This window comes from Haliotis cracherodii, unplaced genomic scaffold, assembly GCF_022045235.1.
Source record: "Haliotis cracherodii isolate W230 unplaced genomic scaffold, xgHalCrac1.p SCAF_3, whole genome shotgun sequence".
In the NCBI taxonomy this organism is placed as follows: Eukaryota; Metazoa; Mollusca; class Gastropoda; order Lepetellida; family Haliotidae; genus Haliotis; species Haliotis cracherodii.
Window position 1 is genome coordinate 2,311,204 of NW_027266286.1, and position 144,179 is coordinate 2,455,382.

At 41.6% G+C, this 144,179-nt stretch overlaps 8 protein-coding genes across 8 annotated transcripts in view; 1 reads left to right on the plus strand and 7 right to left on the minus strand.

Moving 5' to 3' along the window:
• Window positions 1–14,987: 14,987 nt before the first annotated feature.
• LOC139475897 (uncharacterized) lies at window positions 14,988–23,864 on the minus strand. The gene is made up of 7 exons (XM_071259114.1): window positions 23,810–23,864; window positions 19,175–19,600; window positions 16,661–17,002; window positions 16,522–16,557; window positions 15,861–15,917; window positions 15,625–15,709; window positions 14,988–15,424 (listed from the first exon to the last, which is right to left on the minus strand). Exons 1-7 carry the CDS (start codon window positions 23,862–23,864, stop codon window positions 15,160–15,162), a joined length of 1,266 nt encoding a protein of 421 aa, XP_071115215.1. The 3' UTR covers window positions 14,988–15,159.
• A 2,443-nt stretch (window positions 23,865–26,307) lies between these two features.
• LOC139476042 (uncharacterized) lies at window positions 26,308–43,561 on the minus strand. Its single transcript, XM_071259281.1, has 7 exons — window positions 43,507–43,561; window positions 39,708–40,133; window positions 38,144–38,485; window positions 38,013–38,048; window positions 27,307–27,351; window positions 26,669–26,759; window positions 26,308–26,524 (listed from the first exon to the last, which is right to left on the minus strand). The coding sequence occupies exons 1-7, from the start codon at window positions 43,559–43,561 to the stop codon at window positions 26,308–26,310; spliced, it is 1,212 nt and encodes a 403-aa protein (XP_071115382.1).
• A 2,129-nt stretch (window positions 43,562–45,690) lies between these two features.
• On the minus strand, window positions 45,691–51,345 carry LOC139476048 (uncharacterized). Its single transcript, XM_071259286.1, has 7 exons — window positions 51,327–51,345; window positions 48,915–49,331; window positions 47,670–48,008; window positions 47,540–47,575; window positions 46,673–46,717; window positions 46,036–46,126; window positions 45,691–45,907 (listed from the first exon to the last, which is right to left on the minus strand). Exons 1-7 carry the CDS (start codon window positions 51,343–51,345, stop codon window positions 45,691–45,693), a joined length of 1,164 nt encoding a protein of 387 aa, XP_071115387.1.
• Window positions 51,346–73,646: 22,301 nt separating this feature from the next.
• Window positions 73,647–83,669, minus strand: LOC139475841 (uncharacterized). The gene is made up of 7 exons (XM_071259044.1): window positions 83,615–83,669; window positions 78,610–79,035; window positions 75,318–75,659; window positions 75,179–75,214; window positions 74,520–74,576; window positions 74,304–74,388; window positions 73,647–74,104 (listed from the first exon to the last, which is right to left on the minus strand). The coding sequence occupies exons 1-7, from the start codon at window positions 83,667–83,669 to the stop codon at window positions 73,837–73,839; spliced, it is 1,269 nt and encodes a 422-aa protein (XP_071115145.1). The 3' UTR covers window positions 73,647–73,836.
• A 3,883-nt stretch (window positions 83,670–87,552) lies between these two features.
• LOC139475995 (uncharacterized) lies at window positions 87,553–94,086 on the minus strand. Its single transcript, XM_071259218.1, has 7 exons — window positions 94,068–94,086; window positions 90,898–91,323; window positions 89,617–89,958; window positions 89,486–89,521; window positions 88,596–88,640; window positions 87,957–88,047; window positions 87,553–87,841 (listed from the first exon to the last, which is right to left on the minus strand). Exons 1-7 carry the CDS (start codon window positions 94,084–94,086, stop codon window positions 87,628–87,630), a joined length of 1,173 nt encoding a protein of 390 aa, XP_071115319.1. The 3' UTR covers window positions 87,553–87,627.
• A 19,333-nt stretch (window positions 94,087–113,419) lies between these two features.
• Window positions 113,420–123,517, minus strand: LOC139475899 (uncharacterized). Its single transcript, XM_071259116.1, has 7 exons — window positions 123,463–123,517; window positions 117,701–118,126; window positions 114,936–115,277; window positions 114,797–114,832; window positions 114,137–114,193; window positions 113,921–114,005; window positions 113,420–113,721 (listed from the first exon to the last, which is right to left on the minus strand). The coding sequence occupies exons 1-7, from the start codon at window positions 123,515–123,517 to the stop codon at window positions 113,454–113,456; spliced, it is 1,269 nt and encodes a 422-aa protein (XP_071115217.1). The 3' UTR covers window positions 113,420–113,453.
• Window positions 123,518–127,545: 4,028 nt separating this feature from the next.
• On the minus strand, window positions 127,546–133,989 carry LOC139476056 (uncharacterized). The gene is made up of 7 exons (XM_071259293.1): window positions 133,971–133,989; window positions 131,181–131,606; window positions 129,611–129,952; window positions 129,480–129,515; window positions 128,577–128,621; window positions 127,891–127,981; window positions 127,546–127,762 (listed from the first exon to the last, which is right to left on the minus strand). Exons 1-7 carry the CDS (start codon window positions 133,987–133,989, stop codon window positions 127,546–127,548), a joined length of 1,176 nt encoding a protein of 391 aa, XP_071115394.1.
• A 7,542-nt stretch (window positions 133,990–141,531) lies between these two features.
• LOC139474136 (excitatory amino acid transporter-like) overlaps window positions 141,532–144,179 on the plus strand; it is a 6,508-nt gene continuing 3,860 nt past the window's right edge. Inside the window, exons 1-4 of the mRNA XM_071257017.1 lie at window positions 141,532–141,707; window positions 142,370–142,593; window positions 143,313–143,439; window positions 144,059–144,179. The exon at window positions 144,059–144,179 is cut by the window's right edge and continues 113 nt beyond it. Of these exons, the coding sequence (XP_071113118.1) occupies window positions 141,532–141,707; window positions 142,370–142,593; window positions 143,313–143,439; window positions 144,059–144,179 (648 nt within the window). The remainder of the gene's footprint in view (window positions 141,708–142,369; window positions 142,594–143,312; window positions 143,440–144,058) is intronic.

Below are 144,179 nucleotides of genomic sequence, written 5' to 3' on the forward strand. Positions count from 1 at the left end.
AACGTATAGGATAAATCACGCCGAGGAGGCGAGTTTTATACAACTTATGAACCGTCAATGCAATGTTCTCAATGCAAAAAATACCAGAACAAGATAAGAAAACATCGACATACCTTATAGAGAAACAATACAGTGTATCGCGGTATTAAAGGAATTCGCTAAAACCGTGCGAGAGAAAAACACGTGCAGCATCAACCAACCAGGAGTCATGACATGATAATTTGAATAACTCTTCACCTGCCTCGTCAACTTAACACGATATGTGAGGTAGCAGGTTCGATTCACGTCATGGAATTTTCATGTGAAAAGAAATTGTGACTTTTAACCAATTACCGAACACAAATGTGTTCACATCAAGAGACAAGTTCATAAAACGTAATTTGTGTAACCAAGGTATTACACTTGAAAAGTACAACCTCTAAGCAGGTTTAGAAGAGACCCATTTGAAAACCTTGGTCTGGAAGAGAACCGCTTCTAAACTGGATTGGGAAGATGAGCTGTTTACCCGAGGTTGTCAGGAACCTAATTCAATATAGGGTAATACAGTGATAGGTTCATAAACGGCGTCAACGTGACGCAGCCGTAACAACCCTGCCCCTGCCAACGGGCTGACATTTCCAAAGTCCCGTGAAGATCCGGGTTAGAATAGGTCTTCAGCAACCCATGTTTGCCGTAAAAAGCGACTATGCTTGTCGTAAGAGGCGACTAACGGGATCGGGTGGTCAGGCTCGCTGACTTGGTTGATGCATGTCATCGATCCCAACTGCGTGGATAGATGCTCATGCTGTCAATCACTGGATTGTCTGGTCCAGACTCGATTATTTACAGACCGCCGTCATATAGCTGGAATATTGCTGAGTGCGGCGTTAAACAACAAACAAACAAAGACTTGCCCATATGTACAGCTACATAAAATGTACATTACAGTAAGCATATCTTACTAAATCATACCCTTTATTCATGTTCAGCTTATGTACAACTTTGACCAGCGTTGGCTCGGCAGGGATCCCCGGGGGCGGCTTTGTAACGCTGTTTGTGATCATGTCCGCCGTCGGCCTGCCTCCTGATGACGTCTACTTCGTCCTGCCCGTTGTCTGGCTCCTGTAAGTCCTTATGATATAGTAAGGGTGCGCGGTATTACCTGTAAATCGGTAAATTGAGGTTCATTCTTTCCATGATACCTATCTCAATATAATGTTTTAATGCTCGGTATATCGGGTGATACCTCTGAACACTCGGGGTAGAATAGGTCTTCAGCAACCAAAGCTTGCTGTAAACGGCGACTGTGCTTGTCGTATGAGGCGACTAACTGGTTGATGCATGTAAGCGTATCCCAAATTCGTGGATCGATGCTCATGCTGTCAATCACTGGATTTTCTTGTCCAGACTCGATTATTTTCAGAAAGCCGTCATATAGCTGGAATATTGCCGAGTGCGGCGTTAAACAACAAACAAAGCGAAACATATACCGGGTGATTTCAAAAAGCGATTAAGACCCGGTTACCCCATATCCATGTACGTCTCTCCATTGGGAGGTGGGTAGCCTTGTGGTTAAAGCGTTCGATCGTCCGGTCCGGGTTCGGTTTCCCACATGGTAACACTGTGTGAAGTCCATTTCTGGTGTATCCCGCCAGGATATTGCTGGAATACTGTTAAAAGTGGCGTAAAACCATACTCCCTGATTCTCTTTTCCAGGGGCCGTGTCATCACCATGGTGAATATCAGCGGAGACTGTGTGGCGGCGGCCCTCCTTGCTCACTACTTCCCCCGACAAGGTGCTGGAGCTGTACACAGGGAGCAAGAAGAGAACATGATAGAACACGCAGACATTGTGTAATGGGAGCCAAGTCGTCTTCAGACATTGTGTAATGGGAGCCAAGTCGTCTTCAGACATTGTGTAATGGGAGCCAAGTCGTCTTCAGACATTGTGTAATGGGAGCCAAGTCGTCTTCAGACATTGTGTAATGGGAGCCAAGTCGTCTTCAGACATTGTGTGATGGGAGCCAATTCGTCTTTAGACATTGTGTAATGGGAGCCAGGTCGTCTTCAGACATTGTGTAATGGGAGCCAAGTCGTCTTCAGACATTGTGTAATGGGAGCCAAGTCGTCTTTAGACATTGTGTAATGAGAGCCAAGTCGTTTTCAGACATTGTGTAATGGGAGCCAAGTCGTCTTCAGACATTGTGTAATGGGAGCCAAGTCGTCTTCAGACATTGTGTAATGGGAGCCACGTCGTCTTCAGACATTGTGTAATGGGAGCCAGGTCGTCTTCAGACATTGTGTAATGGGAGCCAAATCGTCTTCAGACATTGTGTAATGGGAGCCAGGTCGTCTTCAGACATTGTGTAATGGGAGCAAAGTCATCTTCAGACATTGTGTGATGGGAGCCAAGTCGTCTTCAGACATTATGTAATGGGAGCCAAGTCGTCTTCAGACATTGTGTAATAGGAGCCAAGTCGTCTTCAGACATTGTGTAATGGGAGTCAAGTCGTCTTCAGACATTGTGTGATGGGAGCCAAGTCGTCTTCAGACATTGTGTAATGGGAGCCAATTCGTCTTCAGACATTGTGTGATGGGAGCCAAGTCATCTTCAGACATTGTGTAATGGGAGCCAAGTCGTCTTCAGACAGTTGCACACCTTAGCGTGCTGAAAACCTTGTGGGTTCGAATCGCGATCCGCCCTGAATTATGTTTCTAGATTTGTCAGCACTTTACCTGTGCTCATGAGTCTCACCTAAGTGGTTAATGTCTAAGACCTGCATCACTTAAGGTTTATCTCCCACATCAATCTGAAATACCATTGAAATGCCGTTCGATGCGGCTTTAAAACAAACTCAATTGGTTTTTAATTAGTGATGATGATGCGAATGCTGTGACCGGTTATATGACATCGAGACTAACTTTCCTAAGGTATGAGCAACATATGTTTGGATCCCACCTTACATTAAAATACTAGCCTCTGATTGATTAAGGAGAGGGCAATTATTTCATATATAGCCCACTCATGTAGCCTGCAAAGAAATCAATCGGAACACGTCATAGGTAACCTGCATATATCGAATAAGTATCGATGAGTTGAAATTAACTGATGTTTAGCAGGCGTATGGGGTAAAGGGAAGTAACTCGGTTCGTTTGCGCCCTCGTCTGCTACGAGGTTTACAAACACAGTGAAAATGCGGACATATAAGGTCCTGCTTGAATGAATGTCTGTAAGATCACTCGTTCTTTGGGGCATATGGTGTGATGTACCCTGTGTGTGAGCCTGACGGCTCAGGGTACATAGGCGCACACACAGAGTACATCACACCATATGCCCCTCTAGAACTGTTGACAACTTAATGGTAATATATATTTTGGAAGACTGTTCTGAATGACGTAAACCCCGCCAGCCTTCTTCCACATTGATACGTCGTCATAATGACACGATGAGACCTACTACAACACGTACCATGGAGTGAAGCAGTACAAACCCAGTGTTTGACATCAGGTAGACACCAGACTCGTGAAGATCCGGGGTAGAATGGGTCTTCAGCAACCCATGCTTGCTTGTCGTAAAGGCTAACGGGGTCGTGTGGTCAGGCTCGCTGACTTTGTTGGTGCATGTCATCGTATCCCAATTGCGTGGATCGATGCTCATGATATCAATCACTGGATTGTCTGGTCCATACTCGATTATTTACAGATCGCCGTTATATAGCTGGACTATGGCTAATTGCGGTGTTAAACAAAAAACAAAACAAACAAAAACGTTCTATGTGTTGTGTGTTTATTATTTACGCTACAGCAGGCCAGTATTTGATAATAACCAACGTCCCACAACGCCGGGCTACGATGACAGGCAATCAACCAAGTCAATGAGCCTGAAAACCAATCTAATTTAGCCTGTCGTCTCTCACGAAAAGAGCTGGAGAGTTGGGGTGTTCACCTCGAAATCACGACACGACCTGGAGAGTTGGGGTGTTCACCTTTAACTCACGACAAGACATGGAGAGTTGGGGTGTTCACTTTTAACTCACGACAAGAACTGTAGAGTCGGGGTGTTCACCTTCAACTCACGACACGACCTGGAGAGTTGGGGTGTTCACCTTTAACTCACGACAAGAGCTTGAGAGTTGGGGTGTTCACCTCCAAATCACGACAAATCCTGGAGAGTTGGGGTGTTCACCATCAACTCACGACAAGACCTGGAGAGTTGGGGTGTTCACCTTTATCTCACGACAAGAGCTTGAGAGTTGGGGTGTTCACCTTCAACTCACAAGAGCTGGAGAGTTGGGGTATTCACCATTAACTCACGACAAGACCTGGCGAGTTGGGGTGGTCACCTTTAACTAACGACAAGACCTGGAGAGTTGGTGTGTTTACTTTTAACTCACGACAAGACCTGGAGAGTTGGGGTGTTCACCTTCAACTCACGACAAGAACTGTAGAGTTGGGGTGTCCACCTTCAACTCACGACAAGACCTGGAGAGTTGGGGTGTTCACCTTTAACTCACGACGAAATAAGAAAAGTCCGGCAACAACACAATCTGAGTCGCGTTTTCATTCTTACTTGGTATACTTACTATTTCCCGTTTCAGGATCACGGTCCCGTTCCACAAAGTGTTTGTAAAAGTATGGTAGTTACGAATTTCCTAATCGCTACGACAGCTTGGTGGAACGGAGCCCAGTTTTCTTCCGCGACACAACCGGTGGCACGTGACTGTGTACACATTTAGGTCATACGCTCGTGAAATAGCAAAAAGTAGGAGAATTAACTTTGTGTCGTTGAAATATAAACAGTTATAGTTAGTGAGTGAGTTGGGTTTAATATCGCTAGTGTCACATTGAACAGAATTGTCTTCTGACAAGTTTCCAAATATTATCATGAAGTATCATGAAGTTCACGTACAGCTCTGCCTGTGATGAATTCAAAGTTATTAATTACTCCTTGACATTTGTCTGTACAAGTAACATCACCAAAACGTGTTGGGGTTGAGACAAAGAAACATTGTCCAAACTCATTCACAGCTTGGCAATGAAATAAATGATGTTCTTCTGTACCTAATTGTCCACACTGACCACAGCTACCGTGATCTTTTACACTTATTGTATTACCATATTTGCTGCATGGACAGTTGGAGATATGGGTCGTTCACATTTAAATAATGAGACAATTTCACAATTGTGACTAAAGGACAATCGTCCTTGACTACACTTTGTTTTTCTCTTCCGTCACGACAGGAGTTAAAGGGATTGGGCGTTCACATTTAAATCATAGGCCAATTCCGTAGTTATGACTAAAGGATGGTCGTCCTCTTTGAAGTCTCGTGCTGTTTCCTGATTTCTTCCGCGACACAGCTGGTGTCACGTGACTGTGTCCCTACGCGCTTATGAGATGATAAATTAGTATAAGAATGAACCTCACGTTGTGTTTGTTTGTTAGAATAGTCAGTGAGTCAGTGGGGTTTCACGCCGCTTTGAACATAATTGTTGTATATGACGGCGTGCCAGCTTGATAAGGGAGGCAACAGCAAGCAGCCATAATAATTAACCTTTACTTTCTGTGACTTCACTGGACTATAGTGAGTGAGTATTGTGTTACGCCGCCTGTAGCAATATTCCAGCAATATCACGGTGACACCAGAAATTGGCTTCACACATTTTACCCATGTGTGGAATTAAACCTGGGTCTTAGGCGTGACGAGCGAACGCAGTAGCCACTGGACTTCTCCAGCGTCCCCATTGGACTATAAAACTATAAATAAACATTCCTTGTATAAATGTTAACATTTTCTCCTGCTGTATTGAACTAATTATTTGAACTAATAGCGTTTTGAAAGTAAATAAGAACATGGAATTTATAGTCTCCCTCCCTTCCAATTATAACATGACACGTCACTGGCAGTAAAACACTGTTTTTTATTAAAAGAATATATAGAAAAATATCTATTACAGTAATCAAACAAAACCATGCAAGGATATGGCATGCATACATACTGTACTTTTATCAAATACAACAAAAGATAAATCCTAGCTATGCATCATATATGAACAGTCATTAATGAAGATTAAGCTGCATAGAGCTGCATATATAACAGTTTAATATAAAACATATAAACGACAAATCAAACTGAAGATTCAACCTACCCGGAATAAACTGAAAAACTTGTACTGTAAACATGAAAAAGGTCAAGATCCATATACAAGGAAATAGTCAACTAAACATTTCTTTAAACCTGGTGCACTCAGTCAACTTCCGTCTAATCGCATACTCATTAAGACAGATTGTGTTTTTGCTGGGGATACGAGGCTGTGCGTTGTAATATCAGGCGAGGCATGCTCTGTTTGAAAACGAAAACGAGTTTATGTCTGATATTTACATTTAGTACTAACTACTAAATGACTTTATCGCGTGTGGGGTAGCACTCTGGTGCTTTGTGGCGGGGTTCTTGTGGGCTACACTGCTAGTAACAAATTAACTTGCTTCCAAATTAATACTCGTGCTTAAGGCTACCTGCTTTTCAGCGGGAACCTTTCAGGGGTTACCTGCTTCTCAGTGGGCACCTAGTCTTTCCCGACTTTTCAGCCGGGGAATCGTAAAATAACATACGTTGGGGCAAACAATTGCCACGTATATGGGCCCGGCGGCGGAAGCCGTCTTGTCAAGCGGTAGCTGACAGTTGGGTCCGCGGCGGGAGCCGCATAATGGTTTTGCAAATGGAGCCAGGCAGTGGGATCTGCTTTGGCCGGCTACCTGGGGCCGGGCAGCGGTAGTCTGACTTAGGCCAGCATCGTGGAGCTGCTTTTGGCAGCGTGGGAGTTGCCAAGCAATGGTAGCGTTTAAATATGCTACCGTGGGGGCCGGACAGCGGTAGCAGTCTCAGGCCAGCAGCCCTAGCTGCAATCGCCGTTGGCCACGCGCGTGGCCATGGCAACGGTAGCATTTTGGTATACACAATTAGCAGCTAAGTAGCCCACTAGTACCTGCACACCCTCGGCCATTTAACCCAATCGCATCTTCTGTTTTTATTATAGGCACGGGCATCCACGGCTCGGTGGCCCGTGCCTCTCCTTGGCACATCACGGGATAATGGTGCTCAATACAATGGACCCGTGAAGATCGGGGTTAGAATAGGTCTTCAGCAACCCATGCTTGTCGTAGGAGCCGACTATGATTGTTGTAAGAGTCGACCAACGAGATCGGGTGGTCAGGCTCGCTGACTTGATTGATGCATGTCACCGTATCCCATTTGCGTGGATCGATGCTCATGATGTCAACCACTGGATTGTCTGGTCCAGACTCGATTATTTAAAGACCGCCGTCATATAGCTAGAATATTTGTGAGTGCGGGGTGAACAACAAACAAACAAAGAGAACAGTTTTTTTTAATATAACTCTGTTTGTTGTTTTTGTGTGTGTGGTTAAATCTGCACTCCAGCAGTAAGATCAGTTTATTCCATGAGTAAGAAAGGTAATGGGCCCGTGAAGGTCCAGGGTAGAATATTGTTTGTTTGTTTGTTTGTTGTTTAACGCCACACTCAGCAATATTTCAGCTACATGACGACGGCTAAATAATCGAGTCTGGACCAGGCAATCCCGTGACTGATATCGTGAGCAACAGTCCACGCCGTCGGGGTACGATGACACAAACCACCGACCCTGATCACACGATCTCCTCTAACAACCAGCATAGGTTGGTGGGATCTTTTTATTACCCCGGAACCCCCACAGGGATAACTTTCTCTGATATATCAACAACCACCTGTACACCATCCCACTTACCAGGATGTTGAATACTTCGACTCATGGTTTGATGTTAGCATGAATGAACACGGTCTTAAGTTCGTGTCAAGATATGTGAGTTAGGAAATCTTCGCGAACACGGTCCCCTTACAACACAAGGCTTGAACCACGTGTGCGGGAATACACGCTACTGCGTATCAAGTGGTATCTAAATCCTTGTCCTTGTGCATGCTCACTGTGACTGTTTGTCATACAACACGAGCACAAAAGAGAAGGAAATGAGAGGACACGATTTCCCGAAATAGATATTTCTCTGTAAAATGGAAACTGTTCGCTCACATCTGATATGAACACATTCATGGGGCATATGTATCTGCTGTGACGGTATGAAAATTCCTCATCATGATGAATATTACTGTCCAATGACTTTTTTCATGTACGACATTACATTTACAACATGAGATATTAATACATCATAATAAATGAAAGTCACAAAGCTTTATAAAGTGTTCTGCAAAGCCAGCCAAACATGAAAATGATAAACACAACAATTGGACGATGCATGGAATGGAAATCGGGTTAACACACGATCATACGTCTATACAGTTCAGTAAAATATATAATTAAAACGGTAAAAACCGTTATTAACGCAAATGAATGACCTAACACCGACAAAACGATCTTTATGTTCATCGAACGAATGTGTTGATTGCTTTTTGAACATTTGGGCTGAAAGTGAAATCCGCAATTGTCATTGCAGACATTCCACTAGCTAAACATTCTGTACATAGACCATTACGAACTGAACATTCCACTAGCTAAACATTCTGTACACAGACAAAAACGAACTGAACATTCCACTAGCTAAACATTCTGTACATAGGCAACAACGAACTGAACATTCTACTAGCTAAACATTCTGTACATATACAACAACGAACTGAACATTCCACAAGATAAACATACTGTACATAGGCCATTACGAACTGAACATTCCACTAGCTAAACATACTGTACATATACAACAACGAACTGAACATTCCAATAGCTAAACATTCTGTACATAGGTAACAACGAACTGAACGTTCCACCAGCTAAACATACTGTACACAAACAACAACGAACTAAACATTCCACTAGCTAAACACACTGTACACAAACAACAACGAACTGAACATTCCAATAGCTAAACATTCCTTACACAAACAACAACAAACTGAACATTCCACTAGCTCAACATCTCTACACAGACATCAACGAACTGAACATTCAACAAGCTAAACATACTGTACACAAACAACAACGAACTAAACATTACACTAGCTAAACATACTGTACATATACAACAACGAACTGAATATTCCACTAGCTAAACATTCTGTACATAGGCAACACCGAACTGAACATTCTACCAGTTAAACATACTGTACATAGGCAACACCGAACTGAACATTCTACCAGTTAAACATACTCTACATATACAACAAAGAACTAAACATTCCACTAGCTAAACATTCTGTACACAAACAACAACGAACTAAACATCCCACTAGCTAAACATTATGTACACAAAAAACAACGAACTGAACATTCAACAAGCTTAACATTCTATACACAGACAACAACGAACTGAACTTTCAACTAGCTAAACATACTGTAGACAGGTAAGAACGAACTGAACATTCCACTGGCTAAACATTCTGTACACAGGTAACAACAAACTGAACATTCAACTAGCTAACGATTCTGTACACAGGTAAGAACGAACTAACCATTCCACTAGCTAAACATTCTGTACATAGACCATTCCGAACTGAACATTCCACTAGCTAAACATTCTGTACACAGACAAAAACGAACTCAACATTCCACTAGCTAAACATACTGTACACAGACAACAACGAACTCAACATTCCACTAGCTAAACATTCTGTACATAGAAAAAAACGAACTCAACATTCCACTAGCAAAACATTCTGCAGACAGACAACAACGAACTCAACATTCCACTAGCTAAACATTCTGTACATAGACCATTACGAACTGAACATTCCAGTAGCTAAACATTCTGTACATAGACAACAACGAACTGAACATTCCACTAGCTAAACATACTTTACACAGACAAAAACGAACTCAACATTCAACTAGCTAAACATTCTGTACACAGGTAAGAACGAACTGAACATTCCACTAGCTAAACATTCTGTACATAGACCATTACGAACTAAACATTCCACTAGCTAAACAGTCTTTACACAGACAACAACGAACTGAACATTCCACTAGCTAAACATTCTGTACACAGGTAAGAACGAACTGAACATTCCACTAGCTAAACATTCTGTACATAGACCATTACGAACTAAACATTCCACTAGCTCAACATTCTTTACAGAGACAACATCGAACTGAACATTCCACTAGCTAAACATTCTGTACACAGACAAAAACGAACTCAACATTCCACTAGCTAAACATTCTGTACATAGACCATTACAAACTGAACATTCCACTAGCTAAACATTCTTTACACAGACAACAACGAACTGAACATTCCACTAGCTAAACATTTTGAACACATACAAAAACGAACTCAACATTCAACTAGCTAAACATACTTTACACAGACAACAACGAACTGAACATTCCACTAGCTAAACATTCTTTACACAGACAACAACGAACTGAACATTCCACTAGGTAAACAATCTGTACACAGACAAAAACCAACTCAACATTCCAATAGCTAAACATTCTGTACACAGACAAAAACGAACTCAACATTCCATTGGTAAACATTCTGTACATAGACCATTACGAACTGAACATTCCACTAGCTAAATATTCTTTACACGGACAACAACGAACTGAACATTCCACTAGCTAAACATTCTGTACACAGACAACAACGAACTGAACATTCCACTAGCTAAATATTCTGTACACGCGCAACACCGAACTGAACATTCCACTAGCTAAATATACTTTACACAGACAAAAACGAACTGAACATTCCACTAGCTAAACATTCTGTACACGCGCAACATCGAACTGAACATTCCACTAGCTAAACATTCTGTACACAGAAAACAACGAACTGAACATTCCACTAGCTAAACATTCTGTACACAGGTAACAACGAACTGAACTTTCCACTAGCTAAACATACTCTACACAGGTAAGAAGGAACTAAACATCCCGCTAGCTAAACATACTGTACATAGACCATCACAAACTGAACATTCCACCAGCTAAACATTCTGTACAGAGACAAAAAGGAACTAAACACCCACTAGCTAAATATACTGTACATAGACAACAACGATTTGAACATTCCCATAGCTAAACATTCTGTACAAGCGCAGCACCGAACTGAACATTCCACTAGCTAAAGATTCTGTACACAGACAAAAACGAACTGAACATTCCACTAGCTAAACATTCTGTACATAGGCAAGAACGAACTGAACATTCTACTAGCTAAACATTCTGTACATATACAACAACGAACTGAACATTCCACAAGATAAACATACTGTATATAGGCCATTACGAACTGAACATTCCACCAGCTAAACATACTGTACATATACAACAACGAACTGAACATTCAACTAGCTAAACATACTGTACATAGGTAACAACGAACTGAACGTTCCACCAGCTAAACATACTGTACACAAACAACAACGAACTAAACATTCCACTAGCTAAACATACTGTACATAGGCAACAACGAACTGAACATTCGACTAGCTAAACATTCTGTACATAGGTAACAACGAACTGAACGTTCCACCAGCTAAACATACTGTACACAAACAACAACGAACTAAACATTCCACTAGCTAAACATACTGTACACAAACAACAACGAACTGAACATTCCAATAGCTAAACATTCCTTACACAAACAACAACAAACTGAACATTCCACTAGCTCAACATCTCTACACAGACATCAACGAACTGAACATTCAACAAGCTAAACATACTGTACACAAACAACAACGAACTAAACACTACACTAGCTAAACATACTGTACATATACAACAACGAACTGAATATTCCACTAGCTAAACATTCTGTACATAGGCAACACCGAACTGAACATTCTACCAGTTAAACATACTCTACATATACAACAAAGAACTAAACATTCCACTAGCTAAACATTCTGTACACAAACAACAACGAACTAAACATCCCACTAGCTAAACATTATGTACACAAAAAACAACGAACTGAACATTCAACAAGCTTAACATTCTATACACAGACAACAACGAACTGAACTTTCAACTAGCTAAACATACTGTAGACAGGTAAGAACGAACTGAACATTCCACTGGCTAAACATTCTGTACACAGGTAACAACAAACTGAACATTCAACTAGCTAACGATTCTGTACACAGGTAAGAACGAACTAACCATTCCACTAGCTAAACATTCTGTACATAGACCATTACGAACTGAACATTCCACTAGCTAAACATTCTGTACACAGACAAAAACGAACTCAACATTCCACTAGCTAAACATACTGTACACAGACAACAACGAACTCAACATTCCACTAGCTAAACATTCTGTACATAGAAAAAAACGAACTCAACATTCCACTAGCAAAACATTCTGCAGACAGACAACAACGAACTCAACATTCCACTAGCTAAACATTCTGTACATAGACCATTACGAACTGAACATTCCAGTAGCTAAACATTCTGTACACAGACAACAACGAATTGAACATTCCACTAGCTTAACATTCTGTACATAGACCATTACGAACTCAACATTCCACTAGCTAAACATTCTGTACACAGAAAACAACGAACTGAACATTCCCCTAGCTAGACATTCTGTACACGCGCAACACTGAACTGAACATTCCACCAGCTAAACATTCTGTACACAGAAAACAACGAAGTGAACATTCAACAAGCTAAACATTCTGTACATAGGCAACACCGAACTGAACATTCTACCAGTTAAACATACTGTACATAGGCAACACCGAACTAAACATTCTACCAGTTAGACATACTGTACATATACAACAAAGAACTAAACATTCCACTAGCTAAACATTCTGTACACAAACAACAACGAACTGAACATTCTACTAGCTAAACATTCTTTACAGACACAACATCGAACTGAACATTCCACTAGCAAAACATTCTGCACACAGACAAACAACGATCTCAACATTCCACTAGCTAAACATTCTGTACATAGACAGGTAACAACGAATTGAACATTCCACTAGCTAAACATACTGTACACAGGTAAGAACGAACTGAACATTCCACTAGCTAAACATTCTGTACATAGACTATTACGAACTGAATATTCCACTAGCTAAACATTCTTTACAGAGACAACATCGAACTGAACATTCCATTAGCTAAACATTCTGTACACAGACAAAAACGAACTCAACATTCCACTAGCAAAACATTCTGTACATAGACCATTACGAACTGAACATACAACAAGCTAAACATACTGTACACAGGTAAGAACGAACTGAACATTCCACTAGCTAAACATTCTGTACATAGACCATTACGAACTGAACATTCCACTAGCTAAACATTCTGTACACAGAAAACAACGAACTCAACATTCCCCTAGCTAAACATTCTGTACACGCGCAACACCGAACTGAACATTCCACTAGCTAAACATTCTGTACACAGAAAACAACGAAGTGAATATTCAACAAGCTAAACATTCTTTACACAGACAACAACGAACTGAACATTCCACTAGCTAAACATTCCGTACACAAGCAACGAACTGAACATTCCACCAGCTAAACATACTGTACACAGGTAAAAACGTACAGCCATGGGCGGCTATTTCTCCAGACCTCTCCCACAGAGAAAATGTCTCGGATGAGATTGAGATTTCATTTCTCGAGTATCGTTGAGTTGAAATGAACCGACGTTTATCCGAATGCTTGGGTAAAGGCAAGTAACTCGGTTTGTTTGCGTCCTCCTGCTTCGAGTTTGGCTAACTCAGTAAAAAGGCGGACATATATTCCGGGCCTGTTCGTTGTAAACCGATCTCACGGGGCATAAGGTGTGATGAACCTTGTGTACATTGGCTCACACACAGGGCACATCACACCATGTACCCCTCGAGGTCGGTTGACCACTTGTAATGTGCCGCCGCTGCCTTGCCAATATCTACTAATATGGTTGTAACATCCGATATTGACATTGTTAACAGAGTTGTTACACCGCCGCTCTTAGAGGGCGAGACCCATGAAGATCAGGGGTAGACTAGGTCTTCAGCAACCAATGTTTGCTGTAAAAGGCGACTATGCTTGTCGTAAGAGGCGACTAACGGGATCGGGTGGTCAGGCTCGCTGACTTGGTTGATGCATGTCGTCGATCCCAATTGCGTGGATCGATGCTCATGATGTCAATCACTGGATTGTCTGGTCAAGACTCGATTATTTTACAGACCGCCGTTATGTAGCTGGAATATTGCTGAGTGCAGCGTTAAACAACAAACAAACAAAACAAACAAACTTAGAGGGCGAGCCTCCCTGTCTAGTGTTACCATTATGGGTTCTGGCAATGACATTGTTAGGATAAAACATTGATCAGACGACTGACCAAATATTATTTTGTATATTTTCAGTAACAACATTCACACCACTTTATATGAAGCACAGTTACTTTTTCCGTTAGTATATATCTGTGTCCTTAATAGAATCGCTTTCGCTATTCATTATCGGCTGTTAAGCAATTGCGTGCCATGTAAAGCAATGGTTTCAGTAGCATTGTATAAAATACACTGTCTTAAAAAAGCCAGATTCATTTTTTCTCCTTGTTATCACGAAACATTAGGTAATGATTTGAAAATAGTGAAGAACTGAACGTTGATGTACAATCGAATGTAGAAAAGGTTATGTCTATGTGACTGAACATGACCGATCATACTCATACATTTCCGAGTATGTCTCATATTTTGCCTAAGGAAACAAGGCCTGGTTTCTTGTAATTGAGGGTCCGGTGAGGTGAAATGGGTTTTAATATAACGTTGCGTTCAAGATTATTGCACTTTTATAGCCACGTTCATGCACGCGTGTGTGTGTGTGTGGCTGCTTGCAATAGTCGGGACTGATGCCGATTTATAGTGCTAGCACACTGAGATACCATGCCGCATTTCAACATGAATACCCCACTCAGACACAGTATACTGACTCCGAGCTGACCAGTCCTTGTTTTAGCCCCTTAATGCCTAGCGCCAGACATGGTAACAACAAGTACCATATTTTAACGTCGTTTGGTAGGACGGAGCAAAGCCCAAATAATATGCTACTAGCAAACAATAAGATCAATTATACATTAAATTTTCTATCTACGTACGGGCAACAAATTGCAAGGATGTCATAGTTACTTCATTGTTCACGGTTCTGTGTTGGATCGAAGCTTGTTCTTGTCGATGGTTAGGTTTGAAAGTGACAGAGGGTTGGGGTTAGGTTGGAGGGCCACGCTGTAGTCGGGGTCGTCCTGGTTGTGAATATCGGGACTACAGCTCTTTGTGGAAATTTGGCGAGGGGGGTCTGTCCCCCGATGTTGATGGGGTAAGGAGTAGATGGGCTCAAGGGCGTCATTCCCTTCAGGGGTAAACCGTAGCGAAGGTGAAACAAAGGTTGCGTTGCTTTGTCTCCTGGGTAAAAATAGAATTCATAGATGGTTCTGCGATTACAATTTAATAATATACGTATATTGATTATTATAAATAGATTTGTCTGTATGCATATCACAAATTTAGACATGTCGTTTCGGAAAACATAGATTTGTCTTGCCACGAATGTCTTTCATATTAACAAACGTCCATGCAATAAAATGTTTTGGTGTGGTACCAACCTTTTCATATACAAGATGAAGATAATACCAAAAGTCACAAATCCAACCAAAAACCCAACAGGAAGGAAAACAAGCTGTGATCCATCTGAAACATAATTTGACAAATGTGTACATTTAAAAGGAGGTATATATATAACTTGGCACACCAGTTGATAGACGAACTTTACCGCCGATACACAGTCCGAAAGTATACAATATTATTCTATTAATCGAATCAAACAGATACATGCACTTACCAAGAACGGCGTTACCTGATGGCACTGATTGCGTCCCATCGGTGTTTGAAGCTGCATCTGTCGGTAAAAAAAAAACGATAATCGATAATAATATCATTTAACCAAGCAGTTAAGCACTTCCTTTTCAAACGTGATATGACGAAGTGTGAAATATAATTCGTGTCATTATTATTCTCGTGTCGTTATTATTGACAGGGGGTTTGGGTGAGGTTTGAGGATAGTACGAGTATCTGTACTTTATTGAGAAAGTGTTATCCCAAATATAACATTTGTAATATTTGACCGCTTTCTAAATGGCATTGTGTGTTCGTATTATTATTCTCCTGCTGATCCAGAATATTTAGATTATCGGAATGCTGGCGTTCCCCAAGAATACACACTGGGGTGTTTGTTAAACAGACTTTTAGATTTTTAGAAGAAGAATAGTTGTCTAATATCAGTCTCATAGACATGACATAGATGACGATATTATCATGATTGCCTTACAATAGAATAATCAATAATGTGTCAATGGGGCTGAACCATTTACACTCTATCATTTACACTTCATACGAATAAACTTTCCTTTTTCCATTGGTGAAGATAATATAGAGTTAGATGTTGGAGTGATTGTGTTGTGTTACAACAACCATTAGAAAGGTGGAAGTAGCAAAGGGCATACCTGTACACGTGACTGTGACGTTAGATGCTTTGAGTCCTGAGGAAAAAGAAGTAAATTAATTAATCAATTGGCTTCCATGATATACATTTGAACTAGTATTACTATTTTGTAATCAATGGAACCTTGTGAAAATTATTACCTTTCACTCTCATCCATATTTTGTCAGGGAGATAGTCACGGACAACGTCCACCTGTAAACTCCACTCTGATTGGCTGATGTTAATCTCCTTCATGAAGTGGACTGCCTGGTCGCCACCATGGATTGTGTACACTGTACGTGTCTTGTCCCTGATGGACAGTGTGGTCACGTGGCTGTTGCCCAGTCTGACGTCCAGTAGGGTGACGCGGCTCGCAGCTCCACTGACTGTACAGGTGCAGGTGCTTGTTTCCAGAGATGTCATCATCAGTCGGTTGCTGCTGATGTAGACCTCCTTGCCTGTTTCGGTCTTGTTGTCACACAACATGACACTGGCAACTTGCTCTGAAATCATGTGCTCTAATTGTCTGAGAAAGTAAATCACTTATAATTCGATTTGTCGATTTTATACTATTGATACAAATAATAGGAAATATGTTGTCATTATTATCCATTCTGTATGCTGGCTCACATTTCCAAGTAACCAATGATAAAATTGAATACACAATGTCTTTTAGAAACTGGTCAAATGTAACAAATGTTATATTTAGGATAACACTTTCTTAGTAAAGTACAGATCTCATACTTTTTTGGATTGAGTCCCGCCCGGGATCCGAACCTACACTGCCAGAGTGAGGCACCTAATCGCAAGTACACAAAGTCAGCGATCTAAGTGTGGGTTCGAATCCCGCACGGGACTCAATCAAAAAAAGTACGAGAATCTGTACTTTTTCTAAGAAGTGTTATCCCAAATATAACATTTGTTACAATGATTAAATTGTCTAAAATCGTAGGTAATTTGTGTCTGGATATGAACTTCATTTTCACTGGACACTTTTTTCCAATACGTTTGATGTTTCACATTTTGAAGTTTGCCGATCAATCATTTCGACAGGCAGTTTTCCCTTTTAACCAAAATGGGTGACCTTTGTGCCGGTTTTAAGAAGAGCAGTATTTCTTAACGTAGATGTAGTATTGACTATGACAATTTGAATCATATTTCAATAATATCACGGCAGAAGAAAAGCCCAAAGTGATGCAGGTCTTGGATGTTTACCACTTTGGTAAAATCCACGAGCACAGGCGTGGTGCTGACAAACCAAAAAAACATAATTAGGGATAACCTGGATTTGACCCCGCTATCATGCTCCTGGTACCCTAAGGGACAAAACCATGCACAGCGATTGGCAGTCCTTAGACGACTGGGTCATTTGTTCCCCACCATCCCCCACGGTCCCATACTGGCATCAGAACTGTCTATGCTATAACTATGGTGAGCCCACCCAGTCCACATCGTCACTGACCTACGACCATATAGGTTGTGCTGTGCTATGGTACACTGCTGGAAGCCATCCAGTGCACGTCACCAGGTCATTTATAACGTAGAAGGTGATAGGATCACTACCACGACCATGCCACGTTCACATCATTGGTTTACCGATGTAAACTGCACAGCCTTGCAATCACACTAATTCATCAGCAACATGATGGAGTGAGGCACGATCAGTCCTGCACATTGCTACCTGGTCCTGTATGTCCTATAGTCCTGTATTATCATACCACGATGACTACTGTTATAAATACCTTGTCATTCTTGCATTTACTTACGTTAAATTATTGATTTGTGACAAAAACATGCCAGAATGGTATCTGCGTGGATTTCCACGAATACGATGTGTTTGTGGTCATGCAACTTGCAGATATCACTGCATGTCATCACTATGTTAACTGTTATCACTCCTCTTGTATCACTTACATTTTCATTACTACATGCAATTAACAACAAACTATCTTCTTTTTTGATTATCTGGCGAAACAGATTCATTAGGGGTAAAAGGCAAAATAGGTGTAAGAAGTATATGAATACATCACTGAAAATCAGTGATGACGCCAGACGTTCGCCAAAAGGTAAAGCATGTCATGCCCTATCGGCAGCCCCACCATTCACACAATTTGCATGGAAAACCTGGATGTGATATGGGTTATATAACAAAGTGGAGCTCCTGCATTTGAGAACGCAAGTGGCGCTGTGATGTACAATCTGGAGATAAATATAATCTTAAGATTATTCTCCTATGCCAAGATTGTATGCCAAGGCTTCGTGAAAAATGTTAAGACAGCTGTGGAGTGGTGATATCAGATTCCGGTCACACAATAGATTACTCGGAAAGTAATGTTCCCAGCTGCCAGTGATGGAATCACCGTGCTTCAGTTGTTCATAACACATTAACCACGTGGTGATGCAAAGTTAGAATAGATCCCAGTTACTTTGTGGAATGAGGTTATGGTGGGCAGGGTGAATCTAGCGTTAAACAAACAAACACCTTTTGGAGTGTCATCGCATTTTTTAGGTCAGTCTGTTATTACGTGTACAATATGAATGCAGAAAGGAATGAAACAAAATTTATAATACAACTGTGAGTGGTGAGGGTAGTATTTCAACGTCTACAGCGTGGAGCATACTCTTAACATTAAAACTTGCACTAAACATTTCCATAGCTATATCAAGCTCTTTACCTTTGACACACTGATGCAATACAGCCAGATGTGACGGGCGTTTCTTTCTCTCTCCTACTGGGAGGTCCTTCAGGCCATGGATAGAGTAACTCGTGTCACTCTCCAGGATACAGTACCTCTTCTGACTACACTCCTCCAGAACCTCCGTGATGGCTCTCGGATAAGCCCTCTTCTGATGCTCATCCGATGTGTTTAACAAACATTCCCCAACGTCATAATATTCATCATTGATTTTTTCTACACAGGATCTGTCGTCTGCACCCTTGTCGTCACCGCCCGTCCTTACATGAGCTCTTTGCAAGAACTGTTTTACCAACACTGATTCATTTCTTGGACACTTAATCTCTTTACTCCCCCGATTGTAACAAACGCTATTAACGTCCCCTTCTATTTCTGCCACATCCACTTTGTCACAAATGATGGTACCTGAAGTATAACAGAAAAATTGCATGAGATTATTTCACAAAGATTATTGATGAGTATTTTGACTTCAGGAACAGGGAAGTTCAGGACAACGTCAGTGTGAAGAGTGAATATACATTCAACGTCGCATTGACAATAACAGAGTCACGCAGTTTTCAATGTGTAGAAATAAAGAAAGTTTATGACAAATACGGCTGACCTAAACAAGTATTAGGCACCTTTCAGAGGACAAAACGGTATACCTTGAAGCAGTGGCATATGATATATTCTATCCCTGACAAGAAACTCCTCCAGACATTAACTCACCCACTCTGCATATAAGATTGACAGGAAATAGAGAAAATGAACATTTCCTGTTATTGATCGCGGGGAAAATATTTACTAAAATTCTGATTTCAGTGTCTAATATTTCTCTTTAACATTCATCAAATATCTTAATAGAATATGCATCGCCAGTGAAAATAATTTTGTTTGAAGCCTTATTCAACATTTCATCAAGAAAATCTGAAGATAGTCAGGGAGGGGGTGTGGGATATTGTTTTGAGACATTATATTGTTTCAGCTGTAGATGCAAAACCAGATATTATTTATATTTAAAGCTATGAGCCCAAATATTTTTTTTTAAAAACACATATGCAACAATGTCACATTGGCAGACAATTTCTGTATTTTTCAAAAAATGTGAAGCATAATTATTTTTTCACGATTTTTTGGGGACAATTTACTTTTTGCGATAAAATAACACCCCAACCCCAACCCCAATCCCAACCCCTACATTTTCGAATCAACATACAGAGTTGCCTGTCCTTCATACCAGATTCCGCCACGCAACCTCGTGTGGCACTGTTTGCTGATAGTTAGTCATTAAAATTCTCTGTATGCTTGTCACAGACTGTGTCAAGCATATGCTTACTATATCAAGAAATTTGATATCCTTTTATACCGAACAATGGCCTCCAAATAACAGTGTAAGATAGTTTTGAGATAGGCGTCTCTGGCTCCGTTTCCATCTGTGTCTACCACTGGATGATCATTTTAGACTCTGTTGCCGACGTCCCGACAGCCGGTGGATTGCCTGATCACAGATGGGGAATTGTCTGCTCAGATGAGTAGTATGCGAGCCAACATGGCCCAGAGCGTGACCGAGCTCAAGTTTATGTTTGCTTCATTCGGCCAAGCTTGGTAAGCAGAAATCGAAATCCCCGCGGCCTTAGTCGTCTAAGCCCGACATGCATCACTCTTGTGAGGGGAAATCGAAGTCCTCCAGGGACGGTTATTGGTTCACGCCGGCTGTCTCGAGGATCAGTTATGGTCCACTCCTATAGCGGATCTTCGGCAGGTAATTCCACAACGACTAACGGGATCGGGTGGTCAGGCTCGTTGACTTGGTTGATGCACGGTCATCGATCCCAATTGGCTGGATCGATGCTCATGATATCAATCATTGTCTGGTCAAGACATGGATTGTCTGGTCAAGACACGATTATATACAGACCACCGTCATATAGCTGGAATATTGCTGAGTGCGGCGCAAAACAACAAACCAACCAAACAAAAAAATTCATGTTTTCTGCCTCTCTGTCGAAGTCTTCATCGTCCAATGTTTTTGTCCCTCTCTGCGGCGGTGCCTACAATACAGCTGAAGACAGAAGTGTCCCCTGGTTGTGCTAGAGCGCTCGGACAACCCGGTGTCTCTGCCATTCGAATCTTCATGTTCGGGCCACCCGTGAAGTGGACAAGAGGATCGCCCTTGACAAGATGGGTGACAAGCCTGCCCGTGTCTACTTCACCTCTATGCATTAAATGACCACCACACGGGTTGTCCCATTTGCCTGATGTTGTTGACATTGATGCAGATCTCTTTATCCTCCGTGGTTCCGTTTTAGCGTATTCAGGAGGCCGACATTTACCTCGCCATGCCCCTGAGATTAGATCGTACCTGGGATGGTTCTCGGTCAGTGTCCGGGAAATCCTTCCCACCACTTGAGTCTGAAGAAATTACCCGACCCGTCCGAGGGGTCCAATCCAGTCTTGTTTCTACAGTCAGTCCTTAATTCTATAGCCCTCAGTTACTTTGACCTCCTTGATTTTTTGCCCCATTCGGTGTCGGGGTCTCAATGCGGCCGGCTCTATAGTCAATGTTCAGATGGCGTAGGCACTGTGAAGCAGCCTCCGACGTCTTCAGCCTTGAAGGGGGTGAAATGGGGTTTATCGTCGCGTTCAAGATTGCTGCACCTATATACCGACGTGTATGTGCGTGCGTTCGTGGCTGCTTGTACGAGTCCCTACTTATGCCGATTTTACAGTGCTAGCCCACTCAGATACCATGCCGCACTTTAACATGAATCTCCAACTCAGACACAGAGACGGCCAGTTCTTGTTTTAGATGTAAATCCTTCATGCCGAGCGTCAGGCAGGGTAACAACAAATATCATCTTTTGACGTCTTTTGGTATGACACGTTCCATCCCCGACCTTCCTCTTTCCGAGCAGACGTGCTACCACGAGACCACGGAGGCGGTCTAGTATGTTTTGGAATCCGATTATGGAGCGTCTGACTGACTGACCGATATAGGATATTTAACGTGCGCTTTCCGACTGTAGCGTATTTTGCACATGGGAGCGTGTAATTTGAGCACTTTCACGGGGACAATTAAATACTTCCTGCGAATGTTATGGTATTCTTTCTCTCTGGAATTGACTTAAAGTGGCTAGGAAAACTGTTATTCGCAACGACATTGCAATCAACTTTTTCACTTTACTTGACTTTTGAGAAGAAGCAAGAAAATAAGGCTAGATGAGAAAAGTGAGGTAAGTACTTATTATAATAAAAGGCAATGATACAATTGTTAACTTGTATGTATTCTAACGGAAAAAGTAACTGTGCGTCATATAAAGTTAAATAAAAGTACATGTATTCTGAAATTAAATAATGCATATTGCATAATGCAAACTCCCAGGCTGTGTTCTATCATCTGGGGTATTGAGTGGTTTGCTGCTGCCTGAATCAACGCAAAAGATGGTCTTACCCGATAACGACATTGTTAATTGAGGTGTTACACCACCACCCTGCTTGTCTCTCTGCCTCCTGGTCTCCTGAGTTTTGCCCGTGACATTTTATAATACAATAATAATCAGAAGAATGTAAAAATATTATTCTGTATATTTTCAGTAACATAAGATTTACACCACTTCATATGAAGCATGGGGCATGGGTGTCCCTGTGGTATAAGGTGCTGCAGATTTGTTGTGAGTTGCGTTCCTTGGGCGCGTCAGAAACTTCTTTGACTGTGGGTTCGAATCCCGGTTCGCCCATATTATGTTACTAGGTTTGTCAGCACCATGCACGTGCTCGTGTGTTTCAACAAAGTGGTAAACGTCTGAGACTTGCATCACTCACTCATATGAAGCACAGTAACTTTTTCCGATTTAATTCCGGATTTAAAAATGTCACATGGTGAATAATAATAAACCATTATTAAATCACATAAAAATATATTTATTATTACTACACGAACTGAATTTGCTTTTAAAGGAGGTTGTTATAAATCCGGATTGTTTATTGAGTCAGTTAAGATTAGAATTAAAACTGCTTTGAAAATTATATCAGTTATATCTCAGTGATTACTAACAAGAAGTCAACAATGTATCAATTCAACTGTAAATTACTATAAACGATAAGTGACATGCTACAAAGTGACTCAACTAACCACCCTCCTCTACATTTTCATTCCTTGTCCAAACAAACTGATGTTTTACCATCAAGAACAATTTCAAAAAGAGCATGCGTGTAGGTTATGTATATTATCAGTTACAGTCAACATCGGAATTAAAACCCGCAAGAAATCATATTCAACAACACTACTCATACGAATAATGTTTTGTGTGTTTGTTTGTGTGTTGTTTATCGCCGCTCCAACTATATGACGGCGGTCTGAACCAGACAATTAAGTGACTGACATCATGAGCAACGGTCCACGCCGTCGGAGTACGATGACACAAATCACCAACCCTGATCGCTCGGTCTCCTCTTATGACAAGCATCGAGCTACTTAATATGCGAGCCTCACCACCCGAGCCTACGACAAGCATAGGTTGCTGAAGACCTATCCTAACCCGGATCTTCACTTGTCCCAGCGAATAATGATAATACGATTTGAAGGATTCTTAGAGTTGGTTCTATCAGGATGCAACAGTGTAGACATCTACTTACAGAGACAGGAATTCGCCAGTAACACCAATAATCCAAACACGCTGACTGTCTCCATGGCTGTACGCGAATCATTTGAGTTAATATTTCCCTATCAATTGTGATCGTGAGTCATATGCAGCCGGTTTCAGATAGATTATGATGATAGGACCGTTTTCAACACTTGAATAGAATGTTGAATTTGTCAAAATCCGGCCTTGATGTTTCAGGCTCTAATATTGAAGCGGATCTGATATGTAGTCCCATCATTTGCGTTTTCCTCGTCGGCCGGACACAGGCTCGTTAAACTACTAAACTGTTCATCAAATGTAGAACGAAAGGCCGATTTCCAAAGGAGCAGGCGTGGTGTACTGTCGTGAAACTGATACACATAATTTATAGCCACAAAACATTTACATATTCATAAGGTTTTATGCGTCCCTCGTTAGGTTTTCGGAAGGCACATAAAGCCACATGTACCCCTCGTGATACTATATGCTGATATTGGGCGTAAAGGGAAAATGAGGGGTACAAATTATATGTATAGATCACTGAAAATCGGTGATGACGCCAGGTGTTCGCGAGTAAAACTTTTGTCCTGTTACTGGGCAATATACTTTTGCTTTTGCCCTTGATAGTTAGACTAGGTCCGGAGTAACCTATCTTTCATCCTTGATAATTAGACTAGGTCCGGAGTAACCTATGCCTGTCTCGGGAGGCGACAGGAAGGATCGGGTGGCTGACCTCGGTTGATTACATGCATCGGTTCCCGAAGGGTTTGGGCGTCTCTCATAATGTCAGTCACTGGTTTGTCTGATTAATTACAGGATGCCATGATGTAGCTTGTTCTATATTTTGTCGAGGTCTACGTCTGCTGAACTGTGTCCACTGTGTAGAATTCAGATGAAACCCACGACCACAGGTAAATAAGAGACAAACAGAGGACTACAATCAGGGCGTATGCGGGATTCAAACATACCATCTTTGGATCCTGGCACGACTCGGGGACGCAACACTCGAATGTGTGTTTTGCGTCTGTCGAGGAATTAACTGACCACAGGTTGACAGACTGAGCAAAGTAAAGTTTTCAAAACAAGGAGTGTTTCCTCTGCATCGACAACAACCAAACTGTCTGGAAGTAAATGGAGAAAGGGACAGGTGTAATTAAACTGTACCCATAGGTTCTTCCATTTTGATTATAGGTAGAAATTGCATAGCTGAGTAAGGTAGAGAAGAACTTGAGATTCTAAACAACTCTTTTGTGCCTTGTATAGATAAGGTCTACCTCGAAAATCCAATTTATCTATAATACGTTTCATCATATTGTGCTTAGCATATGATCTATAAGTGAAATAGATGCAAATGTTAATTACAAATTACAAACATAAGACTCTTTTCTTGTTGAAACACATATGGACAAACACATGGTAGGAGGCAGATTTTATTGCATGCAAGGCATGGTGACAGGTCTGTTTTACAAGTTGTTTATAATCAAAAATCAATTTATCAGTGATATGATAGAGCAGCTCCAATCTTGTACTTTTTTACCTTACATCCTTTGTTTAAAATTCAGACCTCTATGTTGATGCACAGTTCAATGCCATTACAAGGTGTTTACAACGACAAAACCCTTTCCATAATCCTTTCCCAAACATAACATAGTCTACAAGCACCATGCACAATAAACAATGGTCCGTAGAGTGGAAGGTCGTTGGTTCGATCCCCTGGCCCCGTCACACAAAAAGCTGTTATAAGATGGTACTTGCTGTTACCCTGTCCGTCGCTCAGCATCATACTACCATGACTGGTCGGATCGGTGTCTGTTCAATCCGTCTGAGGCCATGTTGTCCATTTTAAACTACAGCGTGGTATCTCAGTGGGTTAAGCCCGGACTAGTAGCCACAAACATGCATGAACGTGAAGATCAGGGGTACAATAGGTCAACCAATGCTTGGTCTTTGCTTGTCGTAAGAGGCGACTTTGCTTGTCGTAAGAGGCGACTTTGCTTGTCGTAAGATGCGACCAACGGGATCGGGTGGTCAGGCTCGCTGACTTGGTTGATGCATGTCATCGGTCCAAATTGCGTGGATCGATGCTCATGATGTCAATCACATGTTTATCCGATCTATACTCGATTATTTACAGACCGACGTCATACAGCTGGAATATTGCTGAGTTCGGCGTTTAACAACAAACAAACAAACAAACAAAGCATGCACGTCTATAATTTAAGTAAAACATAATCTTGAACGCGACGTTAAACCCCATTTGACATCACCACATACTATAAATGTCACTAAATGATCACCACGTCAAAAAGTAAACGTTACAAATGACATGGATGAGGAATTCCACATTCCATTAGATGACGCTATCAATGTTAATGTCAGGTGTGGTCACTAACGATATCGACAATAGAAGATGCAAAATGGTCTGTAAAAACACTGTCTCCTTAATAATAGTGCAATAAACAAAGCAAGACGAGGCATTGACACTATTTCAGCAAGGCTGGCAAGGCTGGTTTATCGTGTCTGTCGGTGAACAGGCACCAGGTAACAATCATTGCATCCTGCTGTTCCCTGGTCACGTGGGTCATCCGGCATGTGGTAGGGAGGTTCAGCAGCATCTCCTTCTGGTGATCCGATTGGCTGCTGGACACGTGACTCATCCGGTTGAGAGTAGTAGACCACGCCCTTATCGCCTCCTTCGTTGGACACGGAGCCCGCGTGTCCTGACCTCCTGAAACACGATAATGCTCAGTCACGCACAGGGTCTTTCAGAACGAATGGATAATATTGTTGTGTTTCTGCTTTTGTTGATATGTCTCACAAGATGTTTACATTATGACAAATACTAGTTCAAGTCCGTGTTCTTATTGTTTACCTTTTAACACAAATAGCCATGATGAAACCAACAGAGACAAACCCTGTGACAAAGCCAACACACACAAACACAATCTGGGTGTGACGTTCACCTGCAATGAAAAGGAAACAATGGAAATATGTTATCCAGGACAAAACAGAACATCCTGACGTCGGAGTGCCTGAGGACAGATTAGACCCGTAAAGATCCGGGGTAGACTTGGTCTTCAGCAACCCATGTTTGCCGTAAAAGGCGACTATGCTTGTCATATAGCTAGAATATTGCTGAGTTTGGCGTTAAACAACAAACAAACAACTGAAGACAAAACTTCGCGCATAAGACCCCAACATGATGCAGTTCACAGAAAATAACCCATTTACTGGAATCATCGAGTATGGTTGCAGTGTGACCTGGAGTCATAATTAGGAGGATTTATTTTTTAAAACGACCATCAGTGGATTACTGAACTGCCACAAAACACAACGTGACATTACGAGATACGATGCCTCAGCGTAATCATCAATCTATGCCCGTCCCAGCCTCCCCTCCCGAAATGCGTTCACGATTTACTTGTAAAATATGTAGATATTAACCACCTGCCACAGATGTAGTGATAAATACAATAGTACTATTGTCTTAATAATTCAAACACTCTTCACCTGACGAAGATCGTAGCGCCACATGTGTGTCACCAGTCTCTGATTCTGAAACAATTTTCACAAAATGATATGGGAGCACATAGATCAATATAATAACAATGTAGGACAAAGAAGTCCAGTTTGACCAACTCAAGTTTTAAACTATGTTTTTCTTTTCAATTGACGTTTTCTCATTCGAAAAAAAGGAAATAAGATGTCAGAAGAATGTATTCATTGAACCATGCCCGATAAACATTGTAATACATAACAATATATTTTGACTTACATTTTGTTTCGTCTCCAAATACAACATGCCCTGAATGGTCTAGGAAGCTCAACTCCGCTGCTTGCAACTTACACTACTGCCTAAAAGTTCATTCCCCTAACACGCGTTGAGAACGCGTGTAACACGCATGTGACACGGGTGCTCAACGGGTTGCACACGGGGTGAGCACCCGTTGGACACGGGTGTGCAACGGGTGTGCGTCGCGTGTGCAACCCGTTGCACACGCGTGTGCCACGCGTGTAACACGGGACCGGGTTCCAGTTGAAGTTGACAAATTTATCAAATGAATAGTGAGATAAAACAAAACAGTGAGATGTGAAATTTGAGTTAATGAGCGGCCATTGAGCTGTGCTCACCAGACCGTAAATACAAGTTCGGCCCATCTTAATTAGTGTTCGGTTGCTAGACTTTTATGGCATGAACCATTCCACTAGGGTCCAGTCTAGCCATTGTGGCTAGCCGACAGTAGAACAGTAGTGAATTTAGATGCAAGTTTATTGCTAGGGGAACCCCCGTGTTGACACGATTGTCGCGGGTTGATAAATGTTCGCCATTAATAAAATGATTGTGTGTGGATTTGCGAACATATTCATTTGCCCACACGAGTCATTCCATTTGATTGCAAATATAACGTTTTTCGTTCGCCAAATTTATGCTTTAGACAGTACAATTATGATATAGCCGTCACCACTACTAATGTCTCATTATTTCACGTAGGAATATGTCCCATTTCCCCACACCCCACTTTCTGTGTTGTATTTTGAAAGAATAAATAAAAGAAGGTTTTGTGTGGGACACTTTTATACTAATTATAAGAGGATGTTGTAAATGAATATGAACAGCCATGCTGTCTGACAGTTGATAGAATTTGAGATCTTCACAATCACCGGGTGTGACCATGTTGACAGAATCTCGTTAGGGTTTGTGATTTTTACATTTGCCCAATGACCATGGTGAGTATTTCTGGGGATACCAAACGTAACAGTTTATTATTAGAGGTTGTGAGTACCTATACCACGTAGATAGGATATCTTTAGGATTTTAATCCTTCTTTGAGAGGCATTTAGAAGTTGGAGTACTACGTTAGGAGAAGATTTATGGGTGACTTTAATCCTTTCTTTCTCTGTGGGTAATCCTTTCATGTTGATTGGAGGAAGTCACTCAACCAGGTCATGACAGGTCGTGAGTTTACTCACTAACTACTGTGAGCGTTTTTGGCATGACATCTTTTCTTGTATAAACATAGAAACGATGCTCACTCACTCACTGTTAATCTTCTGCAGTTTGCTGGCAAAGTGGGGATAAACCTCAGTGTCAAAGACGATCAAATCCTCAGATCCTCAGATCCGACCTCCAAACACACGGGTTTCGGAGTCCATACCACACAACCAACTAAAACCACACAATCCTTCCGACTCCCAAATAACCAATCAATATTCACGGCCGAACTAATGGGCATGGCCTCAGCCCTCCACAATCAAGAATCCAAAAACAACCAAAAAATCCTAATACTTACTGACTCCCTAAGTGGACTACAAGCCCTCCAAAACAAAAATACCAAAAACCGACCTAAATTAATAAATCAAATACTTAAAAGCTCCAACGACCTAACAAAAGCAGGCAAACAAATAACCTTCTTGTGGATACCCGCCCACGTAGGAATATACGGTAATGAAAACGCCGATAAAGCAGCTAAACTATCCCTCAAAATCCCAGAAATAAGCTTAAACTTACCCATCTCAAAATCAGAAATTAAAAGTGTAAACAAACAAAAAATCACAAAAAAATGGCATAACCTATATCTAAACTCAAATAGCCAAATCAAAAGAGTGCTCAGCAAACCACTAACCAAACCAAAAATTCTCCATCCATCAAAAAAAATCGACAGAGTAATCACTAAACTCCAAACAGGACACACCAACCTAAATAACCACCTAAAAAAATTTAAAAAACACACTACAGGTAACTGCCCACACTGCAAACAACCAGAAACCCCAGAACACGCACTCATCCACTGCACACACTACCTAACACATCGAACCGCATTACAAACCACCCTCAATCTAAACAAGGCTCTCACTCTAGAAGCAATACTAAACCCACAAAATAAACTAGAAAACTTCAAGGCCTTAGGCGTATTCTTAATCAAAACGGAACTAATAAAACGCATCTAAAACCATAATAACCTACCAAATCAAAATCACATAAACAAACAATCATCCACCATACCCAGCTCCCTTAGTTCTCCTCCCCAACCCCATCGGCATCTATTCCAAATCTCAAAATTCCCAAATTCTATATAAGCAACCCCTAAAGCCCCCTCTTGGGTTGCACAGACCACCCTCGCCCCTTTCGGAAACACATTAAATGGCCTGGCCGGGCCCGTGTGCGAAATACGCATCAGTCGGAAAGCGCACGTTAAATCTCCAAAGTAAGTAAGTAAGTAAGTACGATCAAATTTAGTTCGAATCCTTGTTTATATGTGACATCTCCCAAATGGGGACATTTTCATAAACTTGGCAAGTGATGATGAATTTTAATATTAATATTATTATAGTTTATGAAATTGTTAATAAAACTTTAATAAAATTGTGCTTCACTCTCACGAAAAATATATTGTCTGTGAGTAAATTTATATGTCACGTTACATCGGCATTTTTCAGTGATATTGGGACTACATGAAACATGGCTGGTTTTACATTTCTGATACAGGTGCTTGACTGACTGAGTAGTTCATGATCAATAAGATATATTTAAATCAGTCACGTTTGCAACAATAGATGAATAAGTTGATACATTTGGACCGCAGTTACCGATTACCAACTTAAGACATAGAGACAGGGAGGAGATATATAACCAAACCTATGATCCTGTTGAGACAGTTGACAGTTAGAACGTTGGATTAAATGACAGTAACTAATTTGAACATTCCCCAGTTATATCATAAAATACATCATAACTCATAACAGTCCGAGAGACAGCTTCCAGACTTATACTAGTATTGGAGGGACAATAGCTTTTGACAGTTTAAAAGTAAACTCACCTTAAGGTGCTTGGCAAGTCAAAACTTACCTCCCTGTATATGTTTTTTAGGTTTGACAGCAACTATGCTTGTAGATTTCATACATAGACATGATTGGTTAGCTAGATGTTATTACAATAAGCGAAAATGTCTTAAAAGTCCACAGTTTGTTTAAAAGTACAAAAAGTGTGTTATAGATCTATCAACGTTTTCTTTTATTGAACATAATATTTGCACTATATTGCTGTAAGCTGTAAATAATCTAGCCTCCCCATGTACGTAACTTACATATATCTATGTATGACCAGAACAGCAAATAAAGTTCTGGTAGATAGGTACCTCGGAGATTTAACGTGCGCTTTCCGACTTTAGCCTATCTCGCACACGGGGAAGCACTTATACTATTAGGGTAAAAAAGCGTAATGATTAAATAAAGAAGTGCAAACACACACACACACACACACACACACACACACACACACACACACACACAAAAAAAAAATAAAAATAAAAAAAAATAAAGTTTAGTCCTTGTAGTAGTCTCTTGGTCAGCTTCTCATCCTGGGGGTCGGGATTCTGGTAGAGACTCTTGGCAAGGAGGGCGGCGGTATTGGCGACGAAGTGGTTTGAGGTCGGTACGCCACTACTCTGGAAGAAGTGGTACAAGTCTGTGTAGTTTGTGATGTCTTACTCGATGTCCTGTCCCCCCTTCTTGTGCACCATGACGAAAGGGACTCCTTGTTTGGCGTAGAGATATTCCTTTGGGGTGTTGATCTGGTCAACCTTGAGATCCGACCGGGACTTGTAGTGGTTGATCGGAATGTCTGATTTTTCCACTAGTAAATAAAGTTCTTTGGTATGACCTCTTTTATCCCTGCTGACGTTATCCTAATGTTCAATTTCAGTCTGCCTCACCAAGCGTAAGAAAGCATTGTACATGATAAACCACACTGATGCAATTTTCTATATATATATTTGTAGATATGAAGCATTCTAGTTAATTGTGGATACACTGGGCAGACAGAATTGTGTTTATTTCCAGGCCATCCTGATCGTCGTTTACTACTATAAGGTGAATGGTTGGAGGCAAGATCAAAGGCGCCGCACAGCATTTATTAGATAACAGACGGGGTCGTCCGTTTCGCTTTGAACAACCACCCCACCTGTCTGTAGGAGTTATATAATCAGTGCGCAAATAACTGTGTCAAGTCCACTGCCGGGCTGATGCGGTGTCAGTGTCAGCGATGAACATGAATGCCCAAATCATAGACCTGTAGCACTCACAAGTTGCTTAGCCAAAATATTTGAAAAGTGTATATTCAATTCTCTGATAACAGCAAATATAACCTTAGAAAAAGATTCAACATACAAACAATCAAATGTAGAACACAGACCTATGCTTATTATCATTTCTTCTGGATATGATCAACCTGCGGAACCCTCTATCCGATGAAGTAACTAATGCTCGCTCATTAAAAGAAATCAAATCCTCAATTAATCGTTCTGATGCAATTATTAATAATTTTGACTACAAATATTTTCATAGATCATGCCAAATTGTCCACTGTCGCCTTAGGCTCGGCTGCAGTGACTTAAACGCTGATAAGTTTAGACGACATGTATCAGACATACCAGACTGCACTTGTGGATATCACCTTGAAGATGCAATTCACTTTTTCTATAACTGTTAAAAAATACGATAATATCAGAAACACTGTGTATTTCTACACACATGGGTATGGTCTAAACATGATATTACATGGCAGTAGTTAAGCAGTTCTACAAACATGACTCTTCTTAAATCAGTTCATGACATCATTGTCAAAAGCAAAAGGTTTGAGTAGCTTAATTTTATGCATGTAGTAAAGGAAAACTGCATTACCTTATTTCACAGACACCACTTGCTTCAGTGTACTGGCTTCGTGTATTTCATTTGTGCATTTTGTATGTTTATGTTCATCACTCTCTTATATATATATATCCAGCTGTTGTTAAGTTGTTACCTGGAGAGGTATTACATAAGCAAGTTTTGCTTGTTTACCGATCCAAATTTCTTTTGAAATAAAAATACGTTTAAGCCAACACAGCTAACCCTAAAACACATGATTGTAAACTATTCAAAAAGGAGCACTAATCTCTGGCTTCTTCTCGGGTGTCGAACTCAAACTCAAACTCATTTATTCTTAGAATAACATGACATACAATTATCTACAATTTTTATTATGTACAATTTAACAAAAATAATAAAAATAGGATACGTGGATACTAATACAATTTACCAATTGTATTGTACACATTGTTAAGGAATTTAGATAGGCCTTTTAGATTTCTTACACTGTTAGTGGTCATAATTTTCTTAAATGTTTGGAAACTTAAGATATTGCTTATTTAAGAGTTCATATCGCCGTTGGTGTAAAGCTTCACATCGGAATGAATAATGCAATTCATCTCCCACAGCGATAGAATCACAGAGTGGACACTGGCTGTCTTCCCTGGGAATGTTAAGCCATCGACCAGTTTCAACTGGTAATCCTTGGTTAGAAAGTTCTGAATTTTAGTATTGGGAGAAATATTGATTTTAAGAGCAGTAGATATTTCGCAAATGAAGGTTGATTCTTCAGGTGGTTACAGGCCGGCAAAGCCACATTTCGAAAATACATAGCCCAAATTGATGTGGCGCTCCCGGCAATGGTTATGGTTGCGTGATTGTATAATGTGGCTCTCGCGGCTATGCTGTCAAAACATGCTTTGTGATTCTAACAGGTTACCGTATATAACGAAACAAGTCTTGTTTTCTCATTTCTTATTCAACAAGGATAACATATTCATCAAAACTTTACATTGATGAATATGAATAGCATATGAATATCATAATGGATCATAACTGCAGATGAAGGAGGTCGCCCACGTGGTCAGCATATTCCATCTCACTCAGGTGTTGGTTCAGGAGCTGGATCTTGAGGGACGCAATACGTGCATCGATTGCCTTGTACTTCTTTCTTCGTGAAGGTTCTGACCACTGGTGAGAGAGTCTCAGGACTGCAACCTCTTTGAGTGACTGCTCTCGCTGAAATAGCTTCACTACCTCGTAGATGTTCGGGTGGCACTTCTTGGCAAGTTTCTTTATCTTGTTGTGCCACCCTTCCAGGTGATTGTTGGTACGGTGGCCTTGGTTTTCGAAATGGTTCCAAATCTCTGGCATGAAGGCCTGTCCTTGAACCCAACTGGTTGTCACGGAGTCCATGAAGGCAGTCACTTTAGGGCCAGCAGGAGAGTCAGCAATGGTATCAAGCCACACATCATCCACCTTGTCATGAGGTACTAGAGGTCGATGGGGTTGGGGAGGAGAACTAAGGGAGAACTACGGGAGCTGGGTATGGTGGATGATTGTTTGTTTATGTGGTTTTGATTTGGTAGGTTATTATGGTTTTAGATGCGTTTTATTAGTTCCGTTTTGATTAAGAATACGCCTAAGGCCTTGAATTTTTCTAGTTTATTTTGTGGGTTAAGTATTGCTTCTAGAGTGAGAGCCTTGTTTAGATTGAGGGTGGTTTGTAATTTAAATGTGGGACATTCATTTAAAGGTATCGGTAATCGGATTAATTAATTACCCGCTAGAATAGGTGAAATGCACTCAGCTGAAAATGTGGCTCTACCGGCAATAGCCATTTCTGAAATGTGGCGCTCCCGGCTAGACACCCTTCAGGTAATACGACCTAGCTGCCGTGAGTCAATTTGCTCGTTAACGCAACCGAGCGTGACAAGAGACTGGGCTACCAGTCTGCAAGGACAGCTAAATAAACTTACGCATTTTTGAAAACTGATTGGTTACCCGTGATCTATGAAGATTTCAACAAAGGGCGCATGGTAATTAATTTCTTCAGCCTAAACAAACAGACAAATAACGGCGAAAGCTCATCGGATGTCGTTATTTGGAAATACCCCTGATTGTTACAGTTTGATAATAAAAAAAAGTATCCCTGAGTGAAAGCATTTGCGGATTTCGGATTGCGTTGATGATACAATTACTACTCCCTTGTTGTCATCCACATTTTCTGGTATAACCCTACACTTCTGCATTTGTCGTAATTCACATGCTGCTCAGTTAATGAATTTATATTATGTATACTCAGTTGTAGCACCACTCAGATTACCGGATAAAGGTTCAAATTTGGTCTTTCTTGTACCTGGGGTAATTATTTAATCTAAATCCAGGTTTGAAGTGAGGTGGAATGTGAATTATGCACGTGGCAGCCCAGCAAGAGATGTATGATCAGTTGATTTACTTTTTTTTGTAAATCAACTGATCATTCCCAGACATCAAAGGGTCAACAGGAAATACGTTGATTGATTAATTACTGTTATCTTGCACAGTGGATATGTCAAAAGTAAGTGTTTACATGTGAAGGTAGGGTTACTAAACCTAGGGAATACACTCATATCATGGCGTGAAGTACAGATGTAAAAACAACATACTTTGTTCAAAGGGTAACCGATAATACACTGACTGGTTGTTCATTGTTATCTAACTCAATGTATGTTTTTAAGAACCGTGGACATTATAAAAATAGTTGCCACGTGGGCTTTCTCAGCTAACTTGGCACCTATGTGAAACAATTGAAACAAACTAAGTGATCAGTTAAGAAACAGACACGGGTTATAATATTCGATACATTTAAATAACGTTTAAAAACGATGTATTTAAATATTTTAATATATTTCATATATATTCCAAATATTGTTTCCAAATAATTATTATTAAAGTATTTTATTCTCACATAGACATTTGACATCGAATAAGTATTTTTGTACAGCTGCAGACGCAATGGATATTGTTCCTTTATGTTGATATTCCCGGATACATTATAACTTTGGTAGGTTGTAATAATGATATTTGCATTTTGTTTTCATTCATTCGCTGCAGCTTTGAACAGAATCATTCTTGTTCCTTTCCATTTGGTTGGGAAGTTTTTCGATGCGCGATAGACGTTGTTTCACAAGTATTTTCTTTTGTAAGCGTGTATATGTTACAGTCAATGTGTAAAATATGATTCACTCAGGCAATTTATTAAATATCTAAATATTTCAGTCATTTTACAAATTGACTGAATAATCCATTCATTTATTTAACCGACTGACTAAAAATGATAAAGACGACCAAAAGAGCTTAAACACATCACAATATATTAATTATGCTAAGAAAAGAAGCCCAACAATACAGAACTGTACTTGGTGATGATATTAAACATAAACAAATATTTGGAATTCGTTATCATATTAATAAAGATGGACATATTTTTCAGTTAATTTGTAAAATAAACTGAATATTTAGGCGTTTAATACATTTCCTTAGTGAAATCTGTTTACATTTTGAATGTAAACATATACACACGGTAAAATAAGCAATGTGCAGATGAAATATTTACTTTGTGTTGCAAGTCAAAATAGTGTACACGAAGATCGCACAATTACCAAGCAAGTGACTTATCAAAACTGCATCACCATTACCGATGCTCCCCACAAATATACCTACATTTCAAAAACTGTATTTCATTTTTGTTGATCAGTGTGACCATATGTGCTTCTACTTTCAATAAAAATGCGCTTACGAATGGCGAGCACAGGTCGCGAACAAGTCTAGATTTCTGCTATATCATCCGGGTACTCACTGAGAAAATACAGTAATGCACAGGTAACAACTACTCCCGCGGAATTGCTTTAGATCAGTGCTCTTTTGTACGTTGAAATACTATATATTGTGAATGCCAAAATGATGTATCAAGGATCAAGCAGAAGATACATTGACCGTTGCACTGGGAGTTTATTCAACAGACCGTGAAAATAACACTGCTGTATCTTATTATTTATTTTAGATGACGCAGTCAAAGCTCACTTCTCCTGGCGGTCATTATCGAACGGCCAGCTAAAACACAACCCCGCGCTTACGTCTACAGGTCTCTTCCTGTAGTACGGTAATTAGTATTCTCTCCCTCAAGTGTATCCTCAATGATATAACCCACCGTCATTAATTACATGCTGCTCTTTTCCAGCCTCACGGCTATGGAGCTGTGATTAAGAGTCCAAGTCATCATAAAGTAATTAGGGTCCAACAAAAACAATGCGCCGCCAAACCTCATACATATTATCACTGAAAGTCGTACTACAGACGGTTAATGTCAAATCACAATAAAAGCATTTCAATTGCAATAACATGTTCCAGGACCATGTATTCTCTTAACACCATCGGATTTAGAAGCAATGGTCGTATAAAACAAAACACATCTATTTGATCACAACAGTATTCATGTTATTCCCACAAAATCACATAAAGAAAGGAAACATTAGGAAATACATGTGCATTATCATTTTTCGTCAGGATAACAAAATTTTCTCTCCTTGTTACCACCTCCAGGTTCAGCTTAAGACGGGTCCTCCTTTGGTCAAAAGTTTGTTCCCCCTCTAATGAGTGTGTCACGCGTTGCACACGAGTGGCGGACGGGGTGCACACCCGTGTGCAACGCGTTGCACACGGGTATCACACGCGTGACCAACCCGATGCACACTGGTTGCGTAACGCGTTGCCCATGCGTGTAAGGGGAATGAACTTCTAGGCAGTAGTGTACAACAGCTAATAGCATTATTAGAAACTCCCTATTTATTATGGTTGAGAAAGAAGTGCCTCCTTCGCTTGATGCGATTCACCTGTTTTAATCAGATATGGAAGAAGAATAACTTGGTGAATTTGGAATAAATAAACTTGAGTCTCTCCAACAGACCATAGAGTATATAGCTTATTACACAATCACATTCTCATCCCATCAGCTCGTGGTAAGTAAGTTACCATACTTTATACATACGTGATAGATTATTTTTCATTTCCTTAGCACTGTACGTTGATACTAATAACGTTTCGTTTTTTCGTTGGTGTCAATCTAACTTTCAAATAATGCAAGCTTAATTTTGTGAATAATTATGCTGAATGAGTGAGCGAGCATATATAGACAAGTAGAAATAGTGAGTGAGTGAGTGAGTATGGCATTACGCCACTATTACGCAATATCATGGCGGGGGACACCAGAAATGGGCTTCAGTCATTGTACCCATGTCGGGAATCGAACCCAGGTCTTCGGCGTGACGAGCGAACGCTTTAACCAGTAGTCTACCCCACCGCCCCTCCAAGTATAATAATTATGCTGAATGACTGAGCTAGCATATATAGACAAGAAGAAATAGTGAGTGAGTGAGTGAGTATGGCATTACACCACTATTACGCAATATCATGGCGGGGGACACCAGAAATGGGCTTCAGTCATTGTACCCATGTCGGGAATCGAACCCAGGTCTTCGGCGTGACGAGCGAACGCTTTAACCAGTAGTCTACCCCACCGCCTCTCCAAGTAGAAATAGCAAAGGACATACCCTTACATGTGACTGTAACGTAAGAGCCGTTGTGTCCTGTAGAAAAGGAAGATAATTAATTAACGAAGACGTTTAATTTTAATGATAACATTACACGATTTGTCATCAAAGGTGCCTTATTAAATAATTACCTTCCAGTCTCATCCATATCTTGTCAGGGAGATAGTCACGGATAACGTCCACCTGTAAACTCCACTCTGATTGGCTGATGGTAATCTCCTCCATGAAGTGGACTGCCAGGTCGCCACCATGGATTGTGTACACTGTACGTGTCTTGTCCCTGATGGACAGTGTGGTCACGTGGCTGTTGCCCAGTCTGACGTCCAGTAGGGTGACGCGGCTCGCAGCTCCACTGACTGTACAGGTGCTGGTGCTTGTTTCCAGAGATGACATCTTCAGTCGGTTGCTGCTGATGTAGACCTCCTTGCCTGTTTTGGTCTTGCTGTCACACAACAAGACACTGGAAACTTGGTCTGAAAAGTCATATCACGATTGATAAGTTCTTCATGAGGAGGGTTGGTCGGGTAGCCTAGTGGTTAAAGCATTCGCTCGTCACGCTGAAGACCCGGGTTCGATTCCCGATATCGGTAGATTCTGAACCCCGTCGTGATATTGCTGGAATATTGCTAAAAGCGGTATAAAACCACACTCACTCACTCACTCACTGTATGAGGAGTCATAAATATGATTTGTTAACAAGGGATGATGCTTTGCTTTAAACATGATAAATAGGAAAGTATATAATCAATGATTATAGTCGTATTTGCATATGTGAATATAAGTACGCACATCTGAAACTATGTATATGTAATTATATATTCATGCATACACTCCTTCGGAAATATACAACGCTTAAATATTAATTTATACATTGTGATAAATGGTAAGACAACTGCAGTAGGGTTTCCAGCTGCCAGTGACAAATCCCCGTGTTCAGCATGTTCCTTGAACACTTGCCACGTGGAGATTCCGGCTTAGAATAGATCCCCAGCAACCTTTGTCGAGCGAGGCGACTTAATATTGGGCCGACCGTCGTACAGCTCGAATATTGTTAATTGCTGCATTTAACGACAAACAAACCACTTTACTTTGGAGTATCAGATATTTGGGTCAACGTGTTATCAAGAGTACAACACGATTACAGAAAGGAATAAAACAGAGAGCAACATATAGACTTGAATGGTTAGAATAGTCTGGTCAATTGGCAGTTTCGGTACGTTTGCTTCGTGACGTGCAGTATCCACTATTGTAGTATGTGAGCCAATCTATGTAATGAGCATCATCTTGAAAACTAGTGCACAAAGACGTTGTTTCAGTGGTAACATGGCACAAACTATAGTCTCGCTTAAAGTTAAAAATCTTCACTATATGTCCCTGTAAATGGCAGACTGTAATTTACCTTTAACACACTGATGCATCACCACCAGATGTGACGGGCGTTTCTTTCTCTCTCCTACTGGGAGGTCCTTCAGACCATGGATAGCGTTATCCAAACAAATAACCTTTTGGAGTGTCGTCACATGTTTTAGGTCAGTCTGTTATTACGTGTGCAATATGAATGCAGAAAGGAATGAAACAGAATATATAATACAAATGTGAGTGGTGAGGGTAGGACCACAACGTCTACAACGTGGAGCATACTCTTAACATTAAAACCTGCTCTAAACATTTCCATAGCTATATCACGCTCTTTACCTTGGACACACTGATTCAATACCACCAGATGTGACGGGCGTTTCTTTCTCTCTCCCACTGGGAGGTCCTTCAGACCATGGATAGAGGAACTCGTGTCACTCTCCAGGATACAGTACCTCTTCTGACTACACTCCTCCAGGACCTCCGTGATCGCTGCGTGATAAGCCCTCTTTTGATGCACATCAGACGTGATTAATAAACACCCTCCAACGTCATATAATTCATCATTGAATTTTTCTACACAGGATCTGTCGTCTGCAAACCTGTCGTCGCCGTAATTACTTGCATGAGCTCTTTGCAAGATGTGTTTGACCAACACTGATGCATTTCTGTGACACTTGATCTCTTTACTCCCCTCATTGTAACAAACGCTAATAACGTCCCCTTCTATTTCTGCCACATTCACTTTGTCACAAATGATGGAACCTGAAGTATAACAGAAAAAAGGTGCATGAGATTATTTCACAAAGATTATTGATTTGTATTTTGAATTCAGGAACAGGGAAGTTCAGGACAACGTCAGTGTGAAGAGTGAGTATACATTCAACGTCGCATTGCCAAGAAGAGAGTTACGCAGTTTTCAATGTGCAGAAATAAAGAAAGTTTATGACAAATACGGCTGACCTAAACAAGTATTAGGCACCTCTCAGAGGACAAAACGGTATACCTTGAAGCAGTGGCATATGATACATTCCATCCCTGACAAGAAACTCCCCCAGACATTAACTCACCCACTCTGCATATAAGATTGACAGGAAATAGAGAAAATGAACATTTCCTGTTATTGATCGCAGGGAAAATATTTACTAAAATTCTGATTTCAGTGTCTAATATTTCTCTTTAACATTCATCAAATATCTTAATAGAATATGCATCGCCAGTGAAAATAGTTTTGTTTGAAGCCTTATTCAACACTTCATCAAGAAAATCTGAAGATAGTCAGGGAGGAGGTCTGGGATTGTGTTTTGAGACCAGATATTTTTTCAGCTATAGATGCAATACCAGATATTATTTATACATAAAGCTATGAGCCCAAATATATATATATATACAAAAATGAGGTAAATGTTCACTTGGTGTACATGTAATATATAATAAAATAATAAAGTCCACGTTAGTCCATCATCTTCTTTATATCAGTTTCACACATAGTACTTTCGCTGCCTCATGACAGCTCTTCAGTGTAACTGACAATGACATATTATGACGTCATACTTATGATGACGTCATAAATTACAACTGTGACGTCATAATGTATTTACACACTCCAGCGATGACACCAAGTTATTTAACAATTGTAGGGAGACATTTGAATTAAATATACAGTATTTGTAAAGTAAAGGTGCAACATTTACGATTGAAATGACAAATCTATCAATACATTCTAGAGTTCAATTTGAGTTTCATCAATTGGATAAACATTTGTTCTTTTTCAAGTCTCAGCTGCTTGTTACTTGTATACAATTTATAAAACGGAAAAATAGTAAATTTCCCGTTTCCGCAATCATCAATGTGTTTGCTGACACTTAAGCATCGAACATCAGGGTCTCTAATCTGCTGTTTGTGTACAGTGACTCTATCTTTTAATTCCATGCGGGTTTCACCGATGTAGTTTTCGCCGCATCCCGAACATCTCATAACATACACCACATCTTTGCTGCGGCAGTTCATGTCGGCTTTCACATTGAAACCCTTGCCATTTGCAAAAAGGAAAGTAATACCTTCACTTATGATGTTACACGTGCCGCATCTTGGTGTGTTACATCTGCTTACACATGGTACACTCTCTGTACAAGAATATTTGGATGGACAAAGACTTTGCTTCAGATTTTTTGGTTGCCTGGTACTTTTTATAATTTTAAATTTATTCAGTCCTTGTTTCATTTTATCGCTTTGCTGTAGAATTAGGAGGTTGTCCCTTATGACTGGCATGATATCACAGTTATTAAGATTGAAGGTGGACACAAACGCTATAATTTGATCGCCCCCAGATTTTTCATTAGGTTTCAGGAGAGTATGTCTTGGAATTTTTAACGACTTTTCTATTGCGTCATTTATGACGCGAAGCGGATATCCTAGTTTCCTGAGATACCCAATCAATTCTTTCAATCTTAAATCTCTTTTATCCCTTTCCGACACGATGGTACATACTCTCCGTACAAGTGAATAAGGAATGTTAGTTCGTGTATGCCTGGGGTGACATGAACCAAATTGTAGGTATTGATGGGTGTCCGTTGGTTTTTAGTAGATATCAGTTTTCAAGTTAGTATCTTCCTTAACTACAAGGACGTCCAGAAATGGATTTTCGCTCTCGCTAGACTCCATAGTAAAACTGATGGAAGGATGGAGCGTATTAATAATATCCAGAAAAATGACTAAATTTTCACGAGTTGAGAGCCAAACTAAAAAACAGTCGTCCAAGAATCGCTTCCAAGTTTCGCGCACATGTTTGGCAATGGATTCTGAGATGGAATCGTGTACCTTTCTGTAAAGAATATCCTCTATATAGCCCATCACAAGTGTAGCGTATGTTGGGGCGACTTTCGTTCCCATGGCCGTTCCCTTTCTTTGATGATAGAATTTTCCGTTGAAACAGAAGGTATTATATATATTTTTAAACACATATGCAGCAATGTCACATTGGTAGACAATTTCTGTATTTTTCCAAAAATGTGAAGCATGATTATTTTTTTCACGATTTTTCGGGGACAGTTTATTTTTTTGCGATAAAATAACACCCCAACCCCAACCCCAACCCCAGGTTCTCCTCCCATATTAAGCTGAAAGCCTTAATGTAACTGGAATGTTTAACGAGCGTTAAATCCCACTCACTCACTCACTCACTCACTCATACGAAGCACAGTCACTTTTTCCGATTTAATTCCGGATTTAAAAATGTCACATAGTGAATAATAATAAACCATTGATTATATCACATAAAAATAAATTTATTATTACAACACGAACTGAATTTGCTTTTAAAGGAGGTTGTTATATATCCGGATTGTTTATTGAGTCAGTTAAGATTAGAATTAAAACTGCTTTGAAAATTATGTCAGTTATATCTCAGTGATTACTAACAAGAAGTCAACAATATATCAATTCAACTGTAAATTACTATAAACGATAAGTGACATGCTACAAATAATTCATAATTCACAGCAGTTATTCATATGGTATCAGTACATCCTTCGTATTTGAGTTTCAGAGGTTAATACAGCACCGTTAATAATTTGACTCAACTTACCACCCTCCTCTACATTTGCATTCCTTGTCCAAACAATCTGATGTTTTACCATCAAGAACAATTTCAAAAAGAGCATGCGTGTAGGTTATGTATATTATCAGTTACAGTCAACATCGGAATTGGCAAAGTTGGATAAAATAAATTATAAAAACCACACGAAATCATATTCAACAACACTACACATAGGAATAATTGTTAGTTTGTTTGTTTGTGTGTTGTTTAACGCCGCTCCCAGCAATATTCCAACTATATGACGGCGGTCTGATCTAAACAATTAATTGACTGACATCATGAGCAACGGTCCACGCCGTCGGGGTACGATAACACAAATCACCAACCCTTATCGCTCGGTCTCCTCTTACGACAAGCATCGAGCTACGCAATTGGAAACTAAATCTGCGAGATTCACCAACCGAGCCTAAGACAAGCATAGGTTGCTGAAGACCTATCCTAACCCGGATCTTCACTTGTCCCAGTGAATAATGATAATACGATTTGAAGGATTCTTATAGTTGGTTCTATCAGGATGCAACAGTGTAGACATCTACTTACAAAGACAGGAATTCGCCAGTAACACCAATAATCCAAACACGCTGACCGTCTCCATGGCTGTACGCGAATCATTTGAGTTAATATTTCCCTATCAATTGTGATCGTGAGTCATATGCAGCCGGTTTCAGATATTGTTATGTCTTTCTACACTTGAATAGAATGTTGAATCTGTCAAAATCCCGCCTTGAAGTTTCAGGCTCTATAATTGAAACGGATCTGATATGCAGTCCCGTCATTTGTGTCTTCCTTGTCGGCCGGACACAGGCTCGTTAAACAACTAAACCAAATGTCTATTTCCAAAAGAGCAGGAGCTGTGTACTGTCGTGAATTAAAGACACAAAACCTTTCCATATTCAAAGGCGACTGTGCTTGTCGTAAGAGGCGACCAACGGGATCATGTGGAAAGGCATGCTGACTTGGTTGATGCATGTCATCGTATCCCAATTGCATTGATCGATGCTTTTGATGTCAATCACTGGATTCTCTTGTCCAGCCTCTATAACTTACAGACCGCCGTCATATAGCTGGAATATTGCTGAGTGCGGCGTTAAACAACAAATATAGAAACAATCATAAGGTTTTATGCGTCCCTCGTTAGTTTTTCGGAAGGCGCATTAAACGACTTGTACCCCTCGTGATACTGATACAACTTATGTTGGGCGTAAAAGGAAAATGAGGGATACAAATTATATGTAAAGATCACTAAAAATCAGTGATGACACCAGGTGTTCGCGAGTGAAGCTTTCTCCTGGTACTGGGCAATATACTTTCGCTTTTATTCTTGATAGTTAGACTAGGTCCGGAGTAACCTATGCCTGTCTCGGGAGGCGACAGGAGGGATCGGGTGGCTTGCCTCGGCTGATTGCATGCATCGGTTCCCGAAGGGTTTGGGCGTCTCTCATAATGTCAGTGACTTGTTTTTCGATAATTTACAGGATGCTATGATGTAGCTTGTTCTGTTTGTTGTCGAGGTCTACGTCTGCTGAACTGTGTCCATTGTGTAGAACTCAGATGAAACCCACGACCACAGGTAAATTAGTGTCAAACAGAGGACTACAATCAAGGCGTATGTGGGATTCGAACATTCCATCATCGGATCCTGGCACGACTCAGGGATGCAACACTCGAATGTGTGTTTTGCGTCTATCGAGGAATTTACTGACCACAGGTTGATAGACTGAGCAAAGTAAAGTTTTCAAAACAAGGAGTGCTTCCTCTGCATCGACAACAACCAAACTGTCTGGAAGTAAATGGAGAAAGGGACAGGTGTAATTAAACTGTACCCATAGGTTCTTCCATTTTGATTATAGGTAGAAATTGTATAGCTGAGTAAGGTACAGAAGAACTTGAGATTCTACACAAGTCTTCTGTGCCTTGTATAGATAAGGTCTACCTCGAAATCACATGCACAATAAACAATGGTCCGTAGAGTGGAAGGTCAGCGGTTCGATCCCCTGGCCCCGTCACACCAAAAGCTGTTATAAGATGGTACTTGTTGTTACCCTGCCTGGCGCTCAGCATCATACAGCCATGACTGGTCGGATCGGTGTCTGTTCAATCCGCCTGAGGCCGTGTGATCCATTTTAATCTACGGTATGGTATCTCAGTGGGTTAGCGCTGTAAAACCGGCATGAGCCCGGACTAGTAGCCACAAACATGCATGCACGTGAAGATCCAGGGTACAATAGGTCTTCACCAACCAATGCTTGTCGTAAAAGACGACCTTGCTTGTCGTAAGAAGCGACTAATGGGATCGGGTGGTCAGGCTCGCTGACTTGGTTGATTATCCGGTCCATACTCGATTATTTACAGACCGACGTCATACACTTTGAATATTGCTGAGTTCGGCGTTTAACAACAAACAAACAAACAAAGCATGCACGTCTATAATTGAAGTAAACATAATCTTGAACGTGACGTTAAACCCCATTTGACATCACCATACAATATAAATGTCACAAAATGGTCACCACGTCAAAAAGTAAACGTTACAAATGACATGGATGAGGAGTTCCACATTCAATCAGATGACCCTATCAATGTTAATGTCAGGTGTGGTCACCAACGATATCGACAGTAGAAGATGCAAAATGGTCTGTAAAAACACTGTCTCCTTAATAATAGTGCAATAAACAAAGCAAGACGAAGCATTGACACTATTTCAGCAAGGCTAGCAAGGCTGGTTTATCGTGTCTGTCGGTGAATAGGCACCAGGTAGTAATCATTGCATCCTGCTGCTCCCTGGCCACGTGGGTCATCCGGCATGTGGTAGTGAGGTTCAGCAGCATCTCCTTCTGGTGATCCGATTGGCTGCTGGACACGTGACTCATCCGGTTGAGAGTAGTAGACCACGCCCTTATCGCCTCCTTCGTTAGACGTGGAGCCCGCGTGTCCTGACCTCCTGAAACACGATAATGCTCAGTCAGAACGAATGGATAAAATTGTTGTGTTTCTGCGTTTGTTGATATGTCTCACAAGATGTATACATTATGACAAATACTGGTTCAAGTGCGTGTTCTTATTATTTACCTTTTCACACAAATAGCCATGATGAAACCAACAGAGACAAACCCTGTGACAAAGCCAACACACACAAACATAATCTGGGTGTGACGTTCACCTGCAATGAAAAGGAAACAATGGACATATGTTATCCAGGACAAAACAGAACATCCTGACGTCGGAGTGCCTGGGGACAGATTAGACCCGTAAAGATCCGGGGTAGACTTGGTCTTCAGCAACCCATGTTTGCCGTAAAAGGCGACTATACTTGTCATATAGCTAAAATATTGCTGAGTGCGGTGTTAAACAACAAACCAACAAATGAAGACACAAGTTCGCGCATAAGACCTCAACATGATGCAGTTCACAGAAAATCACCCACTTACTAGAATCATCGTATGGCTGCAGTGCTGACCTGGAGTCATAATGAGGAGGATTTATTTTTTAAAACGACCATCAGTGGATTACTGAACTGCCACAAGACACAAGGTGACATGACGAGATACGACGCCTCAGAGTAATCATCAATCTATGCTCATCCCAGCCTCCCCTCCCGAGATGCGTTCATGATGTACTTGTAAAATATGTAGATATTAATCACCTGCCACAGATGTAGTGATAAATACAATAGTACTATTTTCTTAATAATTCAAACACTGTTCACCTGACGAAGATCGTAGCGCCACATGCGTGTCACCAGTCTCTGATTCTGAAACAATTTTCAAAAAATGATATGGGGGCATATAGATCAATGCAATAACAATGTAGGACAAAGACGTCCATTTTGACCAACTCAAGTTTTAAACTATGTTTTTCTTTTCAATTGACGTTTTCTCATTCGCAAAAAAGGAAATAAGATGTCAGAAGAATGTATTCATTGAACCATGCCCGATAAACATTGTAATACATATCATACATATATTTTTACTCACATTTTGTTTCCTCTCCAAATACAACATGCCCTGAATGGTCTAGGAACCTCAACTCCGCTGCTTGCAACTTACAACAGCTCATATCATTATTGGAATTTCCCTATTTATTATGGTTGAGAAAGAGGTGCTTTCAGATATGGAAAATGAATAACTTGGTAAATTTGGAATAAATATAAAATTGAGTCTCTCCAACAGACCATAGAGGAAATAGTTTATGACACAATCGCATTCTCACCCCATCAGTTCGTGATAAGTAAGATACCATAACTTACACATACGTGATAGATTATTTTTCATTTCCTTAGCACTGTACGTTGATACTAATAACGTGTCGTTTTTTCGTTGGTGTCAATCTAACTTTCATATAATGCAAGCTCAATTTTGTGAATAATTATGCTGAATGAGTGAGCGAGCATATATAGACATGTAGAAATAGTGAGTGAGTGAGTGAGTATGGCATTACACCACTATTACGCAATATCATGGCGGGGGACACCAGAAATGGGCTTCACACATTGTACCCATGTCGGGAATCGAACCCGGGTTTAACCACTAGTCTACCCCACCGCCCCTCCAAGTAGAAATAGCAAAGGACATACCCTTACATGTGACTGTAACGTAAGAGCCGTTGTGTCCTGTAAAAAAGGAAGATAATTAATTAACGAAGACGTTTAATTTTAATGATAACATTACACGTTTTGTCATCAAATGTTCCTATATAATAATTACCTTCCAGTCTCATCCATATCCTGTCAGGGAGATAGTCTCGGATAACATCCACCTGTAAACTCCACTCTGATTGGCTGATGGTAATCTCCTCCATGAAGTGGACTGCCTGGTCGCCACCATGGATTGTGTATACTGTACGTGTCTTGTCCCTGATGGACAGTGTGGTCACGTTGCTGTTCCCCAGTCTGACGTCCAGCAGGGTGACGCGGCTCGCAGCTCCACTGACTGTACAGGTGCAGGTGCTTGTTTCCAGAGATGACATCTTCAGTCGGGTGCTACTGATGTAGACCTCCTTGCCTGTATGGGTCTTTCTATCGCACAAGACACTGGCAACTTGATCTGAAAAGTCATAATACGATTAATAAGTTCTTCATGAAGAGGGGCGGTCGGGTAGCCTAGTGGTTAAAACTTTCGCTCGTCACGCCGAAGACCCGGGTTCGATTCCCGATGTGGGTATAATGTGTCCCCCGCCGTGATATTGCTGAAATATTTCTAAAAGAGGCGTAAAACCACACTCACTCACTCACGGTATGAGGAGTCATAAATTTGATTTAACAAGGGATGATCCTTTGCTTTAAACATGATATACAGGAATATATTTGCATATGTGAATATACGTGCGCACATCTGAAACTATGTATATGTAATTATATATATTCATGCATACACTCCTTCGAAAAATATACAGCGCTTAAATATTAAATTATCCATTGTGATAAATGGTAAGACAACTGCTGTTGGGTTTCCAGCTGCCAGTGAGAAATCCCCATGTACAGCATGTTCCTTGAACACTTGCCACGTGGCTTATAATAGATCCCCAGCAACCTTTGTCGAGCGAGGCGACTTAATATTGGGCCGACCGTCGTACAGCTGGAATATTGTTAATTGCTGCATTTAACGACAAACAAACCACTTTACTTTGGAGTGTCAGATATTTGGGTCAACTTGTTATTAAGTGTACAACGCGATTACAGAAAGGAATCAAACAGAGAGCAACATATAGACTTGAATGGTTAGAATAGTCTGGTTAGCTGGCAGTTTCGGTACGTTTGCTTCGTGACATTCAGATTCCACAATTGTAGTATGTGAGCCAATCTATGTAATGAGCATCATCTTGAAAACTAATGCACAAAGACGTTGTTTCAGTGGTAAGATGGCACAAACTATAACAAACGTGGAACAAAGTCTCGATTAAAGTTAAAAATCTTCACTATGTGTCCCTGTAAATGGCAGACTGTAATTTACCTTTGACACACTGATACAATACAACGAGATGTGACGGGCGTTTCTTTCTCTCTCCCACTGGGAGGTCCTTCAGATCATGGATAGAGGAACTCGTGTCACTCTCCAGGATACAGTATCTCTTCTGACTACACTCCTCCAGAACCTCCGTGATCGCGGCCTGATAAGCCCTCTTCTGATGCACATCCGACGTGATTAATAAACACCCTCCAACGCCATAATATTCATCATTGATTTTTTGTACACAGGATCTGTCGTCTGCATTCCTGCCGTCACTGTCATGAGCTCTTTGCCAGAAGTTCTTGATCATCAGTGATTCATTTCTGAGACACTTGATCTCTTCACTTTCCTGAATGTAACAAACGCTAATAACGTCCCCTTCCATTTCTGCCACATCCGCTTTGTCACAAATGATGGAACCTGAAGTATAACAGAAAAATTGCATCAGGTTATTTCACAAAGATTATTGATGAGTATTTTGAATTCAGGAACAGGGACGTGCAGGACAACGTCAGTGTGAAGAGTAATTTTACATTCAACGTCGCATTGGCAATAAGAGAGTCAGGTTTCCCAGGTGGCATCCGGCGGGAAAAGAAACAGAAGGGAAAAAAGAGGTTACAGATTACCTGTTCAAGGTGGTCAAAACGTACAATGTAAAACCAAAAGGCTAACATACAGTCTCAAGGCTTTGACGATGTACATGTACACCAAATATTTGACAACATTTAAACATAGTCTGGTCGACTATTGAGAGCAAACTGAAAACTCGAAAAACTGAAATATTGGAAAAGGGTCCAAGAGGAAAAGCACTTGCAGATAAGAAAACAACCGTCACATAAAGCACAGGAGTCCGTATCTAACAATAGTCGCCCTCATGCATATTCATGACCATCTCCACATGCGAGACCGAAGGAGATGGTCATGAATATGCATGAGGGCGTCTATTTTTAGATACGGAGTCCTGTGCATAAAGTCCTATTGTAATTAAATGACGCTTTTACTAATGACCTATTTCAAATTATAAATGCTGCATAAAACACGATATAAGCAGATTTAATATTTGAAACGCATTTATACAATAAAGTCCGACATTATTTGCTATTGTCGCAGATTTTCATGCCATGTATTTTCTCCAACATCAAAACAGCTCCCCACTTTATATGAGACATATAGTGGAATCTAATGCAACACAGAGATATAAGTAGCATATAGTTGCTTCCAGTTCACTTGAAGAACACATTTATGTATACGACCTTGTTTCTAAACACATTTGAATGTCAAACTTGATACTTTACAGATGGACGGCAGAAATTTAAGATATAAGTTAATTCTTTCGGCTGAGGGAAAGATTTGACTCACCATACCAGAGCCATACAGCGATATAGAGAGAGCACATTCGAAACACTACAGGTTCATAACAAATACAGTTGACCTCAAGACCGTATCACCATGTAATTACCAGTGGCATGGATTGTTTTATTGAAATATGATGTCCCCCGCCGTGATTTCTTAAGACATTTAACAAAAAAAGAATGAAATATCTACGCGCCTGGTCATTTTCATGTATATCTACAAATAACTTTGAATGTATGTCTGCTGTCAAGCAAAACGTGTAGCGATCAACTAAAAGGATCTTTATACATTCACCATGCTTTTGTGTTACGTCAGTTGTTGTTGTCTTGATAGTCCGTATACTACAACATTTGGTAAAGTAACTGTATGTCTATTATGTAACTCACTTGTATATGGGTCAATGGGCTTTCATAAAAAATACCATTGAATTGAAGTGAATTAAATTGAATAATGCTAACAGGAAATCGGCCTAGATGATGTTTTTGCGTCTCAATGAAGTGGTTCAAGTATTATGGGGAAGGTTTAGGTTTGGGTACATGAAGCGAATATAGAATTTGATTATAACCGATCTTCAGTAATCCCAAATTCGCCATTGCAACCTGCAGAAAATATCAACCGATACCTGAACACTCCTTATTGTGTCGTAATAGAATGGAAACCACCTGTGTTATCATTACAGGTTTTGAACTTTGATTCGATTTTCTTTTGTTTAATTTGAAACCACACGCTGAACATATCTAATCCACGTGTGAAACCTTTACATTGAAAACACGAGGTTTATCTCCCAGTTCTACATCCCTGGAGGACAGGTCAGATTGCAAGATTAACAAATATGTGATGGAAAAATAGTTTTCAAATTCATGATAAGGGTTATCCATGTTTGACAAATGGTCGCCTGCTTAACAACGAGTAAAATACGTTTATCAGTAAATTGCATTTGAGTCAAGCGTTAGGTGGGAGGGAGGAACTTTAGCGACGGACACACTATCCATTATCATTATCAAACAATACGTAATGTGATGAACAGGACAAATTGTTATTTGTGCGCATTAATCTACTTACCAGAACAATAGGATACCATTAATACCAGTATTGTTCCAGACACCCTCACGTCGCCCATGATTGCACACGCGTGCTGTGGTTTCAAAACATTTCCTCATATCGACTCTCGGGTGAACGAGTCACGTGATTTATTTCCTGTGACCTGTGATAGTTTCCCCCTTTGAAAATGGGTCTGTCTGCAGAAATGTGTTTTTTCACAATTATATATTTTTGCATCAATAACCTTTACACCTTGTATTTCTATAACACTACAGTACAACTAATATCTCTTTCACTTTAATTAACTATCTTTTGAACAGCCTCTGCTGATAACATTGTAAGATTGTGTCCATTAACAGTCGTGTGTGACCACTGATAGTTGATGGGGCGCCGGCGAGGTCTAGGATCGGATACCCAAATGGGGAAGATGTGAAGCCCTTTTTTTAGTGTCCCCCGTCGGGTATTGCTTGAACATTGGGTAAAACCTAACTAACGGAATCTGTAAGTAAGAGAACTGTTTGTGAAACCAATCAACAACCAACAAGAAGTATACAATCAACAAATGTATTACAAAAGTAATTAAGTTTACAAATCAACACAATTAAATGCACAGCAATTACAATATCAGTAAACAATAGAGTTGTAGTACAATATTCAGTGGCAATAAATACTCGCTGTGGTCAGTACCAAATACAAAAATACAGTGGTGATAGCAAAAGTCAGTGATAATAATATATACTGAACCAAATTAAAAACTTTACAATCCTAAAATTTTAACATTTTGACCAGTTATCGTTGTGGGCCCTTATTGTGTATTTCAAATGTGCAACGTGAATGTGCCATCGGCATGTTGCAGACGGGAACGTCCGTAGCTGAAGTCGCAAGGACGATGGGTTGCTGTCGACGGACTGTTTATGATTTACAGACGCGTCTACAGCAAACGGGTACCACCGCTGATCGCCCTCGGCCAGGTCGACCACGTGTGACGTCACATGCACAGGATCGTCAGATTGTCTTACTTTACCTCCGTAACCGATTTTTGACGGCTACATCAACCAGAAATGAACTGTTTAGGGGTAGACTGAGTGCGCAAACTGTTCGAAACCGTCTGAGAACTGCTCACCTTCAAGCATATTGCGGGCCGATTCTGACTCAATTACACAGACGTCAACGTCAATTGTGGGCACAGCGACACTGACGATGGACTCAGAGGAATTGGAATCAAGTCGCCTTCAGTGATGAACCCCGATTAAATCTTCGATTTGCTGATGGTAGGGCGAGGGTGTGGAGGCGCCGTCATGAACGTTACGCCCAGTGTTGTGTACAGGAAGTTGACAGATTTCGAGGCGGAAGTGTCATGGTGTGTGGTGCTTTCTGTGGCAATGCACGTTCCAGGCTTCTTTTCATCCGTGGCAACCTCAACGCTGCTGCTTACCGCGACCAGGTACTGGCACCAGAACTTCTGCCTTTTATGGCAGCACATAGACCCGGTTTGATCTTCCAACACGACAATGCCAGACCCCACACAACAATTTTGACAAGGAATTTCCTTCAGAATGCGGGAGTCAACGTCATGGACTGGCCGTCAAGGTCTCCCGACCTCAATCCCATCGAACACGTCTGGGATGCTCTTGGCAGAAGTCTGCGCACTCTCCAGAACCAACCACAGAATTTGCAAGATCTTGGAACCATTTTGCAGCAACAATGGCGTCGTCTTCCCAATCATGTGTTCAAAAGCATCACAGGGTCCATGCGGAGGCGTTGTGTGGCAGTTGTCAACGCACATGGTGGCCATACACGCTACTGAACCTGTGTTCCATCAGATTCTCGTGCTTGGGACTTATGATTTAAACTGTTGATGTTATTACTGAATACCGTAGGTGCTTGGAACAAATTATGGTTACCACCGTTAATTAAAATCCTTCTTTGGACATTAATGATTAAAAATTACCTTCTCTGATACATTTGTCCGTTATATATCATATATGGGATTACCTTAAAAAATGTGAAGTTTTTAATTTGACTCAGTATATATTCACCCAGAGGCGACAGTGGTCAAGCTTCCGAGATGGGCTAGGCAGGGAATCAGGGACGATGAGTGATCCTCACATGAAAGCTGGTTCCGATGTGATGAAAATGCGTGAGAGACACGTTAACACGTTATTGTTCCCTTATATACAGCCCAACTAGCTGCGGGAAAGTGCCTTCACCATTATAACGGCACGAGAACATAACAGAGGTTTCTATAACACAATATCACCGTCCGCGGTTGGCGGACCGGAAGTTTACACACCACACCAGCATCTAAATATAGTAACTTCCTGACGACTGATCACTGTCCAAACCATGACAATGAGCGTCTACCGAATCCCAGCAGACACAATGCAACACTGTCACAATCATTGTTAAACAATGGATACGGTATGCACATGTTTGTTTGTTGTTGGTTGTTGTTCTTCTAATTCTTCTATCATCATTATCATTATTATTATTATTATTATTATTATTATCATTAATAGTGAGAATAAGAAAACAGCATTTCCCGCCGTGTTGCGTGTCAAATACTACGTCCAGCACAAGTGAGTGAGTGAGTGAGTGAGTGAGTGAGTGAGTGGGTGGGTGGATGGGTGAGTGAGTGGGTGAGTGAGTGAGTATGGAGTCACAGTAACAAGTGTGACCATCCTGGTTTGTGTCATCGTACCCCGACGGCATGATCCTTACTCATGCTGTCAACCACTGGTTGCCATGCCAAGACGAACATGACGATAAATCTTGCATACTGCAGACTGCGTGGTGTAAAACAACATTCACTCAGTCACTCGTTGTATGGGAAAACCATCGTTTCAAGCAAGGAGACATTGATGAAATCACCAGAAACAAGGTGGTTTAGTGTATCTGGGGTGTCACAGAATATGAAACAACGGAAGTGGGTACAGTGATAGAGGTTCACTTTTCTAGTGTTACCAGCTGTGCTATTGCTGGAATATTGCTAAAGGCGGCGTAAAACCACACTCACTCACTCACTCACTCACTCACTAAGTAGCCTTTCATCTGTGTCTCTCACGCTGTGCCGTTTATTTCAAGTTTCATACTTGATTGAAATTCACATAAAGACATGGTAAGGATTCAGTTTTTATTGCCGTGTCATTTAATATGAGAGTTGTAATATTCATTACTTGATTGCCAAGTTCGAGTCGCATGATATGCTCACATCAATCTTATATTGTAAACGGACAAGTTTAAAGTGGTTTCATATATGTTAATCAAGTTATTTAGATACGTGCTATTTCTAAGGTAGCCTTAAATATGGTGCATGATGAATCCTCTTTGTACAATGAATAATGTAGTGAGAATAAAAAACTCTTTAAATCCGAAAACCGAAGATAATACTCAGATCACTCAGCCACGGCAGAACAATTATGAATCAGTTTGAACATTGAGAGACGAGGAAATACTTTGATAGAAGTAAATACCAAGAGAGTTAAATTTCTGTTATGTATATATACATGTGTAACCGGGGCTGTTCATAAATAACACGGGTTGTTGTATGTGAAGAGGATTTATTGACGGTCTGAACAAACACCCTGAAACATATACCTTAAATAATAAATATACACTTAAATACATCTTTCACAGTGGTTAAAGCGTTCGCTCGTCACGCCGAAGACGCCTGGTTCGATTACCCACATGGGTACAATGTGTGAAGCCCATGTCTGGTGTTCCCGGCCGTGGTATTGCTGGAATATGCTTAAAGCGGCGGTAAACCACACTCACTCACTCACTCACTCACTCACTCACTCACTCACTCACTCACTCACTCACTCACTCACCTATGTATGTGGGTGGTACACGCGTCATGACTGTGCTGAAGACTAAAAGACTATAACTGTTATAGAGTTGCAGTTCAATAAGATGGCATGGTGTGTTGCCTATATAAGTCCTCATATATCGTAACATAGCTCCAGATATCGGCATCTCCACCTTGCCTACAGTTTGTCACCGACAGGGAGATATAGCAACAGAGATTCAGAAACTGTTAAAGTTCATATGCCGCTATATTGCCTTACATGTAAAATACTTCAGGTTTAGTATTGGCCAACCGAAGGAAGCAGGGAGATATAGCAACAGAGATTCAGAACATTGTAAAGTTCATATACCGCTATATTGCCTTACATGTAAAATACTTCAGGTTTAGTATTGGCCAGTGACGTGCTGATGCACCGCTACCGACAGTTTGGATAGTGTTATGTTCTCAGTGTAAGTCACAGTCCACTAACATGGAGTTGTATCGGTGTTAGTTATGTATAACAAAAAGGTTAAGGAAGAGAATTTATGGATGTCAACTTCCTTATCATGAGGAACACAACGTTTCAGAGTACATGCTTACTCCATCATAAGGTGAATCATTCATCTGATGAAGGAGTAAGTATATACTCCGAAACGCAGTGATTCTCATAATATAGAAGTTGACATACATACATTCTCTTCCTTATGTGTATCCCTTCCAAATGCCTTTCAAAGACTTAACAAAGAGGTTGGCATCCATGAAACCCCTTGTCATGGTTACACCCCACTTTTACAAACATTCTCAGAAAGGTGAGGTGAGGCGAAATGGGGTTTAACGTCGCGTCCAAGATTATTGCACTTATATAGCGACGTGCATGCACATGTGTGTGCGTGTGTGTGGCTGCTTTTACTAGTCCGGACTGATGCCGCTTAGCGTGCTAGCCCACTGAGATACCATGCCGAAGTCTAACATGAATACCCCACTCAGAGCCGACCAGTCCTTGTTTTAGCCCCTTAATGCCGAGCGCCAGATAAGGTAAGAACAAGTACCATCTTTTAACGTCTTTGGTATGACGCGGCCTGGGATCGAACTCCGGACCTTCCGCTCTCCGGGCGGATGCTCTACCACTAGACCACGGAGGCAGTCACTCTCACAAGACTCTCATAATGCAGGCATCATCACATGTTCGTATGTGACAAGAATTTTACAGCCCACCACTAGACTATTGCTGACTATACGAGCTTTAAATCACCATTCTATAACAGTGAAACCCCGCTGTTATATATGATTTGAAGGTTCACTGCGACTGGCTTGTCAGATAACAATTGTATTAAGGATAATGATAATGAATGGAATGAATTATTCAGATTATGTGGAATCAGAAACAACATCCAGGCTCGACAGCTTGCTATTACAGAGGTTCAAGACTGGTTTTGCATGACAACTGCCTATTGATATAATATGTCACACCAGGCTACTCCTTTGTGCCCAACAAGACGTTAGATCGAGGGCTGTCTATGTCATCCCTATCTGAATCGCAGGACCGCGATAGAGAGCTGTGCTCAGTTTTTGGAGGGGGTGCAATTAGAATCTTCGGAGCACTGTGATCAGTTTCAGGGGAGGATTCAACTTGAATCTTAACAGCATTGTTGTCGGTTTCAGCGGAGGAATCAAGTTGAATCGTCATAGCGTTGTGGTCTGTTTTAGGGGAGGATTCAAGTTGACTCTTTATAGCGTTGTGGTCGGTTTCAGCGGAGGATTCAATTTGAATCGTCATGGCGTTGTGGTTGGTTTTAGGGGAGGATTCAACATTTGAATCAGTGGGATTCAGGGGACGTTGGTCCCCGGCTGTGGGTTGATGAGAGGGGGACACACCCAGAACCTGGTGGGGTACGGCGTAGATAAGATCCTCGTAGTCGTTGTGTTCCGGTGCATCGTGGGCCGGTTGTGGAGCAGCAGTCGGTTTGAGTTGGCGCTGCTTCCTGTACACAATAATAACTTATGTACTAGTCCACTATAATAACTGTTTTATGTCATAGTGGCTACCTGCCTGTAAAGGAAGGAATAACTGACGGTAGCGAAACCCGGGCGTAATACGGTAATGTTCATAGATTGGCATACACAACTGATTTTTTTAGAAAGGGCTCTTAATGAAACGCCCAAATATGATATCAGTTAAAAAGGGTTGGGATTTGTCAAGTTACGCATTTTCCGTGCCCCAGAACACGTTCATTGCGCGACCCAATTCCTATCATGATCACTAGATCAGCGTGCACTCATATGACATTCCCCGCTCCATGGGGAGCATACAGCTCGATTTGCCTTTACCATCACATCCATTTGGGTATCCTGCTTATTTTGGGTATCCAAGCTTATTGTAACATGTGTTTCAGTGTCGGGCAGGACAAGAGACCTAGAACACCTCAGGAGTCACCGATCCACAACTCTCCGAAGCCGGCGTTGCTTGACTCTTAACTTTAAAAATCTTTGGGAATGTAACCAAAACATATTGGAGAGAGTTAAATGGTGAAGTCTTTTGTTTGGTTCCTTTGTTTGTTGTTTAACGCCGCACTCAACAATATTCCAGCTATATTACGGCGGTCTGTAAATAATCGAGTCTGGACCAGACAATCCATCGACTGACATCATGAAGCTCGATCTGCACAATTGGGATACGATGACATGCATCAACCAAGTCACCTGATCCCGTTTTTCAGCTCACAGTAGAAATATAATAATATTTAATTAAATGACAGTTTAAATGCTTCTGCTCGAAGGTTCAGCTGTTTGTGGCGAGGTGCAATTAGGTGATCTAAAAGAAGAAAGCATAAAAGTGTTTTACAATAACCAACACAAAAGCATCCAGTGCTCAAGGAATGAGAAACTCCTGGTGCTGAAGATACTGCAACGGGCAACAGTAGATGCGGACTGTAAAGACTCCAGTACAGAGTACAGTTGTTGTCGCGCTAAGCTCGGTGACAAACTGTATGACATTGGAGGATGCTCTCTCAACCAGACAGATGCTGGTGCCAAGAGGACCTACCAGGCTGCCATCACGGAGGTTCTTGAGGAGTGTAGTCAGAAGAGGTACTGTATCCTGGAGAGTGACCTGGGATCGTCAATCCACGCCCTCAAGGATCTTACAGTGGGCGCCGCAGGGGCACGACCATCACATCTAATGGTCATTTATGAGTGCATCAAAGGTAAAGTGAGTGAGTGAGTGAGTGAGTGAGTGAGTGAGTTGGGTGGTTGAGTGAGTGAGTTTGGTAACGCTAATTTGGACAGTATTTCAGTTCATGCAGGCTTTAGACATTTACCATTTCTTTGAGGCCGGCGACACGCAATAAGACGGGCATGTTGCAAACAACGGTAGACACGGTAGACACACGGTAGACACACGGAAGACACACGGAAGACAGACGGTAGACACACGGCAGACACACAGCAGACACACGGAAGACACACGGCAGACACACGGTAGACACACGGCAGACACACGGTAGACACACGGAGGACACGCGGTAGACACACGGTAGACACACGGAAGACACACGGTAGGTGAACGGTAGACACACGGTAGACACACGGCAGACACACGGAAGACACACGGTAGACACAGGGTAGACACACGGAAGACACACGGTAGACACACGGAAGACACACGGTAGACACGGAAAACACGGTAGACAGACGGTAGACACACGGCAGACACACGGTAGACACACGGTAGACACACGGCAGACAGAGGGTAGACACACGGTAGACACAGGGTAGACACACGGCAGACACAGGGTAGACACACGCAGACACACGGTAGACACAGAGTAGACAGTTACGTATTCTATCGTAAACAGCAGATGGCAAAACTTTTTTAGTGCTCCAATTAGGCCATTTACAAAAAGGTCCAGTGAACATAGTTCACAGGAGCTAATGCATTGCACACAACCGGACATGTCATATTGGCGGGGGATAAGAGTATTTCATGCTTGTTACTCCTGTGTTTTGAATCGTTGGCGTAAGGACGTGGGCCATATTTGTTACGATGTTAATGTTCAAGGAATCGCAAATCTGGATGGCAAGTCAGCTGGTAAAATGGGTGTCGTTGACGCTCGCCTACTACATCAGCACCACCGTCGTGGCCCTGGTTGTCGGCCTCACCCTCGTCCTCGCCATCAGACCGGCACGGGGAAACATGATGCAGTCCACCACACAGGAGGCTGAAGCAGCTCCCCATCTCTCTCCCAGGAATGCTTTTCTGGATCTACTCCGGTTTCATTTCATATCAACGCAATTGCCAAATATGAAATATGCCTATTGGGTCCTGGGTATGTGTGAAATTATATTCAGTTATTTCACAACCCACTCTTGCCGTAAAAGGCGACTATGCTTGTCGTAAGAGGCGACTAACGGGATCGGGTGGTCAGGCTCGCTGACTTGGTTGATGCATGTCATTGTATCCCAATTGCGTGGATCGATGCTCTTCACATCAATCACTGGATTGTCTGGTCCAGACTCGATTATTTCCAGACCGCTGTCATATAGCTGGAATATTGCTGAGTGCGCCGTTAAACAACAAACAAACCAATCTGACTGTAGGGCTACCATTGAAATCTGTAAAAAAAAATGTATTTAACGTGGTCGAAGCCACGTAAAATCATGACTTTTTTCACAAATAGGTATGTCAAGGCCGGTGAAGTGATGCTAAGATTCTTTACCTCACTCAATCACATCACCATGACAATGGTTACGCTAGTTATTTGGTACGTATGGAATACAGGTTACGTAATATATGTTAGCTAAATGCTGATAGCTTCTGATATGTGATAAAAACAACAACATGCAAGTACGAAGTTACAAATGCTTTTTAAGAAATGTGTTCATGCCCGCAAACAGGATCGAGAACCAGTACCAACAAGCAATATGCAATCTCAATCACACATGATATGCAAGAGGCGACTAACGGGATCGGGTGGTCAGATTCGTTGACTTGGTTGATGCATGTCATCGTATCCCAATTGCGTAGATCGATGCTCATGATATCAATCACTGGATTGTCTGATCCAGACTCGATTATTTGCAGACCGCCATTATATAGCTGGAATATTCAGTCCGGCTTCAAACAACAAACAAACAAACAAATACACACAGGTGGAGTAATATCTCTACCTAGGTATTCGCCTATAGGCATCCTGTTCCTCACAATGTCCAAGATCCTGGCTGTGGAAGACTTGCTGACCACAGGTCGTCAGCTTGGCATGTACATGGTCACCAACCTTGTCGGGTACGCTGTCCACTCCACTATCGTCCTCCCCCTCATCTACTTGGCGCTCACCAGAAGGAACCCCTACAGGATCACTCGTGGAATACTACAGGCTCTGGTCACTGCAGTCGGAACAAATTCAAGGTTTGATTTGCATCGTAATTATAAGAATATCAACGCACAATGCCATTCAGAAAGTGGTCAGATGTGACAAATGTTATAGTTGGGATAACACGTTCTTAGTAAAGTACAGATTCTAGTCCTTTTGTTGGGTTAAGTCCCATTCGGGATTCGAAGCCACACTGCTATAGTGATGCACCTAAACGCGAGCACTCAAAGTCAGTGGTTTCAACTTAGAAGGTTTGGTTGTCGAGATCACGTACTTTGTTTACCCCTCTGACAAGTGTAACTTGGCACGGCTCCCATGGCCGAAAGTGGCTGAGTAGGTTAGATCACTGACTTTGCGTGCTGGCGATCAGGTGCCTCACTCTGGCAGTACGGGTTTGAATCCCGAATAGGATAACAATCAAACGTTAACAAGCAGACCGGCAAACAGTCAAATACGCGTGGGGTCATCAATGAAAGTCACAGTCATAACAGCTGACAAGGCATGTGTGTAAAATGTCAGAATACTCATCATAATGTCACGTTAATATGGGGTATGTCCACCTTGAGCATTAATTCACGCCAGAACAGGTCGACGTTCCGATGACGTCAAACGTCGGATGATATTGGGGGGGGGGGGTGGGGGGGGGGGGGGGTGGGGTGGGGGGGGAGATTCCGGGGTAGAAAAGGTTTTCAGCAACCCATGCTTGCCGTAAAAGGTGACTATGCTTGTCGTAAAAGGCGACTAACGAGACCGGGTGGTCAGTCTCGCTGACTTGGTTGATATATGTCATCGATCCCAATTGCGTGGATCGATGCTCATATCAATCACTGGATTGTCTGCTCCAGACTCTATTATTTACAGACTGTTGTCATATAGCTGGAATATTGCTGAGTGCGGCGTTAAACAACTAACCCACAAAAATTCAATTGGGTTCATGTCCGGCGAGCATGGCGGCCATGGTAAAACCTGAATGTTCGCGTTGTTATGGGAGTTCTGCATCAACCATGCCGTATGCGGCGTCGCATTGTCGGGCTGGAAAATGATTCCACGGGGCTGTTGCTGGATGAATGGCTCCGCAACTGTGTTGGTCGCCACACTAAATCTCGATATCGCTGTGAATTCATGTTACGATGAATAATCACGAGCCTGGTTTCCAAGTCACCGCAGATTGCTGACCATCGAGATAAACTCTGCTCTCATCGGAGAACATAACACGTCCAGTAACGCAGTTGCCAACGCGAAGACTCCTGGACCATATCAGGCTCTCGAGGCAATATTGAGGTGTAAACACCATTCCTTGGTAGGGTCAATGTGCTTTGATACCATGGGCTCGTAATCTCCTGTACACGGTTTGTCGACTGATCCTGTGCCGCAGTGCCGTCGCTGCAGTTAACGTCGCCGTGCCGAAGCGGTTTCGGAGGTGAATTGTCCCGATGTTGCGGTCTTGAATGGACGTGGTCACCCGTGGTCTTCCGCTTCTCGGCCTGTCTGTTGTCCGGCCCATCTGACGTAAACTTTGCATTAACCTGGTAACGGTTATACGGGCGCATTCTGCCAATGACGGCGTGCGTCGCTCCCTGTTGGGCCATTCCAAGGGCTCTCTCCCTGTCTATCGCATTACATTCTTTACATTTGAGGGAGCACGGGTGGCCCAGTCGTATAAGGCGCCGCAATTCGTTGTGCAGATTTGCGTCTCTTAGGCACGCAAGAAACCTATGATTGGGGTTCGAATCCCGGTTCCCCCCAAATACGTTTCTAGGTTTGTCAGCACCATACCGATGCTCGTGGGTTTCACCAAAGTGGTAAACGTCTGACACCTGCATCACTTCGGGCTTTCCTCCCACAGTAAGCTGACACGCCGTTATGTAACTGGAATACTGTTAAAAGCGGCGTTAAACATAGCTCACTCACTCACTTTACATTTGACCTTTTCTAAACGGCATTGTATATTCATGATGAACGTTGTTTATAACAGCGCTTCCACACTTCCGGTGACCGTCCGCTGCTGTGAAGACAACTTGAAGATTGACCGGACCATCTGCCGCTTTGTGCTGCCGATAGGGGTCACCATCAACATGGACGGCACCGCCATCTTTCAAGTCGTCACCGTCGTCTTCATCGCACAACTGAATGCAATACCGTTACACGTCATCGACGTCTTCATAATCTGGTATTTAACTGAGTTACAAACAGTTAGTTACAAAAAATGTCAAATGATGCTTTAAATGTAACTTATACAAATTAGTGTCTCGTAGAGTGAGTGAGTGAGTATGGTTTTATGACGCTTTTAGCAATATTTCAGCAATATCACGGCTGGGGACACAAGAATGGGCTTCACACATTGTACCCATGTCGGGAATCGAAGCTGGGTCTTCGGCGTGACGAGCGAACGCTTGAACCACTAGGCTACCCAACCACCCAGTGGACTGAATCGAAGAAGTTGAATATAGGCCATGGGCTAGGTATAACCCACGAGCACACACCCCCCCCCCCCCCCCCCCCCCCCCCCCCACACACACACACACACACACATCCAAACCCCACTTAATTTTTTTAAAGCCCATAAACATACTCAACATGATTTTGAATGTTAACAAGAAAACAGTTGGGACGAACTTGTTGTTACAGCCTTTCAAAGTATGGTACCCCATATCGCGTTTTCGGACGGTTTTGCCGTATATCACTTGGGGGTATGATTACGTTTTGGGTTGTCATCTCACTAGTGATCCACTGATCTTCAAGTGTGATATACCACTGGAATCCATATATAAATACCTCTCCAATGAGGTATCAATAATTGGTATTGAGTGAATGTGGACCAACCCATGGCAAATCGAACGTCATATATCTCGACAAAACCAAATTCTTCTCGCACAAACCTTTAATCCGGTATATGTTCTAGGTACGTGTGCCTGATTCCACTATAATCTTCTAACACATGTTCCAGTACATCTCTTGAAGTACTTACTTAACATGTGATGTTACCAGGTGAAAATCTTTTGCACAATTTGGAACAAATTTACTCTTTTAATATCAGAGTAGGATACCTAATATTGCATTCTCGGCTCAGCTACATCGGAACAACGCTTGGATGTATGCTCAGGATTTGACTTGTCATCTTGTGTTTTATTCACCGTCCTTGATGTGTTATATGCCATAGGAAACCATATATAAACACCATAATTTGATGTTTACATTTACATTATGATCAGTTTTTTTGCACAGCTTTATGGTTGCCATCTTGAATATGTTACACATAGGTCAATTTCATTCAAAGTTCTGAAATCGGCTCGAGCATTATGCTGTGAACCTCTTATATGCATACAAAAGTGAGTGATATCAGAGTTATCAAGAAGTATTCTTTATGATTGTCCAAAAGTAGATCAATAATCAGCCTACATCAAATTATGGTGTTTATATATGGTTTCCTATGGCATATAACACATCAAGGACGGTGAATAAAACACAAGATGACAAGTCAAATCCTGAGCATACATCCAAGCGTTGTTCCGATGTAGCTAAGCCGAGAATGCAATATTAGGTATCCTACTCTGATATTATAAGAGTAAATTTGTTCCAAATTGTGCAAAAGATTTTCACCTGGTAACATCACATGTTAAGTAAGTACTTCAAGAGATGTACTGGAACATGTGTTAGAAGATTATAGTGGAATCAGGCACACGTACCTAGAACATATACCGGATTAAAGGTTTGTGCGAGAAGAATTTGGTTTTGTCGAGATATATGACGTTCGATTTGCCATGGGTTGGTCCACATTCACTCAATACCAATTATTGATACCTCATTGGAGAGGTATTTATATATGAATTCCAGTGGTATATCACACTTGAAGATCAGTGGATCACTAGTGAGATGACAACCCAAAACGTAATCATACCCCCAAGTGATATACGGCAAAACCGTCCGAAAACGCGATATGGGGTACCATACTTTGAAAGGCTGTAACAACAAGTTCGTCCCAACTTTTTTCTTGTTAACATTCAAAATCATGTTGAGTATGTTTATGGGCTTTAAAAAAAATAAGTGGGGTTTGGATGTGGGGGGGTTGCTCGTGGGTCATACCTAGCCCACGGCCTAATATGTACATGTAGTATGGTGCACAATCGAAGACGAATTCCTGGCTAAATCCTGATCATAACAAAGAAACACGCCCGCACGCACGCACGCACGCACACATAGGAAGTCCCTCAACGGTTAAGTGGTCCCATGAGACCAAACCGACATATATTTTAAATATTTTTTATACACCACTGATGAATAAACTTCAATCTTTTTCATTTATCATTCGTGATGGAATAGTCATTCATAGACGAAATAATTTGTGTACAGCATGCCATCCAGCTATATGATCGACGAGGTGCTCGCTCCATTAGACGCTATGTATTTCATGGGTTGCTTTCTGTCAAAGGGAAACCACATCCAACACTCCATATCAATTAACGGCCCTTGAAAAGGAAACGTTGCTAGTGTTCAAACCTAAATAGAAAAATGTATTTTGTATCATTTTGCGTGGAATGTTTGTTAAGCTATCATCTGTTAACGACTCGCTGTTAGGCATAAGTCATAATCCTTAAATAAGAATCAAGCGTTTTTACTAGGACCTGTTGTTTGTGTTTTGAAAGTGCAAGTGGAAAACTCGGTTTTGTGGTCAGAAATGATACAGAAGACCCATACTGTCAGATCATTTTCTTCAACATCACGTCTTTTGGCCGCCATTCGTCTCAGGCGCAGCGATTCGCTGTGCAGATTTCTGTCCCTTGGTCACGCCAGAATCCGGTTTGCTGCGATTATGGTTGTCAGCACCATACCCGTGCTCGTGGGTTTCACCGAAGTGGTAAACGTCTGAGACCTGCATCAATTCGCGCTTTCCTCCCACATTAAGCTGACACGCCGCGATAGAACTCACTCACTCACTGCCAAGGAGGTATGTTTTATCCAACTTATGAACCGTCTCAATGCAAGAAATACCAGAACAAGATGAGAAAACATCGACACACCTTATAAAGAAATAATACAATGTATCGCGGTATAAAAGGAATTCGCTAAAACCGTGCGAGAGAAAAACACGTGCAGCATGAAGGAGCCAGGAGTCATGACATGATAATTTGATCAACTCTTCACCTGCCTCGTTAGCTCCGTCGGAAAACAGTGGGTTACAAACCTTATTACGATATGTGAGGTTGCATGTTCGATTCACGTCATGGACTTTTCATATGAAAAGAAATTGTGACTTTTAACCAATTACCGAAAACAAATGTGTTCACATCAAGAGGCAATTTTATCAAACGTCAATTGTGAAACCAAGGTATTACACACTAAGCAGGTTTAGAAGAGACCCATTTCAAAAACTTGGTCTGGAAGAGAACCGCTTCTAAACCTGGATTGGGAAGATGAGCTGGTTACAAGGTTTACCCGAGGTTGTCAGGAACCTAATTCAATATAGTGTAATACGGTGATAGGTTTATAAAAGGCGTCAACGCAGCCGTAACATCCCTGCCCCTGCCAACGGGCCGACATGTCCAAAGTCCCGTGAAGATCCGGGAGAATAGGCCTTCAGCAACCCATGCTTACCGTAAAAGGCGACTAACAGGATCGGGTGGTCAAGGCTCACTGACTTGGTTGATGCATGTCATCGATCCCAATAGCGTGGGACCCGTGAAGATTCCGGGGTAGAATAGGTCTTCAGCAACCCATGCCTGCCGTAAAAGGTGACTATGCTTGTGGTAAAAGGCGACTAACGGCTCGCTGACTTGGTTGATGCGTGTCATCGATCCCAATTGCGTGGATCGATGCTCATGACATTAATCACTGGATTGTCTGGTCCAGACTCGATTATTTTTCGTCATATAGCTGGAATATTGCTGAGTGAGGCGTTAAACAACAAACAAACAAAGACTTGCCCATATGTACAGCTACATTACAATAAGCAGATCTTACTTAATCATACCCTTTATTCATTTTCAGCTTATGTACAACTTTGACCAGGGTTGGCTCGGCAGGGATCCCCGGGGGCGGCTTTGTAACGCTGTTTGTAATCATGTCCGCCGTCGGCCTGCCTCCTGATGACGTCTACTTCGTCCTGCCCGTTGTCTGGCTCCTGTAAGTCCTTATGATATAGTAAGGGTGCGCGGTATTTCCTGTAAATCGGTAAATTGGGGTTCATTCTTTCCATGATACGTATCTCAATATAATGTTTTAATGCTCGGTATATCGGGTGATACCTGTGAACACTCGGGGTAGAATAGCTCTTCAGCAACCAAAGCTAGCTGTAAACGGCGACTGTGCTTGTCGTAAGAGGTGACTAACTGGTTGATGCATGTAATCGTATCCCAAAAGCGTGGATCGATGCTCATGCTGTCAATCACTGGATTGTCTTGTCCAGACTCGATTATTTTCAGAAAGCCGTCATACAGCTGGAAAATTGCCGAGTGCGGCGTTAAACAACAAACAGAGTTGGGGTGTTCACTTTTAACTCACGACAAGACCTGGAGAGTTGGGGTGTTCACTTTTAAATCACGACAAGAACATGGAGAGTTGGGGTGTTCACCTTTAACTCACGACAAGTACTGAAGAGTTGGGGTGTTCAACTTTAACTCACGACAAGAACTGAAGTGTTGGGGTGTTCACTTTTAACTCACGACAGGATCTGGGGAGTTGGGGTGTTCACTTTTAACTCACGACAAGACCTTGAGAGTAGGGGTGTTTTAGTTTTAACTCACGACAAGAACTGGAGAGTTGGGGTGTTCACTTTTAACTCACGACAAGACCTGGAGAGTTTTGGTGTTCACTTTTAACTCACGACAAGACCTGGGGAGTTGGGGTGTTCACTTTTAACTCACGACAAGACCTGTAGAGTTGGGGTGTTCACTTTTAACTCACGACAAGACCTGGAGAGTTGGGGTGTTCATCTTTAACTCACAACAAGCCCTGGATAGTTGGGGTGTTCAGTTTTAACTCATGACAAGACCTGGGGAGTTGGGGTGTTCACTTTTAACTCACGACAAGAACTGGAGAGTTGTGGTGTTCACCTTTAACTCACGACAAGAACTGGAGAGTTGGTGTGTTCACCTTCAACTCACAAGAGCTGGAGAGTTGGGGTGTTCACCATTAACTCACGACAAGACCTGGAGAGTTGGGGTGTTCACCTTTAACTCACGACAAGCCCTTGATAGTTGGGGTGTTCAGTTTTAACTCATGACAAGACCCGTGGAGTTGGGGTGTTCACTTTTAACTCACGACAAGAACTGGAGAGTTGGGGTGTTCACTTTTAACTCACGACAAGACCTGGAGAGTTGGGGTGTCCACCTTTAACTGACGACAAGACCTGGAGAGTTGGGGTGTTCACCTTCAGCTCACGACAAGAGCTTGAGAGTTGGGGTGTTCACCTTCAACTCACGACAAGACCTGGAGAGTTGGGGTGTCCACCTTTAACTGACGACAAGACCTGGAGAGTTGGGGTGTTCACCATTAACTCACGAGAAGACCTGGATAGTTGGGGTGTTCACCTTGAACTCATGACAAGACCTGGAGAGTTGGGGTGTTCACCTTGAACTCACGACGAAATAAGAAACGTCTGGCGACAACACAATCTGATTCGCGTTTTCGTTCTAACTTGGTGTACTTACTATTTCCCGTTTCAGGATCAAGGTCCCATTCCACAAAGTGTTTGTAAACTTATGGTAGTTACGAGTTTCCTTATCGCTACGACAGCTTTGTGGAACGGAGCCCAGTTTTCTTCCGCGACACAACCGGTGGCACGTGACTGTGTACACATTTAGGTCATACGCTCATGAAATAGCAAAAAGTAGGAGTATCAACTTTGTGTTAGGTCGTTGAAATATAAACAGTTATAGTTAGTGAGTGATTTGGGTTTAACATCGCTAGTGTCACATTGAACAGAATTGTCTTCTGACAAGTTTCCAAATATTATCATGAAGTATCATGAAGTTCACGTACAACTCTGCCTGTGATGAATTCAAAGTTATTAATTCCTCCTTGACATTTGTCTGTACAAGTAACATCACCAAAACGAGTTGGGGTTGAGACAAAGAAACATTGTCCAAACTCATTCACAGCTTGGCAATGAAATAAATGAGGTTCTTCTGTACCTAATTGTCCACACTGACCACAGCTACCGTGATCTTTTACAGTTATTTTATTACCATATTTGCTGCATGGACAGTTGGAGATATGGGTCGTTCACATTTAAATAATGAGCCAATTTCACAATTGTGACTAAAGGACAATCGTCCTTGACTACACGTTGTAAATCTCTCCCGTCACGACAGGAGTTAAAGGGATCGGGCGTTCACATTTATATCATAGGCCAATTCCGTAGTTATGACTAAAGGATGGTCGTCCTCTTTGAAGTCTCGTGCTGTTTCCTGATTTCTTCCGCGACACAGCTGGTATCACTTGACTGTGTCCCCACGCGCTTATGAAATGGTAAATTAGTATAAGAATGAACCTCACGTTGTGTTTGTTTGTTAGAATAGTCAGTGAGTCAGTGGGGTTTCACGCCGCTTTGAACATAATTGTTGTATATGACGGCGTGCCAGCTTGATAAGGGAGGCAACAGCAAGCAGCCATAATAATTAACCTTTACTTTCTGTGACTTCACTGGACTATAGTGAGTGAGTATTGTGTTACGCCGCCTGTAGCAATATTCCAGCAATATCACGGCGACACCAGAAATTGGCTTCACACATTTTACCCATGTGGGGAATTAAACCTGGGTCGTAGGCGTGACGAGCGAACGCAGTAACCACTGGACTTCTCCAGCGTCCCCATTGGACTATAAAACTATAAATAAACATTCCTTGTATATATGTTAACATTTTCTCCTGCTGTATTGAACTAATTATTTGAACTAACAGCGTTTTGAAAGTAAATAAGAACATGGAATTTATAGTCTCCCTCCCTTCCAATTATAACATGACACGTCACTGGCAGTAAAACACTGTTTTTTATTAAAAGAATATATAGAAAAATATGTCTTACAGTAATCAAATAAAACCATGCAAGGATATGACATGCATACGTACCGTACTTTTATCAAATACAACAAAAGATAAATCCTAGCTATGCATCATATATGAACAGTCATTAATGAAGATTAAGCTGCATAGAGCTGCATATATAACATTTTAATATAAAACATATAAACGACAAATCAAACTGAAGATTCAACCTACCCGGAATAAACTGAAAAACCTGTACTGTAAACATGAAAAAGGTCAAGATCTATATACAAGGAAATATTCAACTAAACATTTTTTAAACCTGGTGCACTCAGTCATCTTTCCTCTCATACTCATCATTAAGACAGATGATGTTTTGCTGGGGATACGAGGCCCTGCGTTGTAATATCAGGCGAGGATTACTCTGTTTGAAAACGAAAACAAGTTAATGTCTGATATTGGTGCTCAATAGAATGGACCCGTGAAGATCGGGGTAAGAATAGGTCTTCAGCAACCCATGCTTATCGTAGGAGGCGACTATGATTGTTGTAAGAGTCGACCAACGAGATCGGGTGGTCAGGCTCGCTGACTTGATTGATGCATGTCACCGTATCCCATTTGCGTGGATCGATGCTCATGATGTCAACCACTGGATTGTCTGGTCCAGACTCGATTATTTAAAGACCGCTGTCATATAGCTAGAATATTTGTGAGTGCGGGGTGAACGACAAACAAACAAAGAGAACAGTTTTAAGAATAGAACTCTCTTTGTTGTTTTTGCGTGTGTGGTTAAATTTGCGCTCCAGCAGTAAGTTTATTCCATGAGTTAGAAAGGCAATGGACCCGTGAAGGTCCAGGGTAGAATATTGTTTGTTTGTTTGTTTGTTTGTTTGTTTATTGTTTAACGCCGCACTCAGCAATATTCCAGCTACATGACGACGGCTTGTAAATAATCGAGTCTGGACCGGACAATCCCGTGACTGACATCGTGAGCAACAGTCCACGCCGTCGGGGTACGATGACACAAACCACCGATCCTGATCACACGATCTCCTCCAACGACCAGTATAGGTTGGTGGGATCTTTTTATTACCCTGGAACCCCAACAACCATCTGTACACCATCCACTCACCAGGAGGTTGAATACTTCGACTGATGGTTCGACGCATGAATGAAGCCACGGGCCCCACAACGCCTCCTTCTCTCTCTTGTTTCTAGGTTTGTCAGCAACATACCCGTGCACGTGGGTTTCACCAAAGTGGTAAACGTCTGAGACCTGCATCACTTCGGGCTTTCCTCCTACATTAAGCTGACACGCCGCGATATAACTGGAATACTGTTAAAAGCGGCGTTAAACCCTACTCACTCACTCACTCCTTCTCTCTCTTCTCCCTCTCAACTCTATGACCCTGTTTTATGCGGGATTATGCAGCGGACGATGGTGACAATAGTTATGACCCCTGTTCCATAACACGGACTTAAGTTCGTGTCAAGATATGTGAGTTATGAAATCTTCGCGAACACGGCCCCCTTCCACAACAAGGCCTGAGCCACGTGTGCGTGAATACACGCTACTGCGTATCAAGTGGTATCTAAATCCTTGTCCTTGTGCATGCTCACTGTGACTGTTTGTCATACAACACGAGCACAAAAGAGAAGGAAATGAAAGGACACGATTTCTCGAAATACATATTTCTCTGTAAAATGGAAACTGTTCGCTCACATCTGATATGAACACATTCATGGGGCATATATATCAGCTGTGACAGTATGAAAATTCCTTATCATGATGATGAATCTGCCTGCGAAAAGGATGTGATACTACAAATAGGTGTTATGATGAATATTACTGTCCAATGACTTTTTTCATGTACGACATTACATTTATAACATGAGATATTAATACATCATAATTAATGAAAGTCATAAAGCTTTATAAAATGTTCTGCAAAGCCAGCAATACATGAAAATGATAAACATAACCATTGGACAATGCATGGAATGGATATCGGGTTAACACACGATCATACTTCCATACAGTTCAGTAAAATATACAACTAAAACGGTAAAAACCGTTATTAACGCAAATGAATGCACTATGATCATCGAACGAATGTGCTGAATGTGAAATCCGCAATTGTCATTGCAGAAAACTGAACATTCCACTAGCTAAACATACTGTACATAGACAACAACGAACTGAACATTCCACTAGCTAAACATTCTGTACATAGGTAACAACGAACTGAACATTCCACTAGCTAAACGTTCTGTAAACACGCAACAACGAACTGAACATTCCACTAGCTAAACGTTCTGTAAACACGCAACAACGAACTGAACATTCCACTAGCTAAACATACTGTACACAGGTAACAACGAACTGAACATTCCACTAGCTAAACATTCTGTACATAGACCATTACGAACTGAACATTCCACTAGCTAAACATACTGTACACAGACAACAACAAACTGAACATTCCACTAGTTAAACATTCTGTACACAGGTAACAACGAACTCAACATTCCACTAGCTAAACATACTGTACACAGGTAACAACGAACTGAACATTCCACTAGCTAAACATTCTGTACATAGGTAACAACGAACTGAACATTCCACTAGCTAAACGTTCTGTAAACACGCAACAACGAACTGAACATTCCACTAGCTAAACGTTCTGTAAACACGCAACAACGAACTGAACATTCCACTAGCTAAACATACTGTACACAGGTAACAACGAACTGAACATTCCACTAGCTAAACATTCTGTACACAAGTAACAACGTACTGCCATGAGCGGCTATTTCTCCAGACCTCTCCCACATAGAAGATGTCTCGGATGATATTGAGAAATCAATCGGAACACATCGTAGGTAACTTCCATATCTCGAGTATCGTTAAATTGAAATGAACCGACGTTTATCCGAATGCTTGGGTAAAGGCAAGTAACTCGGTTTGTTTGCGTCCTCCTGCTTCGAGTTTGGCTAACTCAGTAAAAAGGCGGACATATATTCCGGGCCTGTTCGTTGTAAACCGATCTCACGGGGCATAAGGTGTGATGAACCTTGTGTACATTGGCTCACACACAGGGCACATCACACCATGTACCCCTCGAGGTCGGTTGACCTCTTGTAATGTGCCGCCGCTGCCTTGCTAATATCTACTAAAATGGTTGTTACATCCGATATTGACATTGTTAACAGAGTTGTTACACCGCCGCTCTTAAAGGGCGAGAACCGTGAACATCAAGGGTAGAATAGGTCTTCAGCAACCAATGTTTGCCGTAAAAGGCGACTATGCTTGTCGTAAGAGGCGACTAACGGGATCGGGTGGTCATGCTCGCTGAATGGTTGATGCATGTCGTCGATCCCAACTGCGTGGATCGATGCTAATGATGCCAACCACTGGATTGTCTGGTCAAGACTCCATTATTTTACAGACCGCCGTCATATAGCTGGAATATTGCTGAGTGCGGCGTTAAACAACAAACAAACAAAACAAACAAACTTAGAGGGCGAGCCTCCCTGTCTAGTGTTACCATTATGGGTTCTGGCAATGACATTGTTAGGATAAAACATTGATCAGACGACTGAACAAATATTATTTTGTATATTTTCAGTAACAACATTCACACCACTTTATATGAAGCACAGTTACTTTTTCCGCTAGTATATATCTGTTTCCTTCGCTATTCATTATCGGCTGTTAAGCAAGTGCGTGCTATGTAAAGCAATGGTTTCAGTAGCATTGTATAAAAAACACACTAAGTCTCAAAAAAGCCGGATTCATTTTTCCTCCTTGTTATCACGAAATATTAGGTAATGATTTGAAAATAGGGAAGAACTGAACGTATAATGTACAATCGAATATAGAAAAGGTTATGTCTATGTGACTGAACACGACCGATCATACTCATACATTTCTGAGTATGTCTCAGATTTTGCATAAGGAAACAAGGCCTGGTTTCTTGTAATTGAGGGTCTGGTGAGGTGAAATGGGTTTTAACATAACGTCGCGTTCAAGACTATTGCACTTTTATAGCCACGTTCATGCACGCGAGTTTGTGTGTGTGTGTAGCTGCTTGAACTAGTCGGGACTGATGCCGATTTATAGTGCTAGCATACTGAGATACCATGCCGCAGTTCAACATGAATACCCCACTCAGACACAGTATACTGACTCCGAGTCGACCAGTCCTTGTTTTAGCCCCCTAATGCCTAGCGCCAGACATGGTAACAACAAGTACCATATTTTAACGTCTTTTGGTAGGACGCAGCAAAGCCCAAATAATATGCTGCTAGCAAACAATAAGGTCAATTGTACATTAAATTTTCTATCTGCGTACGGGCAACAAATTGCAAGGATGTCATAGTTACTTCACTGTTCACGGTTCTGGATTGGATCGAAGCTTGTTCTTGTCGATGGTTAGGTTTGACAGTGACAGAGGGTTGGGGTTAGGTTGGAGGGTAGCCACACTGTAGTCGGGGTCGTCCTGGTTGTGGATCCCGGGACTAAGGCTCTTGGTAGAAAGTTGGCGAGGGGGGTCCGTCCCCCGATGTTGATGGGGTAAGGAGTAGATGGGCTCAAGGGCGTCATTCCCTTCAGGGGTAAACCGTAGCGAAGGTGAAACAAAGGCCGGGTTGCTTTTTCTCCTGGGTAAAAAAAAGAATTCATAGATGGTTTTGTGATAACAATTTAATAATATACGTATATTGATAATCCTAAATAGATTTGTCTGCATGCATATAATGAATTTAGACATGTCGTTTCGATAAATATAGACTTGTCTTGCCACGAATAGCTTTCATATTGACAACCTCCATGCAAAATATGTATTGGTGTGGTAACAACCTTTTCATATACAATATGAAGATAATACCAACAGTCACAAATCCAACCAAAAACCCAACAGGAAGGAAAACAAGCTGTGGTCCATCTGAAACATAATTTGACAAATGTGTACATTTAAAAGGAGGTATATATATAACTTTACCGCCGATACACAGACGTGTCCGAAAGTATACAATATTATTTTATTAATCGAATCAAACAGATACATGCACTTACCAAGAACGGCCTTACCCGATGACACTGATTGCGTCCCATCGGTGTTTGAAGCTGCTTCTGTCGGTGAAAAAATCGATAATCGATAATATTATTACTTAACCAAGCAGTTTAGCACTTCCTTTTCAAACGTGATATGACGAAGTTTGAAATATAATTCGTGTCATTATTATTCTCGCGTCATTATTGTTGACAGAGGGTTGGGGTGAGGTTTGAGGGTAGTACGAGTATCTGTACTTTACTGAGAAAGTGTTATCCCAAATATAACATTCGTTACATTTGACCTCTTTCTAAATGGCATTGAGTGTTCGAATTATTATTCTCCTGCTGATCCAGAATATTTAGATTATCGGAATGCTGACGTTCCCTAAGAATACACACTGGTGTGTTTGTTATACAAACTTTTAGATTTTTAGAGGAAGAATAGTTGTCTAATATCAGTCTCATAGACATGACATAGATGACGATATTATCATGATTTCCTTACATTACAATAATCAATAATGTGTCAATGGGGCTGAACCACCTACACTCTATCATTTACACTTCATACGAATAAACTTTCCTTTTTCCATTGGTGAAGATAATATAGAGTTAGATGTTGGAGTGATTGTGTTGTGTTACAACAACCATTAGAAAGGTGGAAGTAGCAAAGGGCATACCTGTACACGCGACTGTGACGTCAGAGCCGTTGTGTCCTGTGGAAAAAGAAGTAAATTAATTAATCAATTGGATTCAATGGTATACATTTGAACTATTATTACTACTTTGTAATCAATGGAACCTTGTGAAAATTATTACCTTTCACTCTCATCCATATCTTGTCAGGGAGATAGTCACGGATAACATCCACCTGTAAACTCCACTCTGGTTGGCTGACGGCAATCTCGTTCATAAAATGAACTGCCAGGTCGCCACCATGGATTGTGTACACTGTACGTGTCTTGTCCCTGATGGACAGTGTGGTCACGTGGCTGTTGCCCAGTCTGACGTCCAGCAGGGTGACGCGGCTCGCAGCTCCACTGACTGTACAGGTGCAGGTGCTTGTTTCCAGAGATGTCATCATCAGTCGGTTGCTGCTGATGTCGACCTCCTTGCCTGTTTCGGTCTTGTTGTCACACAACATGACACTCGCAACTTGCTCTGAAATCATGTGCTCTACTTGTCTGAGAAAGTAAATAACTTATAATTCGATTTGTCGATGATATACTATTGATACAAATAATAGGAAATATGTTGTCATTATTATCCATTCTGTTTGCTGGCACACATTTCCAAGTAACCAATGATAAAATTGAATACACAATGACTTTTAGAAACTGGTCAAATGTAACAAATGTAATATTTGGAATAACACTTTCTTAGTAAAGTACAGATTCTCATACTTTTGGGATTGAGTCCCGTCCGGGATCCGAACACACACTGCCAGAGTGAGGCACCTAATTGCAAGCACACAAAGTCAGCGATCTAAGTGTGGGTTCGAATCCCGCACGGGACTCAATCAAAAAAAGTACGAGAATCTGTACTTTTCTAAGAAGTGTTATCCCAAATATAACATTTGTTACAATGATAAAATTGTCTAAAATCGTAGGTAATTTGTGTCTGGATATGAACTTCATTTTCACTGGACACTTTTTTCCAATACGTTTCATGTTTCACATTTCAAGTTTGTCGATCAATCATTTCGACGGGCAGTTTTCCCTTTTTACCAAAATGGTGACCTTTTCCATTTGTGGCGGTTTTAAGAAGAGCAGTATTCCTTAACGTAGAGTAGTATTGACTATGACAATTTGAATCATATTTCAGTTATATCACGGCAGCAGAAAAGCCCAAAGTGATGCAGATCTTGGATATTTACCACTTTGGTAAAATGGTGCTGACAAACCAAAAAACATAATTAGGGATAACCTGGATTTGACCCCACTATCATGCTCCTGGTACCCCTAAGGGACAAAACCATGCACAGCGATTGGCAGTCCTTAGACGACTGGGTCATTCGTTCACCACCATCCCCCACGGTCCAATACTGGCCTCACCACCATCCCCCACGGTCCAATACTGGCCTCACCACCATCCCCCACGGTCCAATAATGGCCTCACCACCATCCCCCACGGTCCCATACTGGCCTCACCACCATCCCCCACGGTCCCATACTGGCCTCACCACCACCCCCAGGGTCCCATACTGGCCTCACCACCACCACCCACGGTCCAATACTGGCCTCACCACCATCCCCCACGGTCCCATACTGGCCTCACCACCACCCCCCACGGTCCAATACTGGCCTCACCACCACCCCCCACTGTCCCATACTGGCCTCGTCACCATCCCACACGGTCCCATACTGGCCTCACCACCACCCCTCACGGTCCCATACTGGCCTCACCACCATCCCCCACGGTCCAATACTGCCCTCACCACCACCCCCCACGGTCCCATACTGGCCGCACCACCACCCCCCACGGTCCCATACTGGCCTCATCACCACCCCCACGGTCCCATACTGGCCTCACCACCACCACCACGGTCCCATACTGGCCTCAGAACTGTCTATGCTATAACTGTGGTGAGCCCATCCAACACACATCATCACTGACCTACGACCATATGGGTTGTGCTGTGCTATGGTACACTGCTGGAAGCCATCAAGTGCACGTCACCAGGTCATTTAGTAGAAGGTGTTTATGTTATATGCTGAATATATGTTCCACAATGATAGGAGTTATCACAACCACGACCATGCCATGTTCACGAATCACATCATTGGTTACCGGGGAGGTCGGGTAGCCTAGTGGTTAAAGCGTTCGCTCCTCACGCCGAAGACCCGGGTTCGATTCCTGATATGGATACAATGTATGAAGCCCATTTCAGGTGTCCCCGCCGTGATATTGCTGGAATATTGCTAAAAGCGGCGTAAAACCATACTCACTCATTGGTTTACCGATGCAAACTGCACAGCCTTGCAATCACAGTAAGTCATCAGCAACCCAACGGAGTTAGGCACGATCAGTCCTGTACATTGCTACCATGTCCTGTATGTCCTATAGTCCTGTATTATCACACCACGATGACTACTGTTACAAACACTTTGTCATTCTTGCATTTTCTTACTTTAAATGATTCATTTGTGAAGAAAACATGCCAGAATGGTTTCCGATTGGATTTCCACGAATACGATGTGTTCGTGGTCATGAAAGTTGAGGTATCACTGCATGTCATCACTATGTTAACTGTTATCACTCCTCTTGTATTACTAACATTTTTATAACTACATGTATTTAACAACAAACTATCTTCTTTTTTTATTATCTGGCGAAACAGATTCATTAGGGGTAAAAGGAAAAATAGGTGTAAAAAGTATATGAATACATCACTGAAAATCAGTGATGACGCCAGACGTTCGCCAAAAGGTAAAGCATATCATATCCTATCGGCAGCCCCGCCATTCACACAATTTGCATGGAAAACCTGGATGTAATATGGGTTATATAACAAAGTGGAGCTCCTGCATTTGAGAACCCAATTGGTGCTGTGATGTACAATCTGGAGATAAATATAATCTTAAGATTATTCTCATATGCCAAGATTGTACAAATATTGTCACAAGTGTTAGTGTTTACATGGATGGGTACACTCCTTTGAAATGAGAAGGCTTTGTGAAAAATGTTAAGACAGCTGTGGAGTAGTGATATCAGATTCCGGTCACACAATAGATTACTCAGAAAGTAATGTTCCCCGCTGCCAGTGATGAAATCAAAGTGCTTCATTTGTTCTTAACACATTAACCACGTGGTGATTCCAAGTTAGAATAGATCCCAGTTACCTTGTGGAATGAGGTTAGGGTGGGCAGGGTGAATCTAGCGATTCAGACCATGGATAGCGTTATCCAAACAAATAACCTTTTGGAGTGTCATCACATGTTTTAGGTCAGTCTGTTATTACGTGTACAATATGAATGTAGAAAGGAATGAAACAGAATATATAATACAAATGTAAGTGGTGAGGGTAGGACCACAACGTCTATAACGTGGAGCATACTCTTAACATTAAAACTTGCACTTAACATTTCCATAGCTATATCAAGCTCTTTACCTTTGACACACTGATTCAATACAACGAGATGTGACGTGCGGTTCTTTCTCTCTCCTACTGGGAGGTCCTTCAGACCATGGATAGAGGAACTCGTGTCACTCTCCAGGATACAGTACCTCTTCTGACTACACTCTTCCAGAACCTCTATGATCGCGGCCTGATAAGACCTCTTCTGATGCACATCCGATGCGTTTAACAAACATTCCCCAACGTCATAATATTCATCATTGAATTTTTCTACACAGGATCTGTATACTGTACTCCTGTCGCCACCGTCCTTACTTACATGAGCTCTTTGCAAGATGTGTTTGACCAACACTGATTCATTTCTGGGACACTTAATCTCTTTACTCCCCTGATTGTAACAAACGCTTTTAACGTCCCCTTCTATTTTTGCCACATCCACTTTGACACAAATGATGGAACCTGAAGTATAACAGAAAAAGTGCATGAGCTTATTTCACAAAGATTATTGATTTGTATTTTGAATTCAGGAACAGGGAAGTTCAGGACAACGTCAGTGTGAAGAGTCAGTATATATTCAAAGCCGCATTGGCAATAAGAGAGTCACGCAGTTTTCAATGTGCAGAAATAAAGACAGTTTATGACAAATACAGGTGACCTAAACAAGTATAAGGCACCTTTCAGAGGACAAAACTGTATACCTTGAAGCAGTTGCATATGATATATTCTATCCCTTACAAGAAACTCCCCTAGAAATTAACTCACCCACTCTGAATATAAGATTGACAGGAAATTGAGAAAATGAACATTTCCTGTTATTGATCGTGGGAAAATATTTACTAAAATTCTGATTTCAGTGTCTAATATTTCTCTTTAACATTCATGAAATATATTAATAGAATATTCATAGCCAGTGAAAATAATTGTGTTTGAAGCCTTATTCAACAATTCATCAAGAAAATCTGAAGATAGTCAGGGAGGGGGTCTGGGATTTTGTTTTGAGACCAGATATTTTTTCAACTATAGATGCAAAACCAGATATTATTTATATTTAAAGCTATGAGCCCCAAGTTTTTGTTTTTTTTTAAAAACACCATATATGCAACAATGTCACATTGGCAGACAATTTCTTCTTTTTTTAAAAAAAATGTGCAGCATAATTATTTTTTCACGATTTTTCGGTGATCAAACACTGAGTTATGGTATGTTATCACCCTGAACGATTTCGAGGGCAGCATGCATGTTGATTTTGGCATTATACATTCCCACATAGTCAAATTTTCTTACTTTTCCTTAAATACAGATACATTTTCGAAGTCAACGGACAGAGTTGCCTGTCCTTCTTTCAGATTCCGTGTCATGCATATGCTTACTATATCAAGCAATTTGATATCCTTTTATACCGGACTATGGCCTCCAAATAACAGTGTAAGATGGGTTTGAGATAAGCGTCTCTGGCTCCGTTTCCCTCTGTGTCTACTCATTTTAGACTCTGATGCCGACGTCCCCGCAGCCGGCGGATCACAGATGGGGAATTGTCTGCTCAGATGAGTAGTATGCCAGCCAACGTGGCCCAGAGCGTGGCCGAGCTCAAGTTTATGTTTGCTTCATTCGGGCAAGCTTGGTAAGCGAAAATCGAATCCCGGCGGCCCTAGGCCTAGTCGTCTAAGCCCGAAATGAATCACTCTTGTACGGGGAAAACGAAGTCCTCCAGAGACGGTTCTTGGTTCACGTCGGCTGTCTTGAGGATCTGTTATGGTCCACTCCTATAGCGGATGTTCGGCAGGTAATTACTTCCACAACGGCTAACGGGATCGGGTGGTCAGGCTCGCTGACTTGGTTGAAGCATGTCATCGATCCCAATTGTCTGGATCGATGCTCATGATATCAATCACTGGATTGTTTGGTCCAGACACGATTATATACAGACCACCGTCATATGGCTGGAATATTGCTGAGTGCGGCACAAAACAACAAACCAACCAACCAGAAAAGCCTATGTTTTCTGCCTCTCCGTCGAAGTCTTCATCGTCCAATGTTATTGTCCCTCTCTGCGGTGGTGCCTACAATACAGCTGAAGACAGAAGTGTCCCCTGGTTGTTCTAGAGCGCTCGGACAACCCGGTGTCTCTACCATTCGAAATCTGTTGGGGAATCTTCATGTTCGGGCCACCCGTGAAGTGGGCAAGAGGATTGCCCTTGACAAGATGGGTGACAAGCCTGCCCGTGTCTACTTCACCACTATGCATTAAATGACCACCACACGGGGGTGCCCCAGTTGCCTGGTGTTGTTGACATCGATGCAGATTTCAGCATTCTTTATCCTCCGTGGTTCCGGTTTACCGTATTCAGGAGGCCGACATTTACCTCGCCATGACCCTGAGATTAGATCGTACCTGGGATGGTTCTCGGTCAGTGTCCGGTAGATCCTTCCCACCACTAGAGTCTGAAGAAATTACCCGACCCGTCCGAGGGGTCCAATCCAGTCTTGTTTCTACAGTCAGTCCTTAATTCTATATCCCTCAGTTACTTTGACCTCCTTGATTGTTTGCCCCATTCGATGTCGGGGTCTCAATGAGGCCGGCTCTATAGTCAATGTTCAGATGGCGTAGGCACTGTGAAGCAGCCCCCGACGTCTTCAGCCTTGAAGGATGTGAAATGGGGTTTAAAGTCGCGTTCAAGATTGTAGCACTTATATAGCGACGTGCATGTGTGTGCGTTCGTGCGTTCGTGCGTTCGTGGCTGCTTGTACTAGTCCAGACTTATGTCGATCTTACAGTGCTAGCCCACTGAGATACCATGCCGCACTTTAACATGAATACCCAACTCAGACACAGACATGGCCAGTCCTTGTTTTAAATTTAAATCCTTCATGCCGAGCGCCGGGCAGGGTAACAACAAATATCATCTTTTGACGTCTTTGGTATGACGCGGTGAACCCCCGACCTTCCTCTTTCCGAGCAGACGTGCTACCACGAGGCCACGGAGGCGGTCTAGTTTGTTTTGGAATCCGATAACGGAGCGTGTAATTTGAGCACTTTCACATGGATAATTAAATACTTCCTGTGAATGTTATGGTATTCTTTCTCTCTGGAATTGACTTAAAGTGGCTAGGAAAACTGATATTCACAACGACATTCGATCAACTTTTTTCACTTTACTTGACTTTTGCGAAGAAGCAAGAGAATAAGGCTTGATGAGAAAAGTGAGGTTAGTACTCATTATAATCAAAAGCAATGATACAGTTGTTAACTTGTATGTATTCTAACGGAAAAAGTAACTGTGCGTCATATAAAGTTTAATAAAAGTACATGTATTCTGAAATTAAATAATGCATATTTTAATGCGAATGCGTCCAGGAGAACGTTTTAGTTACGCTTGTGTTACTCAACGGCGTTAGTTTGGGAGTAGAAGTGTAATGACGGCATAGGACGCCATACCTCTCCCCCTGTATACAACATGTCTGGAGTGAGATGGAGCGACGCCTACGACGGGACCAGAACCAGCTGGCAAAGCTCAATTGGGACAATCATCGGTTGTCATTTGCAACAACAACCTCCAGGCTGTGTTCTATCATCTGGGGTATTCAGTGGTTTGCCGCTGCCTGAATCAACGCATGGTATTACCCGATAACGACATTGTTAATTGAGTTGTTACACCAACACCCTGTGTGTCTCTCTGCCTCCTGGTCTCCTGAGTTTTGCCAGTGGTATTTTTTCAACATTGATCAAAAGAATGTAAAAATATTATTCTGTATTTTTTCAGGAACATAAGATTTACACTACTTTATATGACGCACTAGACATGGGTGTCCCTGTGGTATAAGGTGCTGCAATTAGTTGTGCAGAGTTGCGTCCCTTGGGCACGTCAGAAACCTCTTTGACTGTGGGTTCGAATCCCGGTTCGCCCATATTATGTTAGTAGGTTTGTCAGCACCATACACGTGCTCGTGGGTTTCAACAAAGTGGTAAACGTCTGAGACTTGCATCACTTCAGGTTCTCCTCCCATATTAAGCTGAGAGCCTTGATGTAACTGGAATGTTTAACGGGCGTTAAATCCCATTCACTCACTCACTCATATGAAACACAGTCACTTTTTCCGATTTAATTCCGGATTTAAAAATGTCACATAGTGAATAATGATAAACCATTATTAAATCACATAAAATATATTTATTATTACAACACGAACTGAATTTGCTTTTAAAGGAGGTTGTTATATATCCGGATTGCTTATTGAGTCAGTTAAGATTAGAAATAAAACTGCTTTGAAAATAATGTCAGTTATATCTCAGTGTTTACTCACAAGAAGTCAACAATATATCAATTCAACTGTAAATTACTATAAACGATAAGTGACATGCTACAAATAATTCTATTTAATATTTAATATACAAAAATTCTATTTACTTAGCTTGAATGACCAAAGTACAGCAGTTATTAATATAGTATCAGTACTTCCTTCGTATTTGAGTTTCAGAGGTTAATACAGCACCGTTAATAATTTGACTCAACTTACCACCCTCCTCTACATTTGCATTCCTTGTCCAAACAATCTGATGTTTTACCATCAAGAACAATTTCAAAAAGAGCATGCGTGTAGGTTATGTATATTATCAGTAACAGTCAACATCGGAATTGGCAAAGTGGGATAAAATAAATTTAAAAAACCACACGAAATCATATTCAACAACACTACACATAAGAATAATGTTCAGTTTGTTTGTTTGTGTGTTGTTTAACGCCGCAACAAGCAATATTCCAATTATATGACGGCAGTCTGAACCAGACAATTAAGTGACTGACACGCCGTCGGGGTACGATGACACAAATCACCAACCCTGATCGCTCCGTCTACTCTTACGACCAGCATCGAGCTACTAAATATGCGAGCCTCACCACCCGAGCCTACGACAAGCATAGGTTGCTGAAGACCTATCCTAACCCGGATCTTCACTTTTCCCAGCGAATAATGATAATACGATTTGAAGTATTCTTAGAGTTGGTTCTATCAGGATGCAACAGTGTAGACATCTACTTACAAAGACAGGAATTCGCCAGTAACACCAATAATCCAAACACGCTGACTGTCTCCATGGCTGTACGCGAATCATTTGAGTTAATATTTCCCTATCAATTGTGATCGTGAGTCATATGCAGCCGGTTTCAGATATGGTTATGTCTTTCTACACTTGAATAGAATGTTCAATCTGTCAAAATCCCGCCTTGATGTTTCAGGCTCTAATATTGAAACGGATCTGATATGCAGTCCCGTCATTTGTATCTTCCTTGTCGGCTGGACACAGGCTCGTTAAACAACTAAACTAAATGTCTATTTCCAAAGGAGCAGGAGCTGTGTACTGTCGTGAATTAAAGACACAAAACCTTTCCATATTCAAAGGCGACTATGCTTGTCGTAAGAGGCGGCCAACGGGATCGGGTGGAAAGGCACGCTGACTTGGTTGATACATGTCATCGTATCCCAATTACATTGATCGATGCTTATGATGTCAATCACTGGATTGTCTTGTCCAGACTCGATTACTTACAGACCGCCGTCATATAGCTGGAATATTGCTGAGTGCGGCGTTAAACAACAAATATAGAAACAATCATCAGGTTTTATGCGTCCCTCGTTAGTTTTTCGGAAGGCGCATTAAACGACATGTACCCCTCGAGATACTGATACAACTTATGTTGGGCGTAAAATGAGGGATACAACTTATATGTATAGATCACTGAAAATCAGTGATGACACCAGGTGTTCGCGAGTGAAGCTTTCTCCTGGTACTGGGCGATATACTTTCGCTTTTATCCTTGATAGTTAGACTAGGTCCGGAGTAACCTATGCCTCTCTCGGGAGGCGACAGGAAGGATCGGGTGACCTGCATCACTTCGTGCTTTCCTCCCACATTAAGCTGACACGCCGCGATATAACTGTAATACTGTTAAAAGCGGCGTTAAACCCAACTCACTCACTCACTCACTCACTCTATAGGATGCAACAGTGTAGACATCTACTTACAGAGACAGGAATTCGCCAGTAACACCAATAATCCAAACACGCTGACCGTCTCCATGGCTGTACGCAAATCATTTGAGTTAATATTTTCCTATCAATTGTGATCGTGAGTCATATGCAGCCGGTTGCAGATTCAACGATAGCTCATTCGCTAAGCAGTCATGTATCTCACTACAAACAAATAAGACTCAGTAGTGTCAAAACGGTCAATAAGACAATGAAATGTTGAATCTGTCAAAATCCGGCCTTGATGTTTCATGCTCTATAATTGAAACGGATCTGATATGCAGTCCCGTCATTTGTGTTTTCCTTGTCGGCCGGACACAGGCTCGTGAAACTACTAAAATGTTCAACAAATGTAGAACGAAAGGCCTATTTCCAAAGGAGCAGGCGTGGTGTACTGTCGTGAAACTGATACACATAAATCATAGCCACAAAACATTCACATATTCTTTAGGATTTATGCGTCCCTCGTTAGGTTTTCAAAAGGCGCATAAAGCCACGTGTACCCCTCGTGATACTGCATAATGATATTGGGCGTAAAAGGAAAATGAGGGATACAAATAACATGAATAGATCACTGAAAATCGGTGATGACACCAGTCGTTCGCGAGTGAAGCTTTCTCCTGGTACTGGGCAATACACTTTCGCTTTTATCCTTAATAGTTAGACTAGGTCCGGAGTAACCTATCTTTTATCCTTGATAGTTAGACGAGGTCCGGAGTAACCTATCTTTTATCCTTGATAGTTAGACGAGGTCCGGAGTAACTTATCTTTTATCCTTGATAGTTAGACTGGGTCCGGAGTAACCTATCTTTTATCCTTGATAGTTAGACGAGGTCCAGAGTAACCTATCTTTCATCCTTGATAGTTAGACGAGGTCCGGAATAACCTATCTTTTATCATTGATAGTTAGACTAGGTCCGGAGTGACCTATCTTTTATCCTTGATAGTTAGACTAGGTCCGGAGTAACCTATCTTTTATGCTTGATAGTTAGACGAGGTCCGGAGTAACCTATCTTTTATCCTTGATAGTTAGACGAGGTCCGGAGTAACTTATCTTTTATCCTTGATAGTTAGACGATGTCCGGAGTAACCTATCTTTCATCCTTGATAGTTAGACGAGGTCCGGAATAACCTATATTTTATCCTTGATAGTTAGACTGGGGCCGGAGTAACCTATGCCTGTCTCGAGACAGGAAGGATCGGGTTGCTGGCCTCGGCTGATTGCATGCATCGGATCCTGAAGGCTTTGGGGGTCTCTCATAATGTCAGTCACTGGTTTGTCTGATTAATTACAGGACGCCATGATCTAGCTTGTTCTATATGTTGTCGAGGTCTACGACTGCTAAACTATGTCCAATGTTTAGAACTCAGCTGAAACCCACGACCACAGGTAAATAAGAGACAAACAGAGGACTACAATCAGGGCGTATGTGGGATTCGAACATTCCATCATCGGCTCCTGGCACGACTCAGGGACGCAACACTCGAATGCATGTTTTGCGTCTATCGAGGAATTTACTGACCAGGGGTTGACAGACTGAGCAAAGTAAAGTTTTCAAAACAAGGATTGTTTTCTCTGCATCGACAACAACCAAACTGTCTGAAAGTAAATGGAGAAAGGGACAGGTGTAATTAAACTGTACACATAGCTTCTTCCATTTTGATTATAAGTAGAAATTGTATAGCTGAGTAAGGTACAGAAGAACTTGAGATTCTACACAAGTCTTTTGTGCCTAGTATAGATAAGGTCTACCTCGAAAATCCCATTTATCTATAATACTTTTCATCATATTGTGCTTAACATATGATCTATAAGTGAAATGGATGCAAATGATCATTACAAACTACAAACATAAGGCTCTTTTCTTGTTGATACACATATGGACAAACACATGATAGGAGGCAGATTTTATTGCGGGCAAAGCATGGTGACAGGTCTTTTTTACAAGTTGTTTATAATCAAAAATCAATTTATCAGTGAATAATCATGTCCTGTCAATTGTCCTTGAATTAACTGTGATAACATCAAGGGTTCCTGTAATAAAATATGGTAGACCAGCTCCAATCTTGTATTTTGTGACCCTACATCCTTTGTTTAAAATTCAGACCAAGATGTTTATGCACTGTTCAATGCCATTACAAGGTGTTTATAATAACTAAAAACGACAAAACCCTTTCCATAACCCTTTTCCAAACATAACATAGTCTACAAGCACCATGCACAATAAACAATGGTCCATAGAGTGGAAGGTCGGTGGTTCGATCCCCTGGCCCCGTCACACCAAAAGCTGTTATAAGATGGTACTTGCTGTTACCCTGCCTGGCGCTCAGCATCATAGAGCCATGACTGGTCGGATCGGTGTCTGTTCAATCCACCTGAGGCCGTGTTGTTAATTTTAAACTACAGCATGGTATCTCAGTGATTTAGCGCTGTAAAACAGGCATAAACCCAGACTAGTAGCCACAAACATGCATGCACGTGAAGAGCAGGGGTAGAATAGGTCTTCACCAACAAATGCTTGTCGTAAAAGGCGACTATGCTTGTCGTATGAGGCGACTAACGGGATCGGGTGGTCAGGCTCGCTGACTTTGTTGATGCATGTCATCGGTCCAGATTGGTCGGATCGATGCTCATGATATCAATCACTTGATTATCCGGTCCATACTTGATTATTTACAGACCGACGTCATTCAGCTGGAATATTGCTGAGTTCGGCGTTGAACAACAAACAAACAAACAAACAAAGCCTGCATATCTTTAATTGAAGTAAACATAATCTTGAACGCGACGTTAAACCCCTTTGATATCACCATACAATATCAAAAAGTAAACGTTACAAGTGACATGGATGAGGAGTTCCACATTCCATCAGATGACGCTATCAATGTTAATGTCAGGTGTTGTCACCAACGATATCGACAGTACAAGATGACAAAATGGTCTGTAAAATACTGTCTCCTTAATAATAGTGCAATAAACAAAGCAAGAAGCATTGACACTATTTCAGCAAGGCTGGCGAGGCTGCTTTATCGTGTCTGTCGGTGAACAGGCACTAGGTAGTAATCATTGCATCCTGCTGCTCCCTGGTCACGTGGGTCATCCGGCATGTGGTAGTGAGGTTCAGCAGCATCTCCTTCTGGTGATCCGATTGGCTGCTGGACACGTGACTCATCCGGTTGAGAGAAGTAGACCACGCCCTTATCGCCTCCGTTAGACGTCGAGCCCGCGTGTCCTGATCTCCTGAAACACGATAATGCTCTGTCAGAACGAATGGATAATATTGTTTGTTGTTTTGTCTCACAAGATGTTTACATTATGCCAAATACTAGTTCAAGTCCTTGTTCTTATTATTTACCTTTTAACACAAATAGCCATGATGAAACCAACAGAGACAAACCCTGTGACAAAGCCAACACACACAAACAGAATCTGGGTGTGCCGTTCACCTGCAATGAAAAGGAAACAATGGAAATATGTTATCCAGGACAAAACAGAATATCCTGACGTCGAGGTGCCTGGGGTCAGATTAGACCCGTAAAGATCCGGGGTAGAATTGGTTTTCAGCAACCCATGATTGCCGTAAAAGGCGACTATGCTTGTCTATAGCTAGAATATTGCTGAGTTCGGCGTTAAACAACAAACAAACAATTTAAGACACAACTTCGCGCGTAAGACCCCAACATGATGCAGTTCACAGAAAATAACCCATTTACTAGAATCATCGAGTAGGGCTGCAGTGTTGACCTTCAGTCATAATGATGAGGATTTATTTTATAAAACGACCATCAGTGGATTACTGAACTGCCACAAGACACAACGTGACATTACGAGATACGATGCCTCAGAGTAATAATCAATCTCCCAACCTCCTCCCCACCCCCCTCCGAGATGCGTTCATGATGTACTTGTAAAAAATGTAGATATTAACCACCTGCCACAGATGTAGTGAAAAATAAAATAGTACTATTTTCTTAATAATTCAAACACTCTTCACCTGACGAAGATTGTGGCGCCATATGTGTGTCACGAGTCTCAGATTCTGAAACAATTTTAAAAAAATGATATGGGGGCATATAGATCAATGCAATAACAATGTAGGACAAAGTCGTCCAGTTTGACCAACTCAAGTTTTAAACTATGTTTTTTCTTTTCAATTGACGTTTTCTCATTCGAAAGAAAATAAATAAGATGTCAAAAGAACGTACCATGCCCATTAAACATTGTAATACATACACAATATATTTTGACAATATATTGTCTCCTCTCCAAATACAACATGCCCTGAATGGTCTAGGAACCTCAACTCCGCTGCTTGCAACTTACAACAGCTAATATCATTATTAGAATCTCCCTATTTATTATGGTTGAGAAAGAGGTGCCTCCTTCAAGTATCACTTTCGCTATTCACCTGTTGTAATCAGATGTGGAAGAAGAATAACTTGGTAAATGTGGAATAAATAAAATTTAGTCTCTCAAACAGACCATAGAGTATATATTTTATTCAACAATTGCACTCTAACCCCATCAGCTCGTGGTAAGTAAATTACCATACCTTATACATACATGATAGATTATTTTTCATTTCCTTAGCACTGTACGTTGATACTCATAACGTTTCGTTTTTTCGTTGGTGTCAATCTAACTTTTAAATAATGTCAGCTTAATTTTGTGAATAATTATGCTGAATGAGTGAGCGAGCATATATTGACAAGAGGAAATAGTAAGTGGGTGAGTGAGTATGGCATTACGCCACCATTAAGCAATATCACAGCGGGTGACACCAGAAATGGGCTTCACACATTGTACCCATGTCGGGAATCGAACCCGGGTTTAACCAATAGTCTACCCAACCGCTCCTCCAAGTAGAAATAGCAAAGGACATACCCTTACATATGACTGTAACGTCAGAGCCGTTGTGTCCTGTAGAAAAGGAAGATAATTAATTAACGAAGACGTTTAATTGTAATGATAACATTACACGTTTTGTCATCAAAGGTACATTATTAAAAAATTACCTTCCAGTCTCATCCATATCTTGTCAGGGAGATAGTCTCGGATAACATCCACCTGTAAACTCCACTCTGATTGGCTGATAGTAATCTCCTTCATGAAGTGGACTGCCAGGTCGCCACCATGGATTGTGTACACAGTACGTGTCTTGTCCCTGATGGACAGTGTGGTCATGTTGCTGTTGCCCAGTCTGACGTCAAGCAGGGTGACGCGGCTCACAGTTCCACTAACTGTACAGGTGCAGGTGCTTGTTTCCAGAGATGACATCTTCAGTCGTTTGCTGCTGATGTCGACCTCCTTGCCTGTTTCGGTCTTGCTGTCACACAACAAGACACTCGCAACTTGGTCTGAAAAGTCATATAACGATGGATAAGTTCTTCATGAGGAGGGGTGGTCGGGTATCCTTGTGGTTAAAGCGTTCGCTCGTCACGCTGAAGACCCGGGTTCGATTCCCGATATGGGTACAATCTGTACCCCGCCGCGATATTGCTGGAATATTGCTAAAGCGGCGTAAAACCACACTCACTCACTCACTGTATGAGGAGTCATAAATTTGATTTGTTAACAAGGGATGATGCTTTGCTTTAAACATGATATATAGGAAAGTATATAATCAATTATTATAGTCGTATTTGCATATGTGAATATAAGTGCGCACATCTGAAACTATGTATATGTTATTATATATATCCATGCATACACTCCTTCGGAAAAATACAACGCTTATATATTAATTTATACATTGTGATAAATGGTAAGACAACTGCAGTAGGGTTTTCAGCTGCCGGTGACAAATCCCCGAGTACAGCATGTTCCTTGAACATTTGCCACGTGGAGATTCCGACTTAGAATAGATCCCTAGCAACCTTTGTCGAGCTAAGCGACCTTAATATTGGGCCGACCGTCTTACAGCTGGAATATTGTTAATTGCTGCATTAAACGACAAACAAACCACTTTACTTTGGAGTGTCAGATATTTGGGTCAACTTGTTAAAAAGAGTACAATGCGATTATAGAAAGGAATAAAACAGAGAGCAACATAGAGACTTGAATGGTTAGAATAGTCTGGTCAGCTGGCAGTTTCGGTACGTTTGCTTCGTGACATTCAGATTCCACTATTGTAGTATGTGAGCCAATCTATGTAATGAGCATATCTTGAAAACTAGTGTACAAAGACGTTGTTTCAGTGGTAACATGGCACAAACTAAAACACACGTGGAACATAGTCTCGCTTAAAGTAAGAAATCTTCACTATATGTCCCTGTAAATGGCAGGCTGTAATTTACCTTTAACACACTGATGCATCACCACCAGATGTGACGGGCGCTTCTTTCTCTCTCCCACTGGGAGGTCCTTCAGACCATGGATAGAGGAACTCGTGTCACTCTCCAGGATACAGTACCTCTTTTGACTACACTCCTCCAGAACCTCCGTGGTCGCGGCCTGATAAGACCTCTTCTGATGCACATCCGATGCGTTTAACAAACATTCCCCAACGTCATAATATTCATCATTGAATTTTTCTACACAAGATCTGTATACTGTACTCCTGTCGCCACCGTCCTTACTTACATGAGCTCTTTGCATGAAGCCTTTGACCAACACTGATTCATTTCTGGGACACTTGATCTCTTTACTCCCCTGATTGTAACAAACGCTAATAACGCCCCCTTCTATTTCTGCCACATCCTCTTTGTCACAAATGATGGAACCTGAAGTATAACAGAAAAAGTGCATGAGCTTATTTCACAAAGATTATTGATTTGTATTTTGAATTCAGGAACAGGGAAGTTCAGGACAATGTCAGTGAGAAGAGTGAGTATATATTCAACGTCGCATTGGCAAGAAGAGAGTCACGCAGGTTTCCCGGATGGCATCCGGAGGGAAAAGAAACAGAAGAAAAAAAGAGGTTCCAGATTACCTATTCAAGGTGGTCAAAACGTACAATGTAAAACCAAAGGACTAACATACAGTTTCGAGGCTTTGACGATGTACACCAAATATTTGACAACATTTAAACATAGTCTGGTCGACCATTGAGAGCAAACTGAAAACTCGAAAAACTGAAATATTGGAAAAGGGTCCAAGAGGAAAAACACTTGCAGATAAGAAAGCAACCGTCACATAAAGCACAGGAGTCCGTATCTAACAATAGTCGCCCTCATGCATATTCATGACCATCTCCACACGCGAGCCCGAAGGAGGTCATGAATATGCATGAGGGCGTCTATTTTTAGATACGGAATCCTGTACATAAAGTCATATTGTAATTAAAAGACACTTTTACTAATGACCTTTTTCAAATTATAAATGCTGCATAAAACACGATATAAGCAGATTTAATATTTGAAACGCATTTATACAATAAAGTCCGACATTATTTGCCATTGTCGCAGATTTTCATTCCATGTATTTTCTCAAACATCAAAACAGCTCCCCGCTTTATATGAGACCTATTGTGGAATCTAATCCTATATGCAACACAGAGATATAAATAGCATATTGTTGCTTCCAGTTCACTTGAAGAACGCATTTTTGTATACGACCGTGTTTCTAAACACCTTTGAATGTAAAACTTGATACTTTTTTTCAAGAAGCGCGAAATACAGATGGACGGCGGAAATTTAAGAAATAAGTTAATTCTTTCGGCTGAGGGAAAGATTTGACTCACCATACCAGAGCAATACAGCGATATAGAGAGAGTATATTCCAAACACTACAGGTTTATAACAAATACAGTTGACCTCAAAACCGTATCACCATGTAATTACCAGTGGCATGGATTGTTTCATTGAAACATGGTGTCCCCCGCCGTGATATTGCTGGAATATTGCTGAAAGCGGCGTGAGTATTATTCACAAGTACATTAAACTTAAGTAAATCATTGTTAAATGTATCAACAAGAGCAAAGAAAGCTGCCTTCAATTGCAGTCTGTTGTGTATAAACTTGGCCTTGTTAGACCTCACATTTTCTTTAACCTGTTTGATTGTCAAATACATCCGATCTTATTGTATGGCGAAGAATGAGGGAGCTGTCGAGAGTTTTATTCTATCGAAAAGGTTCACAAAAGATTTCTTAATGTGGGCATGTCAACTCCCAGTAATATGGTTTATGGTGAATGTGGGAGGTCCCACTGTATATAACATCTTATACTCGATACCTACGCTATTGGCTGAAGTAAATATGTATACCTGAACATCGTTTGCCAAAGAAAGCCTATAATATGCTGGTATATCTTGATAATATTTGGAAGAACACATGGGCTTCCCGTATACGCTTAACTCTTATTAGTTATGGCTTTGGGTTTATATGGATCTCGCAAATTATTTGTGACATGAATATGTTTTTACAACCATTTCGTACTCGTGCTGTAAATATGTTCAGACAGGATTGGCATTCTACACTTTCAGGAAGTTCGAGATACGACACATATCGTAATATTAAGTCTCTCCCTGAACCAGAGTCGTATCTTTCAAATTTTAGATGCAAACACCAACGCAATACATTTATACGCTTTAGGCTTGGTCTGAGTGATTAAAAAGAAAATAGAGGAAGATATGTAACAAAAAAAAGAATGAAATATCTACCCGCCTGGTTATTTTCATGTATATCTACTAATAACCCTGAATGTATGTCTGCTGTTAAGCAAAAGGTATAGCGATCAACTACAAGTATCTTTATACATTCACCATGCTTTTGTGTTACGTCAGTTGTTGTTGTCTTGATAGTCCGTATACTACAATATTTGGTAAAGTAACTGTATGTCTATTATGTAACTCACTTGTATATGGGTCAATGGCCTTTCATAAAAAATACCATTGAATTGAAGTGAATTAAATTGAATAATGCTAACAGGAAATCGGCCTAGATGATGTTTTTGCGTCTCAATGAAGTGTTTCAAGTATTATGGGGAAGGTTTAGCTTTGGGTACATGAAGCGAATATAGATTTTGATTATAACCGATCTTCAGTAATCCCAAATTCGCCATCGCAACCTGCACAAAATATCAACCGATACCTGAACATTCCTTCTTGTGTCGTAACAGAATGGAAACCAACGGTGTTATCATTACAGGTTTTGAACTTTGATTCGATTTTCTTTTGTTTGATTCGAAACCACACGCTGAACATATCTAATCTACGTGTGAAACCTTTACATTGAAAACACGAGGTTTATCTCCCAGTTCTACATCCCTGGAGGACAAGTCAGATTGCAAGATTAAAAAATGTCATGGAAAAATAGTTTTCAAATTCATGATTAGGGTTATCCATGTTTGATAAATGGTCGCCTGCTTAACAACGACTAAAATACGTTTGTCAGTAAATTTCATTTGAGTCAAGCATTAGGTGGGAAGGAGAAACTTTAGCGACGGACACACTATCCATTATCATTATCAAACAATACGTAATGTGATGAACAGGACAAATTGTTATATGTGCTTATCAATCTACTTACGAGAACAATAGGATACCATTAATACCAGTATTGTTCCAGACACCCTCACGTCGCCCATGGCTGCACACGCGTGCTGTGGCTTCAAAACATTTCCTCATATCAACTCTCGGGTAAACGAGTCAAGTGACTTATTTCCTGTGACCTGTGATAGTTTGCCTGTTTGAAAATGGGTCTGTCTGCAGAAATGTGTTTTTACACAATTATATTTTTTTCTCCTCATGTTTTTGCATCAATAACCTTTACACCTTGTATTTCTATAACACTACAGTACAACTAATATCTCTTTCACTTTAATTAACTATCTTTTGAACAGCATCTGATGATAACATTGTAAGATTGTGTGACCACTGGTAGTTGATGGGGTGCCGGCGAGATCTAGGACTGATTACCCAAATGGGGGAAGATGTGAAGCCCTTTTTTTAGTGTCCCCCGTCGGGTATTGCTTGAACATTGGGTAAAACCTAACTAACGGAATCTGTAAGTAAAATAACTATTTGTGAAACCAATCAACAACCAACAAGAAGTATACAATCAACAAATGTATTACAAAAGTAATTAAGTTTACAAATCAACACAAATTACTGCACAGCAATTACAATGGCAGTAAACAATAGAGTTGTAGTACAATATTCAATGGCAATAAATACTCGCTGTGGTCAGTACCAAATACAAAAATACAGTGGTGATAGCAAAAGTCAGTGATAATAATATATACTGAACCAAATTAAAAACTTCACAATCCTAAAATTTTAACATTTTGACCAGTTATCGTTGTGGGCCCTTATTTTGTATTTAAACAGTAATGGCCACGTATTGTCTTCAGATAACACCCGTTTTAGTGCAGGTGAATCGATCAAAATCATGTGCACAGCACTATAAGGGCAAAACTGGTTTTTCACGTGCAACTGGTCACGAGGCCATAATACCGCACGTGTTTTCAGCCATACTTGTTAGCAGTCATTAACAAAAAAAGGAAAAACACAAGAAAACAAAAAGTCTGTACGGCCATTTGTCATGCCACGCCTTTCAAATGTGCAACGTGAACGTGCCATCGGCATGTTGCAGACGGGAACGTCCGTAGCTGAAGTCGCAAGGACGATGGGTTGTAGTCGACGAACTGTTTATGATTTACAGACGCGTCTACAGCAAACGGGTACCACCACTGATCGCCCTCGGCCAGGTCGACCACGTGTGACGTCAAATGCAGAGGATCGTCAGTTTGTCTTACTTCACCTCCGTAACCGATTTTTGACGGCTACATCAACCAGAAATGAAATGTTAAGGGGTAGACTGAGTGCGCAAACTATTCGAAACCGTCTGAGAACTTCTCACCTTCAAGCACGACGGCCATACTGCGGGCCGATTCTGACTCAATTACACAGACGTCAACGACACTTACGATGGACTCAGAGGAAATGGAATTAAGTCGTCTTCAGTGATGAATCCCGATTTAATCTTCGATTTGCTGATGGTAGGACGAGGGTGTGGAGGCGCCGTCATGAACGTTAGCCCAGTGTTGTGTACAGGAAGTTGACAGATTTCGAGGCGGACGTGTCATGGTTTGGGGTGCTTTCTGTGGCAATGCACGTTCCAGGCTTCTTTTCATCCGTGGCAACCTCAACGCTGCTGCTTACCGCGACCAGGTACTGGCACCAGAACTTCTGCCTTTTATGGCAGCACATGGACCCGGTTTGATCTTCCAACACGACAATGCCAGACCTCACACAACAATTTTGACAAGGAATTTCCTTTAGAATGCGGGAGTCAACGTCATGGACTGGCCGACAAGGTATCCCGACCTCAATCCCATCGAACACGTCTGGGATGCTCTTGGCAGAAGTCTGCGCACTCTCCAGAACCAACCACAGAATTTGCAAGATATTGGCACCATTTTGCAGCAACAAGGGCGGCGTCTTCCCAATCATGTGTTCCCAAGCATCACAAGGTCCATGCGGAGGCGTTGTGTGGCATTTGTCAACGCACATGGTGGCCATACACGCTACTGAACTTGTGTTCCATCAGATTCTTGTGCTTGGACTTATGATTTAATCTGTTGATGTAATTACTGAATGCCGTCGGTGCTTGGAACAAATTATGGTTACCCCCGTTAATTAAAATCCTTCTTTGGACATTAATGATTAAAAATTACCTTCTCTGATACATTTGTCCGTTGTATATCATATATGGGATTACTTTTAAAAATGTGAAGTTTTTATATTCACCCAGTGGCGACAGTGGTCAAGCTTCCGAGATGGGCTAGGCAGGGAATCAGTGACGATGAGTGATCCTCACATAAAAGCTTGTTCCGATGTGATGAAAATGCGTGAGAGACACGTTAACACGTTATTGTCCCCTTATATACAGCCCAACTAGCAACTGGAAAGTTCTACACAGTGCTTTCACCATTATAACGGCACGAGAACATAACAGAGGTTTCTATAACAAAATATCACCGTCCGCGGTATACCGGACCGGAAGTGTACACACCACACCAGCATCTAAATATAGTAACTTCCTGGCGACTGATCACTGTCCAAACCATGACAATGAGCGTCTACCGAATCCAAACAGAAACAATGCAACACAGTAACAATCATTGTTAAACAATGAAATACGCTGCCATATAACAGCTTGTAAACATCAGTCATATTGCCAAGTCGTTTGTAACATTCGCTAGAAATACATACGGGAGTGACGTGTGGTAACATTGGTCGCAGAGAGTGGTTGGATGGATGGCACTGTTTGGCAAAGTTTGACTCCTACCCCTTCCTGAAGCATATGTGTCACATGCGGTGTCTCCTTAGGTAAGAGACGGTATGGACATGTTTGTTTGTTGTTGGTTGTTGTTCTTCTATATCATCATCATCATCATTATCATCATCATCATTATCATCATCATCATTATTATTATTATTATCATTATTATTATTATTATTATTATTATTATTATTCATAGTGAGAATACGAAAACAGCATATCCCGCCGTGTTGCGTGTCAAATGCTACGTCCAGCACAAGTGAGTGAGTGAGTGAGTGAGTGAGTGGGTGGGTTGGTGGGTGGGTGGGTGGGTGGGTGGGTGAGTGAGTATGGAGTCACAGTGGCCAAGACGAACATGACGATAAATCTGGCATACTGCAGACTGCGTGGTGTAAAACAACATTCACTCAGTCACTCGTTGTATGGGAAAACCATCGTTTCAAGCAAGGAGACATTGATGAAATCACCAGAAACAAGGTGGTTTCTAGTGTATCTGGGGTGTCACGGAATATGAAACAACGGAAGTGTGTACAGTGATAGGGATTCACTTTTCTGGTGTTCCCAGCTGTGATGTTGTTGGAATATTGCTAAAAGTGGTGTAAAACCATACTCACTCACTCACTCACTCACTCACTCACTCACTCACTAAGTAGCCTTTCATCTGTGTCTCTCATACTGTGCCGTTTATTTCAAGTTTCATACTTGATTGAAATTCACATAAAGACATGGTAAGGATTCAGTTTTTATTGCCGTGTCATTTAATATGATAGTTGTAATATTCATTACTTGATGGCCAAGTTCGAGTCGCATGATATGCTCACATCAATGTTATATTGTAAACGGACAAGTTTAAAGTGGTTTCATATATTTTAGTCAAGTTATTTAGATACGTGCTATTTCTAAGGTAGCCTTAAATATGGTGCATGATGAATCCTCTTTGTACAATGAATAATGTAGTGAGAATAAAAAGCTCTTTAAATCCAAAAACCGAAAAAAGATAATACTCAGATCAGTCAGCCAGGTAGAAAAATTATGAAGCAGTTTCAGTTTGAACATTGAGAGACGAGGAAATACTTTGATAGAAGTAAATACTAAGAGAGTTAAATTTCTGTTATGTATATATAAACATGTGTAACCGGAGCTGTTCATAAATAACACGGGTTGTATGTGAAGATGATTTATTGACGGTCTGAACAAACGCCCTTAAACATATACCTAAAATAATAAATATACACTTAAATACATCTTTCACAGTGGTTCAAGCGTTCGCTCGTCACGCCGAAGACCCTGGTTCAATTCCCCACATGGGTACAATGTGTGAAGCCCATGTCTGGTGTTCCCGGCCGTGGTATTGCTGGAATATGCTTAAAGCGGCGGTAAACCACACTCACTCACTCACTCACTCACTCACTCACTCACTCACCTATGTATGTGGGTGGTACACGTGTCATGAGTGTGCTGAAGACTAAAAGTCTATACTGTTATAGAGTTGCAGTTCAATAAGATGGCATGGTGTGTTGTCTATATAAGTCCTCATATATCGTAACATAGCTCCAGATATCGGCATCTCCACCTTGCCTACAGTTTGTCACCGACAGGGAGATATAGCAACAGAGATTCAGAAAATGTTAAAGTTCATATACGGCTATATTGCCTTACATGTAAAATACTTCAGGTTAAGTATTGGCCAGTGACGTGCTGATGCACCGCTACCGACAGTTTGGATAGTGTTATGTTCTCAGTGTAAGTCACAGTCCACTAACATGGAGTTGTACCGGTGTTAGTTATGTATAACAAAGAGGTTAAGGAAGAGAATTTATGGATGTCAACTTCCTTATTATGAGGAACACAACGTTTCGGAGTACATGCTTACTCCTTCATCAGGTGAATCATTCATCTGATGAAGGAGTAAGTATATACTCCGAAACGCAGTGATTCTCATAACATAGAAGTTGACATACATACATTCTCTTCCTTATGTGTATCCCTTCTAAATGCCTTTCAAAGACTTAACAAAGAGGTTGTCATCCATGAAACCCCTTGTCATGGTTACACCCCACTTATACAAACACTCTCAGAAAGGTGAGGTGAGGCGAAATGGGGTTTAACGTCGCGTCCAAGATTATTGCACTTATATAGCGACGTGCATGCACATGTGTGTGCGTGTGTGTGGCTGCTTTTACTAGTCCGGACTGATGCCGCTTAGCGTGCTAGCCCACTGAGATACCATGCCGAAGTCTAACATGAATACCCCACTCAGACACAGTATACTGACTCAGAGCCGACCAGTCCTTGTTTTAGCCCCTTAATGCCGAGCGCCAGATAAGGTAACAACAAGTACCATCTTTTAACGTCTTTGGTATGACGCGGCCTGGGATCGAACTCCGGACCTTCCGCTCTCCGGGCGGATGCTCTACCACTAGACCACGGAGGCGGTCACTCTCACAAAGACTCTCATAATGCAGGCATCATCACATGTTCGTATGTGACAAGAATTTTACAGCCCACCACTAGACTCTTGCTGACTATACGAGCTTTAAATCACCATTCTATAATAGTGAAACCCCGCTGTTATATATGATTTGAAGGTTCAATGCGACTGGCTTGTCAGATAACAATTGTATTAAGGATAACGATAATGAATGGAATGAATTATTCAGATTATGTGGAATCAGAAACAACATCCTGGCTCGACAGCTTGCTATTACAGAGGTCCAAGACTGGTTTTGCATGACAAGTGCCTATTGATATAATATGTCACACCAGGCTACTCCTTTGTGCCCAACACGACGTTAGATCGAGGGCTGTCATCCCTATCTGAATCGCAGGACCGCGATAGAGCGCTGTGCTCAGTTTTTGGAGGGGGTGCAATCAGAATCTTCGGAGCACTGTGATCAGTTTCAGGGGAGGATTCAACTTGAATCTTTACAGCATTGTTGTCGGTTTCAGCGGAGGATTCAAGTTGAATCGTCATAGCGTTGTGGTCTGTTTTAGGGGAGGATTCAAGTTGACTCTTCATAGCGTTGTGGTCGGTTTCAGCGGAGGATTCAATTTGAATCGTCATGGCGTTGTTGTTGGTTTTAGGGGAGGATTCAACACTTGAATCAGTGGGATTCAGGGGACGTTGGCCCCCGGCTGTGGTTGATGAGAGGAGGACACACCCAGAACCTGGTGGGGTACGGCGTAGATAGGATCCTCGTAGTCGTTGTGTTCCGGTGCATCGTGGGCCGGTTGTGGAGCAGCAGTCGGTTTGAGTTGGCGCTGCTTCCTGTACACATAAATATACAACAATAATAACTAATGAACTAGTCCACTGTAATAACTGTTTTATGTCATAGTGGCTACCTGCCTGTAAAGGAAGGAATAACTGACGGTAGCGAAACCCGGGCGTAATACGGTAATGTTCATAGATTGGCATACACAACTGATTTTTTTAGAAAGGGCTCTTAATGAAACGCCCAAATATGATATCAGTTAAAAAGGGTTGGGATTTGTCAAGTTACGCATTATCCGTGCCCCAGAATACGTTCATTGCGCGACCCAATTCCTATCATGATCACTAGATCAGCGTGCACTCATATGACATTCCCAGCTGCATGGGGAGCATACAGCTCGATTTGCCTCCACCATCACATCCATTTGGGTATCCTGCTTATTTTGGGTATCCAAGCTTATTGTAACATGTGTTTCAGTGTCGGGCAGGACAAGAGACCTAGAACACCTCAGGAGTCACCGATCCACAACTCTCCGAAGCCGGCGTTGCTTGACTCTTAACTTTAAAAATCTTTGGGAATGTAACCAAAACATATTGGAGAGAGTTAAATGGTGAAGTCTTTTGTTTGGTTCCTTTGTTTGTTGTTTAACGCCGCACTCAGCAATATTCCAGCTATATTACGGCGGTCTGTAAATAATCGAGTCTGGACCAGACAATCCATCGACTGACATCATGAACCTCGATCTGCACAATTGGGATACGATGACATGCATCTACGAAGTCACCCGATCCCGTTTTTCAGCTCACAGTAAAAATATGATAATATTTAATTAAATGACAGTTTAAATGCTTCTGCTCGAAGGTTCAGCTGTTTGTGGCGAGGTGCAATTAGGTGATCTAAAAGAAGAAAGCATAAAAGTGTTTTACAATAACCAACACAAAAGCATCCAGTGCTCCAGGAACGAGAAACTCCTGGTGCTGAAGATACTGCAACGGGCAACAGTAGATGCGGACTGTAAAGACTCCAGTACGGAGTACAGTTGATGTCGCGCTAAGCTCGGTGACAAACTGTATGACATTGGAGGATGTTCTCTCAACCAGACAGATGCTGGTGCCAAGAGGACCTACCAGGCAGCCATCACGGAGGTTCTTGAGGAGTGAAGTCAGAAGAGGTCCTGTATCCTGGAGAGTGACCTGGGATCGTCAATCCACGCCCTCAAGGATCTTACAGTGGGCGACACAGGGCACGACCATCACATCTAATGGTCATTTATGAGTGCATCAAAGGTAAAGTGGTGCGTGAGTGAGTGAGTGAGTGAGTGAGTTGGGTGGTTGAGTGAGTGAGTTTGGTAACGCTAATTTGGACAGTATTTCAGTTCATGCAGGCTTTAGACATTTACCATTTCTTTGAGGCCGGCGACACGCAATAAGACGGGCATCATGCAAACAACGGTAGACACGGTAGACACACGGTAGACACACGGTAGACACACGGAAGACAGACGGTAGACACACGGCAGACACACGGCAGACACACGGTAGACACAGGGTAGACACACGGCAGACACACGGTAGACACACGGAGGACACGCGGTAGACACACGGTAGACACTCGGAAGACACACGGTAGGTGCACGGTAGACACAGGGTAGACACACGGCAGACACACGGAAGACACACGGTAGACACAGGGTAGACACACGGCAGACACACGGTAGACACACGGAAGACACACGGAAGACACACGATAGACACACGGAAAACACGGTAGACAGATAATAGACACACGGCAGACACACGGTAGACACACGGTAGACACACGGTAGACACACGGAAGACAGACGGTAGACACACGGCAGACACACGGCAGACACACGGTAGACACACGGAGGACACACGGTAGACACACGGTAGACACTCGGAAGACACACGGTAGGTGCACGGTAGACACAGGGTAGACACACGGCAGACACACGGAAGACACACGGTAGACACAGGGTAGACACACGGCAGACACACGGTAGACACACGGAAGACACACGGAAGACACACGATAGACACAGGGTAGACACAGGGTAGACACAGGGTAGACACACGACAGACACACGGTAGACACACGCAGACACACGGTAGACAGAGTAGACAGTTACGTATTCTATCGTAAACTGCAGATGGCAAAACTTTTTTAGTGCTCCAATTCGGCCATTTACAAAAAGGTCCAGTGAACATAGTTCACAGGAGCTAAGGCATTGCACACAACCGGACATGTCATATTAGCGGGGGATAAGAGTATTTCATGCTTGTTACTCCTGTGTTTTGAATCGTTGGCGTAAGGACCTGGGCCATATTTGTTACGATGTTAATTTTCAAGGAATCGCAAATCTGGATGGCAAGTCGGCTGGTAAAATGGGTGTCGTGACGCTCGCCTACTACATCAGCACCACCGTCGTGGCCCTGGTTGTCGGCCTCACCCTCGTCCTCGCCATCAGACCGGGACGGGGAAACATGTAGTATGGTGCACAATCGAAGACGAATTCCTGGCTAAATCCTGACCATAACAAAGAAACACGCCCGCACGCACGCACGCACGCACGCACGCACGCACGCACGCACACATAGGAAGTCCCTCAACGGTTAAGTGGTCCCCTGAGACAATACCGACATATATTTTAAATATTTTTTATACACCACTGATGAATAAATTTCAATCTTTTTCATTTATCATTCGTGATGGAATAGTCATTCATAGACGAAATAATTTTGGTACAGCATGCCATCCAGCTATATGATCGACGAGGTGCTCGCTCCATTAGACGCTATGTATTTCATGGGTTGTCTTCTGTCAAAGGGAAACCACATCCAACACTCCATATCAATTAACGGCCCTTGAAAAGGAAACGTTGCTAGTGTTCCAACCTAAATATAAAAATGTATTTTGTATCATTTTGCGTGGAATGTTTGTTAAGCTATCATCTGTTAACGACTCGCTGTTAGGCATAAGTCATAATCCTTAAATAAGAATCAAGCGTTTTTACTAGGACCTGTTGTTTGTGTTTTGAAAGTGCAAGTGGAAAACTCGGTTTTGTGGTCAGAAATGATACAGATGACCATTACTGTCAGATCGTTTTCTTCAACATCACGTCTTTGGGCCGCCATTCGTCTAAGGCGCAGCGATTCGCTGTGCAGATTTCTGTCCCTTGGTCACGCCAGAAACCTATGAATGTGGGTTCGAATCCCGGTTTGCTGCGATTATGGTTGTCAGCACCATACCCGTGCTCGTGGGTTTCACCGAAGTGGTAAACGTCTGAGACCTGCATCACTTCGGGCTTTCCTCCCACATTAAGCTGACACGCCGCGATAGAACTCACTCACTCACTCACTGCCAAGGAGGTGTGTTTTATCCAACTTATGAACCGTCTCAATGCAAGAAATACCAGAACAAGATGAGGAAACATCGACACACCTTAGAAAGAAATAATACAGTGTATCGCGGTATAAAAGGAATTCGCTAAAACTGTGCGAGAGATCAAACACGTGCAGCATGAACGAGCTAGGAGTCATGACATGATAATTTGATCAACTCTTCACCTACCTCGTTAGCTCCGTTGGAAAACAGTGGGTTACAAACCTTAATACGATATGTGAGGTTGCACGTTCGATTCACGTCATGGACTTTTCATATGAAAAGAAATTGTGACTTTTAACCAATTACCGAACACAAATGTGTTCACATCAAGAGGCAATTTTATCAAACGTCAATTGTGAAACCAAGGTATTACACACTAAGCAGGTTTAGAAGAGACCCATTTCAAAACCTTGGTCTGGAAGAGAACCGCTTCTAAACCTGGATTGGGAAGATCAGCTGGTTACAAGGTTTACCCGAGGTTGTCAGGAACCTAATTCAATATAGTGTAATACGGTGATAGGTTTATAAACGGCGTCAACGTGACGCACCCGTAACAACCCTGCCCCTGCCAACGGGCCGACATGTCCAAAGTCCCGTGAAGATCCGGGAGAATAGGCCTTCAGCAACCCATGCTTGTCGTAAAAGGTGACTAACAGGATCGGGTGGTCAAGGCTCACTGACTTGGTTGATGCATGTCATCGATCTCAATAGCGTGGGACCCGTGAAGATTCCGGGGTAGAATAGGTCTTCAGCAACCCATGCCTGCCGTAAAAGGTGACTATGCTTGTGGTAAAAGGCGACTAACGGCTCGCTGACTTGGATGATGCGTGTCATCGATCCCAATTGCGTGGATCGATGCTCATGATATTAATCACTGGATTGTCTGGTCCAGACTCGATTATTTTTCGTCATATAGCTGGAATATTGCTGAGTGAGGCGTTAAACAACAAACAAACAAAGACTTGCCCATATGTACAGCTACATTACAATAAGCAGATCTTACTTAATCATACCCTTTATTCATTTTCAGCTTATGTACAACTTTGACCAGCGTTGGCTCGGCAGGGATCCCCGGGGGCGGCTTTGTAACGCTGTTTGTGATCATGTCCGCCGTCGGCCTGCCTCCTGATGACGTCTACTTCGTCCTGCCCGTTGTCTGGCTCCTGTAAGTCCTTATTATATAGTAAGTGTGCGCGGTATTTCCTGTAAATCGGTAAATTGGGGTTCATTCTTTCCATGATACGTATCTCAATATAATGTTTTAATGCTCGGTATATCGGGTGATACCTGTGAAGACTCGGGATAGAATAGCTCTTCAGCAACCAAAGCTTGCTGTAAACGGCGACTGTGCTTGTCGTAAGAGGCGACTAACTGGTTGATGCATGTAATCGTATCCCAAATGCGTGGATCGATGCTCATGCTGTCAATCACTGGATTGTCTTGTCCAGACTCGATTATTTTCAGAAAGCCGTCATACAGCTGGAATATTGCCGAGTGCGGCGTTAAACAACAAACAGAGTTGGGGTGTTCACTTTTAACTCACGACAAGACCTGGAGAGTTGGGGTGTTCACTTTTAAATCACGACAAGAACTGGAGAGTTGGGGTGTTCACCTTTAACTCACGACAAGAACTGGAGAGTTGGGGTGTTCACTTTTAACTGACGACAAGACCTGGATAGTTGGGGTGTTCACTTTTAACTCACGACAAGACCAGTGCAGTTGGGTTTTTCACCTTTAACTCACGACAAGAACTGAAGTGTTGGGGTGTTCACTTTTAACTCACGACAGGATCTGGGGAGTTGGGGTGTCCACTTTTAACTCACGACAAGACCTTGAGAGTTGGGGTGTTCACTTTTAACTCACGACAAGAACTGGAGAGTTGGGGTGTTCAGCTTTAACTCACGACAAGACCTGGAGAGTTTTGGTGTTCACCTTTAACTCACAACAAGACCTGGGGAGTTGGGGTGTTCACTTTTAACTTACGACAAGAACTGGGGAGTTGGGGTGTTCACCTTTAACTCACGACAAGAACTGGAGAGTTGGGGTGTTCACCTTCAACTCACGACAAGAACTGGAGAGTTGGGGTGTTCACTTTTAACTCACGACAAGACCTGTGCAGTTGGGGTTTTTACCTTCAACTCACGACAAGAACTGAAGTGTTGGGGTGTTCACTTTTAACTCACAACAAGACCTGGGGAGTTGGGGTGTTCACTTTTAACTCACGACAAGACCTTGAGAGTTGGGGTGTTCACTTTTAACTCACGACAAGAACTGGGGAGTTGGGGTGTTCACTTTTAACTCACGACAAGAACTGGAGAGTTGTGGTGTTCACCTTTAACTCACGACAAGAACTGGAGAGTTGGGGTGTTCACCTTCAACTCACAAGAGCTGGAGAGTTAGTGTGTTCACCATTATCTCACGACAAGACCTGGAGAGTTGGGGTGTTCACTTTTAACTCACAACAAGACCTGGAGAGTTGGGGTGTTCACCTTCAAGTCACAAGAGCTGGAGAGTTGGGGTGTTCACCATTAACTCACGACAAGACCTAGAGAGTTGGGGTGTTCACCTTTAACTAACGACAAGACCTGGAGAGTTTGGGTGTTCACCTTTAACTCACGACAAGACCTGGAGAGTTGGGGTGTCCACCTTTAACTGACGACAAGACCTGGAGAGTTGGGGTGTTCACCTTCAACTCACGACAAGAGCTTGAGAGTTGGGGTGTTCACCTTCAACTCACGACAAGACCTGGAGAGTTGGGGTGTCCATCTTTAACTGACGACAAGACCTGGAGAGTTGGGGTGTTCACCATTAACTCACGACAAGACCTGGATAGTTGGGGTGCTCACCTTGAACTCATGACAAGACCTGGAGAGTTGGGGTGTTCACCTTTAACTCACGACGAAATAAGAAACGTCTGGCGACAACACAATCTGATTCGCGTTTTCATTCTAACTTGGTGTACTTACTATTTCCCGTTTCAGGATCACGGTCCCGTTCCACAAAGTGTTTGTAAAAGTATGGTAGTTACGAGTTTCCTTATCGCTACGACAGCTTTGTGGAACGGAGCCCAGTTTTCTTCCGCGACACAACCGGTGGCACGTGACTGTGTACACATTTAGGTCATTCGCTCATGAAATAGCAAAAAGTAGGAGTATCAACTTTCTGTTAGGTCGTTGAAATATAAACAGTTATAGTTAGTGAGTTCGGTTTAACATCGCTAGTGTCACATTGAACAGAATTGTCTTCTGACAAGTTTCCAAATATTATCATGAAGTATCATGAAGAACTGGAGAGTTGGGGTGTTCACCTTCAACTCACGACAAGAACTGGAGAGTTGGGGTGTTCAATTTTAACTCACGACAAGACCTGTGCAGTTGGGGTTTTCACCTTCAACTCACGACAAGAACTGAAGTGTTGGGGTGTTCACTTTTAACTCACAACAAGACCTGGGGAGTTGGGGTGTTCACTTTTAACTCACGACAAGACCTTGAGAGTTGGGGTGTTCACTTTTAACTCACGACAAGAACTGGGGAGTTGGGGTGTTCACTTTTAACTCACGACAAGAACTGGAGAGTTGTGGTGTTCACCTTTAACTCACGACAAGAACTGGAGAGTTGGGGTGTTCACCTTCAACTCACAAGAGCTGGAGAGTTAGTGTGTTCACCATTAACTCACGACAAGACCTGGAGAGTTGGGGTGTTCACTTTTAACTCACAACAAGACCTGGAGAGTTGGGGTGTTCACCTTCAAGTCACAAGAGCTGGAGAGTTGTGGTGTTCACCATTAACTCACGACAAGACCTAGAGAGTTGGGGTGTTCACCTTTAACTAACGACAAGACCTGGAGAGTTGGGGTGTTCACCTTTAACTCACGACAAGACCTGGAGAGTTGGGGTGTCCACCTTTAACTGACGACAAGACCTGGAGAGTTGGGGTGTTCACCTTCAACTCACGACAAGAGCTTGAGAGTTGGGGTGTTCACCTTCAACTCACGACAAGACCTGGAGAGTTGGGGTGTCCATCTTTAACTGACGACAAGACCTGGAGAGTTGGGGTGTTCACCATTAACTCACGACAAGACCTGGATAGTTGGGGTGCTCACCTTGAACTCATGACAAGAACTGGAGAGTTGGGGTGTTCACCTTTAACTCACGACGAAATAAGAAACGTCTGGCGACAACACAATCTGATTCGCGTTTTCATTCTAACTTGGTGTACTTACTATTTCCCGTTTCAGGATCACGGTCCCGTTCCACAAAGTGTTTGTAAAAGTATGGTAGTTACGAGTTTCCTTATCGCTACGACAGCTTTGTGGAACGGAGCCCAGTTTTCTTCCGCGACACAACCGGTGGCACGTGACTGTGTACACATTTAGGTCATTCGCTCATGAAATAGCAAAAAGTAGGAGTATCAACTTTCTGTTAGGTCGTTGAAATATAAACAGTTATAGTTAGTGAGTTCGGTTTAACATCGCTAGTGTCACATTGAACAGAATTGTCTTCTGACAAGTTTCCAAATATTATCATGAAGTATCATGAAGTTCACGTACAACTCTGCCTGTGATGAATTCAAAGTTATTAATTATTCCTTGACATTTGTCTGTACAAGTAACATCACCAAAACGTGTTGGGGTTGAGACAAAGAAACATTGTCCAAACTCATTCACAGCTTGGCAATGAAATAAATGATGTTCTTCTGTACCTAATTGTCCACACTGACCACAGCTACCGTGATCTTTTACACTTATTTTATTACCATATTTGCTGCATGGACAGTTGGAGATATGGGTCGTTCACATTTAAATAATGAGCCAATTTCACAATTGTGACTAAAGGACAATCGTCCTTGACTACACGTTGTAAATCTCTTCCGTCACGACAGGAGTTAAAGGGATCGGGCGTTCACATTTAAATCATAGGCCAATTCCGTACTTATGACTAAAGGATGGTCGTCCTCTTTGAAGTCTCGTGCTGTTTCCTGATTTCTTCCGCGACACAGCTGGTGTCACTTGACTGTGTCTCCACGCGCTTATGAGATGGTAAATTAGTATAAGAATGAACCTCACGTTGGGTTTGTTTGTTAGAATAGTCAGTGAGTCAGTGGGGTTTCACGCCGCTTTGAACATAATTGTTGTATATGACGGCGTGCCAGCTTGATAAGGGAGGCAACAGCAAGCAGCCATAATAATTAACCTTTACTTTCTGTGACTTCACTGGACTATAGTGAGTGAGTATTGTGTTACGCCGCTTGTAGCAATATTCCAGCAATATCACGGCGACACCAGAAATTGGCTCCACACATTTTACCCATGTGGGGAATTAAACCTGGGTCTTAGGCGTGACGAGCGAACGTAGTAACCACTGGACTTCTCCAGCGTCCCCATTGGACTATAAGACTATAAATAAACATTCCTTGTATATATGTTAACATTTTCTCCTGCTGTATTGAACTAATTATTTGAACTAATAGCGTTTTGGAAGTAAATAAGAACATGGAATTTATAGTCTCCCTCCCTTCCAATTACAACATGACACGTCACTGGCAGTAAAACACTGTTTTTTATTAAAAGAATATATAGAAAAATATGTATTACAGTAATCAAATAAAACCATGCAAGGATATGACATGCATACGTACCGTACTTTTATCAAATACAACAAAAGATAAATCCTAGCTATGCATCATATATGAACAGTCATTAATGAAGATTAAGCTGCATAGAGCTGCATATATAACATTTTAATATAAAACATATAAACGACAAATGAAACTGAATATTCAACCTACCCGGAATAAACTGAAAAACCTGTACTGTAAACATGAAAAAGGTCAAGATCTATATACAAGGAAATAGTCAACTAAACATTTTTTAAACCTGGCGCACTCAGTCATCTTTCCTCTCATACTCATCATTAAGACAGATGATGTTTTGCTGGGGATACGAGGCCCTGCGTTGTAATATCAGGCGAGGATTACTCTGTTTGAAAACGAAAACGAGTTTATGTCTGATATTGGTGCTCAATACAATGGACCCGTGAAGATCGGGGTTAGAATAGGTCTTCAGCAACCCATGCTTGTCGTAGGAGCCAACTATGATTGTTGTAAGAGTCGACCAACGAGATCGGGTGGTCAGGCTCGCTGACTTGATTGATACATGTCACCGTATCCCATTTGCGTGGATCGATGCTCATGATGTCAACCACTGGATTGTCTGGTCCAGACTCGATTATTTAAAGACCGCCGTCATATAGCTAGAATATTTGTGAGTGCGGGGTGAACAACAAACAAACAAAGAGAACAGTTTTAAGAATAGAACTCTCTTTGTTGTTTTTGTGTGTGTGTTTAAATTCGCGCTCCAGCAGTAAGATCAGTTTATTCCATGAGTTAGAAAGGCAATGGACCCGTGAAGGTCCAGGGTAGAATATTGTTTGTTTGTTTGTTTGTTTGTTTGTTTATTGTTTAACGCCGCACTCCTCAATATTCCAGCTACATGACGACGGCTTGTAAATAATCGAGTCTGGACCGGACAATCCCGTGACTGACATCGTGAGCAACAGTCCACGCCGTCGGGGTACGATGACACAAACCACCGACCCTGACCACACGATCTCCTCTAACGACCAGTATAGGTTGGTGGGATCTTTTTATTACCCCGGAACCCCCACAGGGATAACTTTCTCTGATATACAACAACCATCTGTACACCATCCACTCACAGGGAGGTTGAATACTTCGACTGATGGTTCGACGCATGAATGAAGCCACGGGCCCCACAACGCCTCCTTCTCTCTCTTGTTTCTAGGTTTGTCAGCACCTTACCCGTGCTCGTGGGTTTCAACAAAGTGGTAAACGTCTGAGACCTGCATCACTTCGGGCTTTCCTCCCACATTAAGCTGACATGCCGTAATATAACTGGAATACTGTTAAAAGCGGCGTTAAATCCTACTCACTCACTCACTCCTTCTCTCTCTTCTCCCTCTCAACTCTATGACCCTGTTTTATGCGGGATTATGCAGCGGACGATGGTGACAATAGTTATGACCCCTGTTCCATAACACGGACTTAAGTTCGTGTCAAGATATGTGATTTATGAAATCTACGCGAACACGGCCCCCTTCCACAACAAGGCCTGAGCCACGTGTGCGTGAATACACGCTGCTGCGTATCAAGTGGTATCTAAATCCTTGTCCTTGTGCATGCTCACTGTGACTGTTTGTCATACAACACGAGCACAAAAGAGAAGGAAATGAAAGGACACGATTTCTCGAAATACATATTTCTCTGTAAAATGGAAACTGTTCGCTCACATCTGATATTAGCACATTCATGGGGCATATGTATCAGCTGTGACAGTATGAAAATTCCTTATTATTATGATGAATCTGTCTGCGAAAAGGATGTGATACTACAAATAGGTGTTATGATGAATATTACTGTCCAGTGACTTTTTTCATATACGACATTACATTTATAACATGAGATATTAATACATCACAATTAATGAAAGTCATAAAGTTTTATAAAATGTTCTGCAAAGCCAGCGTTACATGAAAATGATAAACATAACCATTGGACAATGCATGGAATGGATATCGGGTTAACACGCAATCATGCTTCCACACAGTTCAGTAACATATACAACTCAAACGGTAAAAACCGTTATTAACGCAAATGAATGCACTATGATCATCGAACGAATGTGTTGATTGCTTTTTGAACTTTTGCGCTGAATGTGAAATCCGCAATTGTCATTGCAGAAAACTGAACATTAAACTAGCAAAACATACTGTAAATAGACAACAACGAACTGAACAGTCCACTAGCTAAACATACTGTACACATACAACAACGAACTGAACATTCCACTAGCTAAACATACTGTACACAGACAACAACGAACTGAACATTCTAATAGCTAAACATACTGTACACAGACATTAACGAACTGACCATTCAACTAGTGAAACATTCTCCACACAGACAACAACGAACTGAACATTCCACTAGTTAAACATACTGTACATAGACAACAACAAACTGAACATTCCACTAGTTAAACATACTGTACAAAGACAACAACGAACTGAACATTCCACAAGCTAAACATTCTGTACATAGACCATTACGAACTGAACATTCCATTCGCTAAACATTCTGTACACAGACAAAAACGAACTGAATATTCCACTAGCTAAACATTCTGTACACAGACAACAACGAACTGAATATTCCACTAGCTAAACATTCTTTACTCACGCAACAACGAACTGAACATTCCACTAGCTAAACGTTCTGTAAACACGCAACAACGAACTGAACATTCCACTAGCTAAACATACTGTACACAGGTAACAACGAACTGAACATTCCACTAGCTAAACATTCTGTACACAAGTAACAACGTACTGCCATGGGCGGCTATTTCTCCAGACCTCTCCCACATAGAAGATGTCTCGGATGAGATTGAGAAATCAATCGGAACACATCGTAGGTAACTTCCATATCTCGAGTATCGTTAAATTGAAATGAACTGACGTTTATCCGAATGCTTGGGTAAAGGCAAGTAACTCGGTTTGTTTGCGTCCTCCTGCTTCGAGTTTGGCTAACTCAGTAAAAAGGCGGACATATATTCCGGGCCTGTTCGTTGTCAACCGATCTCACGGGGCATAAGGTGTGATGAACCTTGTGTACATTGGCTCACACACAGGGCACATCACACCATGTACCCCTCGAGGTCGGTTGACCACTTGTAATGTGCCGCCGCTGCCTTGCTAATATCTACTAAAATGGTTGTTACATCCGATATTGACATTGTTAACTGAGTTGTTACACCAACGCTCTTAGAGGGCGAGACCAGTGAACATCATGGGTAGAATAGGTCTTCAGCAACCAATGTTTGCCATAAAAGGCGACTATGCTTGTCGTAAGAGGCGCTTAACGGGATCGGGTGGTCATGCTCGCTGAATGGTTGATGCATATCGTCGATCCCAACTGCGTGGATCGATGCTCATGATGTCAACCACTGGATTGTCTGGTCCAGACTCCATTATTTTACAGACCGCCGTCATATAGCTGGAATATTGCTGAGTGCGGCGTTAAACAACAAACAAACAAAACAAACAAACTTAGAGGGCGAGCCTCCCTGTCTAGTGTTACCATTATGGGTTCTGGCAATGACATTGTTAGGATAAAACATTGATCAGACGACTGACCAAATATTATTTTGTATATTTTCAGTAACAACATTCACACCACTTTATATGAAGCACAGTTACTTTTTCCGCTAGTATATATATGTTTCCTTAATAGAATCGCTTTCGCTATTCATTATCGGCTGTTAACCAAGTGCGTGCTATGTAAAGCAATGGTTTCAGTAGCATTGTATAAAAAACACACTAAGTCTCAAAAAAGCCGGATTCATTTTTCCTCCTTGTTATCACGAAATATTAGGTAATGATTTGAAAATAGGGAAGAACTGAACGTATAATGTACAGTCGAATATAGAAAAGGTTATGTCTATGTGACTGAACACGACCGATCATACTCATACATTTCCGAGTATGTCTCATATTTTGCCTAAGGAAACAAGGCCTGGTTTCTTGTAATTGAGGGTCTGGTAAAGTGAAATGGGTTTTAATATAACGTCGCGTTCAAGATTATTGGACTTTTATAGCCACGTTCATGCACGCGAGTGTGTGTGTGGCTGCTTGCACTAGTCGGGACTGATGCCGATTTATAGTGCTAGCATACTGAGATACCATGCCGCAGTTCAACATGAATACCCCACTCAGACACAGTATACTGACTCCGAGCCGACCAGTCCTTGTTTTAGCCCCTTAATGCCGAGCGCCAGACATGGTAACAACAAGTACCATATTTTAACGTCGTTTGGTAGGACGCAGCAAAGACCATATAATATGCTGCTAGCAAACAATAAGGTCAATTATACATTTAATTTTCTATCTGCGTACGGGCAACAAATTGCAAGGATGTCATAGTTACTTCACTGTTCACGGTTTTGTGTTGGATCGAAGCTTGTTCTTGTCGATGGTTAGGTTTGACAGTGACAGAGGGTTGGGGTTAGGTTGGAGGGTAGCCACACTGTAGTCGGGGTCGTCCTGGTTGTGGATCCCGGGACTAAGGCTCTTGGTAGAAAGTTGGCGAGGGGGGTCCGTCCCCCGATGTTGATGGGGTAAGGAGTAGATGGGCTCAAGGGCGTCATTCCCTTCAGGGGTAAACCGTAGCGAAGGTGAAACAAAGGCCGGGTTGCTTTTTCTCCTGGGTAAAAATAGAATTCATAGATGGTTTTGTGATGACAATTTAATAATATACGTATATTGATTATCATAAATAGATTTGTCTGCATGCATATAATGAATTTAGACATGTCGTTTCGATAAATATAGACTTGTCTTGCCACGAATGGCTTTCATATTGACAAACCTCCATGCAAAAAATGTATTGGTGTGGTAACAACCTTTTCATATAAAATATGAAGATAATACCAACAGTCACAAATCCAACCAAAAACCCAACAGGAAGGAAAACAAGCTGTGGTCCATCTGAAACATAATTTGACAAATGTGTACATTTAAAAGGAGGTATATATATAACTTTACTGCCGATACACAGACGTGTCCGAAAGTATACAATATTATTTTATTAATCGAATCAAACAGATACATGCACTTACCAAGAACGGCCTTACCCGATGACACTGATTGCGTTCCATCGGTGTTTGAAGCTGCTTCTGTCGCTGAAAAAAATCGATAATCGATAATATCATTACTTAACCAAGCAGTTTATCACTTCCTTTTCAAACGTGATATGATGAAGTGTGAAATATAATTCGTGTCATTATTATTCTCGTGTCATTATTGTTGACAGAGGGTTGGGGTGAGGTTTGAGGGTAGTACGAGTATCTGTACTTTACTGAGAAAGTGTTATCCCAAATATAACATGTGCTACATTTGACCTCTTTCAAAATGGCATTGTGTGTTCGTTTTATTATTCTCCTGCTGATCCAGAATATTTAGATTATCGGAATGCTGACGTTCCCCAAGAATACACACTGGTGTGTTTGTTATACAGACTTTTAGATTTTTAGAGGAAGAATAGTTGTCTAATATCAGTCTCATAGACATGACATAGATGACGATATTATCATGATTTCCTTACATTAGAATAATCAATAATGTGTCAATGGGGCTGAACCACTTACACTCTATCATTTTCACTTCATACGAATAAACTTTCCTTTTTCCATTGGTGAAGATAATATAGAGTTAGATGTTGGAGTGATTGTGTTGTGTTACAACAACCATTAGAAAGGTGGAAGTAGCAAAGGGCATACCTGTACACGCGACTCTGACGTCAGAGCCGTTGTGTCCTGTGGAAAAAGAAGTAAATTAATTAATCAATTGGAATAAATGGTATACATTTGAACTATTATTACTACTTTGTAATCAATGGAACCTTGTGAAAATTATTACCTTTCACTCTCATCCATATCTTGTCAGGGAGATAGTCACGGATAACGTCCACCTGTAAACTCCACTCTGGTTGGCTGACGGCAATCTCGGTCATAAAATGAACTGCCAGGTCGCCACCATGGATTGTGTACACTGTACGTGTCTTGTCCCTGATGGACAGTGTGGTCACGTGGCTGTTGCCCAGTCTGACGTCCAGCAGGGTGACGCGGCTCGCAGCTCTACTGACTGTACAGGTGCAGGTGCTTGTTTCCAGAGATGTCATTATCAGTCGGTTGCTGCTGATGTCGACCTCCTTGCCTGTTTCGGTCTTGTTGTCACACAACATGACACTCGCAACTTGCTCTGAAATCATGTGCTCTACTTGTCTGAGAAAGTAAATTACTTATAATTCGATTTGTCGATGATATACTATTGATACAAATAATAGGAAATATGTTGTCATTATTATCCATTCTGTTTGCTGGCACACATTTCCAAGTAACCAATGATAAAATTGAATACACAATGACTTTTAGAAACTGGTCAAATGTAACAAATGTAATATTTGGAATAACACTTTCTTAGTAAAGTACAGATTCTCATACTTTTGGGATTGAGTCCCGTCCGGGATCCGAACACACACTGCCAGAGTGAGGCACCTAATTGCAAGCACACAAAGTCAGCGATCTAAGTGTGGGTTCGAATCCCGCACGGGACTCAATCAAAAAAAGTACGAGAATCTGTACTTTTCTAAGAAGTGTTATCCCAAATATAACATTTGTTACAATGATAAAATTGTCTAAAATCGTAGGTAATTTGTGTCTGGATATGAACTTCATTTTCACTGGACACTTTTTTCCAATACGTTTGATGTTTCACATTTTGAAGTTTGCCGATCAATCATTTCGACGGGCAGTTTTCCATTTTTACCAAAATGGTGACCTTTTCCATTTGGGCCGGTTTTAAGCAGAGCAGTATTCCTTAACGTAGAGCAGTATTGACTATGACAATTTGAATCATATTTCAGTTATATCACGGCAGCAGAAAAGCCCAAAGTGATGCAGGCCTTGGATATTTACCACTTTGGTAAAATGGTGCTGACAAACCAAAAAACATAATTAGGGATAACCTGGATTTGACCCCGCAATCATGCTCCTGGTACCCCTAAGGGACAAAACCATGCACAGCCATTGGCAGTCCTTAGACGACTGGGTCATTCGTTCACCACCACCCCCCACGGTCCCATACTGGCCTCAGAACTGTCTATGCTACAATTGTGGTGATGCCCATCCAGCCCACGTCATCACTGACCTACTACCATATGGGTTGTGCTGTGCTATGGTACACTGCTAGGAGCGATCCAGTGTGGGTCACCAGGTCATTTAGTAGAAGGTAGAAAGTAGAAGGTGTTTGTGCTATATGCTGAATATATGTTCCACAATGATAGGAGTTATCACAACCACGACCATGCCATGTTCACGGATCACATCATTGGTTACCGGGGCGGTCGGGTAGCCTAGTGGTTAAAGCGTTCGCTCGTCACGCCGAAGACCCGGGTTCGATTCCTGACATGGATACAATGTATGAAACCCATTTCTGGTGTCCCCGCCGTGATATTGCTGGAATATTGCTAAAACTCACGCATTGGTTTACCGATGCAAACTGCACAGCCTTACAATCACACTAAGTCATCAGCAACCCAACGGAGTCAGGCACGATCAGTCCTGCACATTGCTACCATGTCCTGTATGTCCTATAGTCCTGTATTATCACACCACGATGACTACTGTTACAAACACTCTGTCATTCTTGCATTTTCTTACGTTAAATGATTCATTTGTGACGAAAACATGCCAGAATGGTTTCTGATTGGATTTCCACGAATACGATGTGTTCGTGGTCATGAAAGTTGAGGTATCACTACATGTCATCACTTTGTTAACTGTTATCACTCCTCTTGCATCACTTACATTTATATAACTACATGTATTTAACAACAAACTATCTTCTTTTTTTATTATCTGGCGAAACAGATTCATTAGGGGTAAAAGGCAAAATAGGTGTAAAAAGCATATGAATACATCACTGAAAATCAGTGATGACGCCAGACGTTCGCCAAAAGGTAAAGCATGTCATGCCCTATCGGCAGCCCCGCCATTCACACAGTTTGCATGGAAAACCTGGATGTAATATGGGTTATATAACAAAGTGGAGCTCCTGCATTTGAGAACCCAATTGGCGCTGTGATGTACAATCTGGAGGATAAATATAATCTTAAGATTATTCTCATATGCCAAGATTTTACAAATATTGTCACAATTATTAGTGTTTACATGGATGAGTACACTCCTTGGAAATGAGAAGGCTTTGTGAAAAACGTTAAGACAGCTGTGGAGTAGTGATATCTGATTCCGGTCACACAATAGATTATTCAGAAAGTAATGTTCCCAGCTGCCAGTGATGGAATCACAGTGCTTCATTTGTTCATAACACATTAACCACGTGGTGATTCCAAGTTAGAATAGATCCCAGTTACCTTGTGGAATGAGGTTAGGGTGGGCAGGGTGAATCTAGCGTTAAACAAACAAATAACCTTTTGGAGTGTCATCACATGTTTTAGGTCAGTCTGTTATTACGTGTACAATATGAATGCAGAAAGGAATGAAACAGAATATATAATACAAATTTGAGTGGTGAGGGTAGGACCACAACGTCTACAACGTGGAGCATACTATTAACATTAAAACTTGCACTTAACATTTCCATAGCTATATCACGCTCTTTACCTTTTACACACTGATTCAATACAACCAGATGTGACGGGCGTTTCTTTGTCTTTCCCACTGGGAGGTCCTTCAAACCATGGATAGAGGAACTCGTGTCACTCTCCAGGATACAGTACCTCTTCTGACTACACTCCTCCAGAACCTCTATGATCGCTGCCTGATACGCCCTCTTCTGATGCACATCCGATGCGTTTAACAAACATTCCCCAACGTCATAATATTCATCATTGAATTTTTCTACACAGGATCTGTTGTCTGTCCCCTTGTCGTCACTGTCCTTACTTACATGAGCTCTTTGCAAGAAGCGTTTGACCAACACTGATTCATTTCTGGGACACTTTATCTCTTTACTTCCCTTATTGTAACAAACGCTACTAACGTCCCCTTCTATTTCTGCCATACCCACTTTGTCACAAATGAGGGAACCTGAAGTATAACAGAAAAAAGTGCATGAGCTTATTTCACAAAGATTATTGATTTGTATTTTGAATTCAGGAACAGGACGTCAATGTGAAGAGTGAGTATACATTCAACGTCGCATTGGCAAGAAGAGAGTCACGCAGTTTACAATGTGTAGAAATAAAGAAAGTTTATGACAAATATGGGTGACCTAAACAAGTATTAGGCACCTTTCAGAGAACAAAACTGTATACCTTGAAGCAGTGGCATATGATATATTCTATCCCTGACAAGAAACTCCCCCAGACATTAACTCCCCCACTCTGCATATAAGATTGACAGGAAATGGAGAAAATGAACATTTCCTGTTATTGATCGCAGGGAAAATATTTACTGAAATTCTGATTTCAGTGTCTAATATTTCTCTTTAACATTCATCAAATATCTTAATAGAATATGCATCGCCAGTGAAAATAGTTTTGTTTGAAGCCTTATTCAACACTTCATCAAGAAGATCTGAAGATAGTCAGGGAGGAGGTCTGGGATTTTGTTTTGAGACCAGATATTTTTTCAGCTATAAATGCAATACCAGATATTATTTATATATAAAGCTATGAGCCCAAATTGTTGCATATGACAATTTCTGTTTATTTCCAAAAATGTGAAGCATAATTATTTTTTCACGATTATTCGGGGACAGTTTATTTTTGGCGATAAAATAACACCCCAACCTCAACCCCAACCCCAACCCCAACCCCAACATCTCCAGAATATCAATTTGTCAGGTCTCTAATGGGTCGGGGTCGTTTATAACAGAATATGCATTGCCAGTGAATATAATTATACTTGAGAGTTCATTTTAAACTTCATTCAAGTAATATGTATTCAGTTGCACCTTTCGTTCCAAACAACTATATAATGCCGCTCAGTTAAAGCCATTCTGATAATCTGAGTATATTGCCTTAAAGTAATATTATCATACTAGTGCCTATCACGAACAGCTGGAAATATTTGAATTTCCTAATGTTTTATATCAAACTGTGTATACAATGTGCACTGCCAACCATTGGTCAATATATTCATGATTATGAGCTGCAGTTGAGGTATTACGCTTACTTCTCAGTTAACATCATGATCAAACACTGAGTTATGGTATGTTATCACCGAGAACGATTTTGATGGCAGCATGCATGTTGATTTTGGCATAATACACTCCCACTTTCCTCTTCTAGTCAAATCTTCTTTCTTTACTTAAATACAGATACATTTTCGAAGTCAACATACAGAGTTGCCTGTCCTTCTTACCAGATTCCGCCACGCAACCTCGTGTGGCACTGTTTGCCAATAGTTAGTCATTAAAATTCTCTGTATGCTTGTCACAGACTGTGTCAAGCATATGCTTACTATATCAAGCAATTTGATATCCTTTTATACCGGACTATGGCCTCCAAATAACAGTGTAAGATGGGTTTGAGATGGGCGTCTCTGGCTCCGTTTCCTTCCGTGTCTACCCCTGGATGATCATTTTAGACTCTGTTGCCGACGTCCCCGCAGCCGGCGGATCGCCTGATCACAGATGGTGAATTGTCTGCTCAGATGAGTAGTATGCCAGCCAACATGGACCAGAGCGTGGCCAAACTCAAGTTTATGTTTGCTTCATTCGGCCAAACTTGGTAATTGAAAATCGAAATCCCCGCGCTCTTAGTCGTCTAAGCCCGACATGCATCACTCTTGTAAGGGGAAATCGAAGTCCTCCAGAGACGGTTCTTGGTTCACGTCGGCTGTCTCGAGGATCAGTTATGGTCCACTCCTATAGCGGATCTTCGGCAGGTAATTACTTCCACAACGACTAACGGGATCGGGTGGTCAGGCTCGCTGACTTGGTTGAAGCATGTCATCGTTTCCCAATTGGCTGGATCGATGCTCATGATATCAATCACTGGATTGTTTGGTCCAGACACGATTATATACAGACCACCGTCATATGGCTGGAATATTGCTGAGTGCGGCACAAAACAACAAACCAACCAACCAGAAAAGTCCATGTTTTCTGCCTCTCCGTCGAAGTCTTCATCGTCCAATGTTATTGTCCCTCTCTGCGGTGGTGCCTACAATACAGCTGAAGACAGAAGTGTCCCCTGGTTGTTCTAGACCACTCGGACACCACGGTGTCTCTGCCATTCGAACTCTGCTGGGGAATCTTCATGTTCGGGCCACCCGTGAAGTGGACAAGAGGATTGCCCTTGACAAGATGGGTGACAAGCCTGCCCGTGTCTACTTCACCTCTATGCATTAAATGACCACCACACGGGGGTGCCCCAGTTGCCTGGTGTTGTTGACATCGATGCATATTTCAGCATTCTTTATCCTCCGTGGTTCCGCTTTACCGTATTCAGGAAGCCGACATTTACCTCGCCATTCCGCTGAGATTAGATCGTACCTGGGATGGTTCTCGGTCAGTGTCCGGGAGATCCTTCCCACCACTAGTGTCTGAAGAAATTACCCAACCCGTCCGAGGGGTCCAATCCAGTCTTGTTTCTACAGTCAGTCCTTAATTCTATAGCCCTCAGTTATTTTGACCTCCTTGATGTTTTGCCCCATTTGGTGTCGGGGTCTCAGTGCGGCCGGCTTATAGTCAATGTTCAGATGGCGTAGGCACTGTGAAGCAGCCCCCGACGTCTTCAGCCTTGAAGGAGGTGAAATGGGGTTTAACGTCGCGTTCAAGATTGTAGCACTTATACAGCGACGTGCAAGTGCGTGCATTCGTGCGTTCGTGGCTGTTTGTACTAGTCCAGACTTATGTCGATCTTACAGTGCTAGCCCACTGAGATACCATGCCGCACTTTAACATGAATACCCAACTCAGACACAGACATGGCCAGTCCTTGTTTTAAATTTAAATCCTTCATGCCGAGCGCCGGGCAGGGTAACAACAAATATCATCTTTTGACGTCTTTTGGTATGACGTGGTGAACCCCCGACCTTCCTCTTTCCGAGCAGACGTGCTACCACGAGACCACGGAGGCGGTCTAGTTTGTTTTGGAATCCGATTACGGAGCGTGTAATTTGAGCACTTTCACATGGATAATTAAATACTTCCTGCGAATGTTATGGTATTCTTTCTCTCTGGAGTTGACTTAAAGTGGCTAGGAAAACTGATATTCACAACGATCAACTTTTTTCACTTTACTTAACTTTTGTGAAGAAGCAAGAAAATAAGGCTAGATGAGAAAAGTGAAGTTAGTACTTATTATAATCAAAAGCAATGATACAGTTGTTAACTTGTATGTATTCTAACGGAAAAAGTAACTGTGCGTCATATAAAGTTTGATAAAAGTACATGTATTCTGAAATTAAATAATGCATATTTTAATGCGAATGCGTCCAGGAGAACGTTTTAGTTACGCTTGTGTTACTCAACGGCGTTAGTTTGGGAGTAGAAGTGTAATGACGGCATAGGACGCCATACCTCTCCCCCTGTATACAACATGTCTGGAGTGAGATGGAGCGACGCCTACGACGGGACCAGAACCAGCTGGCAAAGCTCAATTGGGACAATCATCGGTTGTCATTTGCAACAACAACCTCCAGGCTGTGTTCTATCATCTGGGGTATTGAGTGGTTCGCCGCTGCCTGAATCAACGCATGGTATTACCCGATAACGACATTGTTAATTGAGTTGTTACACCACCACCCTGTGTGTCTCTCTGCCTCCTGGTCTCCTGAGTTTTGCCAGTGGCATTTTATCAACATTGATCAAAAGAATGTAAAAATATTATTCTGTATTTTTTCAGGAACATAAGATTTACACCACTCTATATGACGCACTAGACATGGGTGTCCCTGTGGTATAAGGTGCTGCAATTAGTTGTGCAGAGTTGCGTCCCTTGGGCACGTCAGAAACCTCTTTGACTGTGGGTTCGAATCCCGGTTCGCCCATATTATGTTCCTAGGTTTGTCAGCACCATACACGTGCTCGTGGGTTTCAACAAAGTGGTAACCGTCTGAGACTTGCATCACTTCAGGTTCTCCTCCCATATTAAGCTGAGAGCCTTAATGTAACTGGAATGTTTAACGGGCGTTAAATCCCACTCACTCACTCACTCATATGAAGCACAGTCACTTTTTCCGATTTAATTCCGGATTTAAAAATGTCACATAGTGAATAATGATAAACCATTATTATATCTTCTTTGATAGGCATTTTAGAAGTTGGTGTAGGTTCTAACACCGTTATCAAGCAAGTGATTTACAGAGTGCAGTAAGTAAGTATATATACACGTAGGAGGCAATGTATATATATATATATATATATATATATATATATATATATATATATATATATATATATATATATATATATATACTTGCTTACTGCACTCTGTAAATCACTTGCTTGATAACGGTGTTAGAACCTACACCGAAACGTCGCTCTTATATTGTAATAAAGAAGTTGTTCATCCATAAATTCTTATCCTTACATTATTATATCACATAAAAATATATTTATTATTACAGCACGAACTGAATTTGCTTTTAAAGGAGGTTGTTATATATCCGGATTGCTTATTGAGTCAGTTAAGATTAGAATTAAAACTGCTCTGAAAACTATGTCAGTTATATTTCAGTGTGTACTCACAAGAAGTCAACAATATATCAATTCAACTGTAAATTACTATAAACGATAAGTGACATGCTACAAATAATTCTATCTAATATTTAATATACAAATATTCTATTTACTTAGCTTGAATGACCAAAGTACAGCAGTTATTAATATAGTATCAGTACTTCCTTCGTATTTGAGTTTCAGAGGTTAATACAGCACCGTTAATAATTTGACTCAACTTACCACCCTCCTCTACATTTGCATTCCTTGTCCAAACAATCTGATGTTTTACCATCAAGAACAATTTCAAAAAGAGCATAAATGTAGGTTATGTATATTATCAGTAACAGTCAACATCGGAATTGGCAAAGTGGGATAAAATCTATTTAAAAAACCACACGAAATCATATTCAACAACACTACACATAGGAATAATGTTTAGTTTGTTTGTTTGTGTGTTGTTGAACGCCGCACCAAGCAATATTCCAATTATATGACGGCGGTCTGAACCAGACAATTAAGTGCCTCACATCATGAGCAACGGTCCACGCCGTCGGGGTACGATGACACAAATCACCAACCCTGATCGCTCGGTCTCCTCTTACGACAAGCATCAAGCTACTAAATATGCATAGGTTGCTGAAGACCTATCCTAACCCTGGTCTTCACTTGTCCCAGCGAATAATGATAATATGATTTGAAGTATTCTTAGAGTTGGTTCTATTAGGATGCAACAGTGAAGACATCTACTTACAAAGACAGGAATTCGCCAGTAACACCAATAATCCAAACATGCTGACTGTCTCCATGGCTGTACGCGAATCATTTGAGTTAATATTTCCCTATCAATTGTGATCGTGAGTCATATGCAGCCGGTTTCAGATATGGTTATGTCTTTCTACACTTGAATAAAATGTTGAATCTGTCAAAATCCGGCCTTGATGTTTCATGCTCTATAATTGAAACGGATCTGATATGCAGTCCCGTCATTTTTGTCTTCCTTGTCGGCCGGACACAGGCTCGTTAAACAACTAAACTTAATGTCTGTTTCCAAAGGAGCAGGTGCTGTGTACTGTCGTGAATTAAAGACACAAAACCTTTCCATATTCCATATTCCAAATAGAATAGGTCTTCAGCAACCCATGCTTGCCGTAAAAAAGTGACTGTGCTTGTCGTAAGAGGCGGCCAACGGGATCGGGTTGTCAGGCATGCTGACTTGGTTGATGCATGTCATCGTATCCCAATTACATTGATCGATGCTTATGATGTCAATCACTGGATTGTCTTGTCCAGACTCGATTACTTACAGACCGCCGTCATATAGCTGGAATATTGCTGAGTGCGGCGTTAAACAACAAATATAGAAACAATCATAACGTTTTATGCGTCCCTCTTTAGTTTTTCGGAAGGCGCATTAAACGACATGTACCCCTCGTGATACTGATACAACTTATGTTGGGCGTAAAAGGAAAACGAGGGATACTAATTATATGTATAGATCACTGAAAATCAGTGATGACACCAGGTGTTCGCGAGTGAAGCTTTCTCTTGGTACTGGGCGATATACTTTCGCTTTTATCCTTGATAGTTAGACTAGGTCCGGAGTAACCTATGCCTGTCTCGGGAGGCGACAGGAAGGATCGGGTGACCTGCATCACTTCGGGCTTTCCTCCCACATTAGGGTGACACGCCGCGATATAACTGGAATACTGTTAAAAGCGGCGTTAAACCCAACTCACTCACTCACTCACTCACTCTATAGGATGCAACAGTGTAGACATCTACTTACAGAGACAGGAATTCGCCAGTAACACCAATAATTCAAACATGCTGACCGTCTCCATGGCTGTACGCAAATCATTTGAGTTTATATTTTCCTATCAATTGTGATCGTGAGTCATATGCAGCCGGTTGCAGATTCAACGATAGCTCATTCGCTAAGCAGTTATGGATCTCACTACAAACAAATAAGACTCAGTAGTGTCAAAACGGTCAATAAGACAATGAAATGTTGAATCTGTCAAAATCCGGCCTTGATGTTTCATGCTCTATAATTGAAACGGATCTGATATGCAGTCTCGTCATTTGTGTTTCCCTTGTCGGCCGGACACAGGCTCGTGAAACTACTAAACTGTTCATCAAATGTAGAACGAAAGGCCTATTTCCAAAGGAGCAGGCGTGGTGTACTGTCGTGAAACTGATACACATAAATCATAGCCACAAAACATTTACATATCCATTAGTTTTATGCGTCCCTCGTTAGGTCTTCAAAAGGCGCATAAAGCCACGTGTACCCCTGGTGATACTACATACTGATATTGGGCATAAAAGGAAAATGAGGGGTACAAATTATATGAATAGATCACTGAAAATCAGAGATGACACCAGGTGTTCGCGAGTGAAGCTTTCTCCTGGTACTGGGCAATATACTTTCGCTTTTCTCCTTGATAGTTAGACTACGTCCGGAGTAACCTATCTTTTATCCTCGATAGTTAGACTAGGTCCGGAGTAACCTATCTTTTATCCTTGATAGTTAGACTAGGTCCGGAGTAACCTATGCCTGTCTCGGGAGGACACGGGAAGGATCGGGTGGCTGGCCTCGGCTGGTTACATGCATCGGATCCCGAAGGGTTTGGGCGTCTCTCATAATGTCATTCACTGGTTTGTCTGATTAATTACAGGACACCATGATGTAGCTTGTTCTATATGTTGTCGAGATCTACGACTGCTGAACGGTGTCCAATGTTTAGAACTCAGATGAAAGCCACGACCACAGGTAAATACAAGACAAACAGAGGACTACAATCAGGGCGTATGTGGGATTCGAACATTCCATCATCGGATCCTGGCACGACTCGGGGACGCAACACTCGAATGTGTGTTTTGCGTCTGCCGAGGAATTAACTGACCACAGGTTGACAGACTGAGCAAAGTAAAGTTTTCAAACAAGGAGTGTTTCCTCTGCATCGAAAACAACCAAACTGTCTGGAAGTAAATGGACAAAAGGGACAGGTATAATTAAACTTTACCCATAGGTTCTTCCATTTTGATTATAGGTAGAAATTGTATAGCTGAGTAAGGTACAGAAGAACTTGAGATTCTACATAAGTCTTTTGTGCCTAGTATAGATAAGGTCTACCTCGAAAATCCCATTTATCTATAATACTTTTCATCATATTGTGCTTAACATATGATCTATAAGTGAAATGGATGCAAATGATCATTACAAATTACAAACATAATGCTCTTTTCTTGTTGATACACATATGGACAAACACATGATAGGAGGCAGATTTTATTGCAGGCAAAGCATGGTGACAGGTCTTTTTTACAAGTTGTTTATAATCAAAAATCAATTTATCAGTGAATAATCGTGTCCTGTCAATTGTCCTTGAATTAACTGTGCTTACATCAAGGGTTCCTGTAATAAAATATGGTAGACCAGCTCCAATCTTGTATTTTGTGACCCTACATCCTTTGTTTAAAATTCAGACCAAGATGTTTATGCACTGTTCAATGCCATTACAAGGTGTTTACAATAACTAAAAACGACAAAACCCTTTCCATAATCCTTTCCCAAACATAACATAGTCTACAAGCACCATGCACAATATACAATGGTCCGTAGAGTGGAAGGTCGTTAGTTCGATCCCCTGGCCCCGTCACACCAAAAGATGTTATAAGATGGTACTTGCTGTTACCCGGCCTGGCGCTCAGCATCATACAGCCATGACCCGTCGGATCGGTGTCTGTTCAATCCGCCTGAGGCCGTGTTGTCCATTTTCAACTACAGCATGGTATCTCAGTGGGTTAAGCACGGACTAGTAGCCACAAACATGCATGGACGTGAAGATCCGGGGTACAATAGGTCTTCACCAACCAATGCTTGGACTTTGCTTGTCGTAAGAGGCGACTTTGCTTGTCGTAAGAGGCGACTAACGGGGTCGGGTGGTCAGGCTCGCTGACTTGGTTGATGCATGTCATCGGTCCAAATTGCGTGGATCGATGCTCATGATGTCAATCACTTGATTATCCGATCCATACTCGATTATTTACAGACCGACGTCATACAGCTGGAATATTGCTGAATTCGGCCTTTAACAACAAACAAACAAAGCATGCACATCTATAATTGAAGTAAACATAATCTTGAACGCGACGTTAAACCCCATTTGACATCACCACATACTATAAATGTCACTAAATGATCACCACGTCAAAAAGTAAACGTTACAAATGACATGGATGAGGAGTTCCACATTCCATCAGATGACGCTATCAATGTTAATGTCAGGTGTGCATTCGTGACCAACTCGTGTTATTCCGGGACAAGCCGAATAGCGCCTCGTGCCCCTCTCGTGGCCATTTTTGCGACCGGGTTCCGTCTTAGCGCAAACGGGCACAAAACAATTGTCAACTCGTTGCGTAATGTTTAACATATATGTCGCCATATATTATATATATTTCTGATGCAATTAAAAGCACATCGGGACATGCAGATTTATACAATATGATTGACCACATTTAACTGTGTCTTGGGTATATTTTTAGATGCAAGACATATATAAAATCATAAATTGTTTCTTAGGGAAATCATACGCGCATTCTGATTGGTTTGTCGTATTTTCGCACACAACATTCATCGATAGGGGGACGAGTCTTCTTGCAGGTTACGGAAAGAGGCGAGTGGTGACGAATGGTCATGTGTGGTCACCAACGATATGGACAGTACAAGATGCAAAATGGTCTTTAAAAACACTGTCTCCTTAAAAAATAGTGCAATAAACAAAGCAAGACGAAGCAATGACACTATGTCAGCAAGGCTGGCATGACTGGTTTATCGAGTCTGTCGGTGAACAGGCACTAGGTAGTAATCATTGCATCCTGCTGCTCCCTGGTCACGTGGGTCATCCGGCATGTGGTAGTGAGGTCTAGCAGCATCTCCTTCTGGTAATCCGATTGGCTGCTGGACACGTGACTCATCCAGTTGAGAGTAGTAGACCACGCCCTTATCGTCTCCTTCGTTGGACGTGGAGCCCGCGTGTCCTGACCTCCTGAAACACGATAATGCTCAGTCAGAACGAATGGATAATATTGTTGTTTTTCTGCTTTTGTTGATATGTCTCACAAGATGTATACATTATGACAAATACTGGTTCAAGCCCGTGTTCTTATTATTTACCTTTTAACACAAATAGCCATGATGAAACCAACAGAGACAAACCCTGTGACAAAGCCAACACACACAAACAGAATCTGGGTGTGACGTTCACCTGCAATGAAAAGGAAACAATGGACATATGTTATCCAGGACAAAACAGAATATCCTGACGTCGGAGTGCCTGGGGACAGATAAGACGCGTAAAGATCCGGGGTAGAATTGGTCTTCAGCAACCCATGTTTGCCGTAAAAGGCCGCCACACTTGTCATATAGCTAGAATATTGCTGAGTTCGGCGTTAAACAACAAGCAAACAACTGAAGACACAACTTCGCGCGTAAGACCCCAACATGATGCAGTTCACAAAAAATAACCCATTTACTAGAATCAGTATGGCTGCAGTGTTGACCAGGTGTCATATTTAGGAGGATTTTTTTTAAAACGGCCATCAGTGGATTACTAAACTGCGTGACATTACGTGACATTACGAGATACGATGCCTCAGAGTAATCATTAATCTATGCGCCCATCCAACCTTCCCCAACACCCACCAACACCCTCCCTCCACCCTCCACACCCCACCCACCCCCCACCCCCGAGATGCGTTCCTGACGTACTTATGACGTAAATATGTAGATATTAACCACCTGCAACAGATGTAGTGATAAATACAATAGTACTATGTTCTTAATAATTCAACACTCTTCACCTGACGAAGATCGTGGCGCCACATGTGTGTCATGAGTCTCTGGTTCTGAAACAAAAAAAATTAAATGATATAAGGGGCATATAGATCAATGCAATAACAATGTAGGACAAAGACGTCCAGTTTGACCAACTCAAGTTTTAAACTATGTTTTTCTTTTCAGTTGACGTTTTCTCATTCGAAAGAAAATAAATAAGATGTCAGAAGAATGTATTCATTGAACCATGTTCGATAAACATTATAATACATACACAATATATTTTGATTCATATTTTGTTTCCTCTCCAAATACAACATGCCCTGAATGGTCTAGGAACATCAACTCCGCTGCTTGCAATTTACATAAGGCTAATATCATTATTGGAATCTCCCTATTTATTATGGTTGAGAAAGAGGTGCGTCCTTCAAGTATTACTTCTGCTTGATGCGGTTCACCTGTTTTAATCCGATATGGAAGAGGAATAACTTGGTGAATTTGGAATAAAATTGAGTCTCTCCAACAGACCATAGAGTAAAGATTTTATTAAACAATCGCATTTTAACCCATCAGCTCGTGGTAAGTTAGTTACCATACTTTATACATACATGATAGATTATTTTTCATTTCCTTAGCACTGTACGTTGATACTCATAACGTTTCGTTTTTTCGTTGGTGTCAATCTAACTTTCAAAGTATGTCAGCTTAATTTTGTGAATAATTAAGTTGAATGAGTGAGCGAGCATATATAGACAAGTAGAAATAGTGAGTGAGTGAGAGAGTATGGCATTACGCCACAATTAAGCAGTATCACGGCGGGGGACACCAGAAATGGGCTTCACACATCGTACCCATGTCGGGAATCGAACCCGGGTTTAACCACTAGTCTACCCCACCGCCTCTCCAAGTAGAAATAGCAAAGGACATACCCTTACATGTGACTGTAACGTCAGAGCCGTTGTGTCCTGTAGAAAAGGAAGATAATTAATTAACGAAGACGTTTAATATAAATGATAACATTACACATTTTGTCATCAAAGGTACATTATTAAATAATTACCTTCCAGTCTCATCCATATCTTGTCAGGGAGATAGTCACGGATAACATCCACCTGTAAACTCCACTCTGGTTGGCTGATGGTAATCTCCTTCATGAAGTGGACTGCCTGGTCGCCACCATGGATTGTGTACACTGTACGTGTCTTGTCCCTGATGGACAGTGTGGTCACGTGGCTGTTGCCCAGTCTGACGTCCAGCAGGGTGACGCGGCTCACAGCTCCACTGACTGTACAGATGCAGGTGCTTGTTTCCAGAGATGACATCTTCATTCGGTTGCTGCTGATGTCGACCTCCTTGCCTGTTTCGGTCTTGTTGTCACACAACAAGATACTCGCAACTTGGTCTGAAAAGTCATATCACGATTGATAAGTTCTTCATGAGGAAGGGTGGTCGGGTATCCTAGTGGTTAAAGCGTTCGCTCGTCACGCTGAAGACCCGGGTTCGACTCCCGATATGGGTACAATCTGTACCCCGCCGTGATATTGCTGGAATATTGCTAAAAGCGGTATAAAACTACACTCACTCACCCACTCACTGTGTGAGGAGTCATAAATTTGATTTGTTAACAAGGGATGATGCTTTGATTTAAACATGATATATAGGAAAGTATATAATCAATGATTATGGTCGTATTTGCATATGTGAATATAAGTGTGCACATCTGAAACTATGTATATGTAATTATATATATCCATGCATACACTCCTTCGGAAATATACAATGCTTCAATATTAAATGATAAATGGTAAGACAACTGCAGTAGGGTTTCCAGTTGCCAGTGACAAATCCCCGGGTAGAGCATGTTCCTTGAACACTTGCCACGTGGAAATTCCGGCTTAGAATAGATCCCTAGCAACCTAGGTCGAGCGAGGCGACTTCATATTTGGCCGATCGTCGTACAGCTCGAATATTGTTAATTGCTGCATTAAACGACAAACAAACCACTTTACTTTGGAGTCTCAGATATTTGGGTCAACTTGTTATTAAGAGTACAACGCGATTACAGAAAGGAATCAAACAGAGATCAACATAGAGACTTGAATGTTTAGAATAGTCTGGTCAGCTGGCAGTTTCGGTACGTTTGCTTCGTGACATTCAGATTCCACTATTGTAGTATGTGAGTCGATCTATGTAATGAGCATCACCTTGAAAACTAGTGCACAAAGACGTTGTTTCAGTGGTAACATGGCACAAACTAAAACAAACGTTGAACATAGTCTCGCTTAAAGTTAAAAATCTTCACTATATGTCCCTGTAAATGGCAGGCTGTAATTTACCTTTGACACACTGATGCATTACCACCAGATGTGACGGGCGTTTCTTTTTCTCTCCTACTGGGAGGTCCTTCAGACCATGGACAGTGTTAACCAAACAAATAACCTTTTGGAGTGTCATCACATGTTTTAGGTCAGTCTGTTATTTCGTGTACAATATGAACGCAGAAAGGAATGAATGAATATAAAATACAAATGTGAGTGGCGAGGGTAGGACCACAACGTCTACAACGTGGAGCATACTCTTAACATTAAATCTTGAACGAAATATTGCCATAGCTATATCACGCTCTTTACCTTTTACACACTGATTCAATACAACCAGATGTGACGGGCGTTTCTTTGTCTTTCCCACTGGGAGGTCCTTCAAACCATGGATAGAGGAACTCGTGTCACTCTCCAGGATACAGTACCTCTTCTGACTACACTCCTCCAGAACCTCTATGATCGCTGCCTGATAAGCCCTCTTCTGATGCACATCCGATGCGTTTAACAAACATTCCCCAACGTCATAATATTCACCATTGAATTTTTCTACACAGGAACTGTAGCCTGCATTACTGTCGTCACCGTCCTTACTTACATGAGCTCTTTGCAAGAAGCGTTCGACCAACACTGATTCATTTCTGGGACACTTGATCTCTTTACTCCCCTGATTGTAACAAACGCTAATAACGTCCCCTTCTATATTTGCCACATCCACTTTGTCACAAATGATGGAACCTGAAGTATAACAGAAAAAAGTTCATGAGCTTATTTCACAAAGATTATTGATTTGTATTTTGAATTCAGGAACAGGGACGTTCAGGACAACGTCAGTGTGAAGAGTAAGTATATAGTCAACGTCGCATTGGCAATAACAGAGTCACGCAGTTTTCAGTGTGCAGATGGCATCCGGCGGGAAAAGAAACAGAAGGAAAAAAAGAGGTTTCATATTACCTATTGAAGGTGGTCAAAACGTACAATGTAAAACCAAAGGGCTAACATACAGTCTTAAGGCTTTGACGATGTACACCAAATATTTGACAACATTTAAACATTGAGAGCAAACTGAAAACTCGAAAAACTGAAATATTGGAAAAGGGTCCATGAGGTTGCAGATAAGAAGGCAACCGTCACATAAAGTCATATTGTAATTAAAAGACACTCTTACTAATGACCTATTTCAAATAATAAATGCTGCATAAAACACGTTATACGCAGATTTAATATTTGAAACGCATTTATACAATAAACATCAAAGATCAAACATCAACACAGCTCCCCGCTGTATATGTCAACTATAGTGGAATCTAATCCTACCTGCAACACAGAGATATAAGTAGCATTTAATTGCTTCCAGTTCACTTGAAGAACGCATTTATGTATACGACCGTGTTTCTAAACACATTTGGATTGTCAAACTTGATACTTTTTTTCAAGAAGCGCGAAATACAGATGGACGGCGGAAATTTAAGAAATAAGTTAATTCTTTCGGCTGAGGGAAGAGTTGACTCACCATACCAGAGCCATACAGCTTTAAAGAGAGAGCATATTCAAAACACTACAGGTTCATAACAAATACAGTTGACCTCAAAACATTATCACCATGAAATTACCAGTGGCATGGATTGTTTCATTGAAATATGGTGTCCCCCGCTGTGATATTGCTGGAATATTGCTGAAAGCGGCGTGAATATTAGTCACAAGTACATTAAACTTAAGTAAATCGTTGTTAGACCTCACATTTTCTTTAACCTGTTTGATTGTCAAATACAGTCGATCTTTTTATATGGCGAAGAATTATGGGGCTGTCGAGAGTTTTTTTCTATCGAAAAGGTTCACAAAAGATTTCTTAATGTGGACTTGTCAACTCCCAGTAATATGGTTTATGGTGAATGTGGGACGTTCACACTATATATAACATCTTGTACTCGATACCTACGCTATTGGCTGAAGTTATTATGTGTACCTGAACATCGTTTGCCAAGGAAAGCCTATAATATGCTGGTATATCTTGATAATATTGGGAAGAACACATGGGCTTCCCGTATACTTTTAACTCTTATTAATTTTGGCTTTGGGTTCATATGGATCTCGCAATTTATTGGTGACATGAATATGTTTTTACAACAATTTCGTATTCGCGCTGTAGATATGTTCCGACAGGATTGGCATTCTACACTTTTAGGAAGTTCGAGATACGACACATATCATAATAAGTTTCTCCTTGAACCAGAGTCGTATCTTTGAAATTTTAGATGCAAACACCACAGCAGTACATCTATACGCTTTAGGCTTGATCTGAGTGATTAAAAAGAGAATAGAGGAAGATATTTAGATATTGAAAAGTCACTAAGAATTTGCCTCGTCTGTAACCTTGGTGCTGAAGACGAATTTCAAAGTAACTGTATGTCTATGTAACTCACTTGTATATTGGCCAATTGCCTTTCATAAAAAATACCATTGAATTGAAGTGAATTAAATTGAGTAATGCTAACAGGAAATCGGCCTAGATGATGTTTTTGCATCTCAATGAAGTGGTTCAAGCATTATGGGGAAGGTTTAGGTTTGGGTACATGAAGCGAATATAGATTTTGATTATAACCGATCTTCAGTAATCCCAAATTCGCCATTGCAACCTGCAGAAAATATCATCCGATACCTGAACACTCCTAATTGTGCCATATTAGAATGGAAACCACCTGTGTTATCATTACAGGTTTTGAACTTTGATTCGATATTTCTTTTGTTTAATTCGAAACCACACGCTGAACATATCTAATCTACGTGTGAATCCTCTACATTGAAAACGCGAGGTTTATCTCCCAGTTCTACATCGCTGGAGTCCAGGACAGGTCAGATTGCAAGATTCAAAAATGTCATGGAAAAATAGTTTTAAAATTCATGATTAGGGTTATCCATGTTTGACAAATGGTCGCCTGCTCAACAACGACTAAAATACGTTTATCAGTAAATTGCATTTGAGTCAAGCATTAGGGGGGAAGGAGGAACTTTAGCGACGGACACACTATCCATTATCATTATCAAACAATACGTAATGTGATGAACAGGCCAATTGTTATTTGTGCGCATTAATCTACTTACCAGAGCAATAGGATACCATTAATACCAGTATTGTTCCAGACACCCTCACGTCGCCCATGGCTGCACACGCGTGCTGTGGCTTCAAAACATTTCCTCATATTGACTCTCGGGTGAACGAGTCACGTGATTCATTTCTTGTGACCTGTGATAGTTTGCCTGTTTGAAAATGGGTTTGTCTACAGAAATGTTTTTTTCACAATTATTTTATTTCTCCTCATGTTTTTGCATCAATAACCTTTACACCTTGTATTTCTATAACACTACAGTACAACTAATATATCTTTCACTTTGATTAACTATCTTTTGAACAGCAATATCTCTTTCACTTTTATTAACTATCTTTTGAACAGCCTCTGCTGATAACATTGTAAGATTGTGTCCATTAACAGTTGTGTATGACCACTGGTAGTTGATGGGGCGCCGGCGAGATCTAGGATTGATTACCCAAATGGGAAAGATGTGAAGCCCTCTTTTTAGTGTCCCGTCGGGTATTGCTTGAACATTGGGTAAAACCTAACTCACGCACTCTTTCTTACAGGATAGGGATAAGGATAAGTTATATTCCATACTGAAAGGCCTCAGGCCCATAGTACAATTCTGTTTTCGAGAGTGGGTGCTGATATGTTTAACAGGTCATATTCTAATTAACATAGCATGATAAATGAACATTGATAGTTTTTTAGAGTATCTTTATCAGTTGTTGACATGATTGATATATAGTTTTGTTGAGTTGGATGTACATAAAAATGTAGTTCAATATATATAGTCTTAGATGGTCGTATTTTGGACAGACCAATAGATGTGAAACTCATCTTCAATCACATTTAACCACATTGCTCACATAATCTCAATTCTTTGGCTCTGTTTCTATGTCTGGCTACTTCGATCCTATGTCTATCAGAGCTGCATCTAAATTGTGCTAAAATTGATATCAAACAAATAGTATTCTGGGGGAATAGTCGTCTTAAGAAGCTTGTAATAATTGCATTTTTCTGTACTTTCATGTAAGTAAATATCCTTGAGTCTTGGAAGTATAGATACTGAAAACGAATCTGCATTGTTAGGTACACATTGATTATACAAAATATACCCCTTCTTACATATGATGTAGCACAAAATCGAGGGACATATTCAAACCTGCCTGGAGTGTTAATTTTCCCCAGCCTCGTGTTCCTTGAACTGTCAACTCGTCCTTACCAGAACCTCGAGTCACACATTGTCCATGCTGGGTGTCGAACAAAGGCTGATGCAGACACTATACTGGATATAGCTAACTTAGCAGCAAAAAGATACAGTGATGTACACTTCAAATGCTCTGTCACTGATTTTAGGAGTGAGTTCCTGTGAGTGAGTGTTAAACTCAGTCTAGACGCAAACAAAACAGTACTATTCTTTGTAAGTGTTGATTGCCAAATTGAAACAATGTGTTAACCCCGAAATCTGTACATAAAGAACTGTTTGTGAAACCAATCAACAACCAACAAGAAGTATACAATCAAAACATGTATTACAAAAGTAATTAAGTTTACAAATCAATACAAATTACTGCACAGCAATTACAATGGTCGTAAACAATAGAGTTGTAGTACAATATTCAATGGCAATAAATACTCGCTGTGGTCAGTACCAAATACAAAAATACAATGATGATAGCAAAGGTCAGTGATAATAATATATATCCACACAGTGGCGACAGTGGTCAAGCTTCCGAGATGGGCTAAGCAGGGAATCAGGGACGATGAGTGATCCTCACATGAAAGCTGGTTCCGATGTAATAAAGAGACACGTTAACACGTTATTGTCCCCTTAGATACAGCCCAACAAGCTGCTGGAAAGTTCTACACAGTGCCTTCACCATTATAACGGCACGAGAACATTACAGAGGTTTCTATAACAAACTATCACCGTCCGCGGTATACCGGACCGGAAGTTTACACACCACACTAGCATCTAAATATAGTAACTTCCTGGCGACTGATCACTGTCCAAAAACAATGCAATGAGCATCTACCGAATCCAAACAGAAACAATGCAACACAGTCACAATCATTGTTAAACAATGAAATACGCTGCCATATAACAGCTTGTAAACATCAGTCATATTGCCAAGTCGTTTGTAACATTCGCTAGAAATACAGACGGGAGTGACGTTTGGTACCTTGTACTGCGCACAAGCCATAACTCAGGCAACATAAAGAAACATTGGTCGCGGAGAGTGGTTGGATGGATGGCACTGTCTGGCAAGTTTGACTCCTACCACACCCTGAAGCACATGTGTCACATGCGGTGTCTCCTTAGGTAAGAGACTTTGTTCGCAATATGAATCTGTTCAACCAGCAGTGAATGGGTACCCGGTTGGATGAGATAATACTTTGATTATTTACCTTCTAGGGCGTCATAAGGCCACTTGGGTTGTATACTCCCCAGGAAGCTGAGAGTGAAATTCGTGTGCACACTGACTCTCTGATGAAGCGCTTTGAGCATGCTTCAGGGAGTGGATACGGTATGCACATGTTTGTTTGTGGTTGGTTGTTGTTCTTCTGTCATCATCATCATCATCGTCATCATTATTATTATTATCATTATTATTATTATCATTATTATTATTATTATTATTATTATTATTATTATTATTATTATTATTATTATTACATAGCAGTGAGAATAAGAAAACAGCGTATCCCGCCGGGTTGCGTGTCAAATGTTACGTCCAGCACAAGATGAGCGGTTGCCTTTGCATTGAGTGAGTGAGTGAGTGAGTGATTGAGTGAGTGAGTGAGTGAGTGAGTGAGTGAGTGAGTGAGTGAGTGAGTGAGTGAGTGAGTGAGTGAGTGGGTGAGTGAGTGAGTATGGAGTCACAGTAACAAGTGTGACCATCCTGGTTTGTGTCATCCTACCCCGACGGCATGATCCTTACTCATGCTGTCAACCACTGGTTGCCATGCCAAGACGAACATGACGATAAATCTGGCATACTGCAGACTGCGTGGTGTAAAACACCATTCACTCAGTCACTCGTTGTAAGGGAAAACCATCGTTTCAAGCAAGGAGACATTGATGAAATCACCAGAAACAAGGTGGGTTCTAGTGTATCTGGGGTGTCACAGAATATGAAACAACGGAAGTGGGTACAGTGATAGAGATTCTCTTTTCTGGTGTTCCCAGCTGCGCTATTGCTGGAATATTGCTAAAGGCGACGTAAAACCTTACTTACTCACTTTTACAAAATAGCCTTTCATCTGTGCCTCTCCTACTGTGCCGTTTATGTCAAGTTTCATACTTGATTGAAATGCACATAATTATAAAGACATGGTAAGGATTCAGTTTTTATTGCCGTGTCATGTAACGAGATATTTTTAATATTCATGACTTGATGGCCAAGTTCGAGTCGCCTGATATGCGCAAATCAATGTTATGTTGTGAACGGACATGTTTAAAGTGGTTTCATATATTTTAGTCAAGTTATTTAGATACGTGCTATTTCTAATATGGTGCATGATGAATCATAATGTAGTGAGAATAAAAAGCTCTTTAAATCCGAAAACCGAAGAAAATACTCAGATCACTCAGCCACGCAGAAAAATTATGAAGCAGTTTCAGTTTGAACATTGAGAGACGAGGAAATACTTTAATAGAAGTAAATACCAAGAGAGTTAAATTTCTGTTATGTATATATACATGTGTAACCGCGGCTGTTCATAAATAACAATGGTTGTTGTATGTGAAGATGATTTATTGACGGTCTGAACAAACGCCCTGAAACATATACCTAAAATAATAAATATACACTTAAATATATATTAATATATAAATATACACAGACATAAACATGCAGTCATATTATATTATATTCAGTCACATCGTCAAACCGATGACATCATAGAAATAGATAGAACTCATGTTTTTAACAAAATACATTGAAGTCGGTGAGTGAATATGGTGTAACGCCGCTTGAGCAATATTCCAGCAATATCACGGCGGGGGACACATGAAATGGGCATCACACATTGTACCTATGTCGGGAATCGAACCCGGGTCCTCCGCGTGACGAGCGAACGCTTTAACCACTAGGCGACCCGACCGCCCCAAATACATTGGAGAATGTGCTATAGGTCACAATAACTGCATATGCATTTCTATCCCTATACATGTGATGTTGTGCTAAATACAACTAATGATTACATTAATACACAAGAAAGTACAAGCATACCCTGAAGGTGAAACCGGAGTTCACCAAACACTAACTGACAAGACAATGATGCCTGCATCTAAATACAAATACAAAGACAAACATGCTCACTTAGGTAAAACTGGTAATCTTAGCAAACACGCATTATGTTTTACACAAAACATACACATGAACGAACCGCCTCCGTGTTCTAGTGGTAGAGTGTCCGCCCGGAGAGCGGAAGGTTCGGGGTTCGATCCCCGACCGCGTCATACCAAAAGACGTTAAAAGATGGTACTTGTTGTTACCATGTCTGGCGCTCGGCATTTAAGGGGCTAAAACAAGGCCTTGTCGGCTCGGAGTCAGTATACTGTGTCCGAGTGGGGCCATTCATGTTAGACTGTGGCATGATATCTCAGTGAGCTAGCACTATAAATCGGCATCAGTCCGGACTAGTACAAGCAGCCACACAAACACACACACCTACATGCACGTCGCTATATAAGTGCAATAATCTTGAACGCGACGTTAAACCCCATTTCACCTCACCTCACCTACACATGAACGCCTTTGTGAGTGTGTGAGTGAGTTGGGTTTAACGCCGCTTTTAACAGTATTCCAGTTATATCACGGCGTGTCAGCTTAATGTGGGAGGAAAGCCCGAAGTGATGCAGGTCTCAGACGTTTATCACTTAGGTGAAACCCACGAGCACGGGTATGGTGCTGACAAACCTAGAAACATAATTGAGGCGAATCGGAATTTGAACCCACAATCACAGGTTTCTGGCGTGTCCAAGGGATGCAACTCTGTTCAGTGAATCGCGGCGCCTTAGACGACTGGGCCACCCGTGCCCCCTATGAACGCTTTACATTATACATAAATAACATAGCTATAAGTAAACACATACATGATAAATACATACGCTCTCGCTCACCACTAGACCACGAAGACTCTCATAATGCAGGCATCATCACATGTTCGTATGTGACATGTATTTTACAGCCCACCACTAGACTCTTGCTGACTATATGAGCTTTAAATCACCATTCTATAATAGTGAAACCCCGCTTTTATATATGATTTGAAGGTTTACTGCGACTGGCTTGTCAGATAACAATTGTATTAAGGATAACGATAATGAATGGAATGAATTATTCAGATTATGTGGAATCAGAAACAACATCCAGGCTCGACAGCTTGCTATTACAGAGGTTCAAGACTGGTTTTGCATGACAACTGCCTATTGATATAATATGTCACACCAGGCTACTCCTTTGTGCCCAACTCGACGTTAGATCAAGGGCTGTCTGTGTCATCCCTATCTGAATCGCAGGACCGCGATAGAGCGCTGTGCTCAGTTTTTGGAGGGGGTGCAATTAGAATCTTCGGAGCACTGTGATCAGTTTCAGGGGAGGATTCTAACTTGAATCTTTACAGCATTGTTGTCGGTTTCAGCGGAGGATTCAAGTTGAATCGTCATAGCGTTGTGGTCTGTTTTAGGGGAGGATTTAAGTTGACTCTTCATAGCGCTGTGGTCGGTTTCAGAGGGGGATTCAATTTGAATCGTCATGGCGTTGTGGTTGGTTTGAGGGGAGGATTCAACATTTGAATCAGTGGGATTCAGGGGACGTGGGCCCCGGCTGTGGTTGATGAGAGGAGGACACACCCAGAACCTGGTTGGGTACGGCGTAGATAGGCTCCTCGTAGTCGTTGTGTTCAATACGGTAATGTTCATAGATTGGCATACACAACTGATTTTTTTAGAAAGGGCTCTTAATGAAACGCCCAAATATGATATCAGTTAAAAAGGGTTTGGATTTGTCATGTTACGCATTATCCGTGCCCCAGAATACGTTCATTGCGCAACACAATTCCTATCATGATCACTAGATCAGCGTGCACTCATATGACATTCCCCGCTCCATGGGGAGCATACAGCTCGATTTGCCTTTACCATCACATCCATTTGGGTATCCAAACTTGTTTCGAAAGTCATTTAGGAGACATCACATGTAACATGTGTTTCAGTGTCGGGCAGGACAAGAGGCCTAGAACATCTCAGGAGTCACCCATCCACAACTCTCCGAAGCCGGCGTTGCTTGACTCTTAACGGGGAAGTTAACAGCAAGAAACATATTTAATCATCTTTGGGAATGTAACCAAAACATATTGGTGAGAGTTAAAAGATGAAGTCTTTTGTTTGGTTCCTTTGTTTGTTGTTTAACGCCGGACCCAGCAATAGGACACACGGAAGACACACGGTAGACACACGGTAGACACACGGTAGACACACGGAAGACACACGGCAGACACACGGCAGACACACGGTAGACACACGGTAGACACACGGCAGACACACGGCAGACACACGGAAGACACACGGAAGACACACGGTAGACACACGGTAGACACACGGTAGACACACGAAAGACACACGGTAGACACACGGCAGACACACGGTAGACACACGGTAGACACACGGCAGACACACGGCAGACACACGGAAGACACACGGTAAACACTCGGAAGACACACGGCAGACACACGGTAGACACACGGCAGACACACGGAGGACACACGGTAAACACTCGGAAGACACACGGAAGACACAGGGTAGACACACGGAAGACACACGGTAGACACACGGAAGACACAGGGTAGACACAATGTAGACACACGGTAGACACACGGTAGACACACGGAAGACACACGAAAGACACACGGCAAACACACGGTAGACACACGGAAGACACACGGTAGACACACGGCAGACACACGGTAGACACACAGAAGACACACGAAAGACACACGGTAGACACACGTAAGACACACGGTAGACACACGGAAGACACTAGGTAGACACACGGAGGACACACGAAAGACACACGGCAGACACACGGAGGACACACGGAAGACACACGGTAGTTACACGGAAGACACGCGGTAGACACACGGAGGACACACGGTAGACACATGGAAGACACACGGAAGACACACGGTAGACACACGGTGGACACACGGTAGACACACGGAAGACACACGAAAGACACACGGAAGACACACGGAAGACACACGGTAGACACACGGTAGACACACGGAAGACACACGGTAGACACACGTAGACGCACTGTAGACACACGGAAGAAACGGGTAGACAGTTATGTATTCTATCATAGACTACAGATGGCAAAACAACACAAGTTATAACTTTTTTAGTGCTCCAATTAGGCCATTTACAAAAAGGTCCAGTGAACAAGTTCACAGGAGCTAATGCATTGCACACAACCGGACACTCCTGTGTTTTGAATCGTTGGCGTAAGGACCTGGGCCATATTTGTTACGATGTTAACATTCAAGGAAACGCAAATCTGGATGGCAAGTCAGCTGCTACAATGGGTTTCGTGACGCTCGCCTACTACATCAGCACCACCGTCGTGGCCCTGGTTGTCGGCCTCACCCTCGTCCTCGCCATCAGACCAGGACGGGGAAACATGATGCAGTCCACAACACAGGAGGCTGGAGCAGCTCCCCATCTCTCTCCCAGGGATGCTTTTCTGGATCTCCTCAGGTTTCATTTAATATCAACGCAATTGCCAAATATGTAATATGCCTACTGGCCATGGGCCATGGATATGTGTGAAATTATTTTCAGTTATTTCACAACCCATGCTTGCCTTAAAAGGTGACTATGCTTAACGTAAGAGGCGACTAACGGGATCGTGTGGTCAGGCTGCAAATAATCAAGTCTGGACAAGACAATCCAGTGATTGATGTCATGAGCATTCCCAAGCAATTGGGATACGATGACATGCTTCAACCAAGTCGGCGAGCCTGACCACCCGATCCCGTTAGTCGCCTACTACTACAAGCATAGCCATCTTTATGGCAAGACTAGGTTTGCTGAAGACCTATCTTCACGGCTGATCAAGGAAATTGCAATACATATCACATACAAACTTCGTTAATTATTGTTTTTAAAGAAAATGAAAACTGGTAGGCATACAAATTTTGGTTCTGACTGCATGTAGGGTTACCACTGAAATCTGTGAAAGTTGTACTTAACGTGGTCGAAGCCACGTAAAATCATGACTTATTTTCACAAATACTTGTGTAGTATTGCATATCACACTGTTTTAGTATCATCAATGATTATCTTTCATATTTTTTCAATTTGTGAAACACTTTTGTTAAGACAAGAAACATGTTATAGTTCTCAGGAATCCTTTTCAGAAACGTCGTCCCGGAAAATATCGTACAGGCAGCCATTCAGCAAACAGGGACAAAGTATGTTTACATGGACAGAAGAGCTGTGAATAATTCCCATGTCGTACAGGGACCTGGAAGAAATGCTTCTTTGGAGGATATACTAAACCCCAATACCACCGGACTGAGGCCACAGAGGCCGGCACACTGGGAACAGAAGAGTGTTTATGTGACAGGGATGAACACAATCGGTGAGAGAACATTTACTTCAAACAGACACTGACTTTGGGAATTCGTTTAGTTTATCGCCACTTACAATATCTCGGTTATATCACGGCGTGTTAACCAGTAAGGGAGCAGTCGGGCGTAAACTAAATGTTTTCTCACTACTTGTGTAATGTATTTCATACCATTTCAATGTTTCAAACACTTTAGATTACTTGATGACGTAGATCAAGTCGCTTTGCTTCAGAAACATAGCTGAAGAAAGATCAAGCTGACCCGGGTTTATAATGAACGTGCAATGGTAGTTGTATTTTAGGGCATCGAGGCACACATTTCCGCAGTAATGGGGCAAATTGAGATGCGAAAACTTTATATTCAATTCAGGGCGGGCGTAAGATGGGAAACACAGACAAACTTATGGACAACGTTCCTGGTAGGACTGATTTCGCATAACTTATAAGTGTTTCCTGAATGTAGGTCTCTGGGAAGTGTTGATACCAACCCGTGTGCCCGATTCAGTTATAACTATGTGGGGCGAAATTGGTTCCCAAGTGATTGTCCCTAGACGAGGGTCGTGTTGTCGCTGGCTGACACTTTGTCACAAGTGTGAATCGTTGCTCATCTCTATCAACCACTCGATTATATACGCTGATATATCCGCGAACATGAAACAACACTCACTCGCTCACTGATAGCTGCTCATCGCTGTCAACCACTGTTTTTCTTCTCGTGCTCTGTTCAACAGGTATACTGGCGTACTGTGTCGTGTTCGGGCTCTGTTTGGGAAGACTAGGAAAGGCCGATGAAGTGATGCTAAGATTCTTTACCTCGCTCAATGACATCACCATGACAATGGTTACGCTTGTTATTTGGTACGTATGGAATACAGGTTACGTCATATATGTTAGCTTGGCTGATAAAAATAACAACATGCAACTACTAAGCTACTGATGTTTTTGAAGAAATGTGTTCATGCCCGCAAACAGGATCGATTACCAGTGTCAACAGGCAATATCTCAATCACACATAAAATGCAAGAGGCGACTACCGGGATCGGGTGGTCAGGCTTGTTGACTTGGTTGATGCACGTCATCGTATCCCAAATGCGAGTACTGATACTCATGATGTCAATCACTGTATTGTCTGGTCGAGAATCGATTACTTTACAGACCGCCGTCATATAGCTGGCATATTGCTGAGTGGGCGTTAAACAACAAACAAACAAACAAATACAAACAGAGACCTAAAGAAGAACACTGTGACAATAAAAACTAACACATTAAAATGAAATTTTCTCATATTCAGATTTTCTGAAGTAATGTATAAAGAAATACGCAAACAACATTGATTTAATGTTTAAATTAGTGAAATATGGTCAAAATATATCATATTCTTTCATATTTCATTAGTTGCAGCCATTTATATGTAAGTGTTTCGTATGGCTAACTTGAAACGCACATGTTTGCACAGTGGAGTAATATCTCTACCTAGGTATTCGCATATAGGGATCCTGTGCCTCACAATGTCCAAGATCCTGGCTGTGGAAGACCTGCTGACCACAGGTCGTCAGCTTGGCATGTACATGGTCACCAACCTTGTCGGGTACGCTGTC

Coding starts and splice junctions, on each gene's coding strand:
- LOC139476056 (XM_071259293.1), bottom strand. Junction 129,516..129,610: donor GATATGGATGAGACTGGAAG/GTAATTATTTAA, acceptor CCTTTTCTACAG/GACACAACGGCTCTGACGTT. Junction 128,622..129,479: donor CGTTACAGTCACATGTAAGG/GTATGTCCTTTG, acceptor TTTTTGTTTCAG/AACCAGAGACTCATGACACA.
- LOC139475995 (XM_071259218.1), bottom strand. Junction 88,641..89,485: donor CGTTACAGTCATATGTAAGG/GTATGTCCTTTG, acceptor AAATTGTTTCAG/AATCTGAGACTCGTGACACA. Junction 87,842..87,956: donor ATGGCTATTTGTGTTAAAAG/GTAAATAATAAG, acceptor ATCGTGTTTCAG/GAGATCAGGACACGCGGGCT.
- LOC139475897 (XM_071259114.1), bottom strand. CDS start 23,864: ATGGAGACAGTCAGCGTGTTTGGATTATTGGTGTTACTGGCGAATTCC. Junction 19,601..23,809: donor ACTGGCGAATTCCTGTCTCT/GTAAGTAGATGT, acceptor GTTATACTTCAG/GTACCATCATTTGTGACAAA. Junction 15,425..15,624: donor TTCATCTTGTATATGAAAAG/GTTGGTACCACA, acceptor ATTTTTACCCAG/GAGACAAAGCAACGCAACCT.
- LOC139476042 (XM_071259281.1), bottom strand. CDS start 43,561: ATGGAGACGGTCAGCGTGTTTGGATTATTGGTGTTACTGGCGAATTCC. Junction 27,352..38,012: donor CGTTACAGTCACATGTAAGG/GTATGTCCTTTG, acceptor AAATTGTTTCAG/AATCAGAGACTGGTGACACA. Junction 26,760..27,306: donor GGCGCTACGATCTTCGTCAG/GTGAAGAGTGTT, acceptor TTTTCATTGCAG/GTGAACGTCACACCCAGATT.
- LOC139476048 (XM_071259286.1), bottom strand. Junction 48,009..48,914: donor ATTGTATCAGTGTGTCAAAG/GTAAATTACAGT, acceptor ATGACTTTTCAG/ATCAAGTTGCCAGTGTCTTG. Junction 45,908..46,035: donor ATGGCTATTTGTGTGAAAAG/GTAAATAATAAG, acceptor ATCGTGTTTCAG/GAGGTCAGGACACGCGGGCT.
- LOC139475841 (XM_071259044.1), bottom strand. CDS start 83,669: ATGGAGACAGTCAGCGTGTTTGGATTATTGGTGTTACTGGCGAATTCC. Junction 75,215..75,317: donor GATATGGATGAGAGTGAAAG/GTAATAATTTTC, acceptor CTTTTTCCACAG/GACACAACGGCTCTGACGTC. Junction 74,577..75,178: donor CGTCACAGTCGCGTGTACAG/GTATGCCCTTTG, acceptor TTTCACCGACAG/AAGCAGCTTCAAACACCGAT.
- LOC139475899 (XM_071259116.1), bottom strand. CDS start 123,517: ATGGAGACAGTCAGCATGTTTGGATTATTGGTGTTACTGGCGAATTCC. Junction 118,127..123,462: donor ACTGGCGAATTCCTGTCTTT/GTAAGTAGATGT, acceptor GTTATACTTCAG/GTTCCCTCATTTGTGACAAA. Junction 114,833..114,935: donor GATATGGATGAGAGTGAAAG/GTAATAATTTTC, acceptor CTTTTTCCACAG/GACACAACGGCTCTGACGTC.